Raw genomic sequence first — 138,781 nt, forward strand, 5'->3', positions numbered from 1 at the left:
GGAGTGAGCAGTTGCCTCCTGTGCCTTTTGGACATCTCCTCCAGCACAATCCAGCTCCAGAGACCTGTGAAGAGGTGACTGGGGAGCTGGGGATGCTCAGCCCAGCCCTACCCTGTGTTCCCTGCCTGATTTTGGGGCTCAAGCCCCCCAGGGATGGCCTTGCCAGCCTTGCCCAGGCCCATGTGGCTGGTGGGAAGGGCAGGCTCCCAGCTCTGCCATCATTACCATCTCAGCAGCAGCCAAATTTTCCTGTGCTGCTGGGGGTGCTGCCACATGTGCCAGCAATCCACAGCATCACTGCCTGCATCCCATCCTGGGGCTGCTGGACCTCCTGGAAGGGCGAGCTGCTGGAAGGGAACACCCAAGGCTGGTAAATGCTCGTGGTTGGAAGCAGTTGCAACATCAGAAAACCCACAAGAACTCCCGAAGTTTTATTTGTAAATTACACACTTGGCACGGGAATTGTTAGTCTCCCACAGTAAGCACACAGCAGTGTGGCTTGGATAAAGAGATAGGACTGGATGTGGGGTGTTTCCATGTGCTCAGCTTGGGGTGGAGGAGAGCAGCTCTGCCTCGCTGCCTGCCTTGCCCTTGTGAACTCCCAGTTAAGAACCTCTAGAAAAGGCACAGCAGTGTTAATTAAAAGGTGCCTTGGGCATCATCTCAAATCTGCACCCCACAATCCCTGTGGGGCCTTCCTGCTGTGCCTGGGCTCTCCCAGAGCTGCAAATCTGCACCCCACAGTCAGTGTGGAGCCTTCCTGCTGTGCCTGGGCTCTCCTAGAGCTGTAAATCTGCACCCCACAATCCATGTGGGGCCTTCCTGCTGTGCCTGGGCTCCCCCAGAACTGCAAATCTGCACCCCACATTCAGTGTGGAGCCTTCTGCTGTGCCTGGGCTCTCCCAGAGCTGTAAATCTGCACCCCACATTCAGTGTGGGGCCTTCCTGCTGTGCCTGGGCTCTCCCAGAACTGCAAATCTGCACCCCACATTCAGTGTGGGGCCTTCTGCTGTGCCTGGGCTCTCCCAGAGCTGTAAATCTGCACCCCACAATCCATGTGGGGCCTTCCTGCTGTGCCTGGGCTCTCCCAGAGCTGTAAATCTGCACCCCACAATCCCTGTGGGGCCTTCCTGCTGTGCCTGGGCTCTCCCAGAGCTGTAAATCTGCACCCCACAATCCCTGTGGGGCCTTCCTGCTGTGCCTGGGCTCTCCCTGTCCATGATGTCTGTGTCCAGAAGCTGCGGGGGCTATGAGCTGGCAGAGGCTGTGCTTTCAATTAGAGCCTTTATTAATGAGCAAAGTGACAGCATAAATGGGCTGTGTGGCCAGCAGGAAGGATGCTGGGCAAGGCAGGAGGTGCTGTGGTGTGAGGGAGCTCCTGCTGCCCAGTACAAAATGCACCAGCACTGTCTGGGCTGGGATAGGGGCTGTGGCAAAGTCTTCTCCATCCCTGGATGGAGCACCTGGAGCTGTCACCTCAGGGGTGTCCTGTGTCCTGCCTCCTCTCCAGCATGCTCTGGGTGCTCACAGAGCACCTAAAAAACATCAGCAAGAGGTGAGAAGTGGTGGGGATGTGGGTGGGCAGCGAGAAGCTCCCCCGGTGCCCGGAAGTTGTGACAATCCCAAGGATTTACAAAGGTAAATCCTGCCTACAACGTGAGAGAGGTTTCATCTTTTTTCTTTGCATTGGCAGTTTTAGGTCAGTTTAATGGAACAGAAGGAAAAGGAAACATCCCAGGAAGCTGGTGCTAAACTGGTGACAGTCTGGGAAATCAGAAGCTTGGCTCTTGGCTAGTTCTGCTGCCAGTGAGGCGGAAGGAGCAGGCTGGGATCCCTCACAGCTGGTCAGTGCCAATGCTCACCACCCTGGCTTGGGGATAGGTGGGTGCCCCAATACCAGCATTAAATCAAGCGTGATGTGATGGGGAGAGAAGGTACTATTGTTCTATTTGTCCTTACTTTTCTACTTCTTACATAATTTTTCTGCTAACCTATCTCATAGCTACACCTTAGCTCTAATTGCAGTTCTGCTGTCTCTAAAGCCTGCCTTTTGCAGCTTTCCCAAAACACTCTAATTTTATAAATTCCCACACTAAACTGGTGACAGTTTGGGAAACCAGGAGTTTGGCTCTTGGCTAGTTCTGCTGCCAGTGAGGTGGAAGGAGCAGGCTGGGATCCCTCACAGCTGGTCAGTGCCAATGCTCACCACTCTTGTCCTGGCCTGGTGCTGGGTGAGTGCCCCAATACCAGCATTAAATCAAATGTGATGTGATGTGATGGGGAGAGAAGATGCTATTGTTCTATTTGTCCTTACTTTTCTATTTCTTACATGATTTTTCTGCTAATCTATCTCATGGCTACACCTTAGCTATAATTACAGTTATGCTGTCTCTCAAGCCTGTCTTTCACAGCTTTCCCCAAACCCTGTAATTTTATAAATTCCTACACTAAACTGGTGACAGTCTGGGAAATCAGAAGCTTGGCTCTTGGCTAGTTCTGCTGCCAGTGAGGTGGAAGGAGCAGGCTGGGATCCCTCACAGCTGGTCAGTGCCAATGCTCACCACTCATGTCCTGGCCTGGTGCTGGGTGGGTGCCCCAATACCAGCATTAAATCAAATGTGATGTGAGAAAATGGAGGGAGGGGTGAATAAACTGTCATTTCAGGATGCCAGGGGGCCTGGGTGCAGCTGTGGGGCAGGAAGGAGGGCACAGGGACAGACAGTGCGGGCACAGAGCGTGAACAAGAACTGGCAATAAATAAGAAGTAGATGGGTTGTGCTGTGATTTCGCTTTCTCCACACAGACCCAGCCCCAGGGACTCCATGTCTGGACATCATCTCTGCTCACCACTCCATCATTGTCACACCAGCTGCTCTGTGCTGTGCTCTGCCCCACCACCCAGCCCTGCCTCCAGGGCTGCTCCAAGGCAGCTCTGACATCGCCTCCTTCAAAGCATTCCCGTTTCCATGAGACAGACTCTGGTGGGAGCTGTTTCCCCAGAGGACACCCCTGGGAGTGCCTTGGCTCGTGTCCTGGTGTCCCACAGTGGTCTGAGCCCAGAGCTGCGGGCAGGGCAGGAGGCCCTGACACACTGCCAGCTTTGCTCCACCAGCCCCAGGTGAGCCAGACTCACTTCTGAGAGGCACAGACACAGGCACAGCTCCCTGAGCTGCCCTGAAAGTGAGGAGGCAGAGGGAGGGGATGCCTGCCCCAAAGGCTGGTGTTCGTGGTGATGTCCTCAGCCCCAGTGGGACCCCAGAGCCCTCCCCAGCCTGCTCCTTCCACCTTACTGGCAGCAGAACTAGCCAAGAGCCAAGCCTCTGATTTCCCAAACTGTCACCAGTTAGTGTGGGAATTTATATAATTAGAGGGTTTGGGGAAAGCTGTAAAAGGCAGGCTTTAGAGACAGCAGAACGATAATTAGAGCTAAGCAGTAGCCATGAGATAGGTTAGCAGAAAAATCATGTAAGAAGTAGAAAAGTAAGGACAAATAGAACAATAGTACCTTCTCTCCCCATCACATCACACTTGGTTTAATGCTGGTATTGGGGCACCCACCCAGCATCGGGCCAGGGTGGTGAGCATTGGCACTGACCAGCTGTGAGGGATCCCAGCCTGTTCCTTCCGCCTCACTGGCAGCAGAACTAGCCAAGAGCCAACCTTTGACTTCCCAGACTGTCACCAGTTTAGCACCAGCTTCCTTGAAAGTTTCCTTTTCCTTCTGTTCCATTAACTGACCTAGAGCTGCACCAGCACTGGTGCTGCAGCACCGTGACCCCGCGGGTGCAGGGTGGGGCTGCTGCACTCCATGCACAGCTGCCCACCTGCTCAGCTGCTTCCTAGACACTGATATTTGAGTATCAATCTGATTTATAACACCCAGGGGAGAGATGAGAGTGCGTGAGAAGGATTGAGCAGAGCACACAGCGAGCCGCAACAGTTTTATTTCCTCAGATTGACACTCACAGCACTTTTCTGTCCTGCTGTTTTTAATTTCCACTTTATTCTTCTACATTAATACTACTCTGGGGCAGTTGATCACACATTTCCCTGGGGAATTAATCTTTTCCTGGTGGCAGCAGTGGGAAGGCAGAGCAGTTTCAGAGGTGTGAGTAACCCAGGGCTAGGGCACCTGGACTACTCCAATGAAGCTTTACAACAATGTGCAAACCACACCAAAGCTGTGTCAGAGCCCTGCCAAGCAAGGCACCTCTGAGCAACAGGCAGGGCAAAAAAGGTGCATGCATTATTAAATGGCATTTTTGTTCTGTGTGCTGGAAATACAAACTGACCTTTATGAGGGCCTGAATATGAAACATGGGCATGGGAGGCTCGCTCTGGCCTGGCCATCAATCAGCCTCTCCTTTGGCGCTCCTGCACGAAAGGTTAGGAAGTCAAAAGAGCTTTTTAAATGTTTCATGCTGTCCTTTCCTCCCTGTTTGGAGAGCTGCTTGCTCAGAGCAGTGTGAGGCTGAGGCAGTGATTCAGGCAAGTGCTGTACCCAGCTCTCTGTGAGGCAGCTGGGCTAAAATCAAAGCATCACAGAATCCTTTAGGTTGGAAAAGCCCTCCAAGGCCATGGAGTCCAACCATCCCCAGCACTGCCAAGGCCACCATTACCACTATCCCATGTCCCCAGCTGCCACATCCACACAGCTTTTAAAGCCCTCCAGGGATGCAGACTCCACCACTGCCCTGGGCAGCTGTGCCAGGGCTGGATAAGCCTTTCCATAGAGGAATTTTTCCCAATATTTGATCTAAACCTCCCATGGCCCAGCCTGAGGCCGTTCCCTCTGCTCCTGTCCCTGTTCCCTGGAGCACAGCCCGACCCCCCCGGCTGTCCCCTCCTGTCAGGAGCTGTGCAGAGCCACAAGGGCCCCCCTGAGCCTCCTTTGCTCCAGGCTCAGCCCCTGCCCAGCTCCCTCAGCCTCTCCTGGGGCTCCAGCCCCTTCCCAGCTCCGTTCCCTGGAGCTCCAGCCCCTCCATGCCTTTCCAGCCTCGATGGGGTGGCTCTCCATGGGCTCCCATCTGTGCTGGCCCCAGATCCCCCACAGCTCCCCGGCTCAGCCGCCTGCTGCTCCCAGGGAGCTGGGATTTGTTTACTATGCACCAATTTATTTCATTTTCAATTTAAAATATAAAAAGTACGTGGGTTACAGCAACATAATTTGCAGCTTGCTGATTAATAATACAGCTGACAGAACAAAATTGGGCTGCGAGCTCGAAGTGCTGAGGAAAGCTAAAATTTAGTGAGCAGTGTGTGGATGTGGGGTAGGCAGCCTGCAGCTGGCAGAGGAGGCTGCCGAGGCCAGAAACACTGTTTGCTTTTTTAGCTGCCTTACACACAATCCCTGGCTCACAAATCCCCTTCCCCGTACCCTGCCTGGCTTGGAGATGGTCAGCACTCCACTGGAGAAGCCTGTAAGGAAACTGATCCGAGGAGAGCAATTCCTAAGGGTTCTCCATCCGCACAGAGAGAAGGCAACCCACTCAGTGTTGATTTATAAAGTGGTTTTTCCCCCAAGGGCATTGAGATGTTGCCCAGCAGACAGGCTTTAGCACCTCTGGAAATGCAGCTGGTTTCACACCAGTTCTTCATTTATGGTATTTGTTATGAAGAAAAGAGCTCTGCCTTTGTTCTGAAAAAAAAGAACTCTGCCTTTGTTCTGGAAAAAAGAACTCTGCCTTTGCTCTCTGCCTGTTGTGTCTGGGCCTGTGAAGGTGTTAAAGATTCACCCCAGGGTGTGCTGCTGCAGGTAGGATTCATCCAAGGCATTAAAGATTCATCCCAAAGTGTGCTGCTGCAGGTAGGGTTCATCCAAGGCGTTAAAGATTGACCCCAGGGTGTGCTGCTGCAGGTGGGGTTCATCCAAGGCGTTAAAGATTCACCCCAAAGTGTGCTGCTGCAGGTGGGGTTCATCCAAGGCGTTAAAGATTGACCCCAGGGTGTGCTGCTGCAGGTGGGGTTCATCCAAGGCGTTAAAGATTCACCCCAGGGTGTGCTGCTGCAGGTGGGGTTCATCCAAGGCATTAAAGATTGACCCCAGGGTGTGCTGCTGCAGGTGGGGTTCATCCAAGGCGTTAAAGATTCACCCCAAAGTGTGCTGCTGCAGGTAGGGTTCATCCAAGGCGTTAAAGATTGACCCCAGGGTGTGCTGCTGCAGGTGGGGTTCATCCAAGGCGTTAAAGATTCATCCCAAAGTGTGCTGCTGCGGGTGGGGTTCATCCAAGGCATTAAAGATTCACCCCAGGGTGTGCTGCTGCAGGTAGGGCTCATCCAAGGCGTTAAAGATTGACCCCAGGGTGTGCTGCACCAGCTCTGCAAGGTGCTCCAAGGGCTGTGGAGCTCCAGGGATGTGTCTGGAAAAGGCGGTGCCGCGGCTGCCGAGGAGGATGTGCTGAGTGTGCTGTACCCAGCGGGCAGCGACAGTGCCAGCCTGACTGGTGTCACTTCACCGGTGTCAGCACGCCCGGATCTGGCAGGGGATGTCTGAAACTTGCTCCTGACGAGACACTCCAGTCCCTTTTATTTCAGCAGCCAGCGATTTAACCCCTGAAAGAGGCTGAATGCATCCTGTGATGGGAGACAGAGGGATATTGTGCAAGACAAGCGCTTTGCAGCGAGTGTGACAGCCCTTTTACACAAGCACGGTGAAATCCAGCCCCGAACAGGGCACAGGCTCCCAGAGCAGCCTGAGCATCCCTCCTGTGCCTCTTGGCTCCTCCGCCTGTGACGGGGGTGGATCTCGGGCTGTGGGGCTGTGGCTGGGTCACGAAAATGCTCCCTCAGCCCACGACAGTAAGTGTTGGAGACGGAGATAAGCATCCTCTCCCTGAAGGCAGCATCCGACAGCCCACGCCTGGCAAGGCAGGACTAAAGCCACGCCTTGCTGCCTTTGCCTTACCTGGGCTCGTGGCTGTCTCTCACCGCGGAGAGAGAGAGCCTGGATTAAAAACCACAGCGCCAGGGTGAGAAAAAGAGATGGTCACGGCTCCCGCTACCCACACCCACGCCAGAGCCCTCCTCAGCAATCACCGGGAAATTGATGCAAACACTCCGGCAGCTTTCTGAGAGCTTTCCTTCCCCTGCTCGAAAAGAGATGCACACCATCCCTCGCGCTTGAGGATGCCGCGCAGATTATCCAGTCAGGGGCCGCGACTATCTCGTCAGGCTCCGCGGTGTTTAATTAAGTTGTTTGTGGTGCTGTCGGTCTCCATCCCGCCTGGAAACGCGCCCTGGCACCCAGCGCGGGCCGGGAGCGGCGGCTCCTGCTGCCTGAGGGGCCCCGGGGTGCCGGAGCCTGCGGGAGATGCTCCCGGGGATGAGGGGTTAATCCCCGCTCCGGAGGGCCCCGGGGTGCCGGAGCCTGCGGAGGATGCTCCCGGGGATGAGGGGTTAATCCCCGCTCCGGAGGGGCCCCGGGGTGCCGGAGCCTGCGGGAGATGCTCCCGGGGATGAGGGGTTAATCCCCGCTCCGGAGGGGCCCCGGGGTGCCGGAGCCTGCGGAGGATGCTCCCGGGGATGAGGGGTTAATCCCCGCTCCGCACAGGATGCTCCGCGGGATGAAGGGTTAATCACGGCTCCGCGGAGATGAGGGGTTAATCCCCGCTCCGCACAGAGCCCCTTTGTGCTGGGCGCTGGGCGCTGACCCTGCCAAGCCTCGCTGCTGTTGCGGGGGCTGTGTGGGAGCCCGGGGCACTGCCAGCGTTTGTTGTTCCCCGCGCCGGGGACGCTGCCAAGGTCCCGCGAGGTGCTGCCCTGGTTTCCTGCAGCGCTGCTGACAAACACCCAAATACCCCGGCTCTTCGCCCAAACCAAGCTCCTACCAACCAAACCAATGCCTACCCCCTGAGAAGAAAATATGAATGGGTTTCAGTGCTATTACTAATTTTGAGAGGGAATCATGGAGTCACAGAATGCACCTTGAAGAGCATCTTCTTCATCCCCTGCCATGGGCAGGGACACCTTCCACTGTCCCATCCATCCAACCTGGCCTTGGACAATTCCAGGGATCCAGGGGCAGCCACAGCTGTTCTGGGCACCCTGGGCCAGGGCCTGCCCACCCTCACAAAGAGGAATTCCTTCCCAATATCCCATCTAACCCAGCCCTCTTTCAGTTTGAACCCATTCCTCTTGTTCTGTCACTCCCTCCCTTGTAAATGATCTCTTTCTCCATCCTTCTTGTCAGCCCCTTCAGGTCCTGGAGGGCCACAATCAGGTCATCCCAAATCTTCTCCTCTCCAGACTGAGCAACACCAATTGTTTCAGCCTTTCCTCATAGGAGGAGTGCTCCAGCCCTCTGATCCTCTTGGTGACCTCCTCTATGTCACGGAAGGTAGAGGTTGGATATTAGGAAAAAAAATTTTCACCAAAAGAGTAATAAAGCACTGGAATGCTCTTCCCAGGGAGGTGATGGAAGCACCATCTCTGGATGTGTTTTAAAAAAGACTGGACATAGCACTTGGTGCTGTAGTCTAGTTGAGGTATTAGGGCATAAGTTGGACTCTGTGATCTTAGAGGTCTCTTCCAACCTCATTACTCTGTGATTCTCTGATTCCAGATCTCACTGGCCCAGGTGTTCAGACACTGGCTGTGCCTGTGCCTCAAGCTGAAGGGCTGGAGCTGTAGGGGGAGAGCCCTCAGATGCTGCCTCACCCCAGCAGGGCAGGTGCCAGGAGCACTCCCATGGCACAGGGTTTGTGTGCTTCAGTTTCATCCTGAGGCTGGCGTGGCCAGTTATCATCTCCTGCTCCCACTCTGCCCTTTGCTGGCCACTCCAGGGCTGGAACCCCTGTGCTGAGGGCCAGACCAGGTCACGGTGCTGGAGCCAGGCATGTCACCGTGTGTTTGCTGCAGTGACATTTTGGAGCACGCTGCCACACAACAGCCCTGCCTAAGAACACCCTCACCCAAACACCCCCATATTTCAGCACTGGGCTTTGCCAGGAGGGCCCCAGGATGCCCTTAAGTGTCCCTGGCTGTGTGTTTGTCACCTGGGGCCAAATAACCTGCACATTTTGCACAGAGAGCACACAGGGGCAGGTTCCCTGGGAGGCTTTAACTATAACTGCTCATGCTCCTATTCCTCTTTCTGCTCTCTGTTTCCACCCTTCCATCCACAGGCTCAAGCTTCTATTGAATACCTTCCTGCTCACGGGGAAACTGGATGGGAACATTCATTTTAGTCCTAGACAGCAAAACAGTAGAGTTACAGATTACTATGCCACCAGAAATTGCTTATACACCTTCGTTTCCTCCCATGTAATTCCCTGGGAGTTTTAATTTACGGGACCATTTTTTATTTTTTCTCGCCACTTCCCTTGCATCAGGCAGGGTTCCTTCAGCTCCAACAAAGCAGCACGCCTGTCTGGAGGGGATCAATAACTATTGAGCTATCACGCTTCCTCCACTTAGACTGTTGAAGCAGCTCCCTTTAATTGCTCTTTCACGCTGTAAATACAGCGCACGGTGATTTTTTTTTTTTTCCCTTTGAGGCTGCTCAGTGGGTGAAGGCACCCGCGGGTAGGAAGAGCTCAGCTGCCTCACCTGTGATCCATCACACCTTCCCCGCAGGGAACCCCCCCGGGGGGCAGGGACTCGAGGGGACACTGCCAAGCCCCCGGGGACACAGCGGCCCCAGAACGGGTCCCACGGGGACGATGGCTCGGGGCAGACCCAGAAACCCACAGGTTAAAACAGATAAGCGAGTGCACGTTGGGCACGGGCGGGGGAAAGGGCAGAACGCCCAGCCTGGAGGGTCCGGCTGCTCCGCACCCTCCGCTGCGAGGGATGCCCCGAGGCGGGGGCCAGGCGGGATCCCCCTCCCTCGGCTCCTCGCAGCGGCTGGGGCACAAGCGGGAAACCAGATCCGCACCGGGGGCGCCTCCAGGGAACGGGGAGCGGATCCCCTGGGCGCCTTCTGTCTTAGGTGGCGAGGGATGCTGGGCTCACCGGGCTCCTCCCGGGGATGGCGAGGGATGCTCGGGATTACCGGGCTCCTCCCGGGGATGGGGAAGGATGCTCGGGATTACCGGGCTCCTCCCGGGGATGGGGAAGGATGCTCGGGATTACCGGGCTCTCTCGGGGATGGCGAGGGATGCCCGGGCTCACCGGGCTCCTCCCGGGGATGGGGAGGGATGCTCGGGATTACCGGGCTCCCTCCGGCCATAGTGAGGGGGATCGGACCTCTCCGTGCCGCTCCCCCCGGGGATGGCGAGGGGAGAGCTGACCCCTGGGGCAGCTTTACCGGGGGATGGCGAGGGGGGAGCGGGGTGAGCGGACCCCTGGGTGGTTCCTCCCGGGGATGGCGAGGGATGACCAGACGGACCCCTGGGTGGCTCCTCCTGGGGATAGCGAGAAGGGCTCGCTCCCCTCCGGCGGCTTTTCCTGTGCATGGCGAGCGATGACCGGACCCCGGGCGGTCCCTCCCCGGAACGGGTGGGGGTTCCCGATGCGGGGGCGGCTTTTCGCAGGCACGGCGGGGGAGGAGGGGACCCCCGGGCGGCTCCTCCCGCGGATGGCGAGGGGAGCGCCGAGCTCCGCAGCGTCGTTTCGCGGGCACGGCGAGGGATGCCCGGAGCGCGGCGGTGCCTCCGGGGCCGGGGGCTGGCGGCGGCGGCCCCGCCCCCCGCAGGTGCCGGCGCGGCGGGGCCGGGGGTGACGTCAGGCGGGGCGGGCGCGGTGCCGGTGCCGGTCGGGCCATGGCGGAGCCGAGCGCGGCGGCCCCGGTGAGTGCGGCGGCCCCGGCGCTGCCCCCGAGCCCCGGCGGGCGCTGCCGCTGAGCGGGGCCGGGCGGGTCCGTGTCCGTGTCCGTGTGTCCGTGTCCGTGTGTCCGTGTCCGTGCGTCCGTGCCCCGTGCGGGACCGCCCGCGGGAGCGTCCCTGGGAGCCGTGCCGGTGTCGCCTCGTCCTTCCCGTGCCCCGGAGCCCCCCGCCCGGAACGGAGGGATTGGAACCGCCGGGAGCGCCGGCGGGCTGCCTGCGAGGGCGAGCGGAGACACCGGCATTGCTGCTCCGCCGTTCCACACGGGCTCGGTGCGTCTTTGTGTGCCCTGTGGGCTCGTTCGGGCGCCGTGCCCTGTCTGTGTGTCCGTGCCTCGCGGCTCTGTCCGTGCCCGGGTGTCTGTGTGTGCCCTGTCTGACTGTCTGTCTGTCTGTCTGTCCGGGCTCTGTGTGTGTCTGTGTGTGCCTTGTCGGTCTGTCTGTCCGTGCCCGCCGGTCTGTCCGTGTTCGTGTGTGCGCCCTGTCTGTCCTGGCCATGTGTGTCTCTATGTGCCCTGTCTGTCTGTCAGTCCGGGCGCTGTGTGTCCGTGTGTGCCCTGTCTGTCTGTCCAGGCTGTGTGTGTGTCTGTATGCGTCTGTCTGTCTGTCTGTCCGGGCAGTGTGTGTCCGTGCTTTCCCCATTTGCCCACACGGTCCCTCTGTGTCCGTACGTGATCCCCGAGCCCACGCGTGCTGTGTGTGCCCACGGTCCCCATGGGTCCGTACCTGCCCTGTGTGTCCCTGCGTGTGCCCTGAGCTGTATCCATCCATCCATGGCTCTGTACCTGCCCTGTGAGTCCGTGCGTGCCCCGGGGTGTTCCTGTGAGCTGTATCCGTCCATCCATGGGTGCTGTAATGGGCTGTACCCGCCTGTGTGCCCACTCGTGCCCTGTGAACGGGCTCTGGGTGTGCCACCCGTGCCCCATGGCTGTGCAGGTCCTGTGTGTCCCACTTGTGCCCTAAGGCTGTGCAGGTCCCATGGGTGTCCCACTCGTGCCATGTGTGCCCCTCTGTGCAAGTCCTGTGTGTCCCACCCGTGCCCCATGGCTGTGCAGGTCCTGTGTGTCCCACCCGTGCCCCATGGCTGTGCAGGTCCTGTGTGTCCCACCTGTGCCCCATGGCTGTGCAGGTCCTGTGTGTCCCACCCGTGCCCCATGGCTGTGCAGGTCCTGTGTGTCCCACCTGTGCCCCATGGCTGTGCAGGTCCTGTGTGTCCCACCCGTGCCCCATGGCTGTGCAGGTCCTGTGTGTTGCACTCATGCCATGTGTGCCCCTCTGTGCAAGTCCTGTGTGTCCCACCCGTGCCCCATGGCTGTGCAGGTCCCATGTGTGCCACTCGTGCAGGTCTCGTGTGTGCCCCTCTGTGCAGGTCCCATGAGTTTCCCACTCGTGCCATGTGTGTCCCTCTGTGCACACCCGTGTGTTCACCCAGACAAACCCGCTGTCACTGCCTGGTGGGTCCCTGGAGCTCTTCCCTGTGTCCAGAGAGAGAAGGTTGCTCCTCTCCCTCTGCCCTGCTCCAGGGCAGGCTGCGTTTGCTCTGGGTCAGGTTTATCTCCTCTCACCTGGGCCAGAGCCTCGGGGGCAGGTGGCAGGTGGTGACAGTCCAGGTTTGATGGCACTAGGACATGCCTGGCGTATGGGGAAGGTGAGTTTGGCTGGGGACATTCATCCCAGGCTGCTGTGCTGTAAGGAGCAGAAGGAGGGAGGCAGACCCGACCCTGGTGTGGCAGTGGCTCTGCTGGGCTGTCCCCACACAGAGGATCCCTCCCTTCTCCCCGAGGCTTGGGGCAGGCAGGGGAGAGGCTCCCCGGGCTGCAGAGCTCAGAGCTCGGCCTTTGCTGGGTGTCAGAGGTGCTGGGGCACCTCTGCCAGCCTGGCTGCGTGCCTTGGGACATGGTGCCCACAGGAGGGGACGTGCAGGGTCCCCCTGTCCAAGCAGCTGGCTCGGTAGTGGGCACACAGAGCCTGGCTGCTGCTAAGGGATGGGGTCTCTGCAGTCAGCTCTGTGCTGCTCACAGTTAATGAGACACGACTAATCCTGTCTGGCGCTGGGAACGTCCCAGCAAACCAGAGTGCTTTTCCCTGTCCTGGTCTGAGCAGGACCCCAGCCTCGGGCAGAGCGGGGCCTGGGGACAGGGACATCGTTTTGAGCCCCGTGGATGTGTTCAGGGGTGGCAGCTCAGACCTGCAGTGCCCTCACCTTGCAGGGCTGGACAGGTGTCAGTCAGGGGGAAGGTGACAAACCCCGTGAAGGTTTGCAGGGAGAGGGAGGTCAGGACTGTAATGAGGATATTGCAGGAATCAGGACCAGAGCTGAACTTTTGTGGATAAATGTCACACCCAGACGGGGAGCATCAGCATTGCCCATCCCTACAGAAGAGGAGGGGGCAAAGGGACGCGATAATAATCCCTGTTCCACTGATGCCCTTGTGCTTGGGAGAGCCGTCAGTGCGTACCCCTTGGAGGCACAGCCGAGCGGAGTCGGGCTCACTTGAGGATATGAGTCAGAGGTGGGTTCATCAGCGCGGGGTTAATGGTCGGTGATCTTGGAGGGCTTTTCCAACCTAAACGAGCCTCTGGCTGTGATTCACCGCAGTCCTTTCCCTCCTGCAGCTGAGCCCGGGCTGTTAGCGAGGACTGATAAAACCTGCAATCGCAATCCAATGACCCCTGTTTGCACAGAACGACATTGATCTGGGAACATCCCGCTCTGCAGGCCGAGTCCTCCAGGCAGAGGGTCGTGTTTGTCCCTTCCTTCTGCCCAGAACAGAGTCCTGAAGGAGCTGGATTAGCTCCTGCCCCCTGGGCTGCCAAAATCTCTAGAGCGGGCATTCAGGGCTGGAATTGCCCCTCAGATCTGCAGGCTGCGGGACCCACCTCGCTTGCACTTGGAGCTGCTCTAGTGGATGCTGTTTGTTTGCCCTTGCTGAGGGCCCTAAAAGGGTCTGTTCCGAGCTGTCCCCCACCAAAAAGGGGGGACAGGCGCCTCCAAATGAGGCTTGTTTCCCTCCTCGGAAAGCCTCGCGTGCAGACCAGGCAAATGCCTTTCAGGATGCTGGTTCTGATTTGGATAGCTGAGCTTGAAAGGTCTAAATTTAAGCGAGATGAATCTCACCCGGTGCTTGCAAACCTTGCTTTTCAGACTTTTCGCCTTGATCTTTCCTTTTTTTAGCACGACCCTGCTGTTCTCCTACCACTCAGGACTCTTCCCAGGCACAGAAAATGCTTCTGAAAGTTTCCACCCCCCCCAGGTGGGAGGTGTTGCAGAAATGCAACTGCAGGGAAGCATTTGCAGCTCATCCTCCTCGCAGAAGCCCGGGTTAAACATGCAGCCTGTTAATTTTGTGTTAATGGCTCTGAGCAACGCCGAGTCCCCCCGCCTCCCTCCGCCACCCCCTTCCTCCCTACCTTGTGCCAACATTTAATTGCTCTCACTCTGGAGAGATGCTATCTCATTTCAAGGTTGAACTTATCTAGTTTTGACTTGCAAGGTGGGGGATGTTGCCGTGTCCTTATCGCAGAGGTCACTGCCTGCTCCTTGTCCCCTCCATCCCCGCTGCTCGGGAGCCCCAGGGTGCTGTCCCCTCTCATGTGGCACCCTGGGGACGTGGCTGTGTGGCCAGGTGCCCATCTGGGTGCAGCCGTGGGTGTGAGCTCGCTTTTCTAATCCTTAGGGACGCGTTCCCACTGTCCCCTCAGGGAACCCATGCTTTGTGCTATGCCTTAGGCGGGAGACGCTCCAGTGCTCATCCCAAACTTTTCCTGGCCCTGACAGAGCTCTCTGTCCACCCCCTGCCACACAACCCCGTGCTCTGTCCCACTGTGACCTCTCTGAGATGATTTGGGCCGCCAACCAACCAAGCAACCAAGCAACCAACCAACCAACCAACCAACCATCCATCCATGAGTTACTGCGGCTTTCCGTGTTAGAGATGTACATTTAATATAATGTATGGGATGGGGATGGGATAGGCAGTGACACAAATCCCCGGGGAAGGTGCTGGGATGTTGTTTCTGCACAGGGAGCAGCCACACCTGATGCTGTGTGGAGTTGGTTGCACCTGCTGTGAGATCCATCCTCGGGGTATTCTGTGCTCTGGAGAAATGTGGGCAAACACTGCATCGAGGCAACAATAATGTCTTTAGGTAGATAATAAGGCTCCTAAATAGATCTAATTCCAGGAAACTCAGCTGGCTGATTGGAATTGTATTTTTAGTCTCCGGTTCGTGTATTTACCTGAGATTTCTGTCCTGCTGTTCTAGCTGGAGCTGACCCTGGGTTGCCTGCTGCTCCTGCCTTTTACCCAAATACTCTGACTGCACAAAGTTTCCGAGTTCCACCAGTTGGTCTGAAAATGCTTTATTTTGGCAGATGTCTGGCAATACTGAAATTTCTGTCATCAAGGGGCCTTAAGGGGTCATTGAGGGGTTTTAAAGAGGCTGCACAGGGGGTTGGTGGAAAAGCCCTGCCTTGGCACAGGGGGTGCACATGGTGCTTGGTCTGGGGGCTCCCCTGCTCCTCTTTGGCAGCTGTTCCATCAATTTTACTGACGGTACGTAACAGTGAATCTGGCAGATATCTAATTCTCTATTCCTGGCATGCTTAAAAAGTGCCTTATTTTTCAATTAATTCTGTTAGCTGTACGGATTTAATGGATTCCTTCAGAGGTCCCCATCAGTCACCGACACCGGACGTTTCTTTTCCAGTGCCGTTCCTCTCTCCTTCCCTGTGCCTAGAAAGATCACGTTCCCACGCATTTTCCACGTCTCATTCTTGCCAGAATGGCTTTTTCATTATTTAAATCCTGCTGCTTTTCCAGGTTTGTGACTTTTGGGATCTTTGGTAGAAGCTTTAAGCAGGTTCCTTGCTTTCACTGATGCCAGCGACTGCTCTGGGCTTTTTAAAATTTGCCCTTTTAAAGTCATACGCTGCCGCCGTTATTTTGGGCTCGCTGTTCCCGTGAGCAGCAGAGAAGCAGAGAGAAACTATAATAGAAGAAGACTTGCATTAGGCATGGCAGTTCATTTTGGCCTCGTCCCTGTCACGCAGACCTGCTGCCACTCCATGGGCAATTAACGCTGCAACGTGACCCGCTCCTTGTGCCAGCAGCCACTTCTCATCCCAAAGATTTGTGAGCTCTCTGGGCCTGGTAGCGGTTACTCACATGGTTGTTTGCATGGTGGCATTTTTATTTGCACCCCTTGGTTGTGTGGATGTGATGGATGGTGGCAAGGTGTCCCTGTGCACGGAGACAAGTGAAATTCGGTGCTTGTGGTGTTTGAGTGTCTGACACCGCTGAGGAGGGAAATCACATCCTCCACGCGGTAGAAATATTTTGGCATGCTGAACTCTTAATTTGTGCCTCCTGCTGCTCTCCCAGGTGACTATGGCACCCCTCAGACCTGGCTAGGTGCTGCCAGGCAGGCAGTGGTGCTGGCAGTGCAGCCCGGGCTGGGCCCACTGAGGGCTCCCCCTGCCCAGCGCCAGGCTGAGATTAAACACTGATCACCTTCCAGGGCTTTCCAGGCAGGGAGGATTTACAGGAGCCGATTTCAGCCCGGCTGAAAGGTGCCAGGGTGACCTTGCCATCACTCCCTGTCCCCGGGGCTGCATCAGGAGCGGGACCAGCTCCCCACTGAGAGCTTCCCCTGGCAGGGAGGCTGCGGGGGGAACTAACGCCGCTCCTTCCTGCAGCACTTTCCACCCGAGCCCAGCCTGTCTTTAAAAAGCAGCCGGCGTGGTTGTGCTTGGAACAGGCAGCTCGGTTTCTATATTTCCATACACAGCGCTCATCTCCGTGGGAGGCCGGGCAGCCCACGCCGCTGCCGCAGCCCGGAGCTCTTCCCGGCTCTTCCCGGCTCCTGGGGCGTTCCCGGAGGCAGGAAGGAGCAGGGAGCTCTGCAGAGTGCCTCGTGTGTGCCCCACGCTCCTCGGGGCACGGCTGTCCCCTCCTGGACCGGCCACCTTGTGTCACACACGCCACCCTTGTGTCCTGAGGCCACCCTGCCTCACCTCGCCTGTCCTGACCCGCCAGGTGAACACACAGCTCCTGCTGCCCCCAGCCCCGAGCCTCACCTGCCCTGAACCACCAGGTGAACACCAATCTCCAGCTGCCCAAGCCTGCCTCTGCTCCACGGGCACTCCACGTCCCTGTGGTCTCCCGTGGGAGTGGCTCGGCCGTGTTTCGGCATCACCTTACATCCCCTCTGGATTCGGGGAGCAGCAAACCACCCCCCCTCCCCGAGCTGAGCCCTGTGTTGGTGTCCATCTGTCCCAGCGGTCTGGGTTATTTGCACAATTTAATTCTTGGCTACACCTGGTTTTACAACGGGATTAATTTCATGGCAACTGATACACCTGCAACAATTAGCTATGTAAACCGAGATAAAAGGCCAATCAAATTTCATGGTTTGGCGTGCAGGCTGCTTCCAGCTGGAGGCTTCCTGAGCCCTTCGGAAATCCCTCCCCGGAGGAGGCTCTGCAGGTCATCTCCAGCCCCGAGCGAGGCTTGTTCCTCTGTGAAATGAGCGAAACGGGAATGCTGCAATGTTCACGGAGGCTGAGCCTTGGGGACAAGGCTGCACCCCTGCCCACCTCTGGCTCTGAGGCTGAGCCTTGGGGACAAGGCTGCACCCCTGCCCACCTCTGGCTCTGGGGTGATGCCCGGGGGTGTTCCCAGCCCCAATTGAAGCTTGTTCCACTGTGAAATGAGCGAAATGGGGCTGGGGAATGCAGCAATGTTCAGGGAGGCTGAGCCTTGGGCACAAGGCTGCACCCCTGCCCACCTCTGGCTCTGAGGCTGAGCCTTGGGGACAAGGCTGCACCCCTGCCCACCTCTGGCTCTGAGGCTGAGCCTTGGGGACAAGGCTGCTCCCCCTGCCCACCTCTGGCTCTGAGGCTGAGCCTTGGGGACAAGGCTGCACCCCTGCCCACCTTTGGCTCTGAGGCTGAGCCTTGGGGACAAGGCTGCTCCCCCTGCCCACCTCTGGCTCTGAGGCTGAGCCTTGGGGACAAGGCTGCACCCCTGCCCACCTTTGGCTCTGAGGCTGAGCCTTGGGGACAAGGCTGCACCCCTGCCCACCTCTGGCTCTGAGGCTGAGCCTTGGGGACAAGGCTGCACCCCTGCCCACCTCTGGCTCTGAGGCTGAGCCTTGGGGACAAGGCTGCACCCCTGCCCACCTTTGGCTCTGAGGCTGAGCCTTGGGGACAAGGCTGCACCCCTGCCCACCTCTGGCTCTGAGGCTGAGCCTTGGGGACAAGGCTGCACCCCTGCCCACCTCTGGCTCTGGGGTGATGCCCGGGGGTGTTCCCAGCCCCAACTGAAGCTTGTTCCACTGTGAAATGAGCGAAAATGGGCTGGGGAATGCAGCAATGTTCAGGGAGGCTGAGCCTTGGGCACAAGGCTGCACCCCTGCCCACCTCTGGCTCTGAGGCTGAGCCTTGGGGACAAGGCTGCTCCCCCTGCCCACCTCTGGCTCTGAGGCTGAGCCTTGGGGACAAGGCTGCACCCCTGCCCACCTCTGGCTCTGGGGTGATGCCCGGGGGTGTTCCCAGCCCCAACTGAAGCTTGTTCCACTGTGAAATGAGCGAAAATGGGCTGGGGAATGCAGCAATGTTCAGGGAGGCTGAGCCTTGGGGACAAGGCTGCACCCCCTGCCCACCTCTGTGATGCCCGGGGGTGTTCCCAGCCCCAATTGAAGCTTGTTCCTCTGTGAAATGAGCGAAATGGGCCTGGGGAATGAGGCAATGAACCAGGGAGGCTGAGCCTTGAAATGGAGCTGGGGAATGCAGCAATTAGCAAGGGAGGCTGAGCCTTTGGGACAAGGCTGCTCCCCTTGCCCACCACTGGCTTTGGGATGATGCCTGGGGGTGTTCCCAGCCCCAGTGAGGTTTGTTCCTCTGTGAAATGAGTGAAATTGGAATGCAGCAATGTCCAGGGAGGCTGAGCCTTTGGGGACAAGGCTGCTCCCCCCGCCCACCCTGGCTCTGGGGTGATGCCCAGAGGTGTTCCCAGCCCTGGTCGGGTGCTCTGGGGGCAGGACCAGGTTTGAGCCAGGCTGGAAATGCCTCTGTGCTGTGTCAGCGGGCTCTATGCTCCACTGAGTGGGCACGGGAAGTCCTGAGCCATCATCTCAAAGTGCCTTTGGGTAGAGGTAAATTAAAGGTAAATTAAACCCTTTCCGGTAAGGGTAAATTAAACCCTTTCCCTGCTGTGAGGGGGCAGGGCTGGGAATGCTGGCATGGAAATAGGTCCCGGCTCAAAATGACTGCAAGGACAGAGGGTAGGTGCTGGGCTCCTTGGGATGGGATCCATCTGGGACCGCTTCCAGCTAAAATGAGATCAAGGAGAATGGGACGAGGGAAAAACAGGCAGATATCTGTGCATTTCTGTGGGGATTGCAGCGTGAAGCCTTGGGCTGGGCTCAGTGCTGGACTCCTCTCCCACTCCCCACGGTGCCCAGAAAGGTTGGTTTGCTCCAGGTTGCTGTAATTCCCACCCTGCATCCCAGGAGCGGTGCTGGGATGGGCGGGTGAGGAAGGGGCTGCACCTCTGGGGGTCAGAGCTGTGGTCCTGGGACCTGAGCTGGGCCCCTGGGCCAGTGAAATTCACCAGGTCATGGGTGTGCTGGAGCTCCTCGGGCCTGAGCCAGGGGGAATGCTGGCCAGAGGATGGCTGGGAGAGCTGGGGCTGTTCAGCTGCACCAGAGAAGCTCCAGGGACACCTCAGAGCCCCTGCCAGGGCCTCCAGGGGCTCCAGGAGAGCTGCACAGCCCCTGGGGACAAGGCAGGCAGGGACAGCACCCAGGCAATGGCTCCCACTGCCAGAGGGCAGGCACAGATTTTGGCACATTGGGAATTAGGAATTGCTGGCTGGCAGGGTGGGCAGGCCCTGGCCCAGGGTGCCCAGGGCAGCTGTGGCTGTCCCTGGATCCCTGGCAGTGCCCCAGGCCAGGCTGGATGGGGCTGGGAGCAGCCTGGGACAGTGGGAGGTGTCCCTGCCCAAGGCAGGGGTGGCACTGGATGAGCTTTGAGGTCTGTTCCACCCTAAGCCATTCTGGAATTCTGTCACTGGTTTGCATTTATCTTACAAGCATTGGATCTGACCTGAGTTCAGGCACCTGTACCCAGGAGACTATTTTTCAGATAATTTTAGAACTGCAGTTCTTTGCTCTCTGGGAATTCTCCTTTCTCCGTAGTTTTTTGTTTGGCTTTTTTTTTTTTTTATTTTTATTTTTTTCAGTGTGAGGTTGTATCAGCTTGAGAAAGGCTTTATGCAGAGCTTGCAATGAGCAGGCCAGGCTTAGCTCCCTTCCACACAACCTCTCAGGCCGAGTACAGAAATACAATAAATTAGAAATAATGACATATTCTGAGTGAGGCAGTGAGCAGGCAAGGGCTGTCCTCATGCCCAGGAGAGCTGGGAGCCAGGAATGGTGGCCAGGGAGCTGTTCCTGGGGGAACCAGAGAGGGAACTTCTGGGAAGCAGGAATGCCTGTGGGATGGAGAGGGGTCCTGTGGCTCTGGAGTCACTGCTGGGCTGAAAGGGGCTCTGGGGCCAGCTGTGCATCCAGCTGTGTGTCCAGTTGTGTATCCAGCTGTGCTGCAGCTTTGGGGCCAGCTTTGTGTCCAGCCATGCTGCAGCTCTGGGGCCAGCTGTGCATCTAGCTGTGCATCCAGCTGTGCTGGTGCTGTGCGTGCAACTGTGCGGAAGTGTGTCCAGCTGTGCTGCAGCTCTGGGGCCAGCGGTGCATCCAGCTGTGCTGCAGCTCTGGGGCCAGTGGTGCATCCAGCTGTGCTGCAGCTCTGGGCCCAGCGGTGCATCCAGCTGTGCTGCAGCTCTGGGGCCAGCTGTGCGTCCAGCTGTGCTAGCACAGGGCTGGGGTGTGCTCCTCTCTCCTTCACCCCTGTGCCACCAAATCCTGAACTCCAGTGAGCTACATTTCAGTGCAAAATTGTCGTTTCTCCTTTTTCTCCCCCGGGCTCACTCTACAGCTGATGCCAGCTTTGGGTGCTTTGGTGGGAGAGCCAAGGAAATGTGAAATTGGGTGAGATTCCTTTGGGAAAACAAAGTCGGGGTGATCGGTGGTGGCCATGAAGGGATCGGGATGAGCACGGTGCCATCTCTGGGTCATCTCCACTCTGATTGAGCAAGGGGCAGGGAAGTCACAAAGGGCATCTTGATGGGCTTTATACTTGCCAGAAAATGCCATTTTTGATTTTCCTGACTGAGGGATTCTGAACCTTGTCAGTCAGAGGCTTGTCCCACTTGTTTGAAAAGGACACAAAATCACCGAGGGTGAGAAGGCAGCCTCACCTGTCCCCAAAATCCCTGCCCTCAAAATCCCTGCCCCCAAAATCCCTGCTGGCCACACCTGCTCCCAACATCCCAGCTGGATCACAGCGCTCCAGCAGCTCTTTATCTCCTGTGTTATCCTGCTGTCTGGAAAGGCATTTGAGTCTTTGTCTCTCTGAGTCATTAGCAGCACCCTCCCCAATCTCTTCTGCTAAATATGGGTCTAAGGTTAAAAAATAATCACAAATCTCTGAGCTGGAAAGCAAATTGCTGTCTGCTTCAAGCACAGGCCGTGTTGTAGAAAAGAGAAGCAGGTGGGAGGAATTCCCGATTGTAATAACACTCACAGGATCATTTCAGGACCATGAGGGTGCTGTGTGTCCCAGCAGATCCCAGGATCTGCCAGGATCCATGCTGTGGCTGAGCAGAGTGGGAGGAGAACGCCACAGCAAAGTTTGGGAAGCTCATAGCTCCCTGTGGAGGAGCCTGGTTTGGTGTTTGGGCTCATCCCAAAGTTTGGGAAGCTCATTGCTCCCTGTGGAGGAGCCTGGGTTGGCGCTCGTGCTCATCCCAAAGTTTAGGAATCTTGTTGCTCCCTGTGGGGGAGCCTGGGCTGGTCCTTGTGCTCATCCCAAAGTTTGGGAAGCTCATTGCTCCCTGTGCCGGAGACTGGGCTGGTGTTCATCCCAACATTTGGGAAGCTCATTTTTCCCTGTGGAGGAGCCTAAGCTGGTGTGTTTGTACTTATCCAAGAGTTTGGGAAGGTAATTTTTCCCTGTGGAGGAGCCTGGGCTGGTGCTTGTGCCCATCCCAAAGTTTGGGAAGATTTTTCCCTGTGGAGGAGCCTGGGCTGGTATGTTTGTACTCATCCCAAAGTTCAGGAAGCTCGTTTTCCTCTTTGGACAAGTCTGGGTTGGTGCCTGTACTCATCCCAAAGTTTGGGAAGCTCATTTTTCCCTGTGGAGGAGCCTGGGCTGGTACTTGTGCCCATCCCACCTTTCTCCTGAGGCTGAGGGTGCCAGGCAGTCCCACTGACCCCACAGAGGCTGTGGGGTGATGCTGACACAGGACACCACCTTGGGCTCTCCCTGGAGACCCCAAATCTCCCAAGGGTTTTGCCTCACAGCCTGGAATCCAAGCTCATTTCCGACTCTGACCTCCTTTATCCGAATAAATCTCACCTGCCTGCTACTACTCAGACAGCAAAAATAATCTTTGCTGCTGCCGTGATATGTGTGTCAGCTTTCCCTCATCCCAGCAAAGTGCTGTAAGAGCTGCAACATGCTTCGGAAACATGAGGACTTTTTTGAGCAACAGAGATTGAAAGGGGAGGGGGGAAAATGTGAGTCTCTGGGACTTAGAAACCAAACCCCTCAGCCAGATTTCCCTGGCTCGATTCCTTTTGCAAAATGGCCTTGCTGCTGCCCACTGGAGCCAAATGGGAAGGAAGGGATTAAAACTGTGAGACTGCTCTGTCCTGATGGCTCTGTCACAGTCCTGGGCAGAGCAGAAGGGACGTTTCAGGGCAATATTTAGCTAAATAAATGCTGGGCACTATGGAGTCTGGAGCCTGATTGCATTGCTCTCGGCGAGGCCATGCTCCAAGCCTGCAATTAAACCACCGGGTTTGGGAGCAGAGCAGATCACCCAAAAACCTCCAGCAGCTCCCTCCCAGCTGTGCTGTGAGTGCTGCCCCCTCCATCCTCCCTTCTGGGCTGCAGTCTGGGTGGGGAATGGGGTCACACCTGGCTCAGGTGATCCTGGTGAGGCTGGCAGCGGGCACGCAATGCGGGGCTGTAGGAGCAATGGTGGCAGGCTGGTCAGGACAGATGGACACAAGAGATCTCTGGAGCCTGGGGTGGGATTTGGGGTTTATTGCAAAGGGCCTGGGTGCAGGGCCCTGCTGGGATTTGGGGTTTATTAAAGCAAAGGGCCTGGGTGCAGGGCCCTGCTGGGATTTGGGGTTTATTGCACAGGGCCTGGGTGCAGGGCCCTGCTGGGATTTGGGGTTTATTGCACAGCGCCTGGGTGCAGGGCCCTGCTGGGATTTGGGGTTTATTGCAGAGGGCCTGGGTGCAGGGCCCTGCTGGGATTTGGGGTTTATTAAAGCAAAGGGCCTGGGTGCAGGGCCCTGCTGGGATTTGGGGTTTATTAAAGCAAAGGGCCTGGGTGCAGGGCCCTGCTGGGATTTGGGGTTTATTAAAGCAAAGGGCCTGGGTGCAGGGCCCTGCTGGGATTTGGGGTTTATTAAAGCAAAGGGCCTGGGTGCAGGGCCCTGCTGGGAGCTGCCAGGCACAGCTCAGAGCAGGCCCCAGAGAAGAGAGGGGGAGAGAGGATGAGAGGGTGAGAGAGTAGGAGTAAAAGGGGTAAGAGAGTAAAAGGCAACAGGTAAGAGACAAGAGGTAAGAGCTAAGGGCATAGAAAAGTAAGAGAGTGAAGTTCCCGTTACAATACAATAAATCATCTTCTGTGTGGAATATTCTGATTCTCACTAAACAATCTAGTACTATATACAAATCCTATAGCATTTACATACAGCCTATAAGAGTCACTACATTACCATACTGTGTTACATTTTAAACCCTAAAAACTCCTCTTTGGGCCCCTTCTGCCAAGCTGTAGGGTCTGCTCTGACCCTTGGGCCTGTCTGCAAGCAGAGGGTGTTGTTCCATCAAAAGGGGATCACCTTCAGCTGGCCACACCATTGTTTTGCAGTTGTTCAGTAACTGAGGTATCTCAAAGCTTGCCTTCATTTCAATCTCACTCATAGTTTCCATATTCTCAAAATCTTTTGCCAGACAATCATATTTATAAGAATTTCCTGTTCCATCTTCCCCAACAGTGGGCTATGATTCCCTGAGGGATCTTTGGGCTCTGAGACCTCTGCCCACCTCATGCTTGGCTCCTGCTCTTCACCAAAAGGGTTGTGGTGGAATGCTTCTCCACCTGATTCAGCCCGGACACGCAGTGCTGTGTGTGCAGGAGTGAGGGAGCACCTGGGACTGACAGGCTGAAAGTAGCGGCAGAAGCTGGCAGAGATTTTTGGTGGGTTGCACCCTCAGCGTGGGAATTGGTGTGCTAGGGCTTGATCTCCAGTGCAAGCACACAGCAGAGGGGCGTGGGTGAAGGGAAGAGAGAAACAAAGAGATGGATTAAAGAAGAAAAGAGAGAGATCACCAGTCCTGACTCCAGTGTGGATCCAACTAATGGGATGTCCTGGGGCCCTGGGCTTTGTGGGGCACATTTTAATCTTCCACTTGCTGGGGAGAAGTTTCCCACCTTTTGAGCAAGTCAGTTCTCATTCACAGCGGTTCCTTCAGGCCTTTCTGGAAATGGTTTGGGGCTTTGGGCCCTTGGATGGGCTCAGAGTTCCCCCTGCAGTGCCCGGCCCTTCTGGCCCTGTCCCTGTGCCAGGCTGTGCTTTCCTGCAGGAGCCACAACCAGGAGGTTTGTCCCTAAAATGCTGCCCTGCTCCCACATGGCCCCTTCTCCAGCCACATCGTGGTCTTCCTCTGGTGTGTTTCTGCCAAGTCCTTGCTTGTAATTCCCAAAAACCCTTGGTTGGCTCCACACCATGCAGCGGTTGGTGTTTGGGACATGCACATTAGCCCCTCACCTGCTGGGATTCTGCCCTGGCAGTGGCTGAGGAGCACAAACCACAGTGGGACAGAACTCCAGGGCTCTGGGGGACTCTGGTACGGGGGTCACCCTCTGAATTTTGTTGTCCTGGTTTTAAGGCTCTCTTGGCCTGAGGAATGTGAGCTTGAGGGCGGCCTGAGCTGTGCCTGGTAGCAGCCTGGGTGTCCCAAAGCAGCCTGGGTGTTTAGAATAGCCTGGGTGTCTATCCCAGGAAAGCCTGGGTGTTTAGGACAGCCTGTCGGTCTGTCCCAGGACAGGCTGGGTGCCTGCACAAGACCCTGTGGTGGACCAAACCCAGCAGAGCCCAGCCTGGTCCCCGTTGCAGGGGAGCTGGAGGACTGGCTGGGTGTGCTTCCTCCCTCACCACAACCCCATTAAAATTTAAGGGTTAAAGTGGGAGTAGTGAAAGAGAATTTTCTATTTAAAGCTTTTAATTCATTTTTACCTCCAGCTTTAGCTAGAGTTTGTGCAAACCACTGGCAAGGCAATTAAAGTGGCTTTTTAATGGGTTATTTTTGTCGCTTCCCCATGGTGGGAGCTGAAGATCCCAGGCTGTGCGCTGCCTGGGGTAGGGACCATCCCTTTGCTGTGCTGCTCTGATGTTTGATCCCTAATTGGGTTTTATTCACCAGCCCTGGCTGAGGCACAACGAGAGGGAGAAGGTGCTGGATGGAACATGGGGAGCAAAATGTCCCAAGGCTTCCAGGCTGGATCCATCCTGGAGAGGAAGAGTACAGGACTTTGGAAAATATCCAGGCTGCAGTTCCCCAAGGCTTCCAGGCTGGATCCATCCTGGACTTTGGGAAATGAAGCGCACAGTTTGTTTTGGATGGTCCGAGGGCAAAAAGCAATCAAAAAAAAACCTGCTTGCCTGAGAGTTCCTCTCAAATCCTGAGGGCTGCTGGGAGCAGATGAGGGTGGGTGTGAGGGTGTGGGATGTCCTGGGTGAGGATGTGATGCCTGCAGAGCAGCCCTGTCCCTCCAGGTGCAGGCTGGCACCCTGCTCTGCGTGGGACAGAGCTGCAGGTCCCACCTGGCAATGGATGGGGCCAGGAAGTCTAATTCCAGACTTGTTTTTGGGGACATTTTCCTGGAGCTCTGTCCCTCCAGGTGAAGGCTGGCACTCCTGCCCTGTGTGAGACAGAGCCACAGATCCCACCTGGCGATGGGGGCCAGGAAGTCTAATTCCAGACTTGTTTCTGGGGACATTTTCCTGGGAGCCCTGCTGGCACCCCAGCCCTGCGTGGGGCAGAGCTGCAGGTCCCACCTGCCGATGGGTGCCACTAATTCCAGACTTGTTTTTGTGGACATTTTCCTGGCAGCCCTGTCCCTCCAGCTGCAGGCTGGCACCCCTGCCCTCCGTGGGCCAGAGCTGCAGGTCCCACCCTGTGATGGGGGTCACAAGTCTGATTTCAGACTTGTTTTTGGGGACATTTTCCTGTATGCAGGCAGAGAGAGGGCTTGGGAGTGCAGGTGCCCCAATGGGGACCCAGCACAGGCTGTTTATCCCGGGTCAGCCTGGCTTTGGCATCCCTTCCACAGTGCATCCTGTGCTCCCGCTCCCCTCCAGCCCTGAGCCCATCCCGCAGCTCAGCACGGGGGGAATGCAGGCCTCAATGAATTCCTGGTGCAGCTCAGCCAAGGGAGGCCAGGGGTTGGTCTGTTTCCCTCTGCAGAGTCCATTCATTCAGCTCCTGCCCGCATTAGCACACCTCTGCTGCCTTGTGATTCCCCCCTCCCAGGTTATTTGGAGAAATGCTTTCTAAAAACAGCCAGCTCCTGGTTTTTCCGGTATTATCCCATGCAGCCCCAAGATCCTGCCTAGAAAGGCAGCCTGGCTCATTGATGTTTCCTTAAAATGCAGCTAATCCATGTAATCCCATTATAGTAGTAGGTGATTATACTGACAGCAAGCTTTAGCAGTGCTCCAGCAAAGCCCTTTATTCCCTGTCTGTTCTGTGGGTGGCTAAAAGTCGCTGGGAGCATGTTTTGGGTTTGGTCGGTGTATTTTAGGGGCAGGACCTGCAATATTTTTGTTTTGATTCCCTAGGAGATGTCCTGTGTTGTTTGTGATGGTGCCAGCGTGTTTTTGCCCCTGTTCCTCAGCCTTGATGGCTGCTGGCACCCCAGGGGTGTGTAGCCGGGTCTCCCAAAATCACTGGGCAGCATTAAAGCAGCAGGGATGGTTTCTGGCAGCAGAGTAGATGAGGGGGAGCTTTGCCACGTGTGCTGTGGGATTCCAGCTGTGTGTGCAGCCCCTCTCCCTAGGGAGTCAGCCCGAGGAAAAGGTGGATTTTGGGGTGCTGAGTGATGGCTCCCCACAATGGGAGGACCTGCCCAGCCTCACCAGGCAGGCTGGATGTGTAGAAAGCTGGCTGAGTGAGGAGCAGCAGGAGTCTGGGCTGGGAAGGCGGCTCCAGGGAGAGGGCACATCCCAGGAGAGGCTCAGGTCAAGGGCTGGCTGAAGTTGCCAAGCCCTGCTGTTCTTCCTGTGCCTGCTGCATCTGGGCAGTGCTGGGGTCCTGCTGGGGTCCTGGGCAGCCTTGGCTGGGCAGCGTGGGGTGCAGGGCTCTGTGTTCTCTGTGCTGGCTCTGCTTGGCTCTGATTCTGCTCAGTCCTGGCTCTCCTTGGTTCTGGCTCTGCTTGGTCCTGATTCTGCTCAGTCCTGGCTCTCCTTGGTTCTGGCTCTGCTTGGTCTTGGGCTGTGCTTGGTCCTGGCTCTGCTTGGTCCTGGCTCTGCTTGGTCCTGGCTCTGCTTGGTCCTGACTTTGCTTGGTCCTGATTCTGCTCAGTCCTGGCTCTCCTTGGTCCTGACTCTGCTTGGTCCTGGCTCTGCTCAGTCCTGGCTCTCCTTGGTTCTGGCTCTGCTTGGGTCTGGCTCTGCTTGGTCCTGGCTCTGCTCAGTCCTGGCTCTCCTTGGTTCTGGCTCTGCTTGGTCCTGACTCTGCTTGGTCCTGGCTCTGCTCAGTCCTGGCTCTGCTCAGTCCTGGCTGTGCTTGGGTCTGGCTCTGCTTGGGTCTGGCTGTTCTTGGTTCTGGCTGTGCTTGGGTCTGGCTGTGCTCGGTTCTGGCTCTGCTCGGTTCTGACTCTGCTTGGTTCTGGCTGTTCTTGATTCTGGCTGTTCTTGGTTCTGGCTGTTCTTGGTTCTGGCTGTGCTTGGGTCTGGCTGTGCTCGGTTCTGGCTCTGCTTGGTTCTGGCTGTTCTTGGGTCTGCCTCTGCTGGGTTCTGGCTCTGCTGAGTTCTGGTTCTGCTCAGTTCTGGCTCTGCTTGTGTCTGGCTCTGCTTGGTTCATGTTCTGCTTGGTTCTGGCTGTGCTTGGGTCTGGCTGTGCTTGGTTCTGGCTCTGCTTGGTTCTGATTCTGCTTGGTGGCCTTGCCCCATCATCATCAAATCACAGAATACCCTGAACTAGAAGGGACCCAACAGGATCACCCTTGAGTGTGGATCAGAGCCGTGGCCGAGCAGACAGGGAGGAGAACGCCACAGCAATGAGCTTTGGGAAGCTCATTGTTCCCTGTGGAGGAGCCTGGGTTGGTGCCTGTGCCCATCCCAAAGTTTGGGAAGCTCATTTTTCCCTGTGGAGGAACAATGAGCTGGATCACCAACTGGACAGGAGGTCCAGCCCCTGCCCTGCACAGACCCCCAGCAATCCCAGCCTGTGCATCCCTGGCAGCGCTGTCCAAAGGCTCCTGGAGCTCTGGCAGCCTCGGGGCTGTGCCCATCCCTGGGGAGCCTGGGCAGTGCCAGCACCCTCTGGGGAAGAGCCTTTCCCTGAGATCCAACCTAAACCTCCTGAAACAGCTCCAGCTGTCCCTGGGTGCTGTCCCTGTCACCCCTGAAGGCAGATCAGTGTCTGATCAGGATGTGTGGTGTTTCACCCCACAGACACTTTGGGCTGGCTGGGTGTGTGGTGTTTCACCCCACAGACACTTTGGGCTGGCTGGATGTGTGGTGTTTCACCCCACAGACACTTTGGGCTGGCTGGGTGTGTGGTGTTTCACCCCACAGACACTTTTGGCTGTGGGTGTGTGGTGTTTCACCCCACAGACACTTTGGGCTGGCTGGGTGTGTGGTGTTTCACCCCACAGACACTTTGGGCTGGCTGGGTGTGTGGTGTTTCACCCCACAGACACTTTTGGCTGTGGGTGTGTGGTGTTTCACCCCACAGACACTTTGGGCTGGCTGGGTGTGTGGTGTTTCACCCCACAGACACTTTGGGCTGGCTGGGTGTGTGGTGTTTCACCCCACAGACACTTTGGGCTGGCTGGGTGCTGCAGCTGGGCCCATGGGGACAAGTCCAGGCCTGCAGGAGCTCTGGTGGTGCTGGGATGGAGCTTCCCCCCATAACAGGGGCTGCTCCTCAGATTTCCCTCTGTGGAGAAGCTTTAAGGCTCTGGTGAAGGAAAGGAGTCGGTTCTGATGGATGGTTGGGATGCAGAGCTTTATTCTGGCCCACAGGCCTCTGAATGCAGCACCAGCTCCAACAGAACTCCCTGAGCCCGTGGTTGCTGCTCCTTTAACCACGGGGAGAGGGCAGGGAAGGGGCAGGGAGCCACCAAGCAGGGACAGGAGGGGAGGGACAAAGGGACAAAGGACACCTGGATGGCCCAATGCCCCCAGGGGTAGAGGTCATCCTTTGAATCTGCCAATCACTCTGTGCCCTTCTGGAATTCCAGGACTGACAGACAGTGCTGGGAGGGGAAAGGAGAGGTGACTGACACACCTGGGAGGGAATGTTTAAGGTAGGGACCCAGGTTCAGGGGTAAACCTTGCAATCACACCACAACAAGCAGCAGGGTGGAACCCCTTTTCCAGACAGTTTGAGCAGACAAATGTGTGTTGTCCCCCTCTCCCTGAAGCCCCTCTTTCCTGTTTGCCCACACTGAGCATGCAGATCTGTGAGCAAAGAGCCCTGGAGGAAGCTGGGTGAAATTTGTCAGCCAGCAGGATTAGAGGGGAGGCACAGCCCGGCGGTGCAGGGCTCCTGAGCAATCCCAGAGCCGTGTTTGGAGAGGACAGAGCTCTCTCTGCACAGATACCTATCTCTGGGGCCCGTGGAGGGTTGGAGGAGCCGCTCTGCCATGGCTCTGCCTTGCTGGCACATGCTGCACATACCTCCTCTGGGGCAAATTCCTCGCGCAGGCTTCTCAGAGACAGCAAGAAAACCCTCTAGGGCTGTTTCTGTGTGCTTTTCAAAAAACTATTTTTTTAATATCCATCCTGCTTTTGCTTATCTTGGTCCAGCCCCTCCAGTGATAACAGAGGCTCAGCCCTGACCGTGGCATCCCGGGGAGGAAAGGCTCAGCTCTCTGACACAGCGCCGGCTCAGAGTGGATTTTAATCTCTTTTTTTCTAGAAGAAAAGGCTGTAGGTGCCAAACCAAAAGGGCAAAGTGATTTGCCCCCGTGAGGTATCATGTTTCTGCTGTGAATTATGGCGAGGGGAGAGGCTTCTGAGTCATCCGTTCCAGGAACTGCTTTATTTTGGTAACGGAGATAATTCTGCTGGTTTTTAATCAATGTGGTGTCAGTCAGCAAAAGTGTGGGATGGGAACCACAGCTGGCAGGGCTGCGGCTGACCAGGGACTGGGACTGGGAATGATCAGGGATTGGGGATGACCAGGGACAGGGACTGAGGCTGGGAATGATCAGGGACTGGGACTGGGAATGATCAGGGATTGGGGATGACCAGGGACAGGGACTGAGGCTGGGAATGATCAGGGACTGGGACTGGGAATGATCAGGGATTGGGGATGACCAGGGACAGCGACTGCCCAGGGACTGGGGCTGGGAATGATCAGGCATTGGGACTGATGAGGTATTGGGGCTGGGACTGACCAGGGACAGGGACTAGGTCTGACAGGGGACAGACACTGACCAGGCACTGGGGCTGGGGTCAGGGACTCTGACTGACCAGAGACAGGGGCTGGGACTGACCAGCGACTGGGGCTAGGGGATTACCAGGGACAAGGACTGACCAGGGACAGGGATTGGGGCTGACCAGGGACAGGGACTGACCCGGGACTGGGGCTGGGGTTGACCTGGGACTGAGGCTGGGGCTGGGACTGACCAGGGAGAGAGAACGGGGCTGCCAAGGGACTGGGGCTGACCAAGGACAGGAACGGGGATTGACCAGGGACAGGGAGTGGGGCTGACCAGGGACAAGGGACAGGGACTGATGAGGGACTGGGACTGACCCTGGGCTGGGACTGACCAGGGACAGGGACAGGGGCTGACCGGGGATTGGGACTGAACAGAGACAGGGACTGGGACTGACCAGGGACAGGGAATGATCAGGGACAGGGGCTGAACAGGGCCTGGGGCTGACCAGGGCCTGGGGCTGGGGCTGACCAGGGATTTGGGCTGTCGCTGACCAGGAACTGGGGCTGACCAGGGATTTGGGCTGTCGCTGACCAGGAACTGGGGCTGACCAGGGATTTGGGCTGTCGCTGACCAGGAACTGGGGCTGACCAGGGGCAGGGACTAGAGCTGACCAGGGACAGGGACTAGAGCTGACCATGGATTGGGGCTGGGGCTGCCCAGGAACTGGGGCTGCCCAGGGATTGGGGCTGGGGCTGGAGCTGACCAGGGACAGGGACTGGGGCTTACTAGGGACAGGGATGATCAAGGACTGGGGCTGGGCATGACCAGGGACAGGAACTGACCAGAGACAAGGACTGGGGCTGACCAGAGACTGGGGCAGGGGATGACCAGGGGCAGGGACTGGGGCCAGGGCTGACCAGAGACTGGAGCTGGGGCTGGAGCTGACCAGGGACAAGGGTGTGGGTCTGACAAGGGACTGAGACTGGGACTGACTCAGAGCTGAGACTGACCAGGGACTGGGGCTGGGGATGATGAGAAATTGGGGCTGGGGCTGACCAGGGAGAGGGACAGGACCTGCCAAGGGACTAAGGCTGACCAGGGGCAGGGTCTGTGTGTGCCAGGGTCTGTGTGTGACATGGGGCAGGGTCTGTGTGTGCCCAGGGGCAGGGTCTGTGTGTGCCCAGGGTCTGTGTGTGCCCAGGGGCAGGGTCTGTGTGTGCCCAGGGTCTGTGTGTGACATGGGGCAGGGTCTGTGTGTGCCCAGGGTCTGTGTGTGCCCAGGGGCAGGGTCTGTGTGTGCCCAGGGTCTGTGTGTGCCCAGGGGCAGGGTCTGTGTGTGACCAGGGACAGGGTCTGTGTGTGCCCAGGGGCAGGGTCTGTGTGTGCCCAGGGTCTGTGTGTGCCCAGGGTCTGTGTGTGACCAGGGTCTGTGTGTGACCAGGGACAGGGTCTGTGTGTGCCCAGGGGCAGGGTCTGTGTGTGCCCAGGGTCTGTGTGTGCCCAGGGGCAGGGTCTGTGTGTGCCCAGGGTCTGTGTGTGACATGGGGCAGGGTCTGTGTGTGCCCAGGGTCTGTGTGTGCCCAGGGGCAGGGTCTGTGTGTGCCCAGGGTCTGTGTGTGACATGGGGCAGGGTCTGTGTGTGACCAGGGACAGGGTCTGTGTGTGCCCAGGGGCAGGGTCTGTGTGTGCCCAGGGTCTGTGTGTGACATGGGGCAGGGTCTGTGTGTGCCCAGGGTCTGTGTGTGCCCAGGGTCTGTGTGTGCCCAGGGACAGGGTCTGTGTGTGCCCAGGGTCTGTGTGTGCCCAGGGTCTGTGTGTGCCCAGGGTCTGTGTGTGAGCCACAGGGCCTTGCAGCTGTGTCTGTGGCACCGTGGGTGCCCCATGGCCAGGGGCTGTGCCAGGGGCAGTGGGGCAGCCCCGCTATCCCCAGGCGGGCCTGGCTGTGTTTGTTCAGGCTCTGTCTGTCCGTGTGTCTGTCCGCAGCCTCAGTGCTGTGCCCCACAGGCAGCAGGGCCTGTCCCTGTCCTGGCCCTGCTCGGCCCTGCACGGCTCAGTGGCCAGGCTGCTCGGGACACAGCCATGGCTTTCCCACACTGCCCCAGGCCCCTGCGAGTGTCAGCAAGTTCTCCTTTGTTTTCTGTTCTTTCTCTGAGCTAACGAGAGCGTTCTCTGATTTTCCCTTCCCCTTTTATTTTTTTTCCTCTCAGTGTATTTTGGCCTCCCCACAATTGCCCTGGCTGTTCAGGAGGGGGAGAATTCCTGTTTCCCTGAGTCAGGTTTGGGCAGCAGAGCTGGCTTTGCAGGGCTGGGTGATGCTTGTTCAGTGCATGGTTTCCCACGTGTGTTTCACTGCTGGTCACGCCAGGATTTGGGGTCATTTTGTGCTGTTTCCCTTGGGTTTGGGACTATCCCTTTTCCCCCAAAATGAGGATTTTTGCCCTCCTGTGACAGTGCTGCTTGATCCTTCTGGCTTTTGGCTGGCAGCTCGTTCTGCTGATGATTTCCTGTGTGGCTTCTGGCAGCAAAGGCATTTTGATGAGTGGTGTTTTCAGGGGAGCAGGAGCACCATCCCCCCGGGCAGCCTGGTGGCTGTTTGCAGGGCACAGCTGGCTCTGACACAGCCCCAGAGCCCCCCAAAGGCACCCAGAGCCCATCCAGAGCCCCCCAAAGGCATCCAGAGCCCCCCCCAAGGGTACCCAGAGCCCCCCAAGGGTACCCAGAGCCCCCCCCAAGGGCACCCAGAGCACCCCCAAAGGGCACCCAGAGCCCTGTGAAGGCACCCAGAGGCCCCCAAGGGCACCCAGAGCCCCCAAAGGGCACCCAGAGGCCCCCAAGGGTACCCAGAGCACCCCCAAGGGTACCCAGAGCCCTGTGAAGGCACCCAGAGCCCCCCAAGGGCACCCAGGCCCCCCCCAAAGGGCACCCAGAGCCCCCCAAGAGCACCCAGAGACCCCCAAAGGCACTCAGAGCCCTGTGAGGGCACCCAGAGCCCACCCAAAGGCACTCAGAGCCCCCCTATGGGCATCCAGAGCCCCCCAAGCCCTGTGGGGGCTCCCCAAGCCCTCGGAGGATGGAGGCAGCACAAATCCCAGCACAAATCCCAGCACAAATCCCAGCAGCACCATCAGGGATAACGCTGCCCTGGCGCACAGGAGAGAAACAGGAAGCATGGAAAAACGAAGGAAAAGTTCTAAATTCTTCCCCCATCTCTGTATTTTATGGAAATAATCATAAAATCTCTGCCTCTGAGGCAGCTGCTGGAGCTGCCCCAGTGAAAAAGTGAGTGAGGGGTGAATTGAACCTGTGAAATGCACTCTGTGCTCATTGGGGGGAACAGCTCCACATCTCTGCATTATTCTCAAATGCAGAGTGGTTTGGTGTTTAAATTGGGTGGTTTAACTCTCGCCCATCCCCTCCTGGTCCCTGCCGTGTCCCCTCGTGCCTGGTGGCTGCAGGGCAGGTGCTGGCACCACGGGGCTCAGTTCCCTCAGCTGTGGTTCGGTGATGGCCATCACAGATATTTATATAATAATTTATTTATTTATTTATTAATCAGGGGATCCACGGCCTGCACCGTTGGTGTGAGCCTCCTGGGGGCACCCAGAACCTCCCTCTCTTCCAGCTGGGACTGACAGCAGCTGGGACAGGGGCTGCGAATGAAGCTAGCACTCCCTCAGAGCCCTGGAGCTGGGGTGCCTGCGTTCTGCTGTCCCTGCGTGGCACACAGAGCAGGCTGGGTTTGTCTGAGCAGGGTGGGTTGGTATCAGCAGGGTGCGTTTGTTCCCTGGTGTTCCTGTGTTTGGTCTCTGCTGTCCCTCTGTGCCACACAGCGCAGACTGTGTTGGTGAGCAGGCTGGGTGTGAGCAGGTCGAATTTGATCCCTGGTGTCCCGGTGTTCTGCTGTCCCTCTGGGGCACACAGAGCAGGCTGGGTTGGTGTCAGCAGGTGGAGTTTGATCCCTGGGGCTGGTGTCCCTTTGCTCTGCTGTCCCTGTGGAGTGCACAGAGCAGGCTGGGTTTGAGTGAACAGGGTGGGTTTGACCCCTGGTGTCCCCTTGTTCTGCTGTCCCTCTGAGGAGCACACAGAGCAGGCTGGGTGCCTCCCTGTGTCAGGGTGGGTTTGTTCCCTGGAGCTGGTGTCCCTGTGGGGCACGGAGCAGCCTGGGTGTGAGTGAACAGGGTGGGTTTGATCCCTGGTGTCCCTGTGTTGGGTCTCTCTTTGCTGTCCCTGTGGGGCACACAGAGTAGGCTGGGTGTTAGCAGGCTGGGTTTTATCCCTGGTGTCCCGGTGTTCTGCTGTCCCTCTGGGGCACACAGAGCAGGCTGGGTTGGTGTGAGCAGGGTGGGTTTGTTCCCTGGAGCTGGTATTCCTGTGTTCTGCTGTCCCTGTGGGGCACGGAGCAGCCTGGGTGTGAGTGAACAGGGTGGGTTTGATTCCTGGAGCTGGTGTCCCTTTGCTGGGACTCTCTTTGCTGTCCCTGTGGGGCACACAGGGCAGGCTGGGTTGGTGTGAGCAGGGTGAGTTTGTTCCCTGGTGTCCCTGTGTTCTGCTCTCTCTGTGGCACACAGAGCAGCCTGGGTTTGTGTCAGCAGGATGGGTGTGCGAGGAGGATGGGTTTGATCCCTGGTGTCCCTTTGTTCTGCTGTCCCTCTGTGGGACACACAGAGCAGGCTGGGTTGGTGTCAGCAGGTCAGGTTTGATGCCTGGAGCTGGTGTCCCTGTGTTCTGCTGTCCCTCTGGAGCACAGAGGGCAGGTTGGGTTGGGGTTTGATCCCTGGAGCTGGTGTCCCTGTGTTGGGTCTCTCTTCGCTGTCCCTGTGGAGCACAGAGAGCAGGCTCAGTGTGTGAGCAGGCTGGGTGTGAGCAGGTCGAATTTGATCCCTGCTGTCCCTGTATTCTCCTGTCCCTCTGTGGGGCACACAGAGCAGCCTGGGTTTGTGTCACCAGGCTGGGTTTGCTCCCTGCACACCCCTCTGGTGCTCCCACACCCTGTCAGTGCTGTCTCCCTGCCCGCTGTGCTGCAGGAGCTGCTGGCCCTGCTCTGCTGCAGCTCCCCGGAGGCTCCCGCTGGATTTGGCTCCCTGGGTGGATACCAGAGCCTGGGCTGAGCAGCCTGACAGCTCCTGGGCTCTGCTCTGCAGCCCCACTGGAGCTTAGCCCCTTCCCTGGGCTCTGCAGCCCCACAGCAGCTCAACACCTTCCCTGTGCCACACCGGGCACGGCTGGGAGCGGCAGCAGTGCTCATTAGGAAATTAACGCTTGTTCATTAGAGCAGCCAGGGCCAGCAGAGCAGAGATGGGGCTGCCGGTGGCGTTTCCCTGGGGCTGCTGAGGACAGGCAGGAGCCAGGTATGCTCGGGAGAATGGGGAAGGCAGGGAAGCCACCTCTGGCCTTCCCCGGGCAGCTGCTCAGCCTGGTCTGAGGGGTTTGCTGCTGTCTCGGGGGGGGGAGGAGGCAGAGGTAAGAACTGATGCAGGCAGAGGTCACTGAGTCCCAGGATTGGGTAGGAAGGGACTTTAGGGTCATCTTATCCCACCCCCTGCCATGGGCAGGGACACCTCCCACTGTCCCAGGCTGCTCCCAGCCCCATCCAGCCTGGCCTGGGGCACTGCCAGGGATCCAGGGGCAGCCACAGCTGCTCTGGGCACCCTGGGCCAGGGCCTGCCCACCCTGCCAGCCAGCAATTCCTAATTCCCAATGTGCCAAAATCTGTGCCTGCCCTCTGGCAGTGGGAGCCATTGCCTGGGTGCTGTCCCTGCCTGCCTTGTCCCCAGGGGCTGTGCAGCTCTCCTGGAGCCCCTGGAGGCCCTGGCAGGGGCTCTGAGGTGTCCCTGGAGCTTCTCTGGTGCAGCTGAACAGCCCCAGCTGGGCCAGGCTGGCTCCAGAGCAGAGGGGCTCCAGCCCTGGCAGCAGCTCCGTGGCCTCCTCTGCACTGGCTGCAGCAGCTCCAGCTCCTTGTGCTGCTGGAGCCGGGGCTGGGGCAGCTCTGCAGGTGGGCTCTCACCTGAGCCCAGGGGCACAGGGGCAGGATCCCCTCCCTTTTCCTGCCTCTCTCCCATCCCATGGGATCTTGTGTGGGATCCTGGCTCAGCTCGGGGATGAGGCACAGCCCGGAGCACCACAAAGGCCCTCGCTCTTCTTGTGAGGAAAAACAGGGCTCTTTCTTCTCTTTTCTCCCCCTCATATGTTGCGTTTTCCCTTCCAACGCTTCGAGAGCTGTACTAATTATTAATAATTAGGCTGACGAGGCAGAACTTGGTTTCTTTCCGCTGCGTCTGCAGCGAGCCAAGGAGCTCGGCGTGGGAGCTCGCCCTGGGTCCTGCCCAGCCCCACCTGGGCTCAGCAGCCTGGGGGTTTTCTGCTGGCAGAACCACAGCGGGGTTGGCTGGGAAGGGTCCCCAGGACCACCCAGCCCCACTTCCCATGAGACTGAGGGGCAGAGAGCTGAGCAGAGGGTTTGGTGGGAAGGGTCCCTGGGATCATCCAGTCCCACCACCATGAGCCTGGAGTAGCAGAAAGCTGAGCAGGCAGCTGGGTTTTGGGGCTGGGGCTGGGTTTTGGGGTTGGGACTGAGTTTTGGGGCTTGGGCTGGGTTATGGGGCTGGGTGCTGGGGCTGAGTTTTGGGGCTCAGGCTGAGTTTTGGGACTGGGGCTGAGTTTTGATGCTGGGGCTGGGGCTGTGGGCTGGATGTTGGTACCACCGTGAGGTGCCGAGATGGCTCTCACCATGGCACCATATTAAAGCACACCAATCCCAGCCCTATTTCACATAGTTCCCCTTGCCATCAGCAGATTTTGGTTACTTTCATTGGTTTTGGTTACTTTTATTTGTTTTTTTTTCTCATAGAGCTCTCTCCCAGAGAGCTCTGCAGAGACCCAGGTCTGCAGTGCAGGAGAAAAGCCCCAGTGCTGCTGCAGCCCCCGATTGCTCAGCGGCTCCTAGGCTGCCCTTGAGCCTTGCTGTGGTCCTCAGAGCCCCCAGCATCTCCAGTGGCTTCAGCAGCACCTGCTCCTTTTCCATGGCCTCACAGCTGGGGACCCACACTGGGGCACCTTCCTGCTCCTTCCTTGCAGAGCCCCAGGATTTATCTGCGTCCCTGTTCCCTTCCTCCCCTTGCTCCTCACCTGGTTCTGCCCCCTGGTTTGCCCCTCTGGTGCCTGCCCCGCTCCCTGACAGCGCCAGCAGCTCTCCCTGCTCGGTCCTTGCGTGCCAAAGCCAGCATTGGATAATTGCTGGGTTGCACAGAGGCTGTAATTATTTCTGTTTCCCGACTGGAGGAGCAGGCAGCGCTTGCCAAGCGGCTCGGTAGCTGCTGGCAGATGCTCTCGGAGGGTATCCCTGCCCTGCCCACGTCCTCCCTCTGCTGTGCCTTCGCTTCAGCTGCGAGCTGGCTCCCTCCCCTCATCCCCTCAGCGCTGCTGCCCTGCAGCGCCGCCGTTCTCATCCACCCTCAGCAAAGGGTGACTGCTCAGCCTTCAGTCTTTTCCCTGCTATTTCTTTATTCAGTCTTTTCCTGGTGACTTCTGCCAGGGAGCAGGAGGGTCCCAGCAGTGCTGCCTGGGGAGCACAGGGCACAGGACCAGGCTGTGAACCCTCTGCCAGGTCAATGGAGCAGCTCTGGTGATCAGGGGCTCTATCAGAGACATCGTTCTGGCATGAAGATCACAACGCGAGCAGATCCACAGTTGTTTTATTTTATTTAATTTTAATTATTATTTTGTACTATTATTTAATTTTAATTATTATTTTATTTTTATTTATTTTGTTTTAATTTTTTATTTTACTATTTCATTTTCATTCTTATCTTATTTTAATTTATTTTGTTTTAATTTACATTATTTCCTTTATTTTAATTTAATTTAACTATTATTTTATAATATTATTTCTTTTTAATGATTGGTTTTTTATTTTTATTTCTATTTTGGTTTTGGTTTTGTTTTAATTTTTACTTTATTGTATTTTACTTTATTTTATTTTGATTTATTATTTCATTTTAATTATCTTATTTTAATTTGTTTTGTTTTAATTATTACTTTATTTATTTTATTTTTATTTTATTTTATTTTATTTTGTTTTATTTTATTTTATAATTTAATTGTAATTATTATGTTATTTTAAGTTTTGTTTATTTTTTATTTTTTATTTTAATTTACTTTATAATTTTTTTAAATTTATTTCATTTAAATTATTATTTTATGCTATATTTTCATTTTAATTGTTCTTTTATTATTTTATTTTATTTTATTTTATTTTATTTTATTTTATTTTATTTTATTTTATTTTATTTTATTTTATTTTATTTTATTTTATTTTATTTTATTTTATTTTATTTTATTTTATTTTATTTATTTTAGTGTTCCTCCTCTGTGCAGTGCTGGGCCCAGCGGGTAACCTGGGGCCTCCCTGTGCAAGGTCATGGCCCCTGTGCAGCCAGGTGGTCCCACAGGTCCCCCTGGCCTGGAAGGACCCTCAGAGGGTGGCACAAGGGTGAAAATGGGGTGCATCAAGGGGTCAGGGGTGTTGGGGGCAGGATGGGGGCCAGGCTTGGGCAGGAGAGGTGTCCTTGCTCCTCTGGGAAACTGAAGTGCTTTGAGGTCCCTGAGCTGTCATTCCCCAGCTGGAGCAGCTGTGAGAAATGGTCCCTTGGCCATGGTCTCCTCTGCACGGCCACCTGCTGCCAGACAAGGACGCTGTCAGGGAGATGCCCAGCACTGGGCTCCTCTGGCTGGGGCACACCCTGGGCCCAGCAGTGTTTTGCCCACAGAGACGAGGCTCTGCGCCTCCGAGCTGCCAGCAGCTCCTTCCTGAGCCCCTGAAGCTCCTGAGAGACTCCTCTGGGGCTGCTCAGGGAGCTGTGGGCACAGCCCAAGGGCAGAGAGCTCTGGGATGTGGGAGCTGGGAGCTGAGCTCCAGAGAGCTCCAGGATCTGGGCCTGGGCTCCAGGGAGCTCTGGGATCTGGGCCTGGGCTCCAGAGAGCTCTGGGATCTGAGCTCCAGAGATCTGGGATCTGGGATCTGGGATCTGAGCTCCAGAGAGCTCTGGGAGCTGGGCCTGGGCTCCAGGGAGCTCTGGGATCTGGGATCTGGGCTCCAGAGAGCTCTGGGAGCTGGGCCTGGGCTCCAGAGAGCTCTGGGATCTGAGCTCCAGAGATCTGGGATCTGGGATCTGGGATCTGGGCTCCAGAGAGCTCTGGGAGCTGGGCCTGGGCTCCAGAGAGCTCTGGGATCTGGGATCTGGGCTCCAGAGAGCTCTGGGAGCTGGGCCTGGGCTCCAGAGAGCTCTGGGATCTGGGATCTGGGCTCCAGGGAGCTCTGGGAGCTGGGCCTGGGCTCCAGAGAGCTCTGGGATCTGAGCTCCAGAGATCTGGGATCTGGGATCTGGGATCTGAGCTCCAGAGAGCTCTGGGAGCTGGGCCTGGGCTCCAGAGAGCTCTGGGATCTGGGATCTGGGCTCCAGGGAGCTCTGGGAGCTGGGCCTGGGCTCCAGAGAGCTCTGGGATCTGAGCTCCAGAGATCTGGGATCTGGGATCTGGGATCTGAGCTCCAGAGAGCTCTGGGAGCTGGGCCTGGGCTCCAGAGAGCTCTGGGATCTGGGATCTGGGCTCCAGAGAGCTCTGGGAGCTGGGCCTGGGCTCCAGGGAGCTCTGGGAGCTGGGCCTGGGCTCCAGAGAACTCTGGGATCTGGGATCTGGGCTCCAGAGAGCTCTGGGATCTGGGATCTGGGCTCCAGAGAGCTCTGGGAGCTGGGCCTGGGCTCCAGGGAGCTCTGGGATCTGGGATCTGGGCTCCAGGGAGCTCTGGGAGCTGGGCCTGGGCTCCAGAGAGATCTGGGATCTGGGCTCCAGGGAGCTCTGGGAGCTGGGCTCCAGGGAGCTCTGCGATCTGGGATCTGGGCTCCAGAGATGGCTCAGCCTGCTGCCACCACTCACCCAGCTGCTCTTGGGTCCACATGCACCAGTTACAGGTTCTTAATGCCTTAGTGGGGGAGAATACAAACTTTATATCCTTCATATGTAAATATGTATATTTACCTGCTCAGCTGTAATTTCAGGGAGCCCAGGATGGCATCCTGGGGCTGCTGCCAGCATTTGCTGTGCGACTCGAATTCAGGGGGTGCCACATCCTCACGGACACTTCTGAAGGCTTTTTGCAAAAATCTTTTTTGCCTGAGCAGCTCTGGTTGTTATGCCCTGGAAAGGGTATAACTCTGGTTGCTATACCCTGGAAAGCTCCGTGGCTCTCTCAGCTGCCTGTCAGGGAGGGTTTGCACCCTCGTTTCTCTAGTGGTTTTGCTGTGTGCTTTACCTGGGCAGTCACTGATGCAACATGCTATACAGCCACTGCAAATTGCTCCGTAATGTTTTCAAGAAAATCTTTTAAAAGAAAATAATGGGGCAAAGGGGGAAAGGTACAGCTCTCTATGTCCTACAAATGGAAAAGGGAAAATTAAGCAGCTGAAAAATGCTGGTGGTGCTGCGTGCCTTGTGAGGGGATAACTGATGATCCTCTGAAAGGTCACGGTTTCGCTCATGATCAGCCTTCAGTAAGCTGTTACGTGGGCAAGGCACGGGCAGCACCGGCATCAAATAGATCCTTTTCTCTCCTCTCCTCTCCTCTCCTCTCCTCTCCTCTCCTCTCCTCTCCTCTCCTCTCCTCTCCTCTCCTCTCCTCTCCTCTCCTCTCCTCTGGCAGGTGTGGGGCAGGGCAGGGCCATGGGGTGCTCAGGCTCTGCCCCACAGCCTGTCCTGGTGCTGGGACAGCAGGGGACACGGGGCAGTGCCACCAGCCCTGCCCTTCAGCATTGTCTCAGGATGCCGTGGAAAGGAAGCGAGGCAGGGGCTGAAAAATGTAGCAGTGATAATTTTTTAATCTCAAGAGAAAAAGCCCTTCTGCTTTGATAGACATCTCTGGGCTGTGCTTTTCTATGCTGCTTGGAAAGGCATTGATTTCTCAGCCCGTTTAAAACGTTTTATTTCTCCGTCTGTACATCCTCAGGTTTATTTCCACCCTGTGTTGTGCTGAAGTGCCAGACTCAGAGCGAGCCCTCTTAGAAAGTCTGTTGATTTCTTACCCAGTTTAAAACATTTTATGTCACCCGTGCACCAGGGTCAAGGCAGGAACAGGCGAGAGGCAGGATGTTGGCTAACTAACAGAAATATCTTTCTCGCAGACTGTCCTTGAGAGGAACAGAAAAATAAAGTAGAAAAACACCACCTGCAAATTGTTTATAGTCAACAGGTTATCACATCTTTCTCACAAGCTGCTGTGAGAAACACTTGCCGTTTCTCTCTCTCTGTCCCATGGAATCCACAATTTTATTTCTCCATCTGTGTGTGTCCTCAGGTTTATTTCCACTCTGTGTTGTGTTGAAGCACCAGGCCAGGTTTATTTCCACCCTGTGTTGTGCTGAAGCGCTGGGCTCAGAGGGAGCCCCCTTGGAAAGTCTGTTGATTTCTGACCCCCTTGGAAAGTCCATTGACTTCTCACCCCATTTAAAACATTTCATTCCTCCGTCTGTTTGTGCCCTGAGGTTTATTTCCTCCTTGTGTCATTTTGAAGCTCAGAGAAAGCCCTCTTGGAAAGTCCATTGATTTCTCACCCCCTTGGAAAGTCCATTGTTTTCTCAGCCCGTTTAAAACATTTCATTCTCTCTCTCTCTCTCTCTCTCTCTCTCTCTGTGTCCTCAGGTTTATTTCCACCCTGTGTCGTGCTGAAGCACCGGGCTCAGAGCGAGCCCCTCCCCAGTCTCCAGCGGGTAACCATGAGGCGCCTGGTCTCCCATAGCCGCGTTTCCAACCCGGAGCCCCTGGGGCATTCCCGGCTTTTCCAGTGACAGGGGCAGAGGAGCGGGAGGAGCGCGATGGCCGAGAAGTGCGACTGCCTGGCCAGCATGTACGGCTACGACCTGGGCTGCCGCTTCGTCAACTTCCGCCCGCTGGGCTTCGGGGCCAACGGGCTCGTGCTGTCGGCGCTGGACAGCCGCAGCTGCCGCAAGGTGGCCGTCAAGAAGCTGACGCTGGGCGACGCGCGCAGCGTGAAGCACGCCTTCCGTGAGATCAAGATCATCCGCCGCCTCGAGCACGACAACATCGTCAAGGTCTACGAGGTGCTGGGCCCCAAGGGCGCCCGCCTGCGCGGCGACTTCTTCAAGTTCAACGTGGTGTACATCGTGCAGGAGTACATGGAGACGGACCTGGCGCGGCTGCTGGAGCAGGGCAAGCTGGCCGAGGAGCACGCCAAGCTCTTCATGTACCAGCTGCTGCGCGGGCTCAAGTACATCCACTCGGCCAACGTGCTGCACCGTGACCTCAAGCCGGCCAACATCTTCATCAGCACCGAGGACCTGGTGCTGAAGATCGGCGACTTCGGCCTGGCCAGGATCGTGGATCAGCACTACTCGCACAAGGTGGGCAGCGCAGGGCTGGCCAGTGCAGGGGGCAGCACCTGTGCCGTGACATGGCTGGGCTGTGCTGGATCCTCCACGGGAACTGGTCCTGGAGCCTCCTTGGGCAGCTGTGAGGCCTGCTGGGTGATCACTGCTGCTGGCCACTCTGCCCTGAGCCATGACACGTGTCCAGGGAGTCACAGTTTGGGTGGGAAGGGACTTTTAAAACTCATTCAGTCCAACCCCCAGCAATGAGCAGGGACACCTTCCACTGGAAGGGGTTGCTCAGAGACCTGTCCAGCCTGGCATTCTGTGTTTTCTGAACACAGACCATGTGCTGAGCTCTGCCAGAGTGCCCAGGGCTCTGCGAAGAGGGCACAGGAAGGGTTTGGGTGCCCTCAGCTGCCTTGCATTGCATTATACTGTGTGTATCAAACACAAGCTCAGGTACTTTGCTCTGTCTCAGCAGTGGACTGTGGGGAGGCGTGTGTTTGCTTGCTTTACCCAAGTGACTAAGCTCTGTGTTTCTTGCTCTGCTGCTGCTGAAAAGCACAAGCTGCTGGGGACCTGGCACGTCCACCCCCACTCTGCTGGGCTCTGTCCTCGCTTCAGTGCCAACCAGCTTCTCAAAAACCCAATTTCCTTTGAATTACATTCGTTTAACATAGAAGGAGAGCAGTGGGTCTTTGAGGCTCAGCCAAACCCTTTATCTGAGGTCTGGATCCAAATGACACGCGGAGTTCTCTGCTGTTTGGCACTCAGTGTATCAGGGAGGAACAATAACATGAGCGGCCGGGGCAGTGCTGACAGTGTGCAAGGGAGGGAGGGAGGGATAAGGGGTGAGAAGGCTCTGTGACACACAGCCCTGGTGCCAGTGGATCCTGAACAGAGCTGCAGATGTGAAGGGCAGGTTGCCCTCCAGGCTGGAGCTCCTGAGCAGTGCAGGAACGTGGAGGAGCCTCCATCAGCCTGGGAGAACATAAAACCACGGTGGTCTGCAGCTGGATTCTGGTTAAAGCCACTGTGTGGTGTGGTGAGATGAGACAGAATCTGTTTTCTAGAGCTGGATGTGTCTGTGGGCCCCATGGATCTGTTGTTGTACAGCAGATTTAACAGGTTTAAATGCACTTTGCAGTTCCCAGTGGGCTCCTGCCCGTCGCTCTGGGATGGGAGGTGTGGAAGGGGAGGCAGCAGAGAATGGCAAAAAGACAATCCCGTGATCCTGAGCTGATTTATTCTGGATATCAGTCTGGGCTGTGGGGAGAAACAGCCTGGGGAGAAGGAATGAGGCTGCAGGAAGCAAGCACAGAGTCCCTCTCATTCTGCCTGCCCTTTCTGTGCTCCCTTCCTCACTCATTATTTATGGCCCAGCTCAGGAAGAGGCTCCTGGCTCTTCAAACGTGTGATTTGTTTGTTTAAAGTCAGGTAACTCCCAGAGAAAACTCCTGCAAAGGAGGCAGGCTGCATGAACACAGGAAGTCTCTGATTTAAGGAACATCGTGCTGTCAAGGACTGTGGGATCAGGGTAGGAGTCATCTGTTTGTGTCTGCTGCAGAATTATTGTTATTTCTAAGCAATTCCCTGTTGCCTCAATAGCAGACAGTGCAGTGGAAGGAGCTGTCAAGGACTGCAGCTCCGTGTTGGTGTTTAACTCTGCCAGATGCCACTGCATCTCCAGTTCCTCACGGGTGGGAGGCTGGAGCCTCAGTGCAAAGAAGCCCATCTGAGTGTGCAGAGCAAGCTGGATGCTGCTCAGGGAGCAGCAATAATGTCAGCTCTTGGGGATCCCTGCAGTGGCAGGGCTGGGTGTGCCAGGGCCCACAGAGGCCGGGCTGCAGCAGGATGGGGTGTGGGTCAGCCCTGCCTTTGATGTCCAGCACTTCAGAAATGGCTCAGAGAAATCAATTCCTTCACTGCTTCTCTTTCAAGCTCCTCTCTCCTACAAGGTTTCCTCAGATTGATGAGCTCCGTGCTCTGGCAGGAGGCAGCAGCAGGAGGCAGAGCAGTGGAGCATCCCGAGTCTGAGGCTCTGGGGCCTCCACCCCGGGGCCCCCGATGCCCCAGGATTTTATCTTTTATATTTTTCAAATCCTATACTGCTTTAGTGCATTGCTCTAAACTCCATACAGTGTTAGGTGCTGGCTTCACATTTTGGGCAGGCAGAACAATCCCTCTGCCCTGAGATCCAAGGATGCCCTACAGGCTCAGGGCCTGAAAAGTACAAACAAAAGTAAACTGGGGGAGGGGAGCAAACTGGGGGTGTGTGACTTCATTACCTGAAGCTGTAATTGTGGGATTAACCCCTGATATGTAAATAGACAACACTTATAATTGTGTGAAAAACCATGATGTCACCCTCATCCACCTTGGGTGAGGCCTCTGGGAGGCTTTGGCTGCCCAAGGTGTAGCCATGAGGGCCTTTAATAAACCCCCACTTTATTCTCTCAGTCTTGCCTAGCCTCTGTTCCAGGCAGGCACCCCAAGGCATCGGCCTGAGCAAAGCAGGGACCCTCACAGCCCTGCCTGAGGGCAATCTGCACCCTCTGGGCAGTTAACCACCCCAAAGACCCAGCAGATCCAAACCTCTCTCTAAACCAGCTCTGTCCTCATGGTTTCCTGAGAGCCTTTCCTGAGAGCTCCTTGTTGTCTTGAGCACATGGATTTTTTTCCTCTTAGCATGTTTTGTGTGTCTGGAATACGCTTACACTAATGGCAGGGCTCTGCTAACACAAACAATTGCAGGTTGTGGTCTTATTTGTCTCAAAGGTCACATCTCTTCTGACCTGACGTTTCTCAAACCCCAAACTGCCCTGCTGAGTGTTAAAATGGCAAATATGAACCACGCTGGATTGTGAGCAGAATTTTAAACACAGCCTGGAATACACATACCACCTGACAAAGAGCCCTTGCCTGGCAGGATGTCTTGTTTATGTGACTTTGCTCAGCCAAACATTGAGTTGGGATAACGTGGTGGGAAAGGAAGAGCTCCCCAGCCCTGGGGATGCTGGATTGGGATAATGTGGTGGGGAGAGCTCCCCAACCCCAGGGATGCTGAGTTGGGATAATGTGGTGGAAGGGAAGAGCTCCCCAGTCCTGGAGGATGCTGAGCTGGGATAACATGGTGGGAAGGGGAGAGCTCCCCAGCGCTGGGGGATGCTGAATTGGGAATACATGGTTGGGAGAGCTCCCCAGCCCTGGGAAATGCTGAATTGGGATAACGTGGTGGAAGGGGAGAGTTCCCCAGCGCTGGGGGATGCTGAGCTGGGATAATGTGGTGGAAGGGGAGAGTTCCCCAGCCCTGGGGGATGCTGAGCTGGGATAATGTGGTTGAAGGGGAGAGTTCCCCAGCCCTGGGGGATGCTGAATTGGGAATACATGGTTGGGAGAGCTCCCCAGCCCTGGGAAATGCTGAATTGGGATAACGTGGTGGAAGGGGAGAGCTCCCCAGCGCTGGGGGATGCTGAGCTGGGATAATGTGGTGGAAGGGGAGAGCTCCCCAGCGCTGGGGGATGCTGAGCTGGGATAATGTGGTGGAAGGGGAGAGCTCCCCAGCGCTGGGGGATGCTGAGCTGGGATAACATGGTTGGGAGAGCTCCCCAGCCCTGGGGATGCTGAGCTGGGAATAGATGATTGGGAGAGCTCCCCAGCGCTGGGGATGCTGAGCTGGGATAACGTGGTGGAAGGGGAGAGCTCCCCAGCCCTGGGGGATGCCCTGAGGCACACTGAGGGGCTGCCCTCCCCGGATGTGAAGCAGAGCAGCTTTGGCTCTGTCTCTCCCACCATTTGTCTGTTTTTGCTGCTTGTACCTTTCTTCGTGTAAAGAGCAGTATGGGGACAGTAGCATCTCTGTGTCTGAAACTCCGTCTGTCCCAGCCTGTGCATCTGCAGAGGCTCCTGGGACTGCTGCCCATCTCCCATCCATCCATCCATCCATCCATCCATCCATCCATCCATCCACCCATCCATCCATCCATCCATCCATCCATCCATCCATCCACCCATCATTCATCCATCCATCCATCCATCCATCCATCATCCATCCATCCATCCATCCATCCATCATCCATCCATCCATCCATCCATCCATCCATCCATCCATCCCTCTATCTATCCATCCATCCCTCTATCCATCCATCCATCATCCATCCATCAATCCATCCATCCATCCATCCATCCACCCATCCATCCATCCATCCATCCATCCACCCATCATTCATCCATCCATCCATCCATCCATCCATCCATCCATCCATCCATCCATCCATCCCTCTATCTATCCATCCATCCCTCTATCCATCCATCCATCATCCATCCATCAATCCATCCATCCATCCATCATCCATCCATCCATCCATCCATCCATCCATCATCCATCATCCATCCATCCATCCATCATCCATCCATCCATCCATCCATCCATCCATCCATCCATCCATCCATCATCCATCCATCCATCCATCCATCCATCCATCCATCCATCATCCATCATCCATCCATCCATCCATCATCCATCCATCCATCCATCCATCCATCCATCCATCCATCCATCCATCATCCATCCATCCATCCATCCATCCATCCATCCATCCATCCATCCATCCATCCCTTCATCCATCAATCCCTCCATCCATCCATCCATCCATCCATCCATCCATCCATCCATCATCCATCCATCCATCATCCATCCATCCATCCATCCATCCATCCATCCATCCATCCATCCATCCATCCATCCATCCCTTCATCCATCAATCCCTTCATCCATCCATCCATCCATCCATCCATCCATCCATCCATCCATCCATCCATCCATCCATCCATCCCCACCATTCCTGCCTGGATAATCTCCCTGGGCTCTCCAGGATAGCTCAGATCCCTCTGTTCCCGGTCTGGCAGGGCAGAGCTGTACAGGGAGATGCTCTTGCTCTGCTCTCCTCTCCTGAGCTCCCTCGGTTCGTGGCATAGCAGGGACACAGCAGAGTCACACATTAAATATTGGCACGAACACCTAGTGGAGGTCAGGAGTGTAAAATAATCAATGTTTTGTAGGGCAGGCTCATCCCCAGCAGTGCATCCCGCATGGGGAGTTGGATCCCCAGCACTGGGTTGGTCCTGTTTGGGACGGACAGAACATTCCTGCTGACAGGGACACAGAGACTTGTCATCCCTGGGTGACACGGCCATGGACCAAAACAATCCTCACCCTCCCTGTGTTGTGCAAGAGAGATTGTCCCTTCTGAGTGCCCAAAAGCACCTGGGGACGTCAGCACGGTGCTCCCAAAGGACCTGCTCTCCCTCTGCCTGTCGGCAGCATTCATTACACCATTAACTAGCAGAAACTCCACCCCATGGAGGCGTGTCAGCCCTTTTGGGGGAGTTACTGTGGGAAATACTTCACAGACCATCCTCAAAGCTTTGAAGTCCTCCTTTAGTTCCGTACTTGCCATTCAGCACAAGCATAATAGCTTCCAGTCCCTCCAGTGGAAAGACAGAATTCCCAGTTCGGATGGTGGGGAGGAGTTCAGAGGAGCTGAGGCTGTGGGGCTGTGTGCACCTGTGGCCAGGAGCACCCTCCGTGTCCAGCCTGTGCAGCCACCCTCCTGACCTCCCTGCTGTGACCCCAGCTCGTTTGTCCTGCCCTTGCCTGTGATGAGCCCCATGATCCTGGATGAACGCCTTCTGCCCTCCCAAAACCAGAGCTGTCACCTTGCTGTGGCACGAACCACAGCCCATCTGCTGTTCTCCTGTGGAGCACCATTCCCACAAACCCAGCATCTCCCACAGCCCCTCCTAGAGCTGCCCGACCTGCATTTTATAAAATGAGGTTAAAAACCCTGCTGTGAGCAGGCAGACGCTTGCTGCTGCTCCTGGATTATTCCAAAAGCTTGGGCTTGTTGCTATCTTGAGCCCCCCATCTGCGCCAGGAGCTGATCCGGCTCCCACGGGTGCAGCAGCAGAAATCCCCACTGTGTTTGTGGCTGGAGGCACAGGCTGTGCTTGGATCTTGATGGATCTCCAGCTTGAGAGCACCTGGTCTGCACCTCTGCAGATTTCTGGCTGCAGGAAGGCGGATTCTGGTGTGGAACGCACCTGTAGAATCCCTGGGCTGTGGCGTGGGGGCTGCTCGGTTTGCAGCAGGTGAATCCTGAACTCCCACGGTCCCTGGATTCCTTCAGCTCTGGGTGGAGTCCCGGGGCTGGATGGAGGTGGTTGTGGAGCCCTGGGGTTGGATGGAGGTGGTTGTGGAGCCCCGGGGCTGGATGGAGGTGGTTGTGGAGCCCCAGGGGTGGATGGAGGTGGTTGTGGAGCACCAGGGGTGGATGGAGGTGGCTGTGGAGCCCCAGGGGTGGATGGAGGTGGTTGTGGAGCCCTGGGGTTGGATGGAGGTGGTTGTGGAGCCCCGGGGCTGGATGGAGGTGGTTGTGGAGCCCCAGGGGTGGATGGAGGTGGTTGTGGAGCCCCAGGGGTGGATGGAGGTGGTTGTGGAGCCCTGGGGTTGGATGGAGGTGGTTGTGGAGCCCCGGGGCTGGATGGAGGTGGTTGTGGAGCCCTGGGGTTGGATGGAGGTGGTTGTGGAGCAGCAGGGGTGGATGGAGGTGGCTGTGGAGCCCCGGGGTTGGATGGAGGTGGTTGTGGAGCACCAGGGGTGGATGGAGGTGGTTGTGGAGCCCCAGGGGTGGATGGAGGTGGTTGTGGAGCAGCAGGGGTTGGATGGAGGTGGCTGTGGAGCCCCGGGGCTGGATGGAGGTGGTTGTGGAGCCCCGGCGGTGGATGGAGGTGGTTGTGGAGCCCCGGGGTTGGATGGAGGTGGCTGTGGAGCCCCAGGGGTGGATGGAGGTGGCTGTGGAGCAGCAGATGTGGATGGAGGTGGCTGTGGAGCCCCGGGGCTGGATGGAGGTGGTTGTGGAGCCCCGGCGGTGGATGGAGGTGGTTGTGGAGCCCCGGGGCTGGATGGAGGTGGTTGTGGAGCCCCGGGGTTGGATGGAGGTGGCTGTGGATCACCGGGGTTGGATGAAGGTGGCTGAGGAGCCCCAGGTTGGATGGAGGTTGTTGTGCATCACCAGCAGTTCTGTGCCCCCTATGTGCTGCCCTGCTGTGCCCTGGAGGGCAGGTTCAGTGTGCTGTCCCCAGGGCCACACTGGGTGCAGCCGCACCTGCCCAGAATTGTTTCTCCTTCTGGTGTTTAAAATATGTGTTGTGTAAAGAATTTGAGAAAACATCCATTTCCCTTTGCTTTCCAGTTCCCTTGCTGCGCTGTTAGAGACCACTTGATGCTTATCCTACCTGTAGTGAATTCATCACCTTTATCGATTGCCTGAGCTGTTGCCACACACGCAGGGGGACGAGGAGAAGCGGGAAAAAGATACTTGAAAATCGCAAGGAAAAAACCAAAATATAGCATGGAAGGGCTTAGGCTTGAAACTCCTTCCATTTATCAATTAACTCCATTATCTTTTTTCTTAAAGAGATTCTTCAGTGCTGAATCCACAGAATATTGTCACAAAGATGTATGTTCCATCTTAATTAGAACTAATTAATATGCTTCGGCTCTCGGTCTTTCTGTCAGGTTGAATCTGCATAAACACTGAAATCCTTGTGCTGGAGCCTCAGCACAGCCTGGGCTCCCCAGCCTGGCCCCTCAGGCCGCGGCTGAGTCCCTGCTCAGGTCCCATGGCAGTGACTTCATGGTCCTGGATCCCAGAGCTGCCGTGCCATTTCTCCATCCATCCATCCATCCATCCATCCATCCATCCATCCATCCATCCATCCATCATCCATCCATCCATCCATCCATCCATCCATCCATCCATCCCTCCATCTATACATCCATCCATCCATCATCCATCCATCCATCCATCCGTCCATCATCCATCCATCCATCCATCCATCCCTTCATCCATCCATCCCTCCATCCATCCATCATCCATCCATCCCTCCATCTATACATACATACATCCATCCATCATCCATCCATCCATCATCCATCCATCATCCATCCATCCATCCATCCATCCATCCATCCATCCATCCATCCATCCATCCATCCATCCATCCATCATTCAGAGATGATAGCGCCTCTTAGTCCACGGCACGGCAGTGCCTTCCTCCAGGCAGCCGGACAGGAGCTTGGTATTCTCTGAAATACCGAGGGATCTAGCCCAGGTTTAGCCAGGGGAACGTGCTGGGGCTGTATCAGCTGCTCGAGGCTGTGCTGCCCACGTCAGGACCTCAAGCCAGGTCAGAAAAGTCTCGATTCCCAAACCTCCAATTGCTCCTCCCTGTGTTCCCCACCCCGAGGAAGGGGAGGGATAACGCAGAGCCTGGTGTGGAATGCCCCAGGGGGCAGTGCTGGGGTCCATCAGGTGGAGACCTCCGTGGTGGGGTCCGTGAGGTGCATACCTCCATGGTGGGGTCCATCAGGTGGGGAACTCAGTGGTGGGGGCATCAGTGGTGGGGTGCACATGGTGAGGACCTCCATTGTGGGGTCCACAAGGTGAGGACCTCAGTGGTGGAGTCTGTGAGGTGGGGACCTCAATGCTGGGGGTCGACAAGGAGGGGACCTCATTGGTGGGGTCCATGAGGTGGGGGCTTCATTGATGGGGTGCATGAGATGGGGACCTCCATGGTGGGATCCATGAGGTGGAAACCTCAGTGCTGGGGCTTTTAGCTCCAAGGACCATGAGTGGGGGACGCAGAGCAGCTGCAGGTTCCTCCTCTCTGTGGGTCCTTCCTGGGCGTGCTGGGGCCATCCAAGGTTTCCCAGCAGATGGATCAGGGATATGGCAGTCACACCTGGGGTGAGGGCAGCAGGAGAGGGGAGCACGGTGAGGATGAACCACCACCACCAGGAGCCTCACATGGCAGCAGGAAGGTCACAGATGTGTCCATCTGGCGAGCTTTGCAGGGAATTTTCTCCAAGATGTGAGGGGAGGAAAATGTTTGGGTTGTTGTGACTTTGAGATATTTGCAGGGTATTGCTCATGCGTCCTGCATGGTGCAGACACCCCCGAGAACTCGGATCCTCCTTGCTGTCAGGGAGGAGAAACTCATGAGCAGTGTCACATCCACCAGGAGGGTGGCACTCCTTCCCCAGGAGAGGGAGGAGATGGCTCCAGATAAGAACTGCCCTGGATCGCTACCCTCAGAGCTCATTTTCCTGGGATTCTCCAGTAAACACCATGGTCTCCATTGCTGGGAATAATTGCAGTAGCTGAGAAGTGTTGGTTTGATGGGATAATGCCTGCGGGCTTTTGTGCTGGTTCTGATTGAGCAGCATTAGCAGAAATGCAACAGCATTAAAGGAAACTTCTCAGCTAATCAGTCTCCGTTACAACTTACCGTGAGGAGGCCAAAATTAAAACGTTCTTTTAAGAGCAAGCCCTTCATGATTAAAAGCTTGGTGACTCGCACATTTGGGAGCTGGCACAAACCCTGCGCTGGGGGAAGAGGAGGAGTGTGATCAGTGATCAGCCTCGTGGTGTTTGTGGTGTGCACTGCTCTCATGTTTGGGGGAGAGATGCATCCTACAGCATCCCAGGAGATGCTGCACAGCACAACTCCAGCTACAGTGCAGCTGAAAATGATCTCTGGAACTGAATCAGCAGGGATGGAGCTCTCAAATACGCTTTTATGTGAACTGTGTTCACACTGTCATTGCATTTTTACATTCTCCAAATGCTTTGTGGCATTTAAATGCAATTCGGCTTTATAATTTAATTTTATTTTGCTGCTCCTGCTGCATTTCCATCTAACTCCTTCTGTTAATGCGTTATATTTAATATAGAAAGGTCTGCTTATGAATATTCCAACGTTATTCCGGTGCAATAACCATCCATGCCCAGCCTGTGTGGCAGTGAGGGGTCCCTGGAGGGTGCCAGGGTCATTCCCAGGCTGCTGGGACACAGCAGGGCCATGAGCACCTGGCTCTGGTGACAAATCTGCTGGTGGGCTCAGGAGCAGGAGGGCCCTGCTTCAGGGAGGTGATGGCCTTTGTCCCACAGATGATGCTGAGAGCTTCTGTGGAACCAGGTAAAGCATCCCAAATGACATCCTCAGTGTGACAGAGTGGGATGGGGTGAGGAGCTGCCCTTCATCATCCTCAGTGTGAGCACAGTGGGATGGGCTGAGGAGCTGCCCTTCATCATCCTCAGTGCGAGCACAGTGGGATGGGGTGAGGAGCTGCCCCTCATCATCCTCGGTGGCACTGGAGTGAGGAGCTGTCCCTCATCATCCTCAGTGTGAGCACAGTGGGATGGGCTGAGGAGGTGCCACTCTTCATCCTCACTGCCAGCACAGTGGGATGGGGTGAGGAGCTGCCCTTCATCATCCTCAGTGTGAGCACAGTGGGATGGGGTGAGGAGCTGCCCTTCATCATCCTCAGTGCAAGCACAGTGGGAAGGGGTGAGGAGCTGCCACTCTTCATCCTCAGTGTGAGCACAGTGGGATGGGGTGAGGAGCTGCCCTTCATCATCCTCAGTGCAAGCACAGTGGGATGGGGTGAGGAGCTGCCACTCTTCATCCTCACTGCCAGCACAGTGGGATGGGGTGAGGAGCTGCCACTCTTCATCCTCAGTGCAAGCACAGTGGGATGGGGTGAGGAGCTGCCACTCTTCATCCTCAGTGTGAGCACAGTGGGATGGGGTGAGGAGCTGTCCCTCATCATCCTCAGTGTGAGCACAGTGGGATGGGGTGAGGAGCTGTCCCTCATCATCCTCAGTGTGAGCACAGTGGGATGGGGTGAGGAGCTGTCCCTCATCATCCTCAGTGTGAGCACAGTGAGATGGGGTGAGGAGCTGTCCCTCATCATCCTCAGTGTGAGCACAGTGGGAAGGGCTGAGGAGCTGCCCCTCATCATCCTCACTGCCAGCACAGTGGGAAGGGCTGAGGAGCTGCCCCTCATCATCCTCACTGCCAGCACAGTGGGAAGGGGTGAGGAGCTGCCCCTCTTCATCCTCAGTGTGAGCGCAGTGGGAAGGGCTGAGGAGCTGCCCCTCATCATCCTCACTGGGATGGGGCGAGGAGCTGCCCTGGCCATGCCAGCCCCCAGCAGCCTGTGACAAGGGACACAGGTGATTTGTTGGCCAAGGCTCAGGCAGGCTCAGGCAGGAAGAGCAGGGTTTCCCATCCCTGCCTCAGCTAGGTGTTCCCAGAAGGGCATTCCCACGTTTCCCATGGGATCCTGTTTTAGGAGCCTTGGCTGAGAGCCCTTGGCAGCTCTGCCCCGCAAGCACACAGCCGCTGGTGCGGGACGCTTTCCTTCCACGCCGTGCCAGCAATCCTCCCTGGCCCTTGTGTTCTCCTGGGCAAGGTCTCTCGTGAAGGGGGACTGGGATTTGCGGGATACATCCAAGCCCTCCAGCGGTGACCCGGAGTGACTCGGGCAGGTGTGATCTGCAGGTCTGTGCTGCCGGGGCCATCTGTCCTTGGCAGGCGGTGCTGCAGTACCATGGTGACAAACAGTGACAAACAGCGAGTGCCCTCCCTGGCAGAGCCCTGGGGTGCCTCTGTCCCCCCTGGTGTGACCCAGATCCCTGTTTGCCGAGGGGCAGGCAGCTCCAGCCAGCCACAGCAGCAGGAGGGCATGGGGACAGGATTGCCTGAGGTGGGGCTGCAGCGGGGAGGGACCAGGACAGGCAGAGGAGCTCTGCTGCCTGTTCCTGTCCTGAGCCCTGTTCTTGCTCACACTGGAGGAGCTCTGCTGCCCATTCCCTGTCCTGAGCCCTTTTTGCTCAGGCTGGAGGAGCTCTGCTGCCTGTTCCTGTCCTGAGCCCTCTCTCTTCTGCCTGTTCCCGTCCTGAGCCTGTCCCTGTTCACACTGGAGGAGCTCTGTTCCTGTCCTGATCCCTGTCCTGCTCCCTGTCCCTGCCCAGGCTGGAGGAGCTCTGTTCCTGTCCTGATCCCTGTCCTGCTTCCTGTCCCTGTTCACACTGGAGGAGCTCTGTTCCCTGTCCTGATCCCTGTCCTGATCCCTGTCCCTGCTCACACTGGAGGAGCTCTATTCCTGTCCTGATCCCTGTCCTGATCCCTGTCCCTGCTCACACTGGAGGAGCCCTGATCCCTGTCCTGCTCCCTGTCCCTGTTCACACTGAAGGAGCTCTGTTCCTGTCCTGATCCCTGTCCTGCTCCCTGTCCCTGCTCACACTGGAGGAGCTCTGTTCCTGTCCTGATCCCTGTCCTGATCCCTGTCCCTGCCCAGGCTGAAGGAGCTCTGTTCCTGTCCTGATCCCTGTCCTGCTCCCTGTCCCTGCCCAGGCTGAAGGAGCTCTGTTCCTATCCTGATCCCTGTCCTGATCCCCGTCCCTGCCGTTCCAGGGGTACCTCTCCGAAGGCCTGGTGACCAAGTGGTACCGCTCCCCGCGCCTCCTGCTGTCTCCCAACAACTACACCAAAGCCATCGACATGTGGGCAGCCGGCTGCATCCTGGCCGAGATGCTGACCGGGAGGATGCTCTTCGCTGGTAGGTTTCTGTCTCACATTGATTCCCTGTTCTCCTTCCCCTTTCCTTGCTACCCATTCCCAGGCATTCTAGCCCGGCCGAGGGAATTCCCCTGTGCGAGGAGGGGAGATGCTGGTGCCCTGTCCCAGGAGGTTTGTGCTCCATGCCGTGGATTTGGAACGTGATTGCTGTCTCCAAGCTGTTTCTTTCCTTTGAGGGAGGACATGAATGCCACCACCCATTTTTAGGATTTACCTGTAAGCACGAATTGCCACTGTAAAAGTGATGTGCAAGAAGAGAAGACAACACAGGCACAGCAAGGAGTTACCAGTACAGCATTCGAAGCTGAGCTCTGATGCTATTGAGAAGAAAATATGTATTTAATAGAGTCCCAAAATGCTGTGTTGGGAGGTAAGCTGTGCTGATTCCCAAGCTGGGGCACAGCTGCCCTGTGCCTGCTGCAGGAGCTACTGCCCTGGAAGTGCAGCACAGCACAGCACAGCCCAGCACAGCCCAGCACAGCCCAGCCCAGCACAGCCCAGCACAGCCCAGCCCAGCCCAGCACAGCACAGCACAGCCCAGCACAGCCCAGCACAGCACAGCCCAGCACAGCCCAGCACAGCCCAGCCCAGCCCAGCACAGCACAGCCCAGCCCAGCACAGCCCAGCCCAGCACAGCACAGCCCAGCACAGCCCAGCCCAGCCCAGCACAGCACAGCACAGCCCAGCACAGCCCAGCACAGCACAGCCCAGCACAGCCCAGCACAGCACAGCCCAGCACAGCACAGCCCAGCCCAGCACAGCACAGCACAGCCCAGCCCAGCCCAGCCCAGCACAGCCCAGCACAGCACAGCCCAGCACAGCACAGCCCAGCACAGCCCAGCACAACACAGCCCAGCACAGCACAGCCCAGCACAGCACAGCCCAGCCCAGCACAGCACAGCCCAGCACAGCACAGCACAGCACAGCACAGCACAGCCCAGCACAGCACAGCACAGCCCAGCACAGCCCAGCACAGCACAGCACAGCACAGCCCAGCACAGCACAGCACAGCCCAGCACAGCACAGCCCAGCCCAGCCCAGCACAGCCCAGCACAGCACAGCACAGCCCAGCACAGCACAGCACAGCACAGCACAGCACAGCCCAGCACAGCCCAGCACAGCACAGCCCAGCACAGCCTGGCACGGCACAGCACAGCCCAGCACAGCCCAGCACAGCCCAGCCCAGCACAGCACAGCACAGCACAGCCCAGCACAGCACAGCCCAGCACAGCACAGCACAGCCCAGCACAGCCCAGCCCAGCCCAGCCCAGCCCAGCCCAGCACAGCACAGCCCAGCACAGCCTGGCACGGCACGGCACAGCACAGCCCAGCCCAGCACAGCCCAGCACAGCACAGCACAGCACAGCACAGCCCATCATGGCACGGCACAGCCTGGCACGGCACGGCACGGCACAGCACAGCACAGCACAGCTCCCCTGGGCTGTCTCTCGTGCCTGTCTGTGCTCTGGGTGATGAGGTTTAACGCGTTTGGTGAGCAGCTGCTCACAGAGTTGTGTAAATAAATAACCAGCCCCGTTAATAATGGAACAGGAGGAGGTTTCCCTCTCGGGTATCTCAGCACCACTGAGCTCCACAGCCTCAGCTGCAGCTGCTCTGCTGCTGCCTCCCCACTCCTGCTCACAGCTTCCATAATTCTTTTGTGGAAGCTTAAAAATAAGCAGTCAGTACCCTTAGGAGGAGGTCATTTAAATTGCCTCCCTTTCCTTCCTTATTTTCTTCCTCAATTTCTCCAAAGCTTTCCAGTCCAGAGGTTTCAGCTGTGAAAATTGTGCCTTTAACCTGTCTGCTCCTGGTGCTTCCTTGGGATACGTTCTAGGGGCAGGGCATTGTGTGATCTTGCTGGGAGGTGCTGCAGTCTCTCACTCCTCAGGTCAAACAGCAAAACAAGACCTGCCTGTTGAGCTGCCCTGGCCGCCCAGCACAGCTCCCAAGCATTTCTGGCTCTTCACGCTGTGCTTGACCCCTCTCTCAGCCCCAGCCTGGGTTCCTTTTTGCTCTTTGTGGATCCCAGGGTATAAGTGACGTTGCCTGGCACCACTGAGGTCTCCAAGGGGGTGCTTTAAGCTCGTTTTGTGGTAAGGCGGGGGCAGAAGTAGCCCTGGGATGGGGTGGATGTGTCCTCTGCCTGGGTGAGCCGAGCAGAGCAGCCACACAGGAACCTCCCTGGGCTGGATCCTGAGAGCCCCCAGCAGGTGCAGACCAGAGGTGGTTCATTTGAGGTGATTTGAGGTGATTTGGTGACCAGAGGAGGGGTTTGTCACACCACAGGCTGGGCACACGCTGTGTGCATCCCTTGTTCTCTGCCTCCCAGCCCAATGAAATCTCTCAATAATCCCCAGGGTGCTTGGTTAGTGGGTGGGGATCAAAACCAAGCTCAAAATGCCAGCTCCTTTTGGGTGGCTTTGAGGATATGTCATTGTCCTGGGAGGCTCTGGCCCCCTGCCCCTTTTTCCTGCCTCCTCCTGTGCCAGCAGAGCAGTGCCAGGGCAGGGCTGGCACAGGGTGCCCTGGGGTCCTTCATCTGCTGCTGGAGGAGAGCAAAGCCCAGCCCCAGAGCAGATAAAACTCACAAACACCAAAAGGATTTGCCTTTGCTGCAGCTCTGCTGCTCTTGGCTGGGGAGAAGGAGCTCAGAACAGCCAGCTGCAGCCTCTGTTCCTGCAGGGTGACACCGTCCCAGAGCAGCAGCCTCCCTGCCTGTGAAAAACTCCAGTCACTTCTTTTTAGAATTTTACAAGTTTAATATTAATCAAATGGTTATAAAATAGTAATATAATTAGAGTAATAATAATTTGGACAATTTGAATTAGGACAATATGAGACAATAGAGACAAAGAGTTATGGATGTCCGGGTACCTTTTTCTGGGCAGCATGAGCCCAAAAAAAACCACCCGTTAACAAAGGATTAACCCTTAAAACAACAGCCTGTTGCATATTCATACACCTCATCCATGATGCATAAATTCCATTCAAACACAGGATTCTGTCTGGGCAGTGTTAACTTCTTCCTCTTAATCTTAACAGCACCTTTGAGGCAGGAAGAAGTTCATTTCTGCTGAAAAGAGAGCAGTAGATTCTTTTTCTCTGAAAGACTGAGGTGTCCTGGGGCTGCTATCTGCTGCGAGTACCTCATTCCTTTCTTAAAAAAAATATATCCCACTTATTTTAACTACAAAAAGTTACCTTTTAACTACGAGATTGCATTTATCATATTATTAAAATGTTAATACAGCACTACTAATCAATACATCAAAATACACATAGTAAATATCTGCATAGAGCCATACAATATGCACTTTTCACACTGCCTGCAGGGCGAGCCCTGCGCAGAGCCCTGGGTGGGCAGAAATGAGAAATGAGAGAAATGAGAGCAGTGTGGTCCAGAGGAAGCTCCATCCTGCAGCAGCGCCTTGCCCTGGGTAAATGGTTTCTAGAGAGTGCAGTTTAAATTGAGTGCTTAGCATAAATCAATATAATTAACTCGGCAGTCTATCCGGGGTGCTTGAGCAAGGCAGGTAAGCGAAGGTGATTGGTGATTCGGGCTAGATGTCGCTCACTGCTTCCATTCTCCCGCAGGGATTTTCTGGCTGTGTCACAGCTCATGGAGAGCAGGACATTCCCAGCAGCTGGAGCCTGGATTGCAGGCCTGGCAGAGCTCCCCTGCAGCAGCAGCAGCAGCACAGAAAACAGGGAAAAGTGTCCCTGGCTGAGCAGCTGCAGCTCCCTCCAGTGTCCCTTCCACCCAAAGCAGCAGCAGTGGAAGCAGCAGTAAATGGGGAAAGAGGAGAAAAAAAGAGAAAAAAGGAGGAAAAAGGAGAAAAGAGGAGAAAAAAGGAGAAAAAAAAAAAAAGGAAAAAAAGGAGGAAAAAAAGGAGGAAAAAGGAAAAGAGATCTGTCCTTGCAGATCTCCGTGGGGTTCACCAGTGGGGCTGTGCTGTGGCCAAGAGCCAGAGATGGCACAGGGGCTTTTCCCGTGGGATCAGGGCTCACTGCCAGGGCTTGGGTGCTCCCTGGAGAAGGCTCTCTCCTCAAGATGTGGTGCAGAGCTCCTCGTGGTGCAGAGCTCCTCCTTCTCTCCCTGGGTAACCACAGCCTGCTGCGTTTATTCTGCCCCTGATTCGTGTTCTCCTTTTCAGGAGTTAATACCTTCAGAAAAAGGTGCCTGGGAATTCCATAAATAGAGGATAATGTAAGAGAATGGGGTTTCTTGGGAGCCATAATTCAAGGCTTCCAGCGCTGCATTAGCAGCTCCTTTGTGTGACTGAACACGGTGTCTCTTGGCTGCCAGGTATCTTCGGCTGGGGCTGCGCTGAGGGAAAAGCCGCAGAGGCTTTGTGACTTTTATCACCCTGTAATTTGGATCACAGCTGGGGAATTAGCCTGGCTAACAAGGTGCTCATTTCCTGCTAGATATCTTCAGTTTCCCCTGGAGTCACGCTGCGAATCTCTGAGTGACCTAAAATTAGTCCTTGTGTAGGAAAGTGGATTAATCTGCCAGGACTGACAGGGCAAGGGCGTCCCTCCCTTTGTCTCCTTTGCTTTTCCCCTTGCTCTGCCTCTGATTGAGCAGCTGTGTGTGGTGGTGGTGACCAGCTGGGCTCTGTCAGCAACATTTGGGGCTGCTGAGGTCACTGCTGTGCCACTGAGCTGTGCCATGTGGCCTGGCTGTGGCCATGGCCACCGCTCTGGGCTGGATGGGAGAGAGTCTGCCAACATCACTGACTGTCCCCAAGGGGCTGTGCTGGGGTCAGCGCTGTGTGTGCTGCTCTTGTGGGGCCCCCTGATGGGGGAAAACCTCCTTTCAACAGCTCTGTGCCAGGATTGAGAGATTTTTTTTGGTCTTCAGGTTGCTGTTAATTGTTATCTTATCAGAAGTCCAACACACCGTCTGCACCAGACTTAGCGCGCAAGAAAGTTCAGCAAAACTGGTCATAAGATGTGCAGTTTCAAGGTCTTCTAAAGCTGTTTTATCTAATAAACTCTTAAAACGTACTTTATTTCCACCTTTCTACCATCATTAATCCTTCGTCTGTCCACGTAACCTCTGCACTGAGGCTTCCCTCACCCAATCACCCTGTGCCACCAGCACTGCAGAAGAATAAGGAGGAGGAGGAGAAGGAGAAGGAGAAGGAGCTCAGACAACAGCCAATATCCTCCATCTTGCCTCCTATCTACCTCTATACTAAAACCCCAAAACTCTAAATTTCTCACCCTGTGATAAACTACACTATTGTCTGTTTCACACACTTTTGGACACCAATCCATCCAAAGCCTTGGAAGCCTTCTCCATGGGCGAAGGTTAAGGCAGTGCTTCCCAGGGGGTCAGGACCCCACAGAGCAGGCAGAGAAATATTCCCTGTGTCCTGCGTTCCAGCAAGCTCCACGGGTGTGAGTCTGGAAAACTCATGCTGATCTACAGGAGCTCTGGGCTGTGGAGGGGGGACCCTGCAAATGCCAGGGACCTCCACAGGAACAGGGCTGCCTCGGGGCATTCAGTCCCCAAGTCATGAGAGGGGCCTCCCTTCCCTCCCTGCTGGCTGATCAGCAGTGCTGCCCATCCCTGGGGCTGACTCTCCTTGTGGATGGGATGGGCACTGCTCACCACTGAAATCCACAGCTGGGCCAGCAGGGGCTTGGTAGCCTGATGTAGTATATTACCGCACCTGAGTGGGCGCAGCTGGTGAGAGAGAGACAGTGAATCTCTTTTCTTGAATCAGAAGGCTTGATTTATTAATATATGATATAATACATTATAGTTATACTAATAGAATATAGAGAGAGGTTTGCAGAGCAGCTAGGCTAGCTAGGAAGAGATAGAAAAGAATCCACAACAAAGCTGTGGCCAAGGACTCAGTCCCCTGCCTTGCACTGGTGATTGGCCCTTAATTATAAACATAAAACATGAACCAATCACCAATCAAAATAGGTGCCCCTGTTGCATTCCCCAGCAGCTGATAATAATTGTTTACCTTGTCTTCGGAGGCCTCTGGCCTCCCGAAGACACAGAAATCCGAAAGAAAGGATTTCTGTGGAGAAATGTCTGCAACAGTAGTCAACCTAGGACACCTGAAAATGCTTATTGTTTTGGCTGCCCCAGGCTGCTCCGTGCTGGTCCTGCCTCTGTGGACGGGGCATTTCTGACCATTCCTAACTATATGAATTTTCTAACCATTCCTGGCAGGCAGAAATCCAGTGGCGCAGCTCCACATTCCCGCCAGGCTCCTCTGCCTGCACGGGAGGCTGGAAATCCCCACGGATGTCACCTCTTGGTGGCATCCAGGAGAGCGTGGAGAGTGGCAATGGCGCTCACTGATGGGGTGCTCTGCTTGGCTCTGCTGCTGCTCTCCTCTCAGTGACGGGCAGCCAGCCCTGAGCGGGGCTTGGGGTTTTATGGATAAATATGTCCTGAAGGAAAAGGACTGAGAACATGAAATGGCACAGGGCAGCCATGGGCATTGCCACCACCAGAGCCATGACTTGGTGCCTTGAATATGGTCAGAAAACACCTTTCCTCTTGGGGTTGGACACCTGCAATCCTTTAGAGGTGGAGCCTGGGGACCCCTGGTCTCACTGCTCTCTCCTTCTTCTCCCTGCTCAGGGGGCCACGAGCTGGAGCAGATGCAGCTGATCCTGGAGACCATCCCCGTGATCCACCAGGAGGACAAGGAGGAGCTGCTGAAGGTGATGCCCATGTTCATCAACAGCACGTGGGAGGTGCGGAAGCCGCTGCGCAAGCTGCTGCCCGAGGTGGACAGTGAAGGTACCGCGGTGCCCCCGGGGCTCCCCCGGCTGCTGTGTGGCCCAAAACTGTTGTGGTGTGTGTTAGTCCTGGCAAGGTGATACAGGGACGTGACAGACCCCCCTTCTGAGCTCTGCAGAATCCCAGCTACCAGGGAGGTTCACAGAAACCGGCACAGAAACAAAGGCAGCAGCACAGGCCAGGGGTGGAACTGGGGTAACTTTATTTGATGGTAAAACTCCCCGACCCCAGGGTCCCAGGCCCTGAACTGAGGGAAAACAACAGCTTGTAAACTGGGGGAATTCTTACAGTCTCAAGGTAATCAGGAGAGCTGGGGGTGGAACAGAAGGCAGGGAATACAACGTGCAAGCCAGTGGAGGATTTCAAGGGAGGGGAATGGCTTGGGACGGTAGAGGTTAACGCCTGGATATGGGAGGGGTTTGAAACTTGGCAGGAAGCAACTAGGTTACAGAGAAACCACACTTAACTAAACTGAATTACCAAAAAGCAAGCCTGTGCCACACCAAAGACAGGGGGAGAAAAATACAGAGGGATTATGAACCAGAAATTAAACAGTAAACATGACAAATAAAACCACACACTACACCAGCCGTGTCCCCAGAGCTGCTTCTGGGGTGCCAGGGTTGCTGCCCTGCAAGGCCCAGGGCCTGAGCTCTGGGGAAGGGGATGCACATCCCTGGGGGTCCTGGCTGTAGCTCAGATGCTGTCCCCAGTGCTGTCCCCTCTCAGGTGGCCTGTCCCCGGGCTGTGATGCTGTGGCTTGCTCACAGGTGTCTCCTAAGGGTGAAACACACTTCCAGGGCCCTTTGGGGGTACATCCCATGTGTCTCCCCGAGCTGTGAGCGAGGGCTCAGCCCAGAGGCTCTTTCCCAGTCTGCAGCTGTGCAGCACAGCGAGGGACAGGCTCTTTCTCACAAACATCCCACTCCTGAGATAGGTGTTGCAGACAGGAATATGAATCAGTGCTTCCCTGAGCTCCTTCTGAGGGTTAAACCAGGCCTGCTTTTGGGAAGAGCTCAGGAGCAGGCCCAGCTCACATCCTGGAGTGACTCTCCATGTGAGAGGTGCCAGGCCTGGCTCAGCCCAGAGGCTCTTTCCCAGCCCCATCTGTTCCCTCACTGTGCCTCTGGCCTGAGCACAGCTGTGCAGCACTGCAGGACAGGCTTTCCTCACAAACACCCCACTCCTGAGATAGATATTTCAGACAGGAGCTGACCAGTGCTCCCCTGAGCTCTTTCCAAGGGTTAAACCAGGGTTAAACCAGGCCTGCTTTTGGGAAGAGCTCAGGAGCAGGCCCATCTCACCTTCTGGAGTGACTCTCCGTGTGAGAGGTGCCGAGCCTGGCCTTGGTGACACCATGGGCTCAGGGCTGTGTCAGCCTCCAGCGAGCAGCAGCAGATTTATTCCCTGCTGTGGCTGCAGCAGGAAAGGTCAGCCCTGCCCCTCACATTATTCACTGTCATTTCCCTGCCTCTCTGACCCGTGGTGCATCACAATATATAACCCATAATGGGTTTTTGTGACTTTACAGAGCAATTGACTCCTTCCTGCTTAATTAGTCTGAGCCATGAGGTAATCTCATGGGAGACAGCCAGAAATTGGTTAATGTTTGAGCTCTGGGGCAATACGTGTGGCTGTCCTTCCTGCTGAGGGGTTCTGCCTCTACAGAAACCGTCCCATTCACACAATTGCACCTTCAGTGGGATGTTCCTGGAAGTTTCAGTACGAAGCTGTATCTGAAGAAAGGCATTATTCCTATTTTTGTTGCCTGAACACAAAGGGACTTTCCCATGAAAGGATAACTGGATAAGCAACAACTTCAGTGGCAGGATTTTACCTTTTCACATAACCTCAGTAAGTGGAATCACCAAATCAATCATAGCCAGCCCTCTACGTTCAGGTTTAATTGCACTTAAAATTCATCACAGAAAGAGTTCATGCAGCACAGTCTTCCTAAAATTATTTTAGCCACTCAGAATTCTTCAAACATTAATGGTAAAATAATTTCATGGCATCGGTCACACCAAAGGCTTTTAAAAGTTGCAGTAAATCTAATCCACTCCAGTGGGGCCTAAGAGGTGAAATCAGCTGTCTGAAACACAGTGTGCTTGTTGAGTGTATCTGAGGGTGTGGAGTCAGATCCCAGCACCTTCCAATGGCCTTTCTGGGGTGGTATCTCAGCTCTGTGCTGGGATCTCAGCTCTGGGCTGTGCTGGGATCTCAGCTCTGTGCTGGGATCTCAGCTCTGTGCTGGGCTGGGATGTTAGCTCAGCTCTGTGCTGAGATCTGGGGCTGTAGCTCTGTGTGTGTGACCCCTGCACAGCTCTGAGGGTGCTCTCGCAGTCATTCCCTGGCCATGCTGCAGGAGGTGACAGGAGGCGACACCTGGGGGCTGCAGGGTGGCTCCCCTGCAAGCTCACAGCTCTGTGAGGGGCAGGGCACCCCAGCAAGGACAGAAGTGCCTGGTTTGGGTCCACGGGGATTTGCCAGGGGGCTCTGCGAGGCTCGTCCTGGCAAGAGAACTGTTTTTGCTTTTGAGGAATGGTGAGCTTGTGTGTCTCTGCCTCACAGCCATTGATTTTCTGGAGAAAATTCTGACATTTAACCCCATGGACCGGCTGACGGCCGAGATGGGCCTGCAGCACCCCTACATGAGCCCCTACTCCTGCCCCGAGGATGAGCCGGTGTCGCAGCACCCGTTCCGCATCGAGGACGAGATCGATGACATCCTGCTCATGGAGGCCAACCAGAGCCAGATGTCCAACTGGGACAGGTACCACGGCTGGGCTGGGCTGCCGAGGCCTTTTGGAACTTGTGGTTTATTGCAAAGGGCCTGGGTGCAGGGGCCTTTTGGGATTTGGGGTTTATTGCAAAGGGTTTGGTTGCAGGGGCCGTTTGGAATTTGGGGTTTATTGCACAGGGCCTGGGTGCAGGGCCCTGCTGGGAGCTGCCAGGCACAGCTCAGAGCAGGCCTGAGAGAAGTAAAGAGAGTGATAAAGAGGATGAGAGAGAGAGAGAGGATAAGAGGATAAGAGAGTAAGAGAGCGAGGTTCCCGTTACAATACAATAAATTTTCTTCTGGTTGTGGAACTTGGGGTTTATTGCACAGGGCCTGGGTGCAGGGCCCTGCTGGGATTTGGGGTTTATTAAAGCAAAGGGCCTGGGTGCAGGGCCCTGCTGGGATTTGGGGTTTATTAAAGCAAAGGGCCTGGGTGCAGGGCCCTGCTGGGATTTGGGGTTTATTAAAGCAAAGGGCCTGGGTGCAGGGCCCTGCTGGGATTTGGGGTTTATTAAAGCAAAGGGCCTGGGTGCAGGGCCCTGCTGGGATTTAGGGTTTATTAAAGCAAAGGGCCTGGGTGCAGGGCCCTGCTGGGAGCTGCCACGCACAGCTCAGAGCAGGCCTGAGAGAAGTAAAGAGAGTGGTAAAGAGGATGAGAGAGAGAGAGAGGATAAGAGGATAAGAGAGTAACAGAGCGAGGTTCCCGTTACAATACAATAAATCATCTTCTGTGTGGAATATTCTGATTCTCACTAACCAATCTAGTACTATATACAAATCCTATAGCATTTTCATACAGCCTATAAGAGTCACTACATTACCATGCTGTGTTACATTTTAAACCCTAAAAACTCCTCTTTGGGCCCCTTCTGCCAAGCTGTAGGGTCTGCTCTGACCCTTGGGCCTGTCTGCAAGCAGAGGGTGTTGTTCCATCAAAAGGGGATCACCTTCAGCTGGCCACACCATTGTTTTGCAGTTGTTCAGTAACTGAGGGATCTCAAAGCTTGATTTCATTTCAATCTCACTTACAGTTTCCATATTCTCAAAATCTTTTGCCAAGCAATCATATTGATAAGGCTTTCCTGTTTCACCTTCCCCAACACCTCTGGCGTGGCTGCGTTCCACCATGCCTGTTCAGACCCCTGAAAGATGCCTGCTTTTCCCTCTTTGTGCCATGCTATAATTCCAGCCCAAGCTGGTGCCTCGCTGAAGCTGTCCAGAGGCTCCTCCTGGATTCCACAGGGACCAGAAGCTGAGCCTGCACATCCCTGTACATCACTGAGTGCCTTTCTGGTCTTGGTTTTCAGCCTAGGTTGTCTTCATGTGGGTCTAAGTGGCTCTGCAGCCCCTTCCTCTGCCCTCTGTCCCTGCAGTACAGGTACAAAATAATGTAATTCTTGTACCTTTTGGGCACAGGGCCTGATTTGGAGTGCTATATTCACCACTTTTCAAGGCGCATCACCCCGGAGAACACATATCTTGGGGCCTTGTAAAAAACCCTGAGTTGAGCTGATGTTTAAATGGCTTGCTGGAAGCTGCACTGGAAGTTTAGAACGGCTCCAAGCCTTGAGCTGAGGTCTCTCACATTCCAGGTGATTACCCCAGTCACTGGGCCAGTCCCAGCACTGGGACAGGCAGGACAAAATAAGCAGATAAGAATTAATTTAAAAGGTTCAGTTTTCTGTACAGCCCCTTCAGGCTGTGGGGGATGAACTGGCTGAGGATGCTCTAACATTTTTCCCCTCTGCAGAGCAGTTAAATCTCCTCACCCTACTGATTCACTGGGTTCCACCAGCACTGAAAAATTACCTGAAGGCACCCCTCCCTCCCCTTGCCTGCAGCGTCTGTGCCTGAGCGAGCAGATGTGGGAGACAGCCAGGGCAAGGTCATCAGAGTGGGGTCTGGGGGCTCACTCAGGCGGGGAGGAGGGCTGGAAGCAGGATACCCACCCTCAGTGCATCCCCACACGTTGGGAAGGATGAAAGTTTGACAAGAAAGTCTCACAGATATGGATGCTCAACCGAAAGATTTTTAAATGTGGAGTCTGGTGAAGAAACAGAGATGAAAGCAAGTTTTGATATAGAAGAAAAGAATTGCTGAGCCAGTCTTACTGGATAACCAAGGAGGCAAAGGGTGTGTTAGTTAGAAGGGGTTTTATGGCTTAGAGCAATGGATAAACCCACCCCAAACAAGAAGATGTTTTTACCAAGCAGAAAGAGAGTACAGGCAAACAAGTCAGCAAATGTGGCAAGGAGAAAAAAGGTCTCAGAATTTTCCATTGAAAGAAAACTGAAAAACAACTTCTAGCTTAAACTAGAAGTAATGTACTAACTTTGAGTGATTGGAGAATAGTAACATGAAAATGGTTATTACAGTAGTTATGATGGGCTATAGATAAAAGTTAAGGTATAGATTGGTTCTGCTGCATTAAGATGCTCAGCACAGAAAAGTATCTAATGCATTGTAACCAAAACCAAAGGGTCTCCAGGCCTGCCTGCAGCTGGAGCTGACGGCTGTGGGCACAACTCTGTCACCCACCACCCGGGGCTGCTGTGACCTCTTGGATACAATAAACTGCATTTTGGAGAGCCCCTGGAGCCCCACATCCCTCATTTCAGCTCTTACACCCACAGCCCCAGCATCCCTGCCCCAGAGCAGCAGCTCAGGGCTGGAGGCTCCCTGTCACCTTCTCCTTGCTGTGACACGAGGGGCTGAGGCTGTCCTGCCCCCAGGTGGGGACATCCATGCCGGGCTGGGGGCTCTGCAGCACGAGCCAGCTGTTCTGGGGACAGCAGGTGACTTTGGCTGTGTGCTGTGGGACCCCTGAGGAGCGGCTGAGTGCTGTGGCAGGGCCCCAGTAGCTGGGATAACACATCCCACAGGCAGCTCAGCCAGGAGCCAGTGCATCAGGGGGCACTGGGAGAGCCCTGGGTGCTGTCGGCACTTCAGGAGAAGCTGTCACTGAGCAAGGCGACCCTCCAGGAATGCTCTGGGTCCTTGACATCAGAGCAAACTGGTGATGCCCAGCCTCAGTGGGGTTGTTCACAGAATTCACAGAATTCACAGAATAACTAGTTGGAAGAGACCTTCGAGACCATCAAGTCCAACCCAGCCCCAACACCTCAACTGAACCCTGGCACCCAGTGCCACATCCAGGCTTTGTTAAACACACCCAGGGATGGTGGCTCCACCACCTCCCTGGGCAGTTCATTCCAGAACTTTATAATTCTCTCTGTGAAAACCTTTTTCCTTATATCCAACTGACATTTCCCTTGGTGCAGCTTGAGACCATGACCTCTGGTTGTGTCAGTTTTAAGTTCATGTCTTTTACTGTTCTGTCACCAAACAGGAAGGGCACAGCTGAGGTCCCTGACTGTGGGCTGAGGGGCAAATTTGTGGTTATTGCTGTTAATCATGTTTTAGTCCTGAGTGGAGGGGCAGATTGGTAATTATTGCTGTTAATCAAGTTTTAGTCCCAAATGGAGGGGAGGTGATCAACACCTAAAGGAAGGGGCCACTCGGTTTGGTTGTTGGGCTCTCATTCCTGCATCTCAGGCTGTTGATAAATAAAAATTACTGGTCCCCTGGCATTTTGAGGCAGAGGAAGGCTCTCTGTGCTGCCAGTAAGAGGTTAACCCAGCAAGCAGAAGGCCAAGGAGCCGCAGGAGCGCTCGGGCAGTGCTGCTGCTGGCAGCGGGGCCGTGCTGCTGCCCGTGTCTGACAGCAGCGTGTCTTTGGCAGGTACCACATCAGCCTCTCCTCTGACCTGGACTGGCGGCACGACAAGCACCACGACATGGACGAGGTGCAGCGGGACCCGCGGGCGGGCTCGGAGCCCGCGGCGGAGGAGGCGCAGGTGGACCCACGGAAATACTCGCAGAGCAGCTCGGAGCGCTTCCTGGAGCTCTCCCACTCCTCCATGGACCGCGTGTTTGATGCCGACTGCGGGAAGTCGTGTGATTACAAGGTGGGATCGCCCTCCTACCTGGACAAGCTGCTGTGGAGGGACAGCAAGCCCCACCACTACTCAGAGCCCAAGCTCATCCTGGATTTATCCCACTGGAAAAGGGCCACCATAGCGCCCGCGGCTGAGCTGTCGCTGGAAGAGGAGCCCTCCAACCTGTTCCTGGAGATTGCGCAGTGGGTGAAGAGCACGCAGGTGGGGCTGGAGTGCCCCGGCTCCCTGCCCGAGATGCAGGAGCGGAGCCTGCCCTCCTCTCCTCACCGCCTGCACAAGGAGCCCACCGCCGTCAGCGGCGACACCAACCCCGACTTCGACCTGGACGTCTTCATCTCCAGGGCGCTGAAGCTTTGCACAAAGCCCGAGGACCTGCCCGACAACAAGCTCAACGAGATCAACGGGGCGTGCATCTCGGAGCACCCCGGGGACATGGTGCAGGCAGAGGTGTTCCAGAAGGAGCGGTGGTGAGGGCCCCAGCCCCGCTGCGTCCCCTGCCCACGCTGTACCAAACGCCTTTGCCAGGAAAGGCAAGCACAAACCACACGCCCCCCTGGATGCCTTAGAAGTGCTTCTAAGGGGATCGAGAGGTGCGAGTGAAATACTGAGTTCCTTACACTGCCTTAACAATCTTGCCTTGCGATCTCTGGGACCTGTTTGAAACTTAAATGTACGAGGGGGAGAACGACGGTACATGGTAGGTTTGCAAACAGTAGTGAAATAGACTTCTTTTCTTCTCTTTTTCTATGGTAACTTGAAAGGACAAGGACAAAAATTAACATTTTCAGTGTGGTCACATAGCCTCCTGTTTGGACAGGTTCCCAAAATGCCGAACTTTGAGTCTCTCTGAGGGCGCCTGTGTGAGCACAGGTATGGAATAAAGTGATGCCAGCCATCAGTCAGCACTGAATGGAACTACAGGTAGAGTTTGGCCATCAGACGAAAAACAAAAAACTCTCTGAGAGTGTTAATGGACAAGAAATTTGACCTACAAAGTATGGGCCATTGGGGATTTGTTTTATTTTTTTCTGAGGAGAAGACAAAATTTTTGCTAAGTGCATTTTGCTGGTTTGTGGTTTCTCACGCCAAAATCTCCCCTGTGGCTGCACGGGGTGCAGCAGGGGATGCACGGGGATCTGAGCTTTCCGAGCACTTGGGAGGGCCCACGGGATGCACCCTGGTGAGTCCTGCCTCGGAGAGCTGCCACGAGACCAGCAGAAGCCCAGCAGGGAGGGCTGGGAGCGGCGTGTCCCACGGGGTGACACCGCCCGGCACCGCCAGCCACGCGGACCAGCAAGGGCTCCCAGCCACTCTGCTGTGGGAAAGGAACCACAGCACCACTGGCTGTCCTCCTGACAAAGATCTCGTGAAGAAAACAACAGTTCCTGTGGCTTGCGATTCGTGACCGGCCACTGGGCTCCCAGCTTCTGTGGGAGAGGCTGGTGCCAGCAGGCAACTGTGTGTACATAGATGAAGACACAGCTGATCTACTGTACCTTCTGTTTTCATCCACACTTCTGAGCACCTTAATGATTAATCAGCTAACAAGAGTTTGTATATGGAAGAAATATTCTATACTTATATTTAACCCAACTCGGCAGCTTTTTAAATGGAGATGTGTAAATAGTGCCACACAAGACAGCCTCTGCTTTCCTCAGCATCCTGCTGCTCTGCTGCCCAGCACAGCGGCGCTGCTCGCATCTGTACAACAGAAACTGCTGTATCTAGTACTGCCAGGCCCATATTTAACTACTCCCATATTCATTATTTCCACCCTTTGAACAAGCAACCTGCTAAATGCTCTGAGATGTGAAGAAGCTGGTGTGAGGCTCAGATAACTAACAACAGTGTTTACTGTATTAGCCCTGGGGTCTGTCCTTGCTGGGACCAGGAGCAGGTGTAGCTGCAGCAGGCCTGACAAGCCCAAAATCGTGTTCCTACTGTGAAGATCTCACACTGGGGTGATGGAAACGCCACTGCTGCAGCCAGTCAGCAGCACTGGTGTGAAGGCAGCCAGCTGCCAGGATGGGATGGGCTGCCAGCCCGGGTGCAGGGGTGGGGAAGGCATTTGGAAGGCGAAGCTGATGGAGAAGGGCTCAGAAAGGCAAAGCCATTTGTTTCTGGTCTTTGCTTTGGGTGTTTGGACATCCCCCAGAGTGGTTTAGAAAGGGGAAGGAGGACAGAGACAGAGGTTTGGTTTCTGGTGTGTTGCAGATGATTGATATACCTCAACTAAAGCTCAGCACTTTCACTGCTGGTGGGGGGACATTCCAACGCCAGGAGCAGCTGCCCCCAAGCTGGAGCAGATCCAACCAGCCTGGCAGTGCACGGCTGGCTGACCACAGCTGGCTGACCGTGGCTGGGTGACCACAGTCCCACTGCCCACAGTCCTGCTCCCTACAGTTCCACTGTTCACTGTCCCACTGCCCACGGTCCTGTTCTCCATGGTCCCACTGCCCATGTCCCACTCCCCATGTCCCACTCTCCATGTCCCACTGCCACAGCCCTGCTCCCCATGTCCTACTGCCCATGGTCCCGTTGCCTACAGTCCCATTCCCCATGTCCCACTCCCCATGTCCCACTGCCCACAGTCCTGCTCCCCCCAGTCCCACTCCCCATGTCCCACTCCCCATGTCCCACTGCCCCCAGTCCCACTGCCCCCAGTCCCACTGCCCACAGTCCCACTCCCCATGTCCCACTCCCCATGTCCCACTGCCCCCAGTCCCACTGCCCCCAGTCCCACTGCCCACAGTCCCACTCCCCATGTCCCACTCCCCATGTCCCACTGCCCCCAGTCCCACTGCCACAGCCCTGCTCCCCATGTCCTACTGCCCATGGTCCCGTTGCCTACAGTCCCATTCCCCGTGTCCCACTGCCCATGTCCCACTGCCCTCGGTCCAGCCGGGCCCTGTGGCACCGCACTGGCAGCAGCCAGCAGAGTTTGGAGCTGGCCTGCCGGGCTCAGAGCAGTGCCGGGCTCGGAGCAGGCAGAGGGGCTCGGCTGTGTCCCGAGGCTCTGGCTGGAGCCCATCCCAGCGGGAGAGGCACGGAGCTGCAGCCAGCTGGGGTCAGCACCCGAGGATAGCTCTGTCCCGGGGCTCTGGACGGAGAGGCACGGAGCTGCAGCCAGCTGGGGTCAGCACCCGAGGATAGCTCTGTCCCAGGGCTCTGGACGGAGAGGCACGGAGCTGCAGCCAGCTGGGGTCAGCACCTGAGGATAGCTCTGTCCCGGGGCTCTGGACGGAGAGGCACGGAGCTGCAGCCAGCTGGGGTCAGCACCCGAGGATAGCTCTGTCCCGGGGCTCTGGACGGAGAGGCACGGAGCTGCAGCCAGCTGGGGTCAGCACCCGAGGATAGCTCTGTCCCGGGGCTCTGGACGGAGAGGCACGGAGCTGCAGCCAGCTGGGGTCAGCACCCGAGGATAGCTCTGTCCCGGGGCTCTGGACGGAGAGGCACGGAGCTGCAGCCAGCTGGGGTCAGCACCCGAGGATAGCTCTGTCCCGGGGCTCTGGACGGAGAGGCACGGAGCTGCAGCCAGCTGGGGTCAGCACCCAGGGCCAGCAGAGCCAGGACCGCAGGAGGAGAGCAGCTCGGTGACCCTGGAAACTCCTCTGGAGGTGGAGCAGCCCGTGCTGCCGTGGGGCCTCTGAGCACGAGAACTCGGCCCGCACAAACCGCGCTCTCCCGGCCGGGCAGCGGTGGCCACGTCCCCTGGAACCAGAAGCCATTTCCCATGGGCTGTCTCTTCTTCTCGAGAGGCCTGCAGGACTGTTTATTGTGCACATGAAAGAAACAGTTTTGCTTTCGAGTATTGTCTTGTGGGCCCACAATTAAGGTGTAAAACGGACTCGGTAGCAAGCAAACAGAGCGTGTTGCTGCCACTCTGGATTTTCCATCTCGCTTTGTGAGTTCTTATTTAATGTTGTTCTAAAACCTCAGCATCACATGCTGGGAAAAGGGGATAAGAGGGATGGCTTTAATTTGTTACCTGAGTGTGCTTAGCTGATCACAAGCCAGATCTGTCTCTCATTTGCAGAAATAAAATGTAAGGCCTGAGCCTTCCTTGCGTGGCTGTGTGTAATTATTTTATAAATTATTATTATGTTTATTCTGAAATGTTTACTCCAGTACTGAAGTAAAAATCCACAGAATTCTGCAAATCATAGGATTCACTCAGGTTGGAAAAGTGAGTGACCACAAAGACCTGCACCACAGGAATATTTGCATTCTTGGTGTTGGGATGCTTCTAACCCAGCTTTGCTTTGGCAGATTCAGGCTGTCTGAGCACTCAGGGTCGCAGGGAGGGAATTTAGGATTGGTCACCATCTGTGTCTCATGCAATTCAAAGAATCATTTCTTGATGGGTACAAGATCACCCACTGGGTATTTCAGTAAATTTGCAGAGGGCATTCATTGAAAGAAACACAGAGCACTGCTGTTACTGGTGACACTGTGGTGGCCCCCGAGCCCACGTGGCCCTGGGATGGGTGACACCCTGGGCTCAGAGATGTGGGCCCCAGCTGTTCTGGGTTTAAATTAAAGAGCAACAGGGGGAGCAGAAAATCCCTCCCTGAAACTGCAGGAGCTGCTCCTGGTGGCCTCTCAGCAGGATCTGCTCCTCCGCCCCCTGGCCATGGGCTGCAGCCTGGGAACCCATCAGGAATGTGATTTTAAAACCCCAGAGGGATGCCTCCAATGGTTCAGTGCTGCCCCAGTGATTGTTCTTCCTCAGTCACAAATATGTGACTATTTTTGCTGCAGTTTATTTTTAATCGTGCTGGGACTCAGCAGCTGTTACACCGTCACAGAGCTGCACTAACCAGGCCTCCAGAGCTTCATCATGGCAGTGGCAAAAACACCCACTTCAGCTGCCTTTTAAAGGGGCTTTGGGGACATCCTGGGAGCTCTGTCCTGTGCAAATCCCTCCCAGATCCCAGAGCAAAACCACAACATGGTGTCAGTGCACTTTACAAGTGGGCTTTTTGGAGACTGGACTGCAAATGATCAATTCTGTCCCTTGGAGCAATTTCATGCCATCATCTACAGTTTTTGAGAGCTTGCAGTGAGAACCCTGTACAGTGTGGCATGCAGACATTTCAGCTCTGAAATGTTCTTTCTTTTTCAGCTGGTTCTAAGAGGAATTGAAGAGAACAAATACGCCATATGGTGTTTGCTTGCGAACTGCTGCCTTTGACATTTTGAAAGGCAGAGTCTGATCCTGTACAATATTCGGGTGAATGGAGTCCTCTCAAAGAGCATCTTCACTTTCTGAAGCTGTGCTCACCCCGGTATTTTAAACTGCCATCTAGGCACTGGGGAAGCTGGTTTATACAATCATATTGCTAAATTCAGAGGAGGTTTTTATTTGTTAAAATAAAAATATTCTGCCTTAAAAAACACAACCTTTACACACAGTCTTGGCTGCCTGGTCTTGGGTTGTGGCAGAATAAGGTGTAACAAAAGGGTCTCTGAATGGTTGCTTTCATTAATGTTGCAGTGAAAATTAGGTGTTTTAGGACGTTTATATGAATTTTTATGAAGCTTTGGAGAGGATATACCCAAGGCCATCTTTGATAGCCATCTTTGAGAATATACCCAAGGCCATCTGCGCTATCAAAGATGGCCTTGGGTATATCCTCCCCAAAGCTTCATAAAAATTCCTGTTGACATACGCAGGAATTAACTCTGAAAAACAAAGTTAATTCCTGCGTATGTCAATGCTACATGAAGCGTTTGTGTCCACCAGAGATTTCCAACCCCTGGGACATTCCTGCTCGTCCATCAGGCATTTCAGGAGGGAAGAGGGGGCCAGAGGAACAGCCTGAACCTGGCCAGGCTGTGGCAAGGGCAGCTTCAGCACATAAACACACGTGCTTACTGTGCATATAAACACATGTTCTTCCTGTGCACATAAACACACGTGTTCCGTGTGCACATAAACACACATGTTCCATGTGCATATAAACACATGTGCTTCCAGTGCCTATAAACACACCTGCTTTGTGTGCACATAAACACATGTGTTTCCAGTGCACATAAACACACGTGTTTCCTGTGCACATAAACACATGTGCTTCGTGTGCATATAAACACACGTGTTCCGTGTGCACATAAACACACGTGTTCTGTGTGCTCATAAACACACATGCTTCGTGTGCTCATAAACACGTGTTCCGTGTGCACATACACATATGTGCTTCGTGTGCACGTAAACACACATGCTTCGTGTGCATATAAACAGATGTGTTTCCAGTGCCTATAAACACACGTGTTCTGTGTGCACATAAACACATGTGTTTCCAGTGCCTATAAACACACGTGTTCTGTGTGCACATAAACACATGTGTTTGTTTCCAACCTCACAGCTCCACCTTGCCTTCTCATGGCAAAGGTCAGCCTCACCTCCTCACCCTCCTTCCCCCAAGGAGGTGGGAATTCCTCCCTTAGGAGAGCTTAACTTCTCTGTGCTGGTGCAGGGGTAAAACTGACAGAGGTCAGCAGACTGCAGGTGAAATGCACAGAGCACCCCAGCTCTCCTCACACACGACATCAGCTTTTCCAGCCTGCTGGAGGTGGTTGATACTGGAGTTACCCCAGCCCTGAGCAAGCAGCCCCCGTTTTACAGGGGCTGGATGCGCGGGACGTGTGTGGATGTGCAGCACAGTGTCCTACCAAGGAGCACTCCCCAGTGCCCAGGGCAGTCCCTGCAGGGGCACAGCACAGCCTCACCTGAGGGCACCCCCTCAGGCTCCAGAGTCAACCCTTGGGCACAGCTGGGCTGGGGAAGGCTGGGCAAGGCAGGAGGGATGCTTGTACTGCTGCTGCCTGTCCGCTGCAGGCACCTCAGGGAGGTCCATAAACCAGAGAGAACCCTCCTGGGAACAGTTAAACACGAATTGGAGGGGCCTCCATATTTTCCTTGTGTGTGCCATGGAAGTGTCCTCTGTGAAAGGAAGGAAGAAGAAAATCCTCTCTCCAGAGAAGATGGTATGATGTTTATTCATTACAGGCTCAGAAGTCTGTCACTGCAGCAAAACAAGGCCCCACATTGGGGTGCTCCTGCCACATACTCAGCCTGCTCTGTGTCCCACAGCCCAGACAGCTCACTGCCTTCCTTCAAAAGGATGCAGAGGAATCAGCTTTTCTGCCCAAAATTATTAGCAGATCAGGGGCTCTCGCTGCCTCTGCATGACCCGTGCCATTTCTGAGCCATGTCCCTCTCATCCCAGAGCGGTGCCCCAGCACCCCCTGAGTGCCCCAGAGCCTGGGGAGCTGCCCCATGGCCCTGGCAGCAGGAGGGGCCTGCTGGGGACAGGGATGTGGCAGTGGTGTCTGAGTGGCAGTCCCTGCGTCACCTCTTCCTCCTCAGACAGGCTGTGCCGTCCCTCAGCCTCTGATGGATAAACTAACGGGGAACCAAAGGCCACGGTGGCAGAAATGCCAGCCTGTGAGCTGCTGAGCAGGACGCTGAAATATTTAACCAGGGAGGCATTGGCAGAGGAGCTGAACAGCAGGAGCCCTGGTGTCCTCCTTGGGCTGTGACTCCTGTGTCTCCAGAGGCACCGAGTGACATTTCACACTGGCTGTGACCCTGTGTCTCCAGAGCCACTGGGTGACATTTCACACTGGCTGTGACCCTGTGTCTCCAGAGCCACTGGGTGACATTTCACACTGGCTGTGACCCTGTGTCTCCAGAGCCACTGGGTGACATTTCACACTGGCTGTGACCCTGTGTCTCCAGAGCCACTGGGTGACATTTCACACTGGCTGTGACCCTGTGTCTCCAGAGCCACTGGGTGACATTTCACACTGGCTGAGCCAGACGTGGGCAGACCTGTTTGTCACCTCTGCACCGGGCAAGGGGCTGCTCCCACAGCAGGTCACTCCAAACTGCATCCCTGGAGCACAGGAGCTGTCAGTAAAGGCTAAGCTGCTCCCTCCTCTCGTCTGCCCCTTTGAGCCGCTCCCCCAGGAGCGACAGGGTCTCTCTGTGCTGCTGGATTTCCACAGGAGCATCGCTGTGCTCGCACCCAGCTTCTGTCAGCCAGCCCCGGGGCTCCCAGCCTGTGATTTGCAGCCAGGCAGAGCTGCCCTGGGACTTGCTCTGCAGCCTGCTCCCCTTGAGGTCTGCTGAGCTCTGTGTGCATGTCCTCGATCTCACTTGCAAAATAGCAGGGAGGGGGTGAAAAAAAAATGCTTTGAGGCTGACTGATTAAAAGAGTGAGGTGTGATCTGGTTTTCTTTTCCAACGGTGAAGCTTTTATAGAACATGGAATGGTTTGGGTGGGAAGGTACCTGGCTCAGGGGACTGAAGTTAGAACAAGTGGCAGCCTGCAGGGCACCCACCACCTACAGCAGCTGGTCCGGGGAAGGGCAGGCACTGAGCCCACACCTTCCAGCTGCTCCGGCTCACCAGCTCTGGGCACACCGAGCTCCCTGCTCACCACCCCCATAGAACAGCCAGGGTCTGCTCTCTGAGGACAGAGAAAAGAGCGAGGGAAGGGAGAAATCCTGAGGGGGACGCCATGGCAGAGCAGAGTGGTGAACCCAAGGAGTGCCAGCTGGAGCCTATCTCCAGCTCGAGTGTCAGAGTGCAGAACTGCAGCCAGACAAAAGTCTCCTTTTGGGCGATGCCCTCGGGCCAGGACTGGCACTCTGAAAGGCAGCTCTTCCCCAGCTGCTGGAAGGTGGGAATAGCTGTGTTTCTTGCCTAAAACAGTTTGAATTTTGTTTGATTTTTTTTAATTTTGTTTGATTTTAATTTCAGAGTTGCACAGCTCTTGAGGCCACGAGCCATCTTAGGCAAGGACAGGCTGCCCTCTGCAGGGAAATTCATCAAACTTGTGTTCTGGCTTTCCCCATCCACTGCCTGGGTTATCCCCACAGATCGACCTTGTGCCACCCCAGGGCCAGAGCCCTGCTCTCACCTCACATCCTCCAGCAGATCTCCATTTCCAGTGCCCGTGACGCACAGAAAATTTCCAGGGAGGTGCAGGGCTGGTCCATGGTTTCACACCAAGCTTTTCCCCTGCTGGGAAAAATAACGGGATCCCAGCTGCTGGGATAGGTGTGAGCTGCGAGGAGCAGGCGTAGCTCTGGGTTTGCAGGGCTCCCCGCTCCCGTAGGAAAGCCAGGAGGTGTTAGGTCCTGCTGAATTGTGTCTGGCAGGTTTCATCCAGCCAAGCATTTCAGCACGCCATGCCCAGAAAGGTCGGCAAGGTCCTTTGAGCCAGCTTTGTGGCCTGCATGCGAGAGGCTGTGCACTGCGCTTGCTTGGGCTGGCATTTTGGCAGCAGATGCTAGAACAGAAAAGGAAATTTTGCTGTTTCTGGAGACCCAGCCCACACTGGCCAGGCCTCCTGGGTTGTGTCAGTGTGGCTGAAACACACAAGTTCCCATCCTCAGCTTAGACAGCTGGTTCAGTGTCCCCTCTGACAAGGGTGGCAGAAGGGATGTGTCACTGTCGTATTTTCTGAAAAATCCCTTTGCCAGGATTTCTTCTCCTGGGAAGCTGAGAAGCCTCAGAAAATAGTGAAAACAATAATTATCTGATTGCTTTGGGATGTGGTTTGGAGATCCTTTACCAACAGGTGCCTCTTTTATTTGTTCCATGTGAATTGTTTTAGCTTAATGGCCATTCACCATCAGCTGTGATAGATGGACTCTGAGGAGTCCATTTGTATTTTTTCTATATCTTACTTACAGCACTGCATCCTGAACTCCTTGCTCACCTCTGTAACCACTTCTATTTTTTCTATATCTTAAACTCTAAAACTCTTAACTTTCCTCCACTTAGATCTACGTGTCTCTGCCTTAAACCATAAATCCACATTCTCGCTTCCTGCACCTCAGTTTGGGAGCTTTTCCGAGTCTCAGATCAAATCCTGTGTTTGATTCCAGGCTTTGGAGAGCTCCTGCGTTTTGGATTCCAGCAGGGCCTGGGCACACCGGGGGCTCGGGGGTGGCCGTGGCGGGGCTGGGCGTTGTGGCAGCCCCAGCAGGCTCTGCTGGCAGCGTCCCACCGGGAGCCCAGCACTGCCCAGTCACAGCAGAGATGCCAGGAGTGCCCAAAACCCACCCAGGGACAGCAGGGGTGACCGACCCTGCCAGGCACACAGCCTCAGCTGAGGGGTGCAGAGGAGAGGGAACAGCAAATCTTCCTGGGACGCACTCTGGGGACTGTGAGATGCAAAGCTGTGTTTGGTGTCAGGTACAAACAGGCGACGCGTGTACTTGTGAATGCGAAATGTGTGGACCCTGACAATGGGAGAGCTGTGAATTCTAATAATAACCGAGGAGAATAAAGCATGGAAAAAGGCCTTTGAACCTATCTTTTGTTTGCAATTAACCCTGGTTGATTTTGGAGCATTGGAATTAAGGTGTTAAAGATGTTGCTTTTTGCTTGCATTGAATCCATGAAAAGCTCTGCAATAATAACCTTTTGAAGTATAATTTTAGACTATTACTTGTATCCTTGAAACTATAGCTTTGGAATATATATAAAGGAAATATGCTTATCTCACGCCTTATTGAAGCAGAGAAAAACAGCTTCAGAAAGGAAGATGAAAATCACCTCAAGGGCTTATGGTTTCAACCAAAGGGAAGCTGGACATCACTGTTATGAGATTTAGAGTCTCTGCAATTAAAAGGTGGACACACATCTGGGGAGCTGGACCCCACCAGATGGGATTCGTCTTTCTTCTTTCGGAAACTGGACCGTCACCATCTGGGGATACTCCTTTGAGATACATCCTGAGAAACTAAGATCACAACAGTGTATAGAATTGTGATGTAATAATTTGGAATAAAAATTGCTGATGAGTAAAAGATTGGAAATAGAAACTGCTGAAAAAACTGATGGGTACCCCTATAAATACCTGTAACCCTCAATTATTGGTGTGCAGTTGGAGGGAAAACTTCCCCCACTGTACCCAGCGCTGTATTGCTCATACTTTACCATATTAAATAATAAATTGATTGCTGCTTGAATATTGGCCTTGTCAAGCTTCTTATTCACAACAGGAACATGAAGGGGTCAGGAGCAGGCACGGGAGGGTAAGTTGTTCCTAATATTCACTGTCTGGTGGCTTGCTTCCTGCCTTAGACCTCAGAGCAGGGCCATGGGTCCTCCTGCAGCTCTGTCCTGCCCCTTCAATCTCACACACCTTCAGGTGTTGGTTCCCTTCAGCCTCAGCCCACCTGATCCTTGCAGCGAGGAAAACAAGCTTCAACCAGGAGGGAAAAAAGAAACAAAACAAGTTAGCTAAGTAGGGCTGGATTTCTAAGAGGCTCAAGTTCCCTTGCTCTCAGGAAAGAGAAAAATCCTGTTTGTGAAGTTGTCGGGAATTGGAGACTTCCTTTCACAACATCGTTGATGAACTCTTGATTGAGTTAGGTTCTCTGTAATTTAAACTACAGAAGGGCTTCTGAATAAGTGCCAAAGCTCACCTTATAACAGAGCTTTTGTAACTCTCATATCTCCCTACCCAGATGCCTCATAACTGAGACATCTGACACTGTCCCAAACCCAGATCTGTCCCAAATCTGTGCTTTCTGTGACGTGACAAAATGTACAATTGATGTAAGGGATTTCTGTCCTTTACTCTTTGTGTGAGATAGAAAAACTCACCATGATATACCCTCGATCAGGTATTTTCCTAAAGCCTAAATGTTTCAGTGTTCTAACATCAGCCCTTTCCCACGGGGGAAGCTGGATTTTAAGGTTCAGCTAGCAGCACGTGTCCCGTGAGAGCGTGTGTAGGATGAAATCCAGAGGGGTTCAAGCAGGACACAGAGGGAACGCTGTGGGCCAGCAGCTGTGACACTGCTTTAGCAGCCCAGCGGGGGAATGATGACTCAAAGAGAAAAGCCATTTCTCATTACTGCCAGGATGGCACTCTGCCTATCAGCTCTCTCCTCACTTTGTAGGAAATTAGGTCGTTTTGCAGTGGTTGGGATGCCATCCTTCACTACACACAGAAAATTCAGGGCTGACTCTATGACACCGTGCTAACAAGTACAGAAAACGCGTTTTATAGCATCTGCAGCCAGTGCAATTTGACACCTGTGAAGGTTAATGGATCTTTTCTGGCAGGTTTCTCTGTTATTTTCGTCAATTGCTGCGGCATGGAGACAAAAGCAGAGTGTCCTCAGCAGAGACTGAGTGCCTGGGAGCCCAGGCTCAGAGTGAGGTGTCCGTCAGACAAGGGCAGAAACAGCTCCTCGAGTCTGCATAGGCTGACGGGACTGATTCTTTCACACCCCAGCTCATTCTGGCTCTGAGCAGTCTCTGCAAGTCCACCCTCATCCTGCAGCAAGATCCACAGCCTGTGAGGTAAGAGAGACCCAAAAGCGCTGATTTCAAGATTGTAAACCCGAGCGCAGTGTCACCAGACCCTGCGATGGGGTTAGACTCCCTCCTGAGGTGTCTGAGGTCAGCGAGACTTGAGGACTCGCAAACCCGCGGTGAAATTCGCTGTTTCGGTGCTTTTCAAGCCCGCTGCGGTCGGGCAAAGGCCGCCAGCCGCGGCTCGGCGTCCCCGGAGCGATCAGAAGAGGGCAGTGCCGGCCCGCTGTTCCGCTCGGCTCCGCGCTCCGCTGCATCTCCGGGACGCGAGTCGCGCCGCGGAGCCGCGCACGCTGCTCGGGACGGGAGGGACAGCCGAGACGGGGCACACGGAGCCCGGGGAGACGGCTCCGAGGCGCTGCTGCCGTGGGCTGACTTAAGGAAGGAGGCTCCCGGTGATGAGGGCGGTGCAGGGAGAGGTCCCCGTGTGTCTGCGGCGGCGCTGGGAGCGGCGGCACAGCGCCGATAAATAAACACGCCTGCCCTCAGTGCAGAGGGTACAGCCAGCTCCCAGGGGAAGGGGCTCACCGCCATTCCCAGCAGAAAAGCAGGATTGTTAGGGGATGAAAGCACTAAAATGGCCCAGCCTCCCGCTGCCAGAGCCACTCGCTGCGGTGCCTCCAGAGCCCCGTCAGAGCTGGCCCTGAATGCTTCCAGCGACGGGACATCTGTCACCCCTCTGGGCAACCCAGGCCAAACTCATCACCCTCATTATCATTTACCTCATTAAATTCACCGTCCTCACCATAAAGAGCTTTGTCCTTCTATCTAGCCTGAATTTCTCCTGATCAGCCCATCTCAGGATTTCTCACCGTGCCCCTGGCTGTCCAGCACTTCAGCAGGTTAGACCTGTCCTGAGGTCAGACTGGCCTAAAAAGAGGCTGCGGGTCACAAGAAGAGAAAGTGAAACGTAAATTGAAAAGCAGCAAAAGACAAACCTGTTAACCTACAGTGAGAGTCACTGACAAAGGAATTTTGTCAATGGGCCGCTCCCATGTGAGCTGGTCTCAAGGCCTGACACTCTTCTGCACACCCAAAAAGGCTAAATGAGAAATTTTACACAGAAATGCTTTAAAACAGAATGAAATTACCAGTCAGAAACTGAATGCAAAGAACGGAAACAGTGTAAACACACTTAGCCCTGTTGTTGCTCTAAAGAAGTAAAAGGGGCAAGGCTGGTGGAGAGCAGTAATATCTTTCAGTGGAATTGGTGTAATAAAAGACATTATTTTTCTTCACAAACCTTGCCTCGGGGCAGCCATCATGTCTACTTCCTCATGTAAATGTGAAGAGTCAGCAGGGTCATCTCTCTGTATCAGGCGTGTCAGAGTGAACAATCAACACTGCTTTTTAACAGAAATAAAGAGCAGAAGGCCAAGAGGCCAGTTTTCATCAAACCACAGGAGCCTTCTGAGGGATGGCTTGTTCTGCTAGTCCACGCTGCAAAACCTTGTGAGACTGGAGTGAGATAAAAGCCAGTATCACTGCTTAAATAATTATTTGTTCTGTATCAGCTGTACACACACAGCTACATTATCAGTGAGTTTATGGGAGTGACAGCGAGGCACCATGGAAGGAATGGAAGGACAGATCTAGGCAACTAGAACAGATTATTTTAGCTTAATTATTTGCATCAAGGATCAGTGACAGGAAAAACAAGAACACAGGGTCCAGTGCTGGTGATGATACTTTAAATAAGATACTTGAAAAACTGAAAATGTTACGGAAAGGAGAGTCAAAACTATCTCAAGGATGGGGAACAGAAGTCTTCTGTGTACTTTATTAGGCATTAAGTGGTTAAAACCACTGTGGTTTATCACGAGAAAAGTGGAGAAAAAAAGGAAATTCTCTTAAACAAAGAGAAAAAAAACCAAACAGAAGATGACCAGAAGTCTAGGAAGACCACAAAGAGAAATAGAATACAGTTTTAGGACGGTGGAAGTGACTTGAGAAACCACCTTGGTGTGATTTAAGAGAACTACCTTCAAACAGAGCCGATTTTGGGGAGTTTTAATTTAGCACAAACCACTGGCTCCCTCTGGAAGGGAACCCCAGTAAAATGCAATTCTTGTGTGCACACAAGAAATGTGGAGTGATCATGAAATAGCCATCGGCTGCATTTGAAATTTCTGAATGAATTCCCACCCCCTCAGTGGGCGAGCTGTGCCCCTCGTGGAGGCTGCTCCAGGCGGGGTGGCAGCTCGGAGCTGGCTGGATTTACAGAGCCCAGGAGTTCCAGGGCTCACGGCTCCTCTCCGGGCAGCGCCAGAGCAGCAGAGCTCCGTGTGCCAGGGGAAGCTTCCGAGAGAGCGCCAAATACGGCGATAAAAGCCCTGCGGAGGAGGGAGGAGCAGCTGCTCCTCTGGTTCTGAGACTCGCTGAGAGAGACACTGGGGGTCTGGAGCTGGGCAGGGGCTGAGCCTGGAGCAAAGGAGGCTCAGGGGGCCCTTGTGGCTCTGCACAGCTCCTGACAGGAGGGGACAGCCGGGGGGAACAGGGACAGGAGCAGAGGGAACAGCCTCAGGCCGGGCCAGGGCAGGCTCAGGGTGGGCACAGCAGGAATTTCCCCATGGAAAGGGCTGTCCAGCCCTGGCACAGCTGCCCAGGGCAGTGCTGAGTCCCCATCCCCTGAGCCATGGGCATGTGGCACTTGGGGACATGGGTCGGTGGTGGCCCTGGCAGTGCTGGGGGAGTGGCTGGACTGAGGGTGTGAGGGCTTTTCCAACGCAAATGGCTCTGTGGCTCCATGTCCTGCTGTCCCCCGAGGCAGCTGGTGCCGTGCCGGGGCACAGGGCACAGGCCAGGGCCCCTCAGCACAGTGACCTGTGCCCTGGGAAAGGCTGGGAGCCTGCATTTGGGAGTGACCCAAAGCAGTGCCGCGGGGCTGGAGGGCAGCGGGTGCTCCCTGGCAGCGGCAGCTCTCCTGCCTCCAGCCCCGCTGCTGCTGGAGCTCTGGGCCGCAGAGCGCAGCCCCCGGCGTGCAGGCTCTTTCTCCTCGGTGTGACTAATCACAGCCCGGCTCTGCAGGCTGCCTTTCTTCCACGACAAAGTGCTGCACAGCGTGTTTCGGCAGGGCCCAGCTGCTCATTAGGTGATCCTGGGGAATATCCTCCACAGGCCTGGAGTGACACGGGTTTACAGCAGAAGGGATTTGTGCAATTTGGGTAGGAAGCCAGGCGTTTTTAAATGCCTCCAATTTGGGCTATTTTTAGCCTGGCACAAAGGCATGACCTTGCAGGTTATTTTCGCAATCTCTTTTGTTTATAGGAGCAGGGCAGCATTATTCAGAAACGTCTCAAACCTGCCACAGTCATGCTGTCGGGGAGGGGAGGGGGAAAGCAGCCGAATGTGCTCCTCATGACAGGCCTCAAAATCATAATTAGGAGAAGGGGCTTTGATTAAGTAGGTTTACATATCTGATACTGTTACTATAGTGACTCTGCTTCTTTTAACTGTACCGTGCTCCTTGTACATCAAACTATGCAAATCGTGTTCGGTGCCGGTGGCAGAGAATCAAAATTCTTACTTAATAAAAGTTCTTGTTAAAAGAAAAATTTCTCTTTTTAACTGAAAGAGGGAGCATGAGATGGGCTATTGGGAATTAGGAATTGCTGGCTGGGAGGGTGGGCAGGCCCTGGCCCAGGGTGCCCAGAGCAGCTGTGGCTGCCCCTGGATCCCTGGCAGTGCCCCAGGCCAGGCTGGATGGGGCTGGGAGCAGCCTGGGACAGTGGGAGGTGTCCCTGCACATGGGTGAGATTTAAGGTCCTTTCCAACCCAAACCATTCCCGGATTCTGTGATTAAGTCTCAAAACCTGCAGCACTGGAAAACATCTGAGTTTGGGCTGGAGAGGAGGCAGACAAAGGCTGGGATGAGCTGAGCTGCTGTGTTTCACACCCCTGTACTTTCTCTCTCTAAACTCTGTGGAGGCTGAGCTGGGGATGGGTGTCACTTCCACCGACCATTGTGAGGACAAACAGCCAAGTGTCATTGTGAAAAGTGATGGGTTTGCTCTTTTCTCCTGCAATTTCAGTGCTGACCTGCAGTATTAGCTGCCTCGACGACTTCTGCCAAGCCCTCTGTTTGAGTCCAAGGCTCCTCAGCCCTCCAGGCCCTGTGAAGCAGCAGACCAGGCAGGGCTTACCTCAGTGCTGTGGCCCTGCATGTTTTGAGGAGCCCTGTTCCATGCAGGGCATCCAGCACGGTGGCCCTGGCCACGGGGAGCAGCTTCCATGTAGCCACAAGGAACTCTGTGTGGAGTGAACACATTCCCTGCCACCGCTCTCTGCTCCTTCCTCCTGCTTTGCCTTTCCCCCTCAGCCTCCTCCACAGCAGGATGCCCCTGTGGAGCCACGGTCCCCAGCGTGCTGGGGGCCACACGGCGCTCACAGCCCTGTCCCCTCATGGACCCCAGCTCCTCACAGCCCCATCCCCTCACAGATCTCCATCTTCTTATGTCTTCCAATCCCTCATGGATCCTACCCCCTCACGTTCCCCATTACCATTTCCCATGCCCTCAAGTTCCCCATTCCCCATCCCCTCACATTCCTCATCCCCTCACATTCCCCATTCCCACTGACATTGCCATTGTCATGCCCATCCCCTCCCATTCCCTATTCCCATTCCCATTCCCTCACATCCCTCATTACCATTCTCATCCCTTCCCATTTCCCATTCCCCATTCCCATCCCCTCACATTCCCCATTCCCCATTACCATTCCCATTCCCTCGCATTCCCCATTCCCCATTGCCATTGCCCTATTTCCATCCCTTCAGGTTCCCCGTTCACCTTTGGCATTACCGTCCCTATTCCCATTCCCTCAGGTTCCCGGTTCCCCATTGCCATCCCCTCACATTCCCCATTCCCCATTGCCATTCCCGTCCCCTCACGTTACCTGTTTCCCATTGCCATTCCCATTGCCTCACATTCCCTGTCCCCCACTGCCATTGCTGTTCCCATTCCCATCCCCTCACGTTCCCCGTTCCCCACTGCCATTGCCATCCCCTCATATTCCCCGTTCCCCATTGCCATCACCGTGCCCTTGCATTCCCCATTCCCTGCTGCCATTCCTGTCCCTTCGCGCTCCCCTCACATTCCCCATTCCCCATTGCCATTCCCATCCCCTCATATTCTTCATACCCCATTGCCATTGCCATTCCCGTCCCCTCACATTCCCCATTTGCCATTGCCATCCCCTCACATTCCCCATTCCCCACTGCCATTCCCATCCCCTCATGCTCCCCTCATGTTTCCTGTTCCCTTGCATTCCCTGTTCCCTATTGCCATTCCTGCTCCCTCACGTTCCCTTCATGTTCCCTGTTCCCCATTGCCATTCCCGTCCCCTCACATTCCCTGATTGCCATTGCCATTGCCATCCCCTCACGTTCCCCGTTCTCCATTGCCATTCCTGTCCCCTCACGTTCCACGTTCCCCGTTCCCCATTGCCATTGCCGTCCCCTCACGTTCCACGTTCCCTGATCCCCATTCCCATTCCCTCACGTTCCCTGTTGCCCATTCCCATTCCCATCCCCTCACGTTCCCCGTTCCCCATTGCCGTCCCCTCACGTTCCCCGTTCCCCATCGCCGTTTCCGTCCCCTCACGTTCCCCTCATGTTCCCCGTCCCTCACACTCCCATCCCCAGCCCCGCCCCTCTCCCCGCCCCCAGCTCTGATTGGCTGTCTCGCCAGTCCAATTAACCTGTGACAGATCCCACCTCGCCGTGCCTGTCCCCTTTTCCCCTCTGCCGGGGCGGGATAAAACGTTCATTGGTCAAACGGCACGGCCGCCGGCGAGCTCCCTTCCCTTCTATTGGCTTCTTGAGTTGCCAGTCACGGCCAACACCCGCCTCCCGGGGTGTCCCTCCCCGGCGCCTCGGTGTAGGCTCCAGTCAGTGGCGGGTTCTGTGGTGGACGCGGCTCCGGCGGGCGGGCGCTGTTCTCGCTCAGTAGGAACAGGTCCTCGGCCAGCATCGCTCAGCGGGCAGCAGCCGCAGGAGGAGGTAGATCCCGTTCTGGTAACAATTATACAACTGCGGCGGCGCACCACAGGCCTCTCTCTCTCTCTCTTTATAAACCCGTGTCTACGGTGCGTTCTGAGGGGCTGGAGGCCGCCCAGGCGCGGGGAGGGGATGGAGCCCGCCTGGGATGCTCCGTGTCCCCGGCCCGGCCCCGCGGGGGGTAGTGCCGAAGCAGCAGCACGGCGGTGCGAGGCCCCGCGGCTTGGCCTGCGGCGGAGGCAGCGCCGGGCCCTGCGGCAGGTGCGGAGGTGCCCGCGAGGAGCCGGGGGAAGCAGCCCCGGCTGCTCCCGTGCGTGTTTACCCCTGTCAGGACGGTGACAAATGGAGCTGCCAACCCGCCCGCCGGGAGCTGCCCGAGGCCCGGGGAGCGCCCACCCAGCGGGCCCAGCCGCTGCTGCCGCCCCCCCGCGCCGGGCCCGACCTGCCCTCAACTTCCCCGTGGCCCTGGCGAGTGAAAGTTGGGAAGGAGCGGAGCAGCTGGCGCGGCCTTGGAGCAGGAAGCGCCGCCCGGCGCTCCGGAGTCGTTGTTTGGGTTCGGCCTCCTGGCTGCTCCTTCGGCGGAGCGGCCGTGGCTGACACGCCGCCGTCGCTGGCTCCACGCTCCGCTAAAAAATACTGACTAAGGGGAGTTGTCTGAGCAGCCCGGGGTGTTGTGTCATGGCAAGAATCGCATAATTAACAGGAGAAAAAGCAAACCAAACGTACAGCACATTGATAAAGGGTTGGTGAAACAGGACAGTCTTGCAGCCAAGCAAGATCAAAACCACCAAATGCTGATTATTTGGTGTGTTTGTGTTGGTAATTCCAAAAAGTAGTGAACATCAAAGGGAGGTTTTCTATGTACCTGTAATTTACATATGGGCAAATGAAAGAGCTGGGCAGAAATGTGCAGCTCTGCAGGTGGCCCATGTGTGTGCGCAGCCAGCAGTGTCTAATGCCCTATTAGACGCTATAACATCTGTAGAAATTTAACCCGAGCCTGTATTTTAGAAGAAACTGCGTGTTACAGTCACAGGAGGGAAGTTCTGATAATCCTGTGCGGTGCCTTGTGAGTCAGCAGCTTGAGCGCAGGCAAGATGTGGAGCTTTTTGCTCTGCAAACTAAGGCAGAGGCTGTCAAAGTGCGTGGTGGCACGCCGTGGTTGAGTGAGCACTAATTGAATGCTCATCTTCACGGGTGGTGCCAGCGCCTTCCCTGCAGCTGAAGCAGCTCTGGTAGCCCGTGGTGCATGGTTCTCAGGTTCTTCTGTAGTTTAGGTGGGGTGTTTATTTTTTGAGGTTTGTAAGAGGGTGGCGGGCGTACACTTCACCTGCACTGAGCTCCCAGCAGCTCGGCTTCTCTGTGCTCAGGGCTGAGCTGCTTTCCCATGAAGAACTCCCATTTGTAAGTGCGGCAGATGTTGGGAACATCCTTGTCCACCTCTCAACCTGTATCCAAAAAAAAATCACTATCAGTGTTTCTGAGTTGAGCAGCTCCAGCAGAGGGATGTGCCAGCTCTCCAGAGCAGAGCATGGGTACCTTTCTGCTATTCCTGGAGTATTTATTAGGGGGTTCAGGATGAGGTCTTTGTCCTTACCTTTACCACCGGCAGCCCTCCTAGTTGCACAAATTAAAATAAATCAAGGATGCCAATACATCTTGTCAGACCTGGCCAAAAATACTGCTGCTGCAGTTTCCACAGTAAAAGATAATGGACTTTCTGGTGGTTAAGAATCAGAATATTTAGGTCAGTAAGTGTATAAGAATGCAGCTCTCTGATGGTGTCTGGTAAGAACTGCTACCAACCTAGACCCCAGTACCAAACAATTGAGCCCTGCTTTCTGCTCATGCTGCAAGAAGGCTGATAGTACTGTAAATTACAGTAATTGACAAGTACTCTTTTTAGGAAAGTTCTGAAATCGTTCCCATCCGAGTTCACTGAAGTGTGCTTTGTTCAGTGGATGTTTCCAGCCTCAAGTGGTGAGCTTGCTGGCTCTGCCTGAGTGCTCCACGCCTGACTTCTCTTCCTGTTGAACTGGCTGCCTCAGAATGAACGGGAAGAAAGGCAATTCCAATATGCTAAAGACCTGCTTCCAAAATAACCTGCCTGCCTCTGCCAAACACTTCATTAGTGATTTCTGCCCACGACTGCTCCTGTTAATCTGCAGATCTCAAGGTGCCTTAGAAATGCCCTTTAGAGTGGTGGCCCAGGACTTTGCTGGAGGGAGCCTGAGGTAGTTTTGCCGCTGTTTGCTGCTGGCTTTCCTCAGCAGCAGCAGCAGCATCTGGCCAGCTCAGGGAGGCAGGGGTGCCGAGCTGCTGTGCAGAGCCACGTGCTCCTTCCTCCTGGGATGCCCCTGTTCTGGAGCAAAAGCGTCTCCTTGTCCTGCTGAGGGCTGGTGGGTGCAGGGAGAGCTGCTTTCTTTAGGTGGAACTCTCCTGGGGAGACACACTTAGAGCCAGTGCTCGCCTGATGTAATAATTTTAGACTGCTTTATCATTACTGAGGTGATGAAGCCAGCTAGTGCTTGCCTGGTTTGTGTCATGCTTGGGTGGGCCAGGCTGGGCTGTTTATTAATGAAAAAAAAAAAAAAATAAAAGAGAATAGAGTGTATGGTGCATCCACTCCAGCCCTGTGGTGGTGCAGGCTCAGAAGGATGGCTGTGGGGGCACAGGAGACAGTGTCTGTTGGCTTAGAAATGGTTGAGGCCCTAAAGATTGGAAATTCTGTGGGGCCTCCATGGCCTTGAACTAATGATTTCAGCTTGTCAGTGCAAAAGAGCTCCTCAACACAGGTCAGTTTCTGTACACGAAAGACGGGCTGGAAAATCACTGACACAGGATTTTGGGAGCACTGGACGTGCATTTGTGTTTCTCCAGCCCTCAAAAACTTGACACAGGATTTTGGGAGCACTGGAGATGCATTTGTGTTTCTCCAGCCCTCAAAAACCTGACACAGGATTTTGGGAGCACTGGAGATGCATTTGTGTTTCCCCGTGCCTCAAACCTGACACAGGATTTTGGGACCACTGGAGATGCATTTGTGTTTCCCCATGCCCTCAAACCTGACACAGGATTTTGGGAGCACTGGAGATGCATTTGTCTTTCCCCAACCCTCAAACATGACACAGGATTTTGGGAGCACTGGAGATGCATTTGTGTTTCTCCACGCCTCAAACCTGACACAGGATTTTGGGAGCACTGGAGATGCATTTGTGTTTCCCCGTGCCTCAAACCTGACACAGGATTTGAGGGGCACTGGACGTGCATTTGTGTTTCCCCGTGCCTCAAACCTGACACAGGATTTTGGGAGCATTGGAGATGCATTTGTGTTTCCCCGTGCCTCAAACCTGACACAGGATTTTGGGAGCATTGGAGATGCATTTGTCTTTCCCCGTGCCTCAAACCTGACACAGGATTTTGGGAGTACTGGAGATGCATTTGTGTTTCCCCAACCCTCAAACGTGACACAGGATTTTGGGAGCACTGGACGTGCATTTGTGTTTCCCCAGGCCTCAAACCTGACACAGGATTTGAGGGGCACTGGAGATGCATTTGTGTTTCCCCAGGCCTCAAGCTGAAGGCAGGCTGCAGAGTCATGCAGCAGGAGCTGCCGTGCAGGGACAGGCACTCCTGGCACTGAGGGCAGACCCACAGGTCAGGCAGCCCGGGCACTAATTGAAGCTGGCCTTGCTTTAATTGACTCTCAGCTTCCCAACTCTCTGGCCGGCCTAATTCTGCCTTTTGAGAACGTGATGAACCTTTCCCTTAAAAGTAGGTTTTGCCATTTAACAAATCCATAATTGGAGCAGCAGAACATTTGCTCCCAGATAAGGGCGCTTGTGCATATTGGTAATTAGTTTGACCTGGGCAGATGCCTCCTGATAAGGCACAGCAGGGAGCTGTCCTCTGCTGTGCTGAAGGATTTAATCCCCTTAATTTGTGACACAGCAACTCAAAAATTCCCAGCTGTGCTGGACTCAGTCTGGAGGTGCTCCACAGTCTTGTGTAGTTCTCACCACTGTCAGGCACTGAAGGGAGAGCTGAGATCCTGGTTATGCTGACACAGGTTTGGGCAGGAATTTATTCCTCATTCAATTCTGATGTTTTCCTCCTAATTCCTCCTGACAGGACGTTGCGCATCCTCAGTCCTTTTTGTGTGTTTTCACATTGTGTCAGGTGCGGCTCTTTCCCCCAGTTCTCATCCCTTCCCCACGGAGCCGCTGCCAGGGCTGGAGCCTCTCTGCTCTGGAGCCAGCCTGGCCCAGCTGGGGCTGTTCAGCTGCACCAGAGAAGCTCCAGGGACACCTCAGAGCCCCTGCCAGGGCCTCCAGGGGCTCCAGGAGAGCTGCACAGCCCCTGGGGACAAGGCAGGCAGGGACAGCACCCAGGCAATGGCTCCCACTGCCAGAGGGCAGGCACAGATTTTGGCACATTGGGAATTAGGAATGGCTGGCTGGGAGGGTGGGCAGGCCCTGGCCCAGGGTGCCCAGAGCAGCTGTGGCTGCCCCTGGATCCCTGGCAGTGCCCCAGGCCAGGCTGGATGGGGCTGGGAGCAGCCTGGGACAGTGGGAGGTGTCCCTGCCATGGCAGGGGTGGCACTGGATGGGCTTTGAGGTCTCTTCCCACCCAAACCACTGTGGGATTCTCTGTCAGCCTCTACTGCCAAAATGATCTCTCCTGTTTTTATGGTTTAACTGCCACCCTCTGAGGCCTGGCCTCTCTCCTACAAACCCATCACAAGCCATGTTAAAGCCTCCCCAGACAGCAGCACAGTCCAGCCCTTCCATCTCCTTGAAACCAGGTGGTGGCTTGGGGACCTTTTGGGGACCTTTCCCCAGCCGTGTTCCTGTGGCTCCCCAGCAGACGTGAGCCACAGGGCGTGAGGCTCCGTGTCCCTGTGTGCTTCCCCAGGGAGCAGGGGACCAGGCTGGTGGCCAGCAGGGCTGGGTGGGTCACAGAGGGCCACGGCCATGCGGGCAGAGCTGCTGGCAGCCCTGCACAGCAATAGGGACGGGCACGGGAGAGGGTTTCCTGCTTTGTGGGGCCAGGGCAGGCCATGTTAGGGTGGGTTTGGGAGGCAAGCCCTGGCTGAACCACATTCAAAAGTCTGTGACAAAAGGAGTTGGATGAGATATACAGCATGGGAGAGGAAATAAACAAGGAACAATGAAAAGAGCAGGGCAGGGAGAGCTCAGAGCTGAGTGGCCAGTCAGGTTTTGTGATGGATATAAATTAACTGGGATCATATCTCTTGGATCTAAACAGAGGGCTCGGTGGAAAATGAAACTTGATTCTCCCCTTTTATGAATCCAGATACTTCCATCAAGAGAATAATTTTAGGTGCTGGTGTGACACCTCGGAGAGGAGCAAGTCTCCTCTCTCACACGTCAGGGAAGACAACAAGATTTGTATCGCCTCTGAAAAGCTTTTCCCACTCTGCCTCGTTGATTAGAGTTAATTGATCAAGTTCGGGTGAATCTGGGCCACAATCTTGTTTGGTTCTTAAATGCTCATTAATTGCAACAAAGTAATTTAAATTTATATAGAGTTTGGTAGGGTGTGGTGCCTGTCCTAGCTTTTAATTCCCTGTTTAAGGTGTTTGCCGGTGGCAGGTTGACGCGGCGGTGGCACCAGGCCGATGGGACTCTGGGATGGGCGTTGCTGCGGCACTGGAGTCACAGAGCCGTTTGGGGCTCCCTGCCACAAAGGGGAGATGGACCTGCAGCCGTGGGGCGACGGCAAGTGAGCATCCAGAACTGAAACCAGCTAGAACTGAATCTGGTGATCCTAAGGGCAGCACAATTAATGTGCTTTGCAGCTCAGAGTTAATTTCCCGAGTCTGATCCTGATTTCCCGAGCGAGGGCTCGCTCCACCACCAGCAGGTTTGGGGAGGAATGCGCTCGTCGGAGGCTACATTTGTTTGTGCTGCTGGCAGGGCTTCCTCCCCTGCCTCCTGTCCCACTCCACACAGCAAATTTACGGTCTTTACCCCAAAACAAACCAACACAGGGGGTTTGAGTGCAGTTTTGTCGTTCACAGGCCTCAACAAACAAGTGAAGGTTGAGGGGAAGGGATGGTTCTGCATGCAGAGCAGCTTCCCTCTACACTTGGTAGTGGGTAGAAGAGAAACTTTGATAAAAAATATTAAATGTTTGTGTATTTTTTTAATGCTTGGAGAGATTTTCAAGAAAATCCTCAGATTGTGACTTGTAAGACCAGTCTGCCATCTTAAAAGCTGATTATGTGCGAATTTGATTAGAGCAGGTCTTCTAAAGTATTCAGGCGATATTTAAGATAATGAAGTTTTGTTCTTTAATTCAATTTTGTCTCCCATCTGGAAGAAATCAAAAATGCAAGCCATGCATAATTTCATTCCTTAAAAATATCTCATGTGCAGTTTCACTGTCCCTGCCTGCCTGGGCTGTGTGTAGCTGGGCTGGGGGTGACAGGTCCCCTTTCCTGGTCCCCTCGCTGTGTCACCACACAGACCCTGGTCCTGGGGAGGTCCTGCCCTGCTTCCATTGTCTCTCTGGCTCAGCGAAATAATCTTTGGGATTCCAGAGATCTCCACTGCACATTCCCTGCTGATCCCGCCATATATGAGCACGTGATAAACGGTAATTTCTTCTTCAAAGAGCGTGTGATCAATAACGGAGTAAAATGAGTTCAAGAGTTGCTAACGCCTGTCAGGATTAGAACTTGAGTTATACTAACACTTAATTCTTTTAGGGGAACATCCTTTACTTTAAAGGATATAGTCTCTCTGAAAATAAACTTTTTTAAAACTATTTTTAAAGTTTGGAATTGTAAAAATCTAAGCCTGGAATCCACAGATCAGTGGAGTTCTTGGCCATGTTAATTCCACATGTAGTTGTAGCAGGGTTTCAATATGCTGACAGACACGGTTTCTCTCCAGGCCAGGAGATCTCGTTGTTGGAGAGCTCCGGAGGCTCTCCGTGGGGATTTTGTGGCTGACCTGCCCAGGCTGTGCTGTCCTGGCTGGCATTTGGGCCAGTGCCGGTTCCACAGGTCACCAGGGACAGCTGAACTCCCTGCTGGCATTTCTGCGCTGCCGGGGGGATCCCTGCGTCCCTGCACTCTGTGCTCTCAGCACTCCAAGCCCTTCCTTCCCTTCCGTCCTCCTGGCACTTTTGGGCTGTTCCTTCATGGTGTTAAAAGGGGTCTCACGCTGCAGGTGCTTCCCCGTGGCAGCAGGAGCCCGCTGTGTGTGTGTGTGGGCTCTGTGTGTGCCCGAGTGCTGCCTTTGGGTGTGTGTGGGCTCTGTGTGTGCCCGAGTGCTGCCTTTGGGTGTGTGTGGGCTCTGTGTGTGCCCGAGTGCTGCCTTTGGGTGTGTGTGGGCTCTGTGTGTGCCCGAGTGCTGCCTTTGGGTGTGTGTGGGCTCTGTGTGTGCCCGAGTGCTGCCTTTGGGTGTGTGTGGGCTCTGTGTGTGCCTCAGCGCTGCCTTTGGGTGTGTGTGGGCTCTGTGTGTGCCCGAGTGCTGCCTTTGGGTGTGTGTGGGCTCTGTGTGTGCCTCAGTGCTGCCTTTGGGTGTGTGTGGGCTCTGTGTGTGCCCGAGTGCTGCCTTTGGGTGTGTGTGTGGGCTCTGTGTGTGCCTCAGTGCTGCCTTTGGGTGTGTGTGGGCTCTGTGTGTGCCCGAGTGCTGCCTTTGGGTGTGTGTGGGCTCTGTGTGTGCCTCAGCGCTGCCTTTGGGTGTGTGTGGGCTCTGTGTGTGCCTCAGTGCTGCTGTGTGTGTGTGGGCTCTGTGTGTGCCTCAGTGCTGCCTTTGGGTGTGTGTGGGCTCTGTGTGTGCCCGAGTGCTGCCTTTGGGTGTGTGTGGGCTCTGTGTGTGCCTCAGTGCTGCCTTTGGGTGTGTGTGGGCTCTGTGTGTGCCTCAGTGCTGCCTTTGGGTGTGTGTGGGCTCTGTGTGTGCCTCAGTGCTGCCTTTGGGTGTGTGTGGGCTCTGTGTGTGCCTCAGTGCTGCTGTGGGTGTGTGTGGGCTCTGTGTGTGCCTCAGTGCTGCCTTTGGGTGTGTGTGGGCTCTGTGTGTGCCTCAGTGCTGCCTTTGGGTGTGTGTGGGCTCTGTGTGTGCCTCAGTGCTGCTGTGGGTGTGTGTGGGCTCTGTGTGTGCCTCAGTGCTGCTGTGGGTGTGTGTGGGCTCTGTGTGTGCCCGAGTGCTGCCTTTGGGTGTGTGTGGGCTCTGTGTGTGCCCGAGTGCTGCCTTTGGGTGTGTGTGTGGGCTCTGTGTGTGCCCGAGTGCTGCCTTTGGGTGTGTGTGGGCTCTGTGGGTGCCTCAGTGCTGCCTTTGGGTGTGTGTGGGCTCTGTGTGTGCCTCAGTGCTGCTGTGGGTGTGTGTGGGCTCTGTGTGTGCCTCAGTGCTGCCTTTGGGTGTGTGTGGGCTCTGTGTGTGCCTCAGTGCTGCTGTGGGTGTGTGTGGGCTCTGTGTGTGCCTCAGTGCTGCTGTGGGTGTGTGTGGGCTCTGTGTGTGCCCGAGTGCTGCCTTTGGGTGTGTGTGGGCTCTGTGTGTGCCCAAGTGCTGCCTTTGGGTGTGTGTGGGGGCTCTGTGTGTGCCTCAGTGCTGCCTTTGGGTGTGTGTGGGCTCTGTGTGTGCCTCAGTGCTGCCTTTGGGTGTGTGTGGGCTCTGTGTGTGCCTCAGTGCTGCCTTTGGGTGTGTGTGGGCTCTGTGTGTGCCTCAGCGCTGCCTTTGGGTGTGTGTGGGCTCTGTGTGTGCCCGAGTGCTGCCTTTGGGTGTGTGTGGGCTCTGTGTGTGCCCGAGTGCTGCCTTTGGGTGTGTGTGGGCTCTGTGTGTGCCCGAGTGCTGCCTTTGGGTGTGTGTGGGCTCTGTGTGTGCCTCAGCGCTGCCTTTGGGTGTGTGTGGGCTCTGTGTGTGCCCGAGTGCTGCCTTTGGGTGTGTGTGGGCTCTGTGTGTGCCTCAGTGCTGCCTTTGGGTGTGTGTGGGCTCTGTGTGTGCCCGAGTGCTGCCTTTGGGTGTGTGTGGGCTCTGTGTGTGCCCGAGTGCTGCCTTTGGGTGTGTGTGGGCTCTGTGTGTGCCTCAGCGCTGCCTTTGGGTGTGTGTGGGCTCTGTGTGTGCCTCAGTGCTGCCTTTGGGTGTGTGTGGGCTCTGTGTGTGCCTCAGTGCTGCTGTGGGTGTGTGTGGGCTCTGTGTGTGCCCGAGTGCTGCCTTTGGGTGTGTGTGGGCTCTGTGTGTGCCCGAGTGCTGCCTTTGGGTGTGTGTGGGCTCTGTGTGTGCCTCAGTGCTGCTGTGGGTGTGTGTGGGCTCTGTGTGTGCCCAAGTGCTGCCTTTGGGTGTGTGTGGGCTCTGTGTGTGCCCAAGTGCTGCCTTTGGGTGTGTGTGGGCTCTGTGTGTGCCTCAGCGCTGCCTTTGGGTGTGTGTGGGCTCTGTGTGTGCCTCAGCGCTGCCTTTGGGTGTGTGTGGGCTCTGTGTGTGCCCGAGTGCTGCCTTTGGGTGTGTGTGGGGGCTCTGTGTGTGCCTCAGTGCTGCCTTTGGGTGTGTGTGGGCTCTGTGTGTGCCTCAGTGCTGCCTTTGGGTGTGTGTGGGCTCTGTGTGTGCCTCAGTGCTGCTGTGGGTGTGTGTGGGCTCTGTGTGTGCCTCAGTGCTGCCTTTGGGTGTGTGTGGGCTCTGTGTGTGCCTCAGTGCTGCCTTTGGGTGTGTGTGTGGGCTCTGTGTGTGCCTCAGCGCTGCCTTTGGGTGTGTGTGGGCTCTGTGTGTGCCTCAGTGCTGCCTTTGGGTGTGTGTGGGCTCTGTGTGTGCCTCAGTGCTGCTGTGGGTGTGTGTGGGCTCTGTGTGTGCCTCAGCGCTGCCTTTGGGTGTGTGTGGGCTCTGTGTGTGCCCGAGTGCTGCCTTTGGGTGTGTGTGGGCTCTGTGTGTGCCCGAGTGCTGCCTTTGGGTGTGTGTGGGCTCTGTGTGTGCCTCAGTGCTGCTGTGGGTGTGTGTGGGCTCTGTGGGTGCCTCAGCGCTGCCTTTGCCCACTGTGGGTGTGTGGGGGGCTCTGTTGGCTCTGTGGGTGCCTCAGTGCTGCCCTTGCCTCTCCAGGTGCTCCAGAGGAGGAGGAGGAGGAGGAGGATGCTGTCCCGACTGCGCGTGGCCGCGGCGCCCTGCGCGATGGCGTGGCGCAGCCTGCACACCAAGGAGAAGGGCAAGCCGCTCATGCTCAACCCGCGCACCAACAAGGTGGGTCCGTGTCCTGTCTGTCTGTCTGTCTCACCTGTGTCTGCTGACGGTCCTGTGTCCCCTGTGCTCTGACACAGCCAGAGCGGAGCGGCAAGGCTGGCAGCAGCTCCTGCCCCTGCCAGCCTGGCTCTGTCCTCACTGCCACTGCTGCCCTGGGCACATGAGTGGCTGCTGAGCCCAGGGAGAGCTTTAGCAGGGAGAGGAGGGACTGACCTGAGAGTGTGCAAGAGTTAGCTCTGAATTCACTAACCGCAGGAAGTGAATTCTAGCCCGTGCTCTGACACAGCCTCTCTGTCCTAGCCCGTGCTCTGACACAGCCAGAGCGGGGCGGCGAGGCAGGCAGCAGCTCCTGCCCTGGCTGCTCCGGCCAGCCCGGCCCTGTCCTCACTGCCACTGCTGCACACAAGGGGCTGCTGAGCCCACAGGAGGATCTTACCTGAGAGTTTGCAAGAGTTAACTCTGAATTCATTAACCATTGGAAGTGTTAGCCTCTCTGTCCTAGCCCTGGCCCATTCCTGGGACACCGAGAGCTAGGGCTGAGCCACATCACCTAGGAAATATCCCTCTGCAGAGTCCGAAAGAGCATCTAAAAATAAACCTTGATGGGAGCTGACTGGGAGGTACAGGTATCACATTAATTCTGTGCTTTTAGGCAGACTTCTAAGAAAGTAGCATTTTATTCCCTTCACAAAACTGTTCCTGTTTGCACAAGTCTATCCTCAAGCTCTTTCTTTTTTTCCCCACTGGAGTTGTAGTGGCCTTCAGGAATCTTGCAGCCATTAATGTGTAAATTAAAACTGGTAAGAAATCAGGTGAGGTGGCTGGTCCAAGGTGTCTGAAGTGGTCAAGAAAGGTGGCAGGTCTGCCTGAATCTGACATTTGTCCTATCTCTACTCAGGGCATTTCCTGAGCAGAGCTGGTTATTTTACCCTTCCCTTTCTGCCCTGGACAGCAGAGTGCAAGATGCCTCAATCCTGCATGAATCCAGGCTGCCTAGAGAGGGACAGAGAGCTGTGGAAGGTGGAGACTGGCTGACTGCAAAACTGAAGTTGAGATTGCTGTGTCAGGGAAAGAGAAAAGAGTAGATTGGTGTGATTTGTCAAGATCAGATTGTCTTGAGACTTTCTGAGCTCTGGAGACTTTGACACGGCCATGGAAATTACTTCAACCCCTGTAAGCTTTTCCAAATGCTGATTATGCAATAGTATTCTGAAACAAGAACAATAAGTCATTTCTTACTGTTTTTCTAGTGGTAATATCCTTCCATTTTTTTAACCCTGGAATTCTCAGCTGGACTGAGCACAATGCAATTTTTTTTGAGGAGTAGAAGGGAGTAGGGAGCTTCTGGTTAATGGCAATTGATTTTGTGAATATTTTAATGCCTCCAAGAAATTACACTGGTGAGAGGGAACCCCATTCTGCATTAGTTTGTCTCTGCTGTGTCAGCCTGTCCTTCCTGCTGACGCCTGTTGGAATGGATCAGAAAGCTCACTGAGTGCTACTGCTGGATGCAGTATCTGTATGGAAATGCATTTTGGATATTCAGCAAAGATATAAATGATTTATTAAACACACCGAGTACTTTACCCCTTGTGCCTCACTTGTGTATAGATAGATATATTATCTATGTACAGAAACAGATAAAGGGTGTTATTTCTTGCTGTGAGCTTGTTGAGGTTATCATGCTTTACTTGATTAGATTTAATTTTTACATCCTCTATCAACCCTGCAGAACGTTTGGCCTCCCCTAAGGCACGTGTCCCTAAAACAAGAGCTGCAGAAGGACAGCATCAGGGGCAGGAGCCAGCCCTCACCCTTGTGCAAACTTATCTGTTGCTCTTTGCCACTGGAGCAGGTTTTTCTCTTACAATTGCTTTTCTTTTCTTGCCAGTCCTTAGCTGTGTGTGTTTCCTTTCTTGCCCACCCTGAGCTGTGTGTTGGGCTCTGTGTGTGTTTCCTTTCTTGCCCACCCTGAGCTGTGTGTTGAGCTGTGTGTGTTTCCTTTCTTGCCCACCTTCAGCTGTATGTTGAGCTGTGTGTTGGGCTCTGTGTGTTTCCTTTCTTGCCCACCCTGAGCTGTGTGTTGGGCTCTGTGTGTTTCCTTTCTTGCCCACCCTGAGCTGTGTGTTGGGCTGTGTGTTGGGCTCTGTGTGTTTCCTTTCTTGCCCACCCTGAGCTGTGTGTTGGGCTCTGTGTGTTTCCTTTCTTGCCCACCCTGAGCTGTGTGTTGGGCTCTGTGCGTTTCCTTTCTTGCCCACCCTGAGCTGTGTGTTGGGCTGTGTGTTGAGCTGTGTGTGTTTCGTTTCTTGCCCACCCTGAGCTGTGTGTTGGGCTCTGTGTGTTTCCTTTCTTGCCCACCCTGAGCTGTGTGTTGAGCTGTGTGTGTTTCCTTTCTTGCCCACCTTCAGCTGTATGTTGAGCTGTGTGTTGGGCTCTGTGTGTTTCCTTTCTTGCCCACCCTGAGCTGTGTGTTGGGCTCTGTGTGTTTCCTTTCTTGCCCACCCTGAGCTGTGTGTTGGGCTCTGTGTGTTTCCTTTCTTGCCCACCCTGAGCTGTGTGTTGGGCTCTGTGTGTTTCCTTTCTTGCCCACCCTGAGCTGTGTGTTGGGCTCTGTGTGTTTCCTTTCTTGCCCACCCTGAGCTGTGTGTTGGGCTGTGTGTGTTTCCTTTCTTGCCCACCCTGAGCTGTGTGTTGGGCTGTGTGTTGAGCTGTGTGTGTTTCGTTTCTTGCCCACCCTGAGCTGTGTGTTGGGCTCTGTGTGTTTCGTTTCTTGCCCACCCTGAGCTGTGTGTTGGGCTCTGTGTGTTTCCTTTCTTGCCCACCCTGAGCTGTGTGTTGCAGGTGGATGCGCAGCCACCCCAGCTGGTTTGGTTTTGGTGTTTGAAGGGCAGATTGGAGGTGTTCGTTGCCAGGGTGGCTCAAAGAGGCAGTGAGCAGCATCTCTGGGCCAGCAGCGGCTGTGGCACGCTCCTGCATCAGAGCCCTGTGCTGTGTGGCTGCTGCTCCCCGACAGGGTTTCCAGTGCAGTTAATTGGCTCCAGCATATTCAGTTCTGCTGGGGGTCCCTGCTGTGCCCAGGCAGCATTTCCAGCTTGCTGTGAGGACAATCTCCGTGGTTTAGTGCTGGCAATTAAATCATTACTGATATGGTGCAGGGCTTCAGATGGGGCAGGGCTTGTTCTTCCATGCTCTGCCACGTGGAGTGCCGTCAGAGTGTTCCTGTCTCCACTGGAAATACATGACCTGTAATGTTATCTGCGTGTTTGTTTTCTGTGCCTCGCAGAAAATTTGTCACCGCATAGTTGGCGACACTTTCTGTACTTCAGTTGGTTATTTCGGTTGGTTATTTTGGTGAAGAAGGGTGATGGTATTTTGTACTGTGGGTCCCATTACCCAGTTTTCCGTGACTCTTCCTCGGGATTGTTAGGTTATCACAGAATCCCTGGGGTAGGAAAAGCCCTCCCAGCCATCGAGTCCAGCCTGTCACCTGATCCCCACCTTGTCACCCAGCCCAGAGCACTCAGTGCCACGTCCAGGCCCTCCTTGCACACCTCCAGGGATGGGCACTCCAACCCTCCCTGGGCAGTTCCAGTTCCTGACCTCCCTTTCCATGGGGAAATTCCTGATGGTGTCCAAAAACTCCTCCTGCACCGACAGTGCCTCTCACAATTCTGACTTCAGCAGGTACCTTTAGGATTTATATATGCATATAATTGTGGGCATGTGTCTGCCTGGAATGGCAATAGATATGTACATGAAAATGCATGATAAATATTAAAGAAACATTCACTGGTGGCAGGTTAATAATCCCAGACTGATCCTGAGGAATTTTACCAGTTTCTTATCTTTCATGCAGGTGGTCATCTTCTCATATGTTGTATTTTGCTCACAGTTTCATCTGTGTTCATTCACAGCTTTTTCAGCCCAATTTGTTTTCGTGCATGGCTTCCAGAATACTTCCAGAAACTGTAATAAATTTCCCTTTGCATAAGGAGACGATTTTTTTAGCAAACTTGTAAACATCACATCACTGACTTGTAGGAAATACCCTAACATTTCCAATTCAGAATAAAAAATAAATAGAAAAAAACTCAGCCAAAGTCAAAGCTATTTTGACAAAATAAAAGGGATAGCACAAGAGAGTGTAAACAAAGGATTGTATGAGCTTGAAGATGTAAAAGCAGATGCTCCCTTGCACTGCCCTTTCTCACCGTGCTGGTTTGACACATTTAATTTATTTTAATACATTTTAGATTTAATACATTTTACATTTTATCCAGCTGTGTTGAGCAGCCAGGGTATGGAATACGCAGTGCCCCTGTGCCTTCCTGGAGAAGCCAGGACGAACAGGATGTGGGGAGGGAATGCAGATGGTGATGGTTGCTAAGAAGTGCAGTGCTATCAGTACATCGCTGTCAGTTTGTGATCGGTGAGGGGGAAAGACCCCAGAAGGCAGGAAAATGACAGAAACTGAGCACACGCCCCCAGCCCAAAAGTCCCACTGCAGGTCTGTGTCCTGCCCAGGTGGTTTGGATACAGAGGGGCTGCACGCACCTGCAGGTTTTATCAGCTCCCCTGAGATGTGTGTGCTTTCAGGAGGAGCTCCACCCGGGCACACGGAGCTGTTTAATCTGTAACCAGGTGCCAAAGGTGGTGGGAGGATATCCAGCCTCATTTACCTCGGCCCAGGTGTTGTGCTGGGCTGGGGGATGGAGGAAGGGCACTGCCTGGGGGTGTTACACCATTGTGGGATCAATGGCCCTGAGGAGAGCCGGAGCAGCTCTCCACATCTGCTCAGCTGGAAAAGCAGCAGTTAAAGAGATGTCCCCAGGGATGCCATTGCAATCGCAGTGCTCAGGACTTGCAGTGGGCAGCTCTGCCGCCATGTCCATGAAAACGTACCCTGGAGGGGCTGGGCCACTTCCTTGGCAGGGCGTGGAGCCTGTCTGCTCCTGGCTTTCCCCTCTCCCGCACGGGAGTGCTTCCAGCTGCCCCAGCAGCTGTGGGCTGGCTCAGCGTGGGTCATCAGCCAGCCCACAGTGGGGGCTGTTCTGCCGTGCAGAGGGGTCCAGGAGCTGGGGCCACCTTTGCCTAGGGAGAGAGGCGGTGGGAAAAGGCTTGGAGATGCCATGGGATCCGGGCTGTGTCACTGTGCATTGCCTGGTGGCACCTGTGCCTGGAGATGCCATGGGATCTGGGCTGTGTCACTGTGCATTGCCTGGTGGCACCTGTGCCTGGAGATGCCATGGGATCCGGGCTGTGTCACTGTGCATTGCCTGGTGGCACCTGTGCCTGGAGATGCCATGGGATCCAGGCTGTGTCACTGTGCATTGCCTGGTGGCACCTGTGCCTGGAGATGCCATGGGATCTGCGCTGTGTCACTGTGCATTGCCTGGTGGCACCTGTGCCTGGAGATGCCATGGGATCTGGGCTGTGTCACTGTGCATTGCCTGGTGGCACCTGTGCCTGGAGATGCCATGGGATCTGGGCTGTGTCACAGGGCATTGCCTGGTGGCACCTGTGCCTGGAGATGCCATGGGATCTGCGCTGTGTCACTGTGCATTGCCTGGTGGCACCTGTGCCTGGAGATGCCATGGGATCTGGGCTGTGTCACTGTGCATTGCCTGGTGGCAGCTGTGCCTGGAGATGCCATGGGATCTGCACTGTGTCACTGTGCATTGCCTGGTGGCACCTGTGCCTGGAGATGCCATGGGATCTGCACTGTGTCACTGTGCATTGCCTGGTGGCAGCTGTGCCTGGAGATGCCATGGGATCTGCACTGTGTCACTGTGCATTGCCTGGTGGCACCTGTGCCTGGAGATGCCATGGGATCTGCACTGTGTCACTGTGCATTGCCTGGTGGCACCTGTGCCTGGAGATGCCATGGGATCCGGGCTGTGTCACAGGGCATTGCCTGGTGGCACCTGTGCCTGGAGATGCCATGGGATCCGGGCTGTGTCACTGTGCATTGCCTGGTGGCACCTGTGCCTGGAGATGCCATGGGATCTGGGCTGTGTCACTGTGCATTGCCTGGTGGCAGCTGTGCCTGGAGATGCCATGGGATCCGGGCTGTGTCCCTGTGTGTTGCCCTGCTGTGCCAGACACACCCACCGGCGTACAGACTGCTGCTCTGGGAGAACAAAGGGAGAGAATCCAGTTTAAAAATGAAGGAGGAAAGAAATCAGGAGAGGTTTTCTGTTCTCATAAACTTTTATTCTCTGCTAGAGATAGTAAAGACACCTTTGATTCTTATACAATGAACTTTATGAATGAACTTTATTAATTTCCACTGAAGGCATCTTGTGCAATAGTGAACTTTGTGTTTAGCCCAAGGGAGCAAAGTCAAGGGAAGCAGCCCACAATCCAACATAAAATCTGCTTTGTTTTCAAGATGTTTATGATGCTGCTTCAAAGGCTGGGCTCCCTGCTGAATCTGTTCAAACAATTAGTAGGAGTTACAAGGAAAGCATTTTTTAAATCTCGTGAATAACTAATTTTCCAAGCAGTGGCGTGTTTGGATATAAACTGTATGTACATCTTTGTCAGGATCCCTGGATGGGGTTTTTGCTGTATATGAGGGCATTTATGGTTGGTTAAAAGTACACTCTCATAGATGTGGCTGCAAGACTGCAGGCGGGGAAGACTTACCACCACTACTACTTATCTGCTTGGAAACCCCTCAGAATTACTTACTCAGTGGTGCTATAAAAATCCTGCTTGCAGCATCCAGGCTGCTCCAGGCAAGGCACGCAGCTGGCATTTGTGTGTGCTGGTATTTATAGCAGCAGGGGCTTTGTGTGATGGAGCCCGGTTGCTGCGAAGTCCCAGTGCCAGAGTTTGTGGATTGAAGTTCATGGTGGCTCAGCGTGAGCTTGTCTTAACTAAAATAGCATCAACGTTTCACTCCAGTAGCATTTTTCACTCCCCCTCCCAGCAGAAGGTTGTTTTCGTGGCAGTGAATTTGTCCGTGGAGTGTTAATTAATTAATCTGTGGGCTTTGAGGAGTGCTGGCCTCCCTCCTGGATGCGCTCCCTGCTTCGTCTGTGCTGGCCTGGGGACGACCCCTGCTTGTCCTGAGCTGAGAAGGGGATTAAGGAGGCTGATGGCAGTGAAAGTCAGCACGCAGCACCTGGGGAGAGGACACCAGCCTGCAAACAGCGATCCTGCTGCTTACACCCAGACTGTGGGAGTGCTTAAGCTCTTAATCCCGGGGAAAGCTGGGTGAGCTTGGGCCTTAGGTGTGGGTTCCTGTGTGCCTTTGAGCAGTCGGTGCCAGCTGCGTGGGCTGAGACATCTCCCTCGTATCCTTGGCTCTGGATGTGCTTCCTGATCCCCTGTGCCCCTGATCTTTTGGGGCTGGCTGTGCCCCTGATCCCCTGTGCCCCTGATCCCGTGGCTCTGGCTGTGCCCCTGATCCCCTGTGCTCCCTGTGCCCCTGGCTCTGGCTGTGCCCCTGATCCCCTGTACCCCCTGTGCCCCTGATCCCCTGTGCCCCTGATCCCGTGGCTCTGGCTGTGCCCCTGATCCCCTGTACCCCCTGTGCCCTTGATCTTTTAGGGCTGGCTGTGCCCCTGATCTCCTGTACCCCCTGATCTTTTGGGGCTGGCTGTGCCCCCTGATCTCCTGGCTCTGGCTCTGCCCCCTGATCCCCTGGGCTGTGCCCCTGATCCCCTGTACCCCCTGATCTTTTGGGGCTGGCTGTGCCCCTGATCCCCTGGCTCTGGCTGTGCCCCTGATCCTCTGGGCTGTGCCCCCTGATCCTCTGGGCTGTGCCCCTGATCCCTGGCTCTGGCTGTGCCCCTGATCCCCTGGGCTGTGCCCCCTGATCCCCTGGGCTGTGCCCCTGATCCCCTGGCTCTGGGTGTGCCCCCTGATCCCCTGGGCTGTGCCCCTGATCTTCTGGCTCTGGGTGTGCCCCCTGATCCCCTGGGCTGTGCCCCTGATCCCCTGGGCTGTGCCCCCTGATCCCCTGGGCTGTGCCCCTGATCTTCTGGCTCTGGCTGTGCCCCCTGGTCCCCTGAGCTGTGCCCCCTGATCCCCTGGCTCTGGGCTGTGCCCCCTGATCCCCTGGGCTGTGCCCCTGATCCCTGGCTCTGGCTGTGCCCCTGATCCCTGGCTCTGGGCTGTGCCCCCTGATCCCCTGGGCTGTGCCCCTGATCCCTGGCTCTGGCTCTGCCCCCTGATCCCCTGGGCTGTGCCCCTGATCTTCTGGCTCTGGGTGTGCCCCTGATCCCCTGGGCTGTGCCCCTGATCTTCTGGCTCTGGGTGTGCCCCCTGATCCCCTGGGCTGTGCCCCTGATCCCTGGCTCTGGCTGTGCCCCCTGATCCTCTGGGCTGTGCCCCCTGATCCCCTGGGCTGTGCCCCTGATCCCTGGCTCTGGCTCTGCCCCTGATCCCCTGGGCTGTGCCCCCTGATCCCCTGGGCTGTGCCCCTGATCCCTGGCTCTGGCTGTGCCCCCTGATCCCCTGGGCTGTGCCCCTGATCTTCTGGCTCTGGCTGTGCCCCCTGATCTTTTGGGGCTGGCTGGAAGTTTGCTGGGTGTTTGATACTGCAGCTCCATCCTGGGAGATGCTGCAGGGCAATCCCAAATCCACATCCAAATCCAAGTCCAAAACAAGCTCATGGTCATGGACAAAAATACTGCAAGTGTTAGAAGGACTCAGGGGTTTTATCTCACTGCTCTGGACTAAACTTGTTCTTATGCATTTGGAGCAAGGGCTGATTTTCTGTGTGAAGGCTGATGTCATTCTGATTCCTGATTTAGGCCTAGGCAGAAATTAAAGCCTCTTTCAGCATGGTAAGATGTAATTGTCATGTAAATCAACAGCTGAAAGTACTTAGTGTCACTTAAAAATTCATCCTGTTTGATGTTATTGTAACTCCAGAGACATTGCACAGCTAGATCCCTGTAGACAGGAAAGAGTGAGAATAAACTGAATAAAGATGGGTCTCTGTTCTGCTTGGAGCTAAGCTCAGGGCTGCCGGGCGTTATTGGGGGCCCAGGTGTTGTAAGGACACGGGTTCCCCTCTGCAGGGAAGTGGGAAAAGCCACGTTGTGGTGTCATGGTAATAGCAGAGATTGTAACTTTGGTAGGTGTGGTTTTTGAGGACTTGAGGCTTTCTGCAGGGGAGGATGTCGGTTTGGTAGTGAGGTGTTTCTCTGGGGTCGCAGTGAGATGTCAGTGCAGCCAGGGTGGCTCCACTGAGGGACCCTGGCCTTCCCCAGGCTGCAAACCCCAGTGGCCTTGCTGGCCAGAGACTGAACTTCTTCTTCCCTTCCTCTTCTTCTTCCTCTAAGCACTGTAAATATTTTGGCACCGTTTGTGTTTCTGTGCTGTCTAGAGTAAAAGTCAACATGCTACAAATGTTTGCCAGCCCCGCTGGGCCTTGGGGCCCGAGCCACCGGCACTGCCAGCAGTTTGTGTGGGAAAGGGCTGCTTTTGGGGGCATTTAACTGCTCTTAAAGGCATTAAACTGCTGATGGCAGCAAGCCAGGGCTGTCGAGGAAAGGGGAAGATAGCTGAGAGGAGTTTGTGTGGAGCTTGCATTTCTGCTCGCAGAGAATAAATATTTCTTGCGAAGGATGCAGAAGGGGAACTAATCCTTTGCAACACAGGAAAAACCTCTGTGGCACCCAGAGTGTGATTCTGTGGGTTCTTCTCTCGTGTCAGCTTCTCTCTGTTTACATGCTTGTGTTCTTTGTGGAAATGTTGGGTTGTTCAGATCAGTGTTTGGAAAAAAATACCACTGAAGTGGCTAAAGCTGCACCCCACCAAAAATAAACAACCAAACAAAAATTAGAAATCAAAATTAGAAATCAAAAAACCAGCAGCAATGTTAAAAACTTAAAGAATGAACTGTCAACTGAAATGTATTTGTATTTAGTATTGGAAGAATACTGAAGAATAACAGTTAGACTGGGAAAGAAAACAGTGGTTTGTAAGTGACTCCTGACTACTTGTGGAAAAGCTCTACTGTTCTAGTAGTGAAGGGTTAAATTGAAATCAGTATTTAGTGTCAAATCTATTGCATGAAAGGTTGGCAGACATGAAAATAAATACAGAGAAAAACAGATTCATTTTACGGGTAAATTCTTGATATTTTCTGCAAGAGGGCAAAACACTGAAGGTTTTGCGTTTGTGTTGTTGTTTTTTCTTGCTTTCTAGCTCTTCAAGTATTTTATTACTGTAGAGCATAGTGTAGAATCAGTACAGAAGAGCAGGTGGATTGCTTTGGTCAATGTAGTCAAAACAACCAATATTAAATATGACCTAAACAGGAAAGAGAAAAATAATGTAAAAATAGTAATTATTTAACGATAGGGGTTTTTTTTCTCTAAGGAGTTTTGTTTAGAAACTATTTGGCTATGATGAATTACACTATAACTGGACTATTTTTAGAAATTTTTGTTAATGGGTATGGGTTCTACAGACACCTGTGAAGAGTCTGTTCTCATATAAGCAGAGGTGAAAATATTTGTATTCTAATCTGAATTAATGCCTTTACTGTCAAGGGAAAAGTACTGATTTTTATTTCTTGTCAGTTGAGGAGCTGAACACGGATGATCTTTGTGGGTCCCCTCCACAAGGATCGTCTGATTCTCTGACCTTTCTGAGGGCAGGAGGAATTTGGAGTGTGATTACAAGGCATAAACCTTAGAAAGCTTTTTTTTTTTTTTTTTTTTTTTTTAGCTTGGCAGTTAGAATCTGAAGGTTGAGAAACGGTTCAAATTAGTATTTAAATAGCAATAAATTTAAACTCTGACCACTCTCCCGAATGGAGAAGAGGGGGAGGTTTTTGCAGGTGACATTTGTCTTCTAATTTGCTACCAATGAGGGTTTTGGTAGCAGACAAATGGATTAGATCCATCCCTAAGTGAAAATGAAGTATTTGGGTTGGACTGTGATCTTAACAGGAGCATTAGGGCAATTCAGTGACTTTGGCATCAGGCTGTGTTACTGAGAAAAGCAGCAAATGGAGCAATTGAGATAAAAATCTGAGCTGCGGGTACTGTGTGTGGCTGTAGGGACCAGCCTGGGTGACAGTGGAACAATTGCAAAAGCAGCTGTTATTTCACTTTTAAGCCCTTTGCAGCGGCACCTGTGTGCTGCTCTGCAGCTCCAGCGAGGACAGTCAGGTGTGGCAAGGTGTGGGCAGGGTGGGTGGAGAGGAGTGGCCCAAGGGTGAGGAGAGCCCCAGGAGGGGCAAACAGCGCAGGGTGCAGTGCCAGGGCTCCTGGGCAGCGAGTGATGGTTGTGCTCGCCTCTCCTTTCAGGGCATGGCCTTCACCCTGCACGAGCGGCAGATGCTGGGCCTGCAGGGACTCCTGCCTCCCAAGATAGAGACACAGGACATCCAGGCCCTGCGCTTCCACAAGAACTTGGCTAAAATGACTGACCCCCTGGAGAAGTAAGCGCTGTGTCCCGCGGTGCGAGCGAGCGGGAGCATCGGGGCTGGAAATGAGATGGAAATGGGAAAGTACTGTCTGGGGGTAACCAAACTTTCCAGTGCCTCCGCTGGGGTTTCAGTTCTTGGGTGTTGCTTTCGCTTGGGCACAGGTGTTGCTTTCATTTGCTTTCGTCCCGCAGCCAAATGAGGTTGGGAAGCTTTTTTTATTTTATCTTTTTTTTTTTTAATATTCCATGTTCATAAAGCAGCAAAAGAGAGCGTGTGAAAATCAGTAACAAAGCTGCAAACCTGCCTGCAGCCTGTCACACGTATTTCTGTGATGTGTAAGATGGAGTGGCAGGTGGTTAGAGCACAGCAGGTGGCATTCTGCCCAGTAAAAATGTGTGATAATGAAGGTAAACTGAGCGTTTGAGATACCAAAAACAGTGTTTAACATACGCAGTAGTTACTGCTAAAAGGGAACTACGAGAGTAGAATTTTAAGTCTCATAATGTGTATTTTTTAATGTATTTTATTACTTAACACATTGGTTTGGTGAACTGCAAAGGATTTAGCTGTGTTTTATTTTTCGGATGCCACGTTTTTAGCATCCCGTTACTGTTTTCACATAATCTTTATGTATCTCTGCCTGTGAAAATACAGTCTCCCACAGGCAGGAGGAGAGCTGGGATGGCTTGGGGCTCGCTGGACCACATCAAAGCTCTTTTGTTCTCATCAGAACTGAGAGATGGCTCTTAAATCCACAGCGCGTCACTTGCTGGTCCAGAGCAGTCCTGTCATGTGTATTGGCCGAGTGCCCAGCTGCTGTGGCCTGAGGCAGATTGCAAATTCATTATCTTCATGTTGTTGAGTCAGCAGGACAGGGTATGGGTTGATACACAGCAGATTGGTGGGTAAACTTGCAGAAATTCAGATTTAATTTACACTTCAGAATGAGCCTTGTGGTAGGGCTCAGTTTGCTGCACGTGTGTGTTGGTGCTGGGATTCACATCTTCTGGATGGAAAATTATTTCACTGTAATTTTGTGTACAAGGGTGCTGAGCCTCCCTGCAGTAAATCCAGTAAATCCCTGGTCTGTCTTTAGTCACATTTGCCATTGCTCCCTTGCCAGCACACACACGGGGTGTCCCTCCAGCATCTCCATCTCACTGCTGCTCTCCTCCCAGCTTCCCCTTAGTGCTCCCAGCCTGGCTCAGGGACAGGGCCTTTCCCGAGGGAACACGGAGCGGGACACAGCCAGGGGTGTTTTTCCTGGTGCTGGTTAATTGCAGGTACATCTACATCATGGGCATCCAGGAGAGGAACGAGAAGCTCTTCTACAGGGTGCTGCAGGATGACATTGAGCGGCTGATGCCCATTGTGTACACGCCCACCGTGGGGCTGGCCTGCTCCCAGTACGGACACATCTTCAGGAGACCAAAGTAAGGCCACACACACTGCTTCTGTCCTTTCCTCTGCGTTCTCACCCGAGATTTAGAAGTGGTTTGTGTCATTTTCATCCTGGTGCGGCTAGTGCCACGTCAGGGCAGTAAACGTTTGTTAAAATCTATCTCAGGACACAGTGTATGTTGAGAAACAGAATGTTTGGAAGCAGACGTGGAGATGGGTCACATAAATATTCCCAAGTGCAGGGCTTCAGCACCGTTTCCAGCTCTTCCAAGTGCCGCACAGCTCTGTAATTCCAGGGGGGTTATCTCCTCAGCTGTCAGGGTCCCTTCTGTGGCTCTGAGGATCTGTGTCAGGACAGGGAGTGTAGATTGAAAGGGCTTTATGGACATCACCCTCAGCTCTGCTGCGGAGGGCTGGTTCAGGTGGGTTCCTCAGGTCCCTGCCCTGGGACAGGAACAGATATTGTCCTTAGAGCAATTTATTTCAGCAGCTGTAAGGCTTTGAATTTTAAATTGTCCTGTTTGGTATTTAGTTTTACAAAAGCAAGGTCATATTTCTAATTGTCACCCACAAAATATTTCTGATTTGTGGTTTTTTTTTTTCTTTCAGGGGATTATTTATTTCCATATCAGACAGAGGCCACATAAGGTCAATTGTGAACAACTGGCCAGAGAACGATGTGAAGGTACGGTCGTGGTGTGATTTAGTTTCTAATTGTTATTCCATCTCAGCTGAGTCTTTTGAGATTTACTAGTATCTGATGGAAACATAAATATTAAGTAATGCATTCTGGCTCTTCAGTGATGCTGGCAGAATGCAGCTCATTAAGGTAATGCACATCTTAAAGATAAATGTTTCACCCTAAATGTGAGATTTATGGGTTGAGGAAAATATTCCTCATGATCTGTTCTTTGTTTGACTGTGCAAACTTACCTCAGTTTTCACCTGGGGAAAAAACACAGCTGCTATTGATCTAATCTTCATAAATTTCAGTGTTCGTGTATGATTTGACCTGCTTTTTTTTTTTTTTTCGCTTTTTTTTTCTCCCATCAGGCTGTTGTGGTCACTGATGGAGAAAGAATATTGGGTCTTGGAGACCTGGGGGTGTACGGGATGGGGATTCCAGTGGGAAAGCTGTGTTTGTACACAGCCTGTGCAGGGATACACCCAGATAAATGCCTGCCTGTGTGCATCGACGTTGGGACTGATAACACAGTGAGTTATCTCTGTAAAAATGGGGTATTTTTAAAAAAACGTTCCATACTATAACTGAGGAATGTGCTCAAAAGGAATGCCCCCAAAAAGGGAGGAGAACCCCAGGATTGGGCAAACACAGCCCAACCCTGCCTGGAGAAAAGGGTGCAGTGGAAGAGTTCCTAGAAAAGGGAGTTACAGGATTCTAGGGTTTTTCTCTTTTTTTTTGTTATTTAAGATAAACCCACATATTTTATGCAAAGGGTAAAAGGTTTGGAGTTCACTGTACAGTGATTTAAAAGTGCCCATTGATTTGTCCGTGAAAGGGTGCATCTGGAAGTAATTGGAGTGCTGCAACACTGCTGCAAAACAGGCAGTCAGTTTTGACCTGACTTTTAAGAAGCTGGGGATGGGAATTAGATTTGTTGGAGCAGTTTATTGTTCACAGTATTGATGCAGCCATGACCAGCGCCGAGTGCCGGCTGAAATCACAGGGCCCTGCCGCGGTGCTGTGTGCCTGCAGCGTCTCGGGGAGAGCTGTGCTGGCTGTGCCCTGCGCAGGGGACTCACCTGCTCTCTCCCTGGCTTGCTCCTGCAGACCCTGCTGAAGGATCCCTTCTACATGGGGCTCTACCAGAAGCGGGACCGCTCGCAGGTCTACGATGACCTGATCGACGAGTTCATGGAGGCCATCACGGACAGGTAGGGCACAGAGCAGCCCTCACAGCCGTCCTTCGTCAGCCACCCAGAGGCTGGGGCAGGCTGCGTGTCTGTCCCTGCTGTCGGTCTGTCCCTCCCCGGTGACCCGGAGCACGCTGCCTGGGTTATCTGTGCGAGGCACAGAGCAGGGTCAGCGCTGCTGGGCTCTCCTGAGGACAGCCTGCTGCGCAGATGAGGGATGGCGTGCAGGCCCTGCTGCTCTCCCCTGCCTCTGTGCAGTGTTGGCATGTTTGCCATCCCCTGTAGGTATGGCCAGAACACGCTCATCCAGTTTGAGGACTTTGGAAACCACAATGCTTTCCGGTTCCTGAGGAAGTACAGGGAGAAGTACTGCACCTTCAACGACGACATCCAAGGTACACCCTTTGTTTGTGTTCCTGAACATCCCTGCAGGAACTCTTCCCAGAGCCACAGCCTGCCATGGAGGCGTGTTCAGCTGCCCTCAGATTTGCTCTGCTCTCACAGGGACAGCCTCAGTGGCCTTGGCAGGACTGCTGGCAGCCCAGAGAGCCACTGGGAAACCACTCACAGACCAGAAAGTGCTGTTCCTTGGAGCAGGAGAGGTGAGTCCTCTTAAGGGCCCAGAGCAGCAAGAGACATTTAAAATGTGTATTTTCTCATCGTGGAGTTTTACCTTCTCTGAACTCCATTGCAGAGCTTTTCATGCAAGGCCGGCTGAAATGCATTAGCAGAAAGCCCTAAACAGGGCTGTATGAAAGGTGTTTAACATTTGCAGGGACTCACATTCTTCATTTCCCTGCACGGCCTCGAAGGAAGCACCGGGATTCTGTGTATTTGAAGGGAAACTCACCATAAAATCATGGTGTGGTGAGACCATGTTGTTGATTTTTATAGCACCGGAGGGAAGTACAGGGAGTTCTTCTCAGCAAGGTGATTGATTCAGTTTGCAGCAGGCACCCGTTATTACTGGTGCTGCAGTGCCAGGAGCAGCCCCGTGCTTCTCGGTGCATCAGCCCAATTGCTCCTGTGGTGCTGACAAAATGACTTAATTATCTGAGAAGCTCTCCATCTGGGAACGGCGCTGGTGGCAGTAATTGGCCTGCTGTGCCTCATTTCTCCTGCCAGGGAGGGGACAGGGGCCAGCCCAGCCCCCTGCTGCCCTCTGCCAGCCCTGCCAGGGGCAGGAGCCAGGCTGGGAGCACGGGGCACGCAGCACGGGCTGGTTGGGTGGCAGGAGGGCTGAGCACCCTGTCCCTGCCAGGCTGGGCAGGCACAGCTCACACCCTGGGAGAGCTGTGCCTGCTGTCCTGCCTGCAGGGCTGCCAGGGGGCTGCCCCACGCTGGGAGACACTTGCTGTGTCTCAGAGCAGGCTCCCCGAGGGGCTCTGTGGGCTCTGATGGCTGACCTCTCGTGTGCCCTGTCACCAACCCGAGTCCTTTCGCCGCCAGGCCGCCCTGGGAATCGCCAATCTCATTGTGATGGCCATGATGGAAAGGGGTGTTTCCCACGAGGAGGCCTCCAGGAGAGTGTGGATGTTTGACAAGCATGGCCTGCTGGTCCAGGTAGGGCTGCAGCACACCTGGGGTGCCCAGCACGGGTGAGCCCTGCCTTGCCCTCCCCTCACAGAGGAACCTCTGCTCTCCTGCAGGGCCGGGAGCAGAAGGCGGATCCCCACCAGGAGCCGTTTGCCCACAAGGCTCCAAAGGACATAGACATACCAAAGACATTTGTAGAGGCAGTGAATGTACTTCGGCCTTCAGCTATCATCGGTGAGTGAGCTTAGTTTTCTGTAATCTGGCTTTTTACTGCCTTTAATTTGTTATCAGGGTTCTGGGCAGCTTGGTGACAGCCAGCTGCATTTCTGCTGATGTAAAAAACATGGAAATGTGAGGTCAATTTTCTACTTGAACATACACTGGGCTGTGGTGCTCCTTCTGAGCCTTGTGTCCTTAGTGACAGAGAGCAGCCACAACCATCCTACAGGAGTTCCCTAACTGGAGTTGCGTGGGTGTTTTCTGACCCTCTGCAGTCCCCCCTGTGGTCAGGCTCTGCCAGCAGCTCAGCTGGAAGCAGCAGTTCCATGCTGCAGACCACCAGCACCTCTGGGGTCACTGGCATCTGTGGGTATTTACAGCTGTGGCTATCTGCAGAGAGCAGAGAGGATTACAGGTATTTCCTGCTGTGACTGCAGTTTCCCTGGCACGTGATTTATTTGGAAAAGGAGAGGGGTTTTAGGCAGTGCACAAATACATCATAGCTGTGTGTTTGTACCTCTGGGTTTGGGTGTGGTCAGGAGCACCGGTTCCAGGTGTGCATTGCAGGGATGAATCATCCACAGAGCACCTGGAATTCCCTCTTGCTTATCCAGGACCGTGTTCCTTGTAGTCATCAATACCAAAAAATAGGGTGAAGTAGGCTTCTGGAGCACACTGAGGAGCCGTTGCTGTGGAAATGGTGGGTGCCAGCCAGGCAGGAGCCGTGCCTGGCTCCATCTCCACTGCCAGAGGAGCTGTGCCTGGGGGAGGCTGAGGGCTGCCCTGAGCTCGGGGTGGGCTGGCTGTCCCTGCCTGGGGCAGCCAGCCCTGACTGTGGCTTTGTGTGTCCCCTCTCCCCAGGGGTGGCTGGGGCAGGGCGTCTCTTCACCCCGGACGTGATCAAAGCCATGGCTTCCATCAACGAGCGGCCCATCATATTTGCCCTGAGCAACCCCACGGCCAAGGCCGAGTGCACGGCAGAGGAGGCCTACACGCTGACAGAGGTGGGTGAGCCCGGGCTGGGGCTGCTCTGCTGGGACTGCCCTGCTGGGACTGCCCTGCTGGGACTGCCCTGCTGGGGATTGCCCCGCTGGGGATTGCCCTGCTGGGGATTGCCCTGCTGGGGACTGCCCCGCTGGGGACTGCCCCGCTGGGGATTGCCCTGCTGGGGCTGCTCTGCTGGGGATTGCCCTGCTGGGGATTGCCCTGCTGGGGACTGCCCTGCTGGGGCTGCCCTGCTGGGGCTGCTCTGCTGGGGATTGCCCCGCTGGGGATTGCCCTGCTGGGGCTGCCCCGCTGGGGCTGCTCTGCTGGGGATTGCCCTGCTGGGGCTGCCCTGCTGGGGCTGCTCTGCTGGGACTGCCCTGCTGGGGCTGCTCTGCTGGGGCTGCCCCGCTGGGGATTGCCCCGCTGGGGACTGCCCCGCTGGGGATTGCCCTGCTGGGGCTGCTCTGCTGGGGATTGCCCTGCTGGGGATTGCCCTGCTGGGGATTGCCCTGCTGGGGACTGCCCTGCTGGGGCTGCCCCGCTGGGGATTGCCCTGCTGGGGACTGCCCTGCTGGGGACTGCCCTGCTGGGGATTGCCCTGCTGGGGACTGCCCTGCTGGGGACTGCCCTGCTGGGGCTGCTCCACTGGGGATTGCCCTGCTGGGGATTGCCCTGCTGGGGATTGCCCTGCTGGGGATTGCCCTGCTGGGGCTGCTCTGCTGGGGATTGCCCTGCTGGGGATTGCCCTGCTGGGGACTGCCCTGCTGGGGATTGCCCTGCTGGGGCTGCCCTGCTGGGGACTGCCCTGCTGGGGACTGCCCTGCTGGGGATTGCCCTGCTGGGGCTGCTCTGCTGGGGATTGCCCTGCTGGGGCTGCCCTGCTGGGGATTGCCCTGCTGGGGACTGCCCTGCTGGGGCTGCTCCACTGGGGATTGCCCTGCTGGGGATTGCCCTGCTGGGGCTGCCCTGCTGGGGACTGCCCTGCTGGGGACTGCCTGAGCACCAGGGCTTGGATTGTTCTCTCACTGCTTGGGCTCAGGGCTGTGAGAACGCAGCTCTTCCTCCCCTTCTGGCAGCAGTCAATGGGGCTGGTGGGAAAAGAGGTCTGGACTTGTAGGTAACTTTTAGGTAGTTTTTAGCTTTTGCAAAGCTTAAAGTAGCCTGAGTCTTGTTACTGCTTTTTTTAGAGAAGGAGCATCAGTACTGTTACATGGCTGTGATCAATTAACTCTTGTTTCTCACGGCTATTTTTAATTAGTTTGTGTTTTAATGAAGCTTGTTGGCCTCGCAGTAGGGACTCAGTGCAAGCCTTGCCATGTAATGGCTGAGAGAGTCCTTGGAGCAGGGCAGGAGTGGGGCTTGCACCAGTCCCGCAGGTGCCACCAGCAGTGACCCTGGGGCTCTCATGTCCCCAGGCAGGGTGGCCTCTGTCCCCTCGTGTCCCCGGGTAGGGGTGGCCCATGTCCCTGCCACAGCGGCTGTGTCTGGCACCCTGGCACCACCAGGTGCTGGAATGAGTCAGCCAGGAGCAAGCACTCCTGGTTCTGCGCCCTCCCCTGGGCCACTGCATCCTGCAGGGCTGGCACGCAGGGGTTTGGGGTGGCTTTTCCTTAATAGCTCTACCGTTATCCCAGCAGCACATCCCAGCCTTATGAAGCCAGTATTTTGTAGCTCTGTGTAGGTTTTTGTGCCAGGCTGGGAGCCTCTGCAGAGAGCCCACGGGGAGGGAGGTGGGGCAGACACAGCAGGACCCTGGGGCTCTGAGCAGCTGCTGGGATCCCTGTGCTGGTCCTGTCCTGCAGCTCTTGAGGGCTCTCATTCTTTTCTCTTTCTCTTATTTTGATACAGCCCCAAACCAAGTGAGTGGTGTGTGAAAATGGGTGGGTGGAGAGCTTTCCTTGTCTGCTGCTGCAGACTGAGCTCCTGCCTTGCGCTGCCCACGGGGCTCAGCATCACAGACAGCCCCGGCAGTGGCAGTGTCCCCCTGCCAGGGTGGCCCTCTGCTGTCCCCATCTGACACCCGGACTCTGTCCCGCACTCCTGGGGCTGTCGGCTCAGGGAATTGCTGCTCCAGGAGCCCTGCAGCAGCAGCCTCTGAGCAAAGTCTGGATCTTATCTCTTGTCAGTAGGATCATCTGGGCTGGAAAAGCCCTCCAAGGCCATCGAGTCCAACCATTGCCCAGCTCGGCCAAGGCCACCACTGTCCCATGTCCCCAAGTGCCACATGCACATGGCTTTTAAACCCCTGCAGGGATGGGGACTGCACCACTGCCCTGGGCAGCTGGGCCAGGAATTGACAGAGCTTTAGGTAAAGAAATTTTCCCTACTGTCCACCTTGAGCCTGCCCTGGCTGTTCCTCTGCTCCTGTCCCTGTTCCCTGGAGCACAGCCCGACCCCCCCGGCTGTCCCCTCCTGTCAGGAGCTGTGCAGAGCCACAAGGGCCCCCCTGAGCCTCCTTTGCTCCAGGCTCAGCCCCTGCCCAGCTCCCTCAGCCTCTCCTGGGGCTCCAGCCCCTTCCCGGCTCCGTTCCCTGCCCTGGACACGCTTGTAAATTAAGGTGGTTTAATATCTCTCAGATATCTTGCATTAACCAGAGCAGTGAGCTGGGCAGTGTTTCAGTTTCCAGTAAATAAATAAATTCCAGTATCTTGGATAGAAGGTAAACAGGAGATAGTTGTGCAGGCAAGACTTCAGTTGGCATAAATAAATGTAAAAGCTGCTGCCATCTCTAGCTGCAGGAGGCCAGGAGCACAGTTAGAGGGGGAGCCAGCCTGGTTTTTGCTTGCATTATGATGGAATACCAGCAGATGAAGAGATGTTTTAGGGCAGGAGGCAGAGTGTGCCATGCTGAGTGCTGTGCCCAAGGAGCTGGCCCTCACCCTGGCTGTCCCTGTCAGGGGCAGGGGCTCCCTGAGGCAGGAGCTGGAAGAGCACAGAGCTGTTTGCAAACTTTGAGCCCAGTGGAGAGGAGACATTTGGGTTTTTTCCTGTATTGGATCTGTATGCTCTTTTGCTAATGATTTTCCGTGTTCCCAGTTACTTGTGCATGTGGGTTATTTGGACAATTGAGCACTGCTGGTCAGTCAACGAGCTGGTGTAGCTTTGTTCCAGTCCTTACTCATAAATTCTGCAATGTTTATGTCTCTGAACTTTCCTGCAGCCACCCCAGCTGTCTGTTTCCACGGTGCTCTTTGGTTCTCTGGGATGTCCTCAGCTTGCCCCTCAGAATGTGTTTTCCCTTCAAGATGCAGTAATTACCTGGGAAATGGGCTCCAGAGCCCTGACTGCTGTGTGGCTCTGTGGAAATCTGCTGCTCCACCGGTTGTGTCACGCAGCTAATGCAATCTGTCACGCTGTCGGGGATCAGAGCCGTCACCCCGGGTGTCCCCAGGCCTCGGGGACAGCCTCATCCTGCCTGCTGCACCAGAGGCTGCACCAGAGGCAACAAAGAAACAAAGACACCACCCTAACCTTTCCTTCCTCGTTTTTTCCCATAGATGACACCTGTAAAAGGCTGTCGATGCCCCTGTGTGTTCTGAGGGCTTCTGCTGCCTTTTAATTGCTTTTTCTTTAGGTCCTGTCCCCTCCTGCACCCATCTGCTTTGCTCCCTGCACAAAAAGGCTCTTGTCGTGGGTATGCCCTGACACCCAACACAGTTCCAGAGCCTCCAGCCTCTTTGGTAATTTGTTTTCAAACACAGTAGTCCTGAGAGCCTTAAAGGTTTTAAACTCATGTTCCTAAACCTGTTACTCAAAAGAAAGTCAAGATTTCTTTTTACTTTCACTGGCTTTACTGCTTGAGAAGGGGCTCATTTGTCTAGAGGGTGTGGTTCACACTCGGTAACGTTTTGCCATTTTGTGCACATTGAAATCGTTTCCAAAGGAAGGATAAGCAAACCACGTTATTCACTGCTCTGATTGCTCTCAGCAGCGGCAGCAGCAGCAGTCTGACACAGCAGTTCCTCCCTCTAACCCCACACCCTCCAGTAAGAAAGTGACCTTTTATTGTGCTCCAGCCTGCTCTGGCAGTGGCCATTGCTCATTGCAGAGTCCCTGTGGCTGTGGTGCTGGAAAGGGTAACACAGCAGCACTGCAGTGGTGCTGGAAAGGCTTAACACAGCAGGGCTTCATGTGTCAGTCCCTCCAAGCATTGGGTTGTGCCCGAGTTCCCCTGCTCACAGCAGGGTGATCAGTGCCCCGTGTCCCCTGTGGCCCCTGGCTCCTGCTGCCTCCAGGCTCTGTCAGTGCCCAGCTCCCGCTGGCTCCAGGCTCTGTCAGTGCCCAGCTCCCGCTGGCTCCAGGCTCTGTCAGTGCCCAGCTCCTGCTGGCTCCAGGCTCTGTCAGTGCCCAGCTCCCGCTGGCTCCAGGCTCTGTCAGTGCCCAGCTCCTGCTGGCTCCAGGCTCTGTCAGTGCCCAGCTCCCGCTGGCTCCAGGCTCTGTCAGTGCCCAGCTCCTGCTGGCTCCAGGCTCTGTCAGTGCCCAGCTCCCGCTGCCTCCAGGCTCTGTCAGTGCCCAGCTCCTGCTGGCTCCAGACTCTCAGTGCCCAGCTCCTGCTGGCTCCAGACTCTGTCAGTGCCCAGCTCCCGCTGGCTCCAGGCTCTGTCCGTGCCCAGCTCCCGCTGGCTCCAGGCTCTGTCAGTGCCCAGCTCCCGCTGGCTCCAGGCTCTGTCTGTGCCCAGCTCCTGCTGGCTCCAGGCTCTGTCCGTGCCCAGCTCCTGCTGGCTCCAGGCTCTGTCTGTGCCCAGCTCCCGCTGGCTCCAGGCTCTGTCCGTGCCCAGCTCCTGCTGGCTCCAGGCTCTGTCCGTGCCCAGCTCCTGCTGGCTCCAGGCTCTGTCCGTGCCCAGCTCCCGCTGGCTCCAGGCTCTGTCAGTGCCCAGCTCCCGCTGGCTCCAGGCTCTGTCAGTGCCCAGCTCCCGCTGCCTCCAGGCTCTGTCCGTGCCCAGCTCCTGCTGGCTCCAGGCTCTGTCAGTGCCCAGCTCCTGCTGGCTCCAGGCTCTGTCAGTGCCCAGCTCCTGCTGGCTCCAGGCTCTGTCTGTGCCCAGCTCCCGCTGGCTCCAGGCTCTGTCCGTGCCCAGCTGCCCCACTGACCCTTCCTCCCTCCCTTTCTCCTGCCAGGGCCGGTGCCTGTTTGCCAGCGGCAGCCCCTTCGAGCTGGTCACTCTGAGGGATGGGAGGACCTTCAAACCAGGCCAAGGAAACAACGCTTACATCTTCCCAGGTAATGAATGGAACTGTCACCCTTGGGCTCCCTTGCTGCAGAGGCACATCACTGAAGCAGCGTGCAGAGGTGGTGCCAGCGTTTGAGAGCTTGGACGAACGAGTGGCTGGATGGCAGACAATCAGTCCGGGCTGGATGTGGGGCACATGCATCCACAAGGAGCAAACCCAGCTGGATGTGGCTGAGAAAACAGAAGGGTGCTATTAAAGGCTTTGGGAGCTGCTGCTTGTTTGGGGAGGAATGAGAAAATAAATGTTAATACGCACTTGCAGTTATGTTAGTAACTCTCAATAGTTCTTGAAGTTGTATCTGCACAAGTGGTGTAGAAAAGTAGCACTGAGGATGTTCCTGTGCCTTGCCCTTCCCTCCCTGAGCTGCAAAGCTCCAGCCCTTCCAGAAGCCACCTGCTGTGGCCGTGGCTGCTCCCGTGGGTGGTAGCGGTGCTGTGAGTGTGTGGGTGTCCCTGCTGGGCCAGGGGGTGGGACACGGTCATCTTCAGCCCGAGCCACCAGTGTGTGCAGAAAGCTGCAGTAGGGTTTTCAGGGATAACACTGGGATAAGTGGCAGCTCCTGGCAGCAGGCTGCAATTTAAAGTGCACATTTACAGTGAAGTGTCCCTAACTGGCAGTGATTTCTTGCAGGCGTGGCTCTGGCTGTGATCCTCAGCAGCGTCAGGCACATCAGTGATAAGGTTTTCCTGGAGGCTGCCAAGGTGAGTCTGGCAGCAGAGCAGGCTGTGGCTTCTGACAGACAGGGATGGCTTGATGGGCACTCCTCTCAAACCCTGGTAAAACACAGTGGTTTCCTGTTTGGTTTCTGTTGGCTTGTCCCTCCACAATGAGAAAAAAAAAATTGTTTTGACCAAACAAAGTTGTTTTTTGCCAAGGATCAGGTTCCATTGCGGCTGTGATGAGGTAGCAAGTCCTGTGTGAGTTACTGTGGCAGCAGGGCTGTCCCCTGCCCTGCCCTGGGTTCTGCAGCTGGCTCTGTGGCCAGGGCTTTCTGTGGCTCTGGGGGAGGGATTCATCCCCCAGAGTCCCAGAGCTCGTTTTGCCAAATGCTTGCAGTGAGTGTGCTGATTCTCAATTCCTCAGATCCTGAGTGCCTCACTGCAGTGCTTTGGGAGCACTCTGGTGCTAAGAGCACTGCAGCTTGGTTCTCTCAGGTGTTCTGGCACGTTATTAGTCACATTTGGTAAATAAAGTCACATTAGTAAATAAATAAAAACAGTGTTTGTTTCTCTGACTCAGGCATTGGCAGAGCAGTTGACAGATGAAGAGCTTGCACAAGGAAGACTTTATCCTCCACTGTCCAATATCAGGGAAGTTTCTATTTATATTGCTGTCAAGGTGAGTATGAAATATAAAATTGCACTGCAGTAAAAGTGGTTTATGTGTACATTAACCTGCTGAGTTGCACAGAGTGTGACCCTTGAATATGAGGTGCTTGGGCAACACCCGGTTCTTTGTGCCTGCAATAAGAGAAATGTATAAAAACGTTCCCTTTGTTGGATGCTTCAGCTTGGCAGCCACGATGGGCCAAAATTGATCCCCTCTGATTCCAGAAATTCAGTTTAGAGATCCCAGCTAAGGCGTGTGGGGATGTAAAGACACTGAGGTGCTCAGGAGAGACGACAAAGGACACTGCATGATTCACTGTGAATTAAGCGAAAGCAGTTTATTGTGCTTCTAAACATTGTTTATATTTACTTCTCATCTTGGCCTACACAAGATGAGAATTTTTTTCATTGGTAGCTCTGTTTGTCCATGCATGGTTTCATTGGTAGCTCTGTTTGTCCATGCATGGTTTGGTTGGTAGCTCTGTTTGTCCATGCATGGTTTCATTGGTAGCTCTGTTTGTCCATGCATGGTTTGGTTGGTAGCTCTGTTTGTCCATGCATGGTTTCATTGGTAGCTCTGTTTGTCCATGCATGGTTTGGTTGGTAGCTCTGTTTGTCCATGCATGGTTTGGTTGGTAGCTCTGTTTGTCCATGCATGGTTTCATTGGTAGCTCTGTTTGTCCATGCATGGTTTCATTGGTAGCTCTCTTTGCCCATGCATGGTTTGGTTGGTAGCTCTGTTTGTCCATGCATGGTTTGGTTGGTAACTCTGTTTGTCCATGCATGGTTTCATTGGTAGCTCTGTTTGCCCATGCATGGTTTGGTTGGTAGCTCTGTTTGTCCATGCATGGTTTCATTGGTAGCTCTGTTTGTCCATGCATGATTTGATGGGTATTTTTGCTTTGTCCATGCATGGTTTCATTGGTAGCTCTGTCCATGCATGGTGGCTCTTCTTTGGTTGGTAGCTCTTTGGTTGGCAGCTCTTCTTTGTCTGTGCATGGTTTGGTTGGTAGCTCTGCTTTGCCAATGCAGGGTTTGGTTGGTAGCTCTGTTTGCCCATGCATTTTTTGATGGGTAGCTCTGTTTGTCCATGCATGGTTTGGTTGGTAGCTCTTTTTGTCCATGCATGGTTTCATGCTTTGTCCATGCATCTAAGACTGGTATCTCTGCTTTGCCCACGAGGCAAGCAGGCATCTTTTTATTAATCTAATTGACAGAAGCTGTGAGCGTCCTTTACTCGGGCTGACACCCCTTTGCCTGTCAGCAGCTTTCTGCCTCCTGTCTCTGCTTGCAATCGCCTTTCCATGCCCAGGCTGCCCCCTCTCTGCTCCAGAGCTGTTCTGTGCAGTGTGCATTTCCCGGCCGTGCCGCGCGGTGTGTGCGGTGCCGCGGGCTCCGAGCCGTGCTGTTCCCCTCCGCAGGTGATGGAGTTCCTGTACGCCAACAACATGGCCTTCCACTACCCCGAGCCGGCCGACAAGAACCGCTACATCCGCTCCAAGGTGTGGAGCTACGAGTACGAGTCCTTCATGCCGGACGTGTACGACTGGCCCGAGTCCAAGGTGCACTGACCAGCCCCGCGCCGCGCCTCAGGCAGCGCCGCCGCTCTGCAGGGATCCCCTCCCTCCCTCCTCAGACCAACTCTAATCATGAGCTTTCACTCCTCTAATTTATTTGCGCTCGTTTCGTTGCCTTTTTTTTGTTTTTCCCCCCTTACGCCCTGTTTTTCGCCTGATTTCTCCCAAGTACCTGGTAAACTGTACGGAAAACGGCATCTGCCACAGGGATGAGAGAGCCCTCCAAAATTAATTTAAACAATAACATTGTATTTCTAGCTTAGAGCCAGCACCACACCGAAAAATTCCATTAATGATATTTTAGCTACATGCATTTGACGATAAACTGTAGCTCTCTCATCACTGCTGATATCCAGAATTACTTATTTCTGCCTTTAATAATCAGTCTTCTAATTGTCCTAGTCTTGTCACACTGCATTAGCTGTGACATCAAGGGAGACCACTTATCCTAGAAAAAACAAAAGGGCAGTTAAAGACAACTTAGAGAGTCTGATGGGCCTTGTGTTTTGTTTAGTGTTTAAAGATGCCCATGTCCAGACATCCTTGTGGCATTGGCTGCTGTTTCCTTGAGGAGCAGTGAGATGTACATGTGTGGGATCTGCAGCAAAGTTTGCAGCTTTGTTTTCATCAGTCCATGAAATCTGTTCTCAGGAAAAATGTGAGCTAGTTCAAATTGTCCTTGGGAAGTCCTGAAAATAATACTGATCACTTAATAGCTTTTAAAAACAAAGCCATGCTGTCACAGATTAAATTTTATTGGGTAGACGTAGGACCTGAAGTAATTTATGGAAATCTTTTTAAAGATTTTACTAGGAGATTTTAAGCAATGCACTGCAAAATGGTTTACCAAAGGATCTTTACTTAATTTTTTCATTTTTTCAAGTTTCTGTTTTATGTAAGCCGGGTTGTTTTCTCCCTTGTTCTCACAACAAGACACGTGTGTGATGCTTTGTGGCACTGCTGACTCGAAAGCTCCAAAGTGGACTCAGCTGGAGGCAGCACTCGGTAGGCAGCGCTGGTTCCAGGTGCTGGCAGGGCTGGAGCAGGAGTGCTGTTCACACCAGTGAGTCTGCTGGATGCTCCCTGAGGCCTCGGTCCCGCCTGCTCTGTCACTGTGAGTCCTGGACCCAGAAGCTGCAGTGCTACAAGCCCTGCACTGATCACTCCAGCTTTCTGCCCTTACAGGTGCGGTTTGTCAGGGTCCTCGTGTGACAGCAGAAGGTCCCAGCTGAGTTTTTCCTTGCCAGGGTAGTGCTGCACGTTTGCTGCAGATGCCACAGTGTACACTCACCGATTCCCTTGGAGCGAGGCCGCGGGGCCCTGGTCGCTGCACAGGGACAGGCAGGGACAGCCTGTGGCTGCCCCATTGTGCTCCCTGCCCCGAGAACAGGCACCTGCCAGGAGCACAAACAGAGATACCAGGCTGCTCCAGTTTGCTGCAGCAAGGCAGGAGTAAATAAACACATGGATGTGCCAGCAGTGCTGCACTGGCAGACGCCATCCAAAGAGATAAAGCAGAGCTTGCTCAGGATTTACCCATGGCAAGCACTGCTCCTGTGTCCTCAGCTACACAGGAAAATGCAGTCTCCACAGAAGAGGCCAGAACAGAGCAGGGAAAATGGTCTCAGCACCCCCTCAGGCACCTACGGCCTGATCTCTGGCTCCAAAATTGTATTCACACAAAGTGCAGTAAACTTTGGGAAGGTGCTGCCTGCGTGGGCAAAGAGGACTGATTATATAAACACAGAAAAGAGTGATGTGGGGAAAAAACTGTGGTGTTCAAGCTGTGGTAAAGTGTTGTGTGGTGGGGCTGGAAGTGCTTCGCTGCTGAGTGCTGAGATGCACATGGGCAGGAGCTTGCACTTGCAAGTGAATGTACAAAAGACACCAACACACACACACACATACATAGGATGTTTTTACAAATAGTGCTTTTTTCATCTATTTTTGCTATGCCTTGTTTGTATCGTATTTAAATTAGTGATCTTACTGAGAAAGAAATTATTTATTCAATGTATGAATTGTTTTTGCCTTCTGAAAATCCAGCTCTATCTGAAGCCTGTTGTACTGTGCCAGTGGAGTTCTGCACCACTGGATTCCAGAGTGCTGGGAACACACAGCTTCCTCCCTCCTGCCAGCAGCCAGTTAGGCACATGAGTGACAAAAACACACAAAATGCACCGATCCCATGTCCCTTCAGGCTGATTGTTTGTTCCCAAGGGTTGCAGCTGTGGCTCAGGAAGAGCTGTGGCTTGGGGAGGCTGCAGGGCCCTGCTTTGGGCAGGAGCGGTCCCGTTCTCAGAGGGATGGAGATGCCATTCCCAGAGGGAGGGAGATGCCATTCTCAGAGAGACATCCTGTTCCCAGAGGGGTGGAGATCCCATTCCCGGAGGGATGCAGATCCCGTTCCTGTGCGCCAGGCCCTGAGCATCCCCTGCAGCTTGCACTGTGGACATGGTGGGGTTTCCCTTCAATGCGCAGCCATTGTTTCCTGTTGGCAACAGGTAACCTGTCAGCTCACAGAGTTTTAAGTCCATTTCACTCTCTCTTTCGTCTTCTCCAGAATTAATTTTTTTTCATACATAGGATTTTAAGATACATAGATTCATGTTCAGTTTTCTTTCAGGTACAATTAATCCTTGAACTAATTGCAACTGCTAATCTTGCTGGCTAGTAAGGAACCAGTTTCCTTTTTTCATATTCTACTTAACACGATATTTTCTGTTTGCTGGTTTATTCAAAATATTTACTGGTCTTTATCTGTACAGAAAATTTTCTTAGACAGTATGCAAAGGGAAACAGGTGTCACCAGGATGCATTTTGTCATGTTACATAGTGTAAGTTAAAAAAATACGTCACCTAAAGGACCACCAGTGTTGTAGCTTGTCACACAGCCCCCGTGACTTGCCCTCCAAATGATTTTGTAAAGGACTGTCTTCCATGTCTCCTTGGGCTATGCAGAACCCTTCTGAGAGGATCAGGAGCTTGGCTGAGGTCAGTCTTCCAGGATTTGTCCAGTCCTTGCTTCCTTAAAATCAGCAGGACTGAGCCTCTTGGCAGCAACCTGTAGGAGTGTTTAGGGGAGAGTAAAGGTGTCTGATGGAGCACAGCCTTTCTTTATAAAATACCTGTGGGTTTGTTCAAAGCTGTTGCAAAGGTTTGTGTGTTCCTGAAGCCTCTGCCCAGCTGCCAACGTGACATGTAGAAGGAGACGATTAAAATGTTGTGTCTGATACATTTTAAACCCCCAGTGCGAGTTCTCAGTTACATTTGTGGACAGTGATGCATCCTGATCTGTTGTGTTTGTTTTCCAAGCTTCAAACCAAGTGACACTTTTTTACCTGCAGAGTGGTGTGTAACAGGTTTCCTGTGGTCGGTGCGTGTCTTCCTCTTGTACTGTTGTTTCCAGCACGCTGTTTTACGGGGATAAAGTAACTCTGTCACACTCCTCTGGTAGTACCCGCCAAGATGAACGATACACCTTTTAGTTTCTCGTTAGCAGCCCTCCCCTGCGTGGTGACTGTTCCTGTGGGAGAGTGGGGATCACTATTGTACAGCTCCCACCCAGGTTTCAGTTCAGCTGACTCCAGCCCCGGCAGTCCCGGCTGGTTTTGTTTGGCTGCAGAGGGGCACAGCTGAGCCCCGCTGCCATGCCACAGAGCTGAGCCCCTCTGCAGCTCTGGGATCAGTGTGAGAGCAGCCAGGGCTGGCTGCAGAGGGGCACAGCTGAGCCCCGCTGCATTGCCACAGAGCTGAGCCCCTCTGCAGCTCTGGGATCAGTGTGAGAGCAGCCGGGGCTGCAGTCTCACTGGATAAGCCACTGTCATTTCTGGATAAGCCACTGTGGTTTCTGCTCTCTGGGCGATCCGAGTGCTGCCCCGTTGTGTCACAGCCACGGGCGGCGGGCAGGGACCGGTGCTACACGGGAGGAGGAAATGCAGAGCAAAGCTCTGCTGCACTGGCCTGGCAGCTGGATTTGGGCCAAGCCGCTCAGCTGCCGCTGCTGAAGGCACATCTGACTCGCTGTGTGTGGGCCTGCCTGCCCTGCCTGCTCCCTGGGACGATCCAGCACGGCTCCAAGCGCTTCCCCGTGCCTCTGGCTCTCCCTGGGGATGGCAGGACTCACCCGGTGCCCCACAGCTGTGGCTGCAGCTGCAGCTGGAGGAGCAGCTTCTGTCACCGTGTCCTGCTGGTGCTGCAGCAGCCCCGAGCTGGCTGCTGGTGCTCCCAGACTGAGCTCAGCTCTCCGCCTGCCATCGGCTTCGGCTCATCCATTCTTCAGCCAGATCCTTCCTAACGGGAATAGATATACTCTTAGGACTACTAAAGATGGCTGCCTCATCAACAAAACAGCGAAATAACCTGCATTTACTTCTATCTGAAACATATCTACCTTATGGAAATCAATGTGAGCCTGCTGGGGCGCCTGTGAGAACAGTTCCAGCCTGGTCTGTGCGGGGTTGGCTGTGCCTGGGAGGGTAATTGCTCAGCTGAAACTAAAACTGTATGTAAAATGTGAAGTGGTTGGGGTTTCTTCCTACTTTATAACGTTGTAACTCTATTGAAATGTGTGTTCTAGTCTTCTATTTTCTTAGTAAAATGCATTCCCTTTGCCTAAGTCGTACCTGATGTTTTTTATTCTGGGAAAAAACAAAACAAAACTCAAAAATGCTGGATCTATTCGGGACTGGGAAAAGTCCCTTTGCCAAAGGTCTCTGTAAATGGTTGCAAGTGATGATCTTTAAGGTCTTTTCCTAGAATCACGCAATCAGAGGATGGTTTGAGTTGGGAGGGAACCTAAACGACCATCCAGTGCCACCCCTGCCATGGGCAGGGACACCTCCCACTGTCCCAGGCTGCTCCCAGCCCCATCCAGCCTGGCCTGGGGCACTGCCAGGGATCCAGGGGCAGCCACAGCTGCTCTGGGCACCCTGGGCCAGGGCCTGCCCACCCTCCCAGCCAGCCATTCCTAATTCCCAATGTGCCAAAATCTGTGCCTGCCCTCTGGCAGTGGGAGCCATTGCCTGGGTGCTGTCCCTGCCTGCCTTGTCCCCAGGGGCTGTGCAGCTCTCCTGGAGCCCCTGGAGGCCCTGGCAGGGGCTCTGAGGTGTCCCTGGAGCTTCTCTGGTGCAGCTGAACAGCCCCAGCTGGGCCAGGCTGGCTCCAGAGCAGAGGGGCTCCAGCCCTGGCAGCAGCTCCGTGGCCTCCTCTGCACTGGCTGCAGCAGCTCCAGCTCCTTGTGCTGCTGGAGCCAGGGCTGGGGCAGCTCTGCAGGTGGGCTCTCACCTGAGCCCAGGGGCACAGGGGCAGGATCCCCCTGCCCTGCTGCCCACGCTGGGGATCAGCCCAGGCCGGGCTGTGCTCCTGCAGCAGTGCCAGCCCCGCACCCCAGCAGTGCCAGCCCCAGCAGTGCCAGCAGTGCCAGCCCCAGCAGTGCCAGCCCCAGCAGTGCCAGCCCCTCAGCCCCAGCAGTGCCAGCCCCAGCAGTGCCAGCCCCGCACCCCAGCAGTGCCAGCCCCGCAGTGCCAGCCCCAGCAGTGCCAGCAGTGCCAGCCCCGCAGTGCCAGCCCCGCAGTGCCAGCCCCGCAGTGCCAGCCCCGCAGTGCCAGCCCTGCTGCCCTCAGCGCTGCTGCCCCTCCAGCTCCTCACCAGCACAAGCAAACTGCCCAGAGCAGCTCAGCTGAGAAGGAAGAAATGTTTTAGAACTCGAATGTTGCACCTCCCTGCCTTCGTGGCGTTGAGCCACCGTTTGAATGCAGAACAGAATGGAAAAAGGTGTGCAAAGTACCTCATCTCCTGGAAAATGTAATGCATTTTTTCTGAATACAAGGGGATTTTGGCAAGGTGGTGTCACAGCCACTCTAATAAGAACAAAGAATAACGGAATTTTAAAAAATTGTTATATTGCCTGGGCTGATCCCTCAGCGAGGGCAACCGGGCAGGGGGTTCAGGCTGGGGCAGGTCCGGCTCTCACCCACAGCGCCCCCAGCTCCTTCTCCCAGGGCTGCTCCCTCTGCTCGTCCCAGCCGTGCTTTATCCCGGGATTGCCCTGACCCGGTGCCGCTCCAGCACCCGTTCTTTCCGACACACTCGGTCCGAGGGCGCGGTCCGCCCCCGCTCCCTCAGGCGCAGGGCGGGCTCTCCTCACGGCCCGCCCGCCCCGCCTGGCGCCGCCCGCGAGGTAAGGCCGGGACCGGGCCTGGGCTGGAACCGGGACAGGGCCAGGGCTGGAACCGGGGCTGGGGCGAATCGGGAGCGGGGCTGGGCCCCCCCAGCCCATCCCGGTGTCCCCGTGTCCGCCCCGGCCCCACCGCGTGCCCCGAGCCCCGAGCCCGGGCCGGGAGCGCGGGCGGAGCGGCGGCGGCTGAGGGAGCCCGGCCCGGGGTGCCGAAAGGAGAGCTCGGAGCCCTGCCAGGGCCTCCCGGAGAGCTGCACAGCCCCTGGGGACAAGGCAGGCAGGGACAGCACCCAGGCAATGGCTCCCACTGCCAGAGGGCAGGCACAGATTTTGGCACATTGGGAATTAGGAATTGCTGGCTGGGAGGGTGGGCAGGCCCTGGCCCAGGGTGCCCAGAGCAGCTGTGGCTGCCCCTGGATCCCTGGCAGTGCCCCAGGCCAGGCTGGATGGGGCTGGGAGCAGCCTGGGACAGTGGGAGGTGTCCCTGCCCATGGCAGGGAGTACAAGTATTTTCAATACAAATATTTTCAAGTATTTCCTTCCAACCCAAACCATTCAATTCTTGTATGATCCCATGATTTTACACAGAGGAAAAGGAAAATACAAATATTTGCATTTGCAAAGTGTTTATTTCTGCATTTGGTCTGAGATGGACATGAATCATGGCTCACCCCGAGCCCCCCAAGGCCAGGTTGTACCTTGGTCTGTGTGGGAGGACCCTGCAAGCCTACCTGGGAAGAGAGAGCTTTCTTCTGGAATTCCAGAATCCTGGAATGGTTTGGGTTAGAGGGTCCTCAAAGCCCACCCAGTGCCACCCCTGCCATGGCAGGGACACCTCCCACTGTCCCAGGCTGCTCCCAGCCCCATCCAGCCTGGCCTGGGGCACTGCCAGGGATCCAGGGGCAGCCACAGCTGCTCTGGGCACCCTGGGCCAGGGCTTGCCCACCCTGCCAGGGAACAAAAACTGGGAGGCTGTGGAGACTCATCTAAAAACAACTGAACTTCAGAAATTATTTTGAAAACCATCTGAAGACATTAAGGCGCCTGAAATTTTAAATCCTTCTGAAAAGAATGCAGGAGCAAATTCTGGAGGACTAGGGCTGGAGGAATCGCACTCTGTGAGGTGGGAGAGCAGTGTGCTGTCCACGTGGGCCCTGCCGAGCAGCCAGGCTCCTCCTGCAGACACCATCACAGACACATCCACGGCTGGGCACAGTATCTGGGGTGAAGCAGGTATTCCCCTGCCTGTGCCCTCGGGTCGCCCCTGCCTCTCTGAAGCTGCTCTGGGGGAAGGGGCCCTTCCCCTCTGCATCTCTGTGCTGCCCGCTCCTGAAATCCAGGAATGGTGCTTAAATGTCAGCAGAGACTGCTCAGAGAAACTCATCCTGAAACACTCCTAGAGGGAACGCTCACACAGGGAAACTCAACATTTAAACAGAGCTCAGAGGAAATAAATAATTTATTCATTCATTTATTGGGTGGGGTTAGAGCTTAGAGCTGTTCCAACTGGATGGGGCTGTTTTCTCTGGGAATCCACACAGGATTTGTGTTTGGGCTGTGTGTTTGCAATCTTCCAGGACATAAGAAGGAAATCTCTGCTTTTAAACAATGCGTTATCTGAAAGTCATATCCTGCTCTAGGCAGGTTTTACTTATATGTTTTAAGGGAAAGGGAATTTTATCCTCACACCGAACTGTGGAGGGAGGATGCCTTAACATAAAACTAAAATGTTTGTTGTTTTCCCTGCACAAATACATCAAATCACAGGATACCCCAAGCTGGAAGGGACCCCAAGGACCACCCAGCCCAGCCCCTGCCCTGCAGAGACCCCCAGCAATCCCACCCTGTGCATCCCTGGCAGCGCTGTCCAAAGGCTGCTGGAGCTCTGGCAGCCTCGGGGCTGTGCCCATCCCTGGGGAGCCTGGGCAGTGCCAGCACCCTCTGGGGAAGAGCCTTTCCCTGAGATCCAACCTAAACCTCCTGGAACAGCTCCAGCCGTGCCCTGGGAGCTGTTCCTGTCCCAGAGCCTGGCACACGTGTTCTGTGTTTGAACAGGTAACTGCTCTGTGTTCTGTGTTTGAACAGGTAACTGCTCTGTGCTCTGTGCTCTGTGTTTGAACAGGTAACTGCTCTGTGCTCTGTGTTTGAACAGGTAACTGCTCTGTGCTCTGTGCTCTGTGCTCTGTGCTTGAACAGGTAACTGCTCTGTGCTCTGTGCTCTGTGTTTGAACAGGTAACTGCTCTGTGCTCTGTGTTTGAACAGGTAACTGCTCTGTGTTCTGTGTTCTGTGTTTGAACAGGTAACTGCTCTGTGCTCTGTGTTTGAACAGGTAACTGCTCTGTGCTCTGTGCTCTGTGCTCTGTGTTTGAACAGGTAACTGCTCTGTGCTCTGTGCTCTGTGTTTGAACAGGTAACTGCTCTGTGCTCTGTGTTTGAACAGGTAACTGCTCTGTGCTCTGTGCTCTGTGTTTGAACAGGTAACTGCTCTGTGTTCTGTGCTCTGTGTTTGAACAGGTAACTGCTCTGTGCTCTGTGTTTGAACAGGTAACTGCTCTGTGCTCTGTGTTTGAACAGGTAACTGCTCTGTGTTCCAGCAGGCACCTGCTCTGTGTTCTGTGTTCCAGCCGGCAGCCGCTCGGTGTTGCCGGTGCCGCCCTCCCGGGATGTCCCTGGATGTCACCTTCCTGGGCACGGGCGCGGGCTTCCCGAGCCCGGCCCGCGGGGCCTCGGCGCTGGTGCTGCGCAGGGCAGGGCAGTGCTGGCTCTTCGACTGCGGCGAGGGGACACAGACACAGCTCATGAGGAGCCACCTGCGGGCAGGTGCGTGCCCTCGGCTGGGGGACAGCTCCGGGAGGCACCCGAAGGGAAGGGAAGGGAAGGGAAGGGAAGGGAAGGGAAGGGAAGGGAAGGGAAGGGAAGGGAAGGGAAGGGAAGGGAAGGGAAGGGAAGGGAAGGGAAGGGAAGGGAAGGGAAGGGAAGGGAAGGGAAGGGAAGGGAAGGGAAGGGAAGGGAAGGGAAGGGAAGGGAAGGGAAGGGCTGCCTTGGGCGGGGCTGCCCGACCTGCTCCACAGCCATCTCTGGCCGCCCCTGGGCACAGAGACAATGGGAATTAATTCATCGCGTTTAGCAATGTCAAACGCGGCCTGAAGCAGCTTGAAACAGGAACGGCTTGGTTGTTGTTTGTCTGGAGGCAGCTCCCTGGAGGGCAAACCTGCGGTTAGCCTTCCTGCGGGTAAATGTCTCTTTCAAGCGACGCTCTGTGTGGTGGGGGTAACTTTCACCTTTTGGCAAACGAATCAGGAATAAAGCTCACCTCACTGTCACAGCCGCTGTGCTTACACAGTCCTCAGTGGCCAAGCTGACTTCTCTGCCCCAAAGAATGAAGATGAATTGTCAGTTACAAACAGAAATACAAGCTCCCGCTCCTCCAAAACCTATCAGGGAATTTATTGTCAGGTAGATGGAGTGACTTCTATGAAATTGTTTACTGAAATCATCTTCAAACAAAAGCAGGAGATTCTGTCATTCCTGTGGCTCAGTCCCAGCAGGTGCTGGAGGAAATGCCTGGCTGTGTGGAATTGGGAGTTCAGCAGAGACAGAGGCAGCCTGGTTAAAGGACTTGTGTGTGCAATGAGAGAGTTCTGGGCTCTTCTGGGCAGGGCCCAGCTGGGGCCAGGCAGCCCAGGCACCAAAGAAAGCCCAGACATTTACAGAGCCATTTTTTATCTTGTTTTAAACAAACCAGTCAGCAACGGTGGGGTTCTTGCCTCTTAAAAAACTCTGAAATCAAAACTGCGTGCTGGTTTTCTTTTGGTTATTTTTTATTTTGTTCGTTCCATGGGCTGGAAGGAGCAACACAAATTCCTCATTGTGTTCCTGGTTAGTCTGCAGATTTTCTGTAAGATGGAAGCTCAAATGCTTCCTGGCACGTCCTTGCATTTCACATGGCAGATGTCACCAGCCAGGCCCATTCCATGCTTGTGGAATGCTTGGCTTAGAAGGAGCTAAACCTTGCATCGCTGCAGCCTCTTCTTGGCTATCAGGCCAAAATCTGCCTTGTGTGGAAGGGATGGGGAAAGAAACACCTTTTGGGCTGGGATTTGTCCATTAAGCACTGGTTTTAATTTCCCTCCTTGCTTCTTTCAGACATCTTGTTTCAAGCATCCCGCCAAACAGCGATCATTTCTGAGTGGTTACATTGTCTGTTTTCCTGTCTTTGTCTATTCCTGTTCTGTTCAACAGCCAAAATCACCAAGATTTTCATCACTCACCTTCACGGCGACCACATGTTTGGTCTCCCTGGGCTGCTGTGCACGCTGACCCTGCAGAGGAGCGCCGATGCCAGCGTGGCGCCCATCGATATTTACGGGCCGCTGGGGCTGCGCAGCTTCCTGTGGCGGAGCCTGGAGCTGTCCCACTCGCAGCCCGTGCTGCCCTGCCGCGTGCACGAGCTGGTCCCCACGCAGGACCAGTGCCCCGCGGGGGAATTCCGCGACTTGTCGGGCCTGGACCAGGGCGCGGCGCTCGCCCAGGCGCCTCCAGGGACGGTGCTGCACCTGGATGCAGAAACAGACTCGTACCTGCTGCTGGAGGACGAGGAGCTGTCCGTGAGGGCCTTCCGCCTCTTCCACCGCGTGCCCTCCTTCGGCTTCGTGATGGAGGAGAAGCCGCGGCCTGGGAAGCTCAAAGTGCACTTGCTGCAAGAACTTGGTACCTACTTCGACTTATTTTTCTTCTTTTTACTTCTTTTATGGCCACCTTCCTATGTGTTCTAGCAAACCCGAGCTGCTGTCTCTCTCCGTAGCCTGTTTTGACCCCATTTTCCATTTTCTGTCTGGCACCTGACCTCCAGGCTGCGCTGTGATCCGGTGTGTGACACCGGTGCCAGGGAATGCCGCAGACCACTTCCATGCTGGCAGCAGCTGACAAGCTCAGGTTTAGCCAAAGGTTCAACAGCTCAGCGTGGCTTTCAGGAAAACACACGGCCAGTGTATTTGCATGATTTTCTTGACTTTAATATGAGCAATATAATTGGGGTTTTTTAATGTAGTTTCCCTGAGCAGTTTCCTTGTGGCTGCCCCATCCCTGGAGGTGTCCAACCCTGAGACAGTGGAGGCTGTCCCTGCCCATAGCAGGATGAACTTGGAGGTGCCTTCCAACCCAAGCTATTCTAGGATTCCATGATTTTCTTCAAACACACTTCCTTGTGCTCGGGCTGTGTGTTTGCAATCTTCCAGGACATAAGAAGGAAATCTCTGCTTTTAAATAATGTGTTGTCTGAAAGTCATATCCTGCTAAGGTTACAAGCTCCTAATTTGTACGAAAAATCTGAAATATTGGCTGATTTTAATAGTGAGGTCGTGTTTTTTCCCAGCGAGCCAGCTTTCTGCCTAGCACACCTCAGGGGGTGTATTTTGAAGCTAACGCGGCAATAGCAGCACGGTGGGTGCAGCGCTTAGGGCTGTTTCCCTTTCCCTGGCAGGAGTGCCGCCCGGCGCCCTGTACGGGGAGCTGAAGCGCGGCCGCGCCGTGCAGCTGAGCGGCGGCGTGACGGTGCGGCCGGGGGACGTGCTGTGCCCGCCCGTGCCCGGCAGGAAGGTCTGCGTGCTGGGCGACTGCGCGGGGCCCGTGGGGCCGGGCGCGCGGCGCCTCTGCGGCCACGCCGACCTGCTGGTGCACGAGGCCACGCTGGGCGACGGCCAACGGGACACGGCGCGCCGGCGCGGGCACAGCACGCCCGGCCTGGCCGCGCGCTTCGCCCTGGAGTGCCGCGCCAGGAGGCTGGTGCTGACCCACTTCAGCCAGCGGTACCAGCGCCGCGGCGACATCGGCACCCTCAGGAGGCAGGCCGAGGCCGCGATGGGCGGCCAGGAGGTGACGCTGGCCGAGGACTTCATGACCATCAAGATACCCGTGAAAAACAAAACCAAGGACTTTGTGACCACGGAGAACCCAATGAAGCAGTGAGAACGAGGACTTCATCATGAGATCCCAATGAAGCAGTGAGAACGGGGACTTCATCATGAGATCCCAGTGAAACAGTGAGAACGAGGACTTCATCATGAGATCCCAATGAAGCAGTGAGAACGAGGACTTCATCATGAGATCCCAATGAAGCAGTGAGAACGAGGACTTCATCATGAGATCCCAATGAAACAGTGAGAACGAGGACTTCATCATGAGATCCCAATGAAGCAGTGAGAACGAGGACTTCATCATGAGATCCCAGTGAAACAGTTTAAAACAAAGACTTCATCATGAGATCCCAGTGAAACAGTTTAAAACAAAGACTTCATCATGAGATCCCAATGAAAAACAAAAACAAGGACTTTGTGACCACAGGGAACCCAATGAAACAGTGAGAACGAGGACTTCGTCATGAGATCCCAATGAAAAACTGAAAAATGAGGACTTCATCATGAGATCCCAGTTAAACAGTTTAAAACAATCCCAATTAAACAGTTTAAAACAAGGACTTCATTATGAGATCCCAGTGAAGCAGTGAGAACTGAGGACTTCATCATGAGGTCCCAATGAAACCGTTAAAAATGAGAACTTTGTGACCAGAGGGAACCCAATGAAACGATGAAAAACAAGGACTTTGTTATTACAGAGATCCCAATGAAACAGTGAGAACTGAGGACTTCGTCATGAGATCCCAATGCAAAACTGGAAAACAAGGACTTTATAATGAGATCCCAATTAAACAGTTTAAAACAAGGACTTCATTATGAGATCCCAGTGAAATACTGAAAAACAAGGACTTTGTGACAACAGAGATCCCAATGAAACAGTGGAAAACAAGGACTTCATCATGAGATCCCAGTGAAAAACTGAAAAACGAGGGCTTCATCACGAGATCCCTGTGAAACAGTAAAAAACAAGGACTTTGTGACCCCAGAGGTCCCTGTGAAACAGTAAAAAACAAGGACTTCATAATGAGATCCCAAAGAAACAGTGAAAAACGAGGACTTTGTGACCACAGAGATCCCAATGAAACAGTGAGAACCAAGTACTTCATCATGAGATCCCAATGAAACAGTGAGAACTGAGGACTTCAGGACAAGATCCCAATGAAATAGTGAAAACCAAGGACTTTCTGACACAGAGATCCCAATGAAACAGCCAAAACCAAGGACTTCATCATGAGATCCCAATGAAACAGTGAAAAACAAGGACATCATAATGAGATCCCAGTGAAAAATGGAAAAACAAGGACTTTCTGACACAGAGATCCCAATGAAAACCAAGGACTTCATCATGAGATCCCAGTGAAACAGTGAAAAACAAGGACTTCATGACCACCGAGATCTCAATGAAAAAGTGAAAACTCAGGACTTCATAACAAGATCCCAATTAAAAAATGAAAACAAAGGACTTTGTGACAATAGAGATCCCAATTAAAAAGTGAAAACTCAGGATTTGTGACCACAGAGATCCCAGTGAAACAGTAAAAACCAAAGACTTCATAACAAGATCCCAGCTGAACAGTGAAAATCTTTGTGACCACAGAGTGGGTGTGACTGGGGGCATTGCTGGGCTCACATGCAGGAGCTCTTCTCGTTCCACACCTGCAGATGAAGTTTTCTCATAAATAAAGAGAGTTCAGGCTTCCTGTCGGAAGGGAATTCACAGTTTGATCCACTAAAGCTCTGGAGCACCAGCACTGCATTTTCACGCCCAGTAACGTTTGGGAAGCACGCTCGGGAAGTCTCCAGGAAGGTGGCAATGCTCCTCATTGAACTGTCCCTGCCGTGCATTTAAAGGATGGATTGTCCTGGCAGAGGCACATCTGTGTCTGCAGGAATGTGGGGAACGTCACCTGCACGAGCCCAGCCTGTTTCTGCAGGACCTGGAGGGACGCGCAGAGCCTGCTTCCATCTCCTGTCCTCCCCACCTCAAACCAGAAGCTGGCCTTCCCCAAGTTTTACCTGAATTTGCTGATCTGACGCTGAGAGGAATTTTGAATTGAGACGAGACTTTTGAATTATTTTTGATGATGCAGTTTATTTTTTTATCTTTACATAAGTAAGAAAGGTGAGTTGAGCTCACATCTTCATAGCACAGCTCAGAATGTCACAAGACTTCTGGTTACAAAACCTTGTAAAGATTTATTAGCCAATAAAACATTGTCAACAAGAACTTCATCTTTAAATATTTTATCTTATAGATTCATGCGACAGTGTAAGTTTTTTTTAGTTAATTATAACACACAAACTTACAGCACTGTATTTTAAATTTCTAATTACTTTTATAACTACTTTTTTTTCTATATCTTAAGTTTTAAAAGCCTGAGGTTTCCTTTACTTAGCTTAATGTGTGTCTGCTTTAAACTATACATCCACATTCTCACTTCTAAGTTAAGTGAGTTTCTAAAGTTTGATTCTAAACACTTAAGTTTAGAAACCCTTTCCAAAATCTCAAATCGAATACTTTAACTTACCGAAAAATTCTAAAAATTTCTAAACTTCGTTCTAAAAATTCCAAACTTTAAGTTACCCAAAAATTCTGAAAATTTCTAAACTTTATTTTAAAAATTCTAAACTTTAACAGTGCAGTGCCTGTGCTGGGCTGAAATGCAGCACAGGCAGAGGGAGGAGCAGGGTGACACTCCCAGTCTCTGGCCACGTGGAGCAAGGTGAGTTCCACGGCTACTCCCACCCTGCCCAGCCTCTGTCTCGCCTGTGCTGGCAGTAAATCAGAACTGACTCACACCAACATCCACATTTTGCCTTCACTCACACTGCAGATGTGGAGGCATTTATTGCTGGCTGGGGGCTGTGTACAAATTGGGAACGAGACTGAATGACTGGAAACGCCTCTTGAGCTGTTTTGTTTTCTAGCATGGGTTTCATTGCACAGTTGTGACAATGAAAAGATGGCATTAGCTCACATTTTAGGTAGGAAACTAAAAATGCTACAACTCACCTTAAAAGTTTTTTGAGCAATCACACAAAGCAAGAGCCCATTGACAGTAGTTCTGTCCAACCACTATGAGCACAGGTACCTTTGGTTAAACAATGCTGGCTTATTTCAAATGCAATACCTGCTTGTGAGCCTTTAAACACAACGCACAGAGCTCCATTATTAGTATCCTAATACCTCACTAAATGTACTTTTCTGCAACCTAAAGAGTTATTCTAGACAAGCGTTAACACAGACCATTTTTCCATTTGTCCTTACTTTTTTACTTCTTACATAATTTTTTTGCTAATCAGTCTCATGGCTACTGCTTTGGTCCAATCACAGTTCTGCTCTCTCTGAAGTCTCCCTGTTGCAGCATTCCCAAAACCCTCTTAATTTTATAGATTCCCGCAGGATTCTTTGATTTCTTAAAACAATAATGCTGGGAGGAGTGGCAGGTGTGGAGAACCTGGAACTTGCTGATCTCTGTGTTTGTCCCTCAGAAATGCCACGCGACACAGGCAGACCCTGTGGACCATGCAGACGTGTTCTGTCTCCCCACACGCTGCACTTCATTCTCTCTGGCAGAAGCAGTGTCCCGTGCAGGGGCCGGGGTACCACACCCCATTTTGGGCGCTCAGGAGCCGAGCTGTGCCGGGTTCCACACAGGGACAGAACAGCTTTGCTGTCCTGACCCACCCTGCTGCGCCTGC

At 54.5% G+C, this 138,781-nt stretch overlaps 3 protein-coding genes across 3 annotated transcripts; all 3 read left to right on the forward strand.

Annotated features, from left to right (window-relative positions):
• Positions 1-10,662: 10,662 nt before the first annotated feature.
• On the forward strand, positions 10,663-69,888 carry MAPK4 (mitogen-activated protein kinase 4). The gene is made up of 6 exons (XM_059492620.1): positions 10,663-10,727; positions 42,209-42,927; positions 55,219-55,363; positions 62,003-62,164; positions 64,736-64,937; positions 68,685-69,888. The coding sequence occupies exons 2-6, from the start codon at positions 42,382-42,384 to the stop codon at positions 69,370-69,372; spliced, it is 1,743 nt and encodes a 580-aa protein (XP_059348603.1). The 5' UTR covers positions 10,663-10,727; positions 42,209-42,381; the 3' UTR covers positions 69,373-69,888.
• A 17,234-nt stretch (positions 69,889-87,122) lies between these two features.
• ME2 (malic enzyme 2) lies at positions 87,123-127,603 on the forward strand. Its single transcript, XM_059492218.1, has 16 exons — positions 87,123-87,245; positions 97,298-97,435; positions 108,712-108,845; positions 110,117-110,266; positions 110,844-110,919; positions 111,288-111,449; positions 112,027-112,130; positions 112,395-112,504; positions 112,614-112,711; positions 113,559-113,672; positions 113,759-113,879; positions 114,726-114,868; positions 119,967-120,069; positions 120,711-120,781; positions 121,320-121,418; positions 122,830-127,603. Exons 2-16 carry the CDS (start codon positions 97,328-97,330, stop codon positions 122,977-122,979), a joined length of 1,743 nt encoding a protein of 580 aa, XP_059348201.1. The 5' UTR covers positions 87,123-87,245; positions 97,298-97,327; the 3' UTR covers positions 122,980-127,603.
• A 4,147-nt stretch (positions 127,604-131,750) lies between these two features.
• On the forward strand, positions 131,751-135,495 carry ELAC1 (elaC ribonuclease Z 1). Its single transcript, XM_059492827.1, has 3 exons — positions 131,751-131,984; positions 133,407-133,874; positions 134,647-135,495. Exons 1-3 carry the CDS (start codon positions 131,828-131,830, stop codon positions 135,129-135,131), a joined length of 1,110 nt encoding a protein of 369 aa, XP_059348810.1. The 5' UTR covers positions 131,751-131,827; the 3' UTR covers positions 135,132-135,495.
• The last annotated feature ends 3,286 nt before the right edge of the window (positions 135,496-138,781 follow it).

The sequence above is a fragment of the Ammospiza nelsoni genome, chromosome Z (genome assembly GCF_027579445.1).
Source record: "Ammospiza nelsoni isolate bAmmNel1 chromosome Z, bAmmNel1.pri, whole genome shotgun sequence".
NCBI classification, from domain to species: domain Eukaryota; kingdom Metazoa; phylum Chordata; class Aves; order Passeriformes; family Passerellidae; genus Ammospiza; species Ammospiza nelsoni.

Bases quoted from the DNA above. Each gene is read 5' to 3' on its own strand.
- MAPK4 (XM_059492620.1), top strand. From the start codon at position 42,382: ATGGCCGAGAAGTGCGACTGCCTGGCCAGCATGTACGGCTACGACCTG. The intron at 42,928-55,218 runs GTGGGCAGCGCA...CTGCCGTTCCAG, and splicing joins ATCAGCACTACTCGCACAAG to GGGTACCTCTCCGAAGGCCT. The intron at 62,165-64,735 runs GTACCGCGGTGC...TCTGCCTCACAG, and splicing joins GCCCGAGGTGGACAGTGAAG to CCATTGATTTTCTGGAGAAA.
- ME2 (XM_059492218.1), top strand. From the start codon at position 97,328: ATGCTGTCCCGACTGCGCGTGGCCGCGGCGCCCTGCGCGATGGCGTGG. The intron at 114,869-119,966 runs GTGGGTGAGCCC...TTCTCCTGCCAG, and splicing joins AGGCCTACACGCTGACAGAG to GGCCGGTGCCTGTTTGCCAG. The intron at 121,419-122,829 runs GTGAGTATGAAA...TCCCCTCCGCAG, and splicing joins CTATTTATATTGCTGTCAAG to GTGATGGAGTTCCTGTACGC.
- ELAC1 (XM_059492827.1), top strand. From the start codon at position 131,828: ATGTCCCTGGATGTCACCTTCCTGGGCACGGGCGCGGGCTTCCCGAGC. The intron at 131,985-133,406 runs GTGCGTGCCCTC...TCTGTTCAACAG, and splicing joins GAGGAGCCACCTGCGGGCAG to CCAAAATCACCAAGATTTTC. The intron at 133,875-134,646 runs GTACCTACTTCG...TTTCCCTGGCAG, and splicing joins GCACTTGCTGCAAGAACTTG to GAGTGCCGCCCGGCGCCCTG.